We start from the raw sequence: 141,967 nt of genomic DNA, 5'->3' as shown, positions 1-141,967 counted from the left end.
ATAAATCTAATGCTTCCACTGGATTTATACTTTTTGCAAAGAATGTTTTCGCTTTGTCCGTTTCACCGAGCAATAGCGCACAAAATGCAGACACAAAATTTATATCTTCAATTGATGAAATAGTTTTTAATGCGTACACCGTTGACGCATTCCCAATTTGACGATAGACACGAATTGCTGCAAAATAAAAAAAAAATATCATGAATTTAAAAGAAAATTTTCACTTGTTGCATTGACTTACCAAAATTGATATCAAGCTCGGCAATTGCGGCTTTGCCCAAATCTTGCCATACATCCGTTCGATTCATTGTTTTACATAAATGCCATGCATCATCGAATCTTCTCATATCAATCAACATTTTAAGTTGATCCGTTGTTTCGATCGATGGTAAATTCAAGTGCGACGTCAATACTATTGTTGACAAACTACCATCGCTTGTGGCCAAACACAATTCACTGTCATACAGTACCAATGGCGTTTGATCCGATAGTATCGGTGTTTCGCTTATTTTCATCACATGTTTATCTGAATTGATGATAAATTTCTTTTAATTTAAAATATTTGCAGATATCGTACCGGTCAGTAGTAAGTAGTGCCATTTTATCACAGCACTGCGCAGGTGTCAATAAACCGAAAATCTTAAGGCGGCACTTACTGACTGAATGATACGAAAAAACTAAATGTATAAAAAAACAACTCACTGTTTATTGAGTATTTTGAATAGACATATGTTGTACACAATTTACTCTCGAATACAACAAATGTTCGGCTCGGCAATGAATCCCACAAAATGTTGCTACAATTTTTTGGAAAATTTGGTATCATGACTGCATCTTCATCTGACTAAAAAACACGATACAATACAATTGAATGATTATGGTTTGAGTGGAACCGAATTCGATTTCAAATTTTCAACTCACCGGACAAAAGATATATCCTTGATTATGGTCATCAACAAATATGATTTTCGTTCCATCCACATCGGAATATATGTTTCGAATGCCCATTGTGTGACGATACGTAACAACGTTAGTCCAAAATTCCAGTGAAAAGAATACCAAGTGACCGAGCTGTGAGTGGAAAACGAAAAGAGAAAATGAATTACTACATGATCTGATTTGTGTGTTAATGGGTATTATATCGCACGCACATCATTGGAGAAGATAAGAAATTCGGATGTTAGAAGAATTGAAGTTATCACAGATTCTTGCATGCCATGTGTATTTTCGGGAAACATTCTAGCTTGTTGATCTTTCATTATTGAGGTATTTGGCGGAATCTAATCAGAAATCATCAATTAAAAAAAATGTTTGTTACGAAATCAATGATAAAAAATACTAGTACTAACGGGATGTAATGAGACTCGTCCACCAATAAGTGCTGCACAATATTTGGCATTTAATTTAAGATCATTAATTTCGGCAATGTACTCTTTATCCCCCAAAGATATCGGTGCATCATCAATGGGTCGACTGAGGTCATAGAACCATGCATGATTGTTCATGCCACATGCAAAATGAAATGGACCAACCGCAATGACCGACGGTTCAATTTCGAGCGGAATAACACAATGTGGAGTTTTAATTTTGTCCAATGAATAATTATAAATGGAAACCTCGGCCAAGCTACTTAGAATTGCAATTCGTGGAAAGGAAACGGTACTCAAAACAGACATTTTTGTAACAAACACATAAACCGATCCTTGTGTCGTTGATGTTGCAATCAATTGACCGTCAACACTCCAATCCATCGCTTTAACGCCCGACTGATCGGGAACGGTGAGAATGCTAACCGTCTCTTGTAGATTACTGATTGCATGGATTTTAATTCTGTGTATGAAATGTTGAAAATAAAGATCATACATTTTTTAATAAATATTGACAAATCTATCATACTTATCATCGCCGGATGACGCAATCTGTTCTAATGCCTTTGAAACGGCAATTGCGCTCAACGAATCTCGATGATTTCGAATTTGCCATAGCTCTTGGCCAACTTCTTTCGGATGCGTTGATATAGCCACCACATTTCCCTGTGAAAATCCCAATAGAATATATCCATCGCCGAACCATTTATGTTGCAATAAATTTCCATATTTATGCTGAAATCCAAGCTCGGCCGGCGAATCGGGCTCCGGCAAATGATATAAGTACAGCGTCTTTTTACCAATTATCATACTAATCTGAATTTGAATGCAATAAAAATTACTCCTGAGTAAATATAGGGAACTGATATGTAAATTGAAGAAGAAAAAAAAAAGACTGACTGTATTTTCGCCGGGTACACGTTCATCGGTTTTTATTTCGGCAAAGCACATATCACTTGGAATGTCTCGTAATTGAATAACACGCAACGAATCACCGTCTTCAGAGCTCAATGAGAATGTTTTATCCTCGGATCCAAGTGCCAATATATTATCTCTTGACCATGCACCGCATGTTATACGCTTCGAATGTTTACCCAATATTGGCGTTCGTCTGAAATTAAAAATGCACTTTAATATTGATAAATACCAAGTGCCATATAAATGGCAATTACTTTGTTGTTTGATGATTGTAAATGGCAAGATTTCCTCGTGTTGAGGCGACCGCCAATATTTGCGATGTTTTCGACCATATAATGCATGACAGAGAATCTCGTAAGCCTGTATCGACGATATGCTTTTGACGTATGTTTATATCCCATAGAATTATCTACAATTGATTCCAAGTAAGCAATCAGAAATATAATTTATTGATTTTTTTTCTTTTATTGTACGTTACACATTATTTATGTATGCGTGTCATCAAAATGAGTCAACCACGTATGTTCATTGTTGATCGAATCAAATGTTAATTGAATTTTACCTGAGACGAACTATTCGTTATGATACTCAATATATCACCTTCATGATCCCATGCCAAACCGGTGCACAATCTTTAAAATGACAAAAGATCAAATTGAAAAGCATTCGAACATTGATGGTGCACAACCCAACTTACGCTTGTAATACAATTCGATCTTGAAGTTGGCCTTGACGATTGTAAATTGCAACAGTTCCATCGGAGCCGGTTGTTACAAGATGATTTCCTGAGCTTCCTGTTTGAAATGTAAAATGTACGGTGCCTGGTCCGTGTGGAAAATCCAATCGAAATAATATCTGGAATCAATTTCACTTGGTGACATAAAAAATTAAACAAGAAAAATGAAGAGTTTGCCTACCTTTCCGTTGGACATTTTTAAGTTTTAGTCACAACTTTGTATCAATTGGCTGCGTCTTATTGAAATTAAATTAAATTATAATCCAACATGATTTTTTGTTTGTTGCCAATGTCAAAATGGTTTACAAGACAAGTGATAAAAAGAATAGAAAAAACGCTGTTTTGACGAAACTTTGTTTGTGATTTCTTTCAAATATCAGGTATCTATGGTAACCAACAGTTTTAAGAATGAAGACAGCGTTCACAAATACACATATAAATTGTCATAAACAACAGGTATATTCGGTAGACAGGTGTAACAATAACAAATTTTGTATTCAAAACGATCGTTGTCCCTATCGGAGACGGACACTGACGATCTTTTACAAAACACTTTCAGTTTGTTGATGTGTCAAAGTTTATTTATTTTGGTTGATTAAAAAACAGAAGTCAAATCCAATTGAACTAAATTTAAAAATAAAATACAATTCAAATAAATTATAAATAGAAAAAATTGATCTAATGAGGTATTCTAATTATAAATTTAGAACTTTTGTGCCTGCTTTAAAGTTGAATATTCACTTTGGATAGTGCGGTTTTTATCCAGTCGGGTATTGGCTTTGAATGAAAATATCGGTCCATAAATGTTCGGATAAATTGTGGAAAACGATTTTCCATAATGCTCTCTCGAATGTCTCGCATCAAACGCAACTGAAATTCAATGAACCAGAAATGCAAACGAATTAAAAGACTTTGCTGTCTTCAATGAAGTGATTTTATTTACCTGATATGCAAGAGTCGAACCAATTGATTCAAATCGAACCACATGATTTAAATATGGACGCGTATAATGTTTGTATGTGCTGCACTCACAGTCCTCATCAATTGGACGTAAATCGTCTTTGAATTGTGGTTGTGTCCATCACGAACTAATGCAACTTCAAACCTCTGTAATCGAAATGACATTAAACCCATGATTAAAATTGAGCATTGAACAAAATTTGTATGTTACGCACTGCTGTCCGTGTTGGAAATACACAATCAAACATATCGATTCCAAGTGCAACACAAACAACCAAATCGGCTGAGTACCCAATACCTAAGGATGATCAGAAGAATTCTTATGTAATGGAATAGTAATGGAATAGTAATTTTAGCAATTTACCCATCAAATATCGAGGCTTATCCTCGGGCAATAAATCGGTGCATTTGTTTACTATACGACAGAAATCATCTTTACATTCGCCACCACTGAAAAAAAACTCTCATTAAATTTGAACTAAATTTCGCGTAGACTCTCACTGAGCCCATCTTGAAAAATTGGGAAAATGCTTTGGACATCATCTCGCTTGTTTGCCCCAATACATCTATCTAGCCAACGAACCGTTCTGTCAACGAAGAAATTCGAATATTAAATTCAAAGTTTTAAGGTGCATTTTCCAAGATTTTTGAAGATTTTTAATCGAAATGAAATCAATACAAACCGGTGCATAGCCTCTTCAACTCTTGGTCCCGTTATTATTGTTTTAACGACGTCATCCAATTGCATCATGATGTCAGCGCCAATTGAATTTTGAATTTGTGTAGAATGTTCTGGTGTTAATAGCATTGAATTTCTATCATATGGCGAATTAAAAATTGACACCATTCTCATCAATTTCAGCCAATTTCAAAAGTGATACCATTTGAAAGCCACCGGAATCGGTCAACAAATTTCGATTCCAGCCCATAAAATTGTGTAAATCACCGATTTTATCGAGAATTTCGATACCCTATATGGGAAATTGCGTAATTTATTATTTTGAAGTGATACATAACGAAGAACGGGAAAGAAAAACAATGACACATCGGTCTATGGCCCAAATGGTCTGTATTGGCCAAAATAATTCGACAGACCAGGTTATATAGTTGATTTGGCAATGTTCCTTTTAAAGTACCCTACAATAAATGCATTCAATGTAGACATTTTAATTCAAAATTCAGCGGAAAAAAACCCACGCAAATTGATTGTGCATTGAAACAAACCTGTGTGCCGACTGGCGTATCAACATCACCGTGCCGCAATGTCATTACGCCAACTCTAGCTTTGGTTGTTTTACATTTTGCTATCACTTTATATTTTAACGGGGAGTCATTTGAAGGGGCTAAATGATTCCCATCATAAAGCACGTGCTTTGTTTGACATAAATCACTGGTTTTACTTAACATTTGATAGATGAAATATAAATTAAAAAATGGTTATTTTAATAACAGGATCGAATAACTTAGTGCCATCGGAGAGTTTCAATAAATGTTCATTGAATAAGTATTTTTTTTAAATATAAACAATGTCACGTGTGCATGATAGACCGGTATGCATGTAAAGAACGCACAACACACACTCTTGACATAATGCGTTAAGGCTTGTTCACAGCAAAAGATTGAATAATTTAAATCAAAAGAATCGGTGCATCGAGATACATTGGTACACATTGCAATATTTCTTCAATTTTTTTTTTATTCAATTCAATCATTTTCCCGCCATTAAAATCGTTCAAGATTTTGTCGACTTGGCAATGTTTGTGACGGATGTGTATTCAGCCATTGAATCAAATTGGATTGTATGGAGTTTTTTTTTTAAGTTCAGCCGGATAAAAACGGTTCACATCGCTTGTCAATAAGAACTGATATTTTCAGCGAAACGGTTTAACGTAAAGCATACAATGAAACAAGTGTAGTTTGTTTATTTGTTTTGTCTTCTTCGTCTTTATATTTCATTTCCATTGTTTGTTTGACATGAAACAATGAAAAAAACACAAATTGGTGGCAAAGAAAAATAAAATGAAGCGAAAACGCAAAAAGAAACGCATACACATCGCAATGTAGTTCGAAAATCGAAATTTATGGAAAAAAATCGAAAAGCGAACGAAGCGAATAAGCAAACATAAAATTAAAGAAAGAAAAACCACACGACGATGACGATGAAACAATCATCGGCGATACGCACGTCGACATCAGAGACAACTTACATTGTTTGAATGTGAATAGGTCAACACATCTCGTGTGATCGTATAAGATCGCGCGCGCGCGCGCGAGGCACAAAAGGTAAAGGCGAAAAGCAAAAACAAAAAGAAAAACGAGAAGAAAATGAAGGTGCGCTCAAGCAAGCAAAGGAACGATCGTGAGCTCGCATATCGTTTACCTATCGTCTGTGTATGTACAATGGTTGCTGTTTCTGTTCCATTTCATTCGATATCGCTGCTATATAATTCGTTGCGCCATGAAATGTGGTTGTTTAACTCTGTCTGTTCATCATGCTTGACATGGTTGCGGTCGTTCTTTCTGTCTCCTTCACGATGCGATCACCACACACTTCATTACATTGGAGTTGAGTTTTATTCTGTTGTTGAATGTTTGAATATTCTTCATGGTTTCGGTCGTTTCATCGACTTCTTCGGTACCTTTCGATCAGTCCAGTGTATGCGCCGTATACAAAGGTACGCTTTTTTCATTATTGCTAAGCTGCTTGCTTACGTTTGATTGTTTCGTTCATTCGGTTTCATTTAAGTGTTTGGTTGTTGGTTTTTTTTTTTTGAGAGCGCGGACAACGCGTACGCAAGACATTTGATCGTATTTTCTTATTGTTTTAGAATGCGCTTATATTTGCTGAGAGTCAGTGTTTAAAGAGACATTGAAATTGAAGGCAACCAAAATCGATTGTTGGTTCGGCGCGATTTGATAGTTACCGCTGTTGCTCATGTTATTGATTCTTTCTCTCTTGCTCTAACCATAGCTTGCGCGCGCATTTTGTGTACTTTTTTTCGGTGGTGTTTGCGTTTTTGTTTCTCGTTCTTTCTTAATCACAATTTTCGACGTGCCGTGTGTATATTTTCATTTTCAGCGTTTTTTTTCTCGTCTTTTTCATTAAATACATAAATTTTTTGGTGCCGCTGCCGCTGTAACTGTGGTATTTTTCAATACGAAAGAAACAAAAACTGAGTTGTGAACATTTTACGTGCGGAATTTGCATTATGGATTATTGAAGTGCTTTAGTTTATCAAAAAATTGCGTAGCGATCGCGTCACATTAAACAGTTATGCATTCTGCATCGATCAATTCCGTTCAGCATCATTGTTTAACATAGTTCAATAAACGGATTGTATTCGAATACAAATGGAATTTTTTTTGTTTGTTGGTGATTAACAATAACAACGAAAAAGAAATGCCACATTTAAGAATGTATTGTTTATTTAACAGTAGTTTATGTGATTTGTATATGCGAATTTAATTCGGAACCATTCGGTGCTGAAAAGAATTTTCGATCGTAAAGAGTAAAATTTCTAACAAGACTGCTGCTGACAAGAAGACAGACTGCAACACAAAAATAATCGGAAAAAGTGAGTAGACCAAAGTGTACATAGAAGAGTTTTAAAGCGAAGAATGCACTGCATAGTTTTGGGTTTAATCGCTCTGTACAGTTTTAATCGGTTTGCTTTAGCTTCTCTTCATGGCTAATGGATAAAAAAATGCAAACGAACAAAAAAAGAGAAGTAAATAAGCAAATTGCTCGTCAAGAAGAGATCAACGCGATTTAATTTGTTTGCCCCATTTTAATTGCAATGCGAATAAAGAAAGAGAGACATGCAATTGACGTACAATGTATACAATGTGGTGATAACAACAATAATAATAATAATGACGACCGAGTGTGGTAGGGAGAGAAATTCCTGTACTAAAATGAAAGTAAATTTAAATAACTGCGTAAATGATCATTTAACATTTTCACCATAATTATACGGATTTTATGATCCAGTCAAGTGATCAACCGTGTTGGTTAAGATATACACTGTACGCACCTTGGTGCACATTTTATTCTTCTTTTTTAGTATGCGAACTTAGAAATGCTGACACAATTCATTTTCGTTGTTTGAGTGTGCGTGTTCAGAAGAAAGCCATGATTGCATGATTGATGACATTAAATGATTTAAACTCTTTGCTAAATTAAAGACCGTCGAATTAAATTGTATTTCATTTGAAATTGTCGGCTTTTTTTTTCGTTTCTCTTAAACTATTTACATTTGATAGAAATGCTGAAGAGCTCTTCGCCGAAGAGAATTCAAGAGGAAGACAAACACTTAAAATCAGAAACATCATATTCACCATTGCATCAGGCTTCAATTGCTGGTGACGACGCAGCCGTTGAGGTTTTACTTGTAAATGGTGTCGATCGTTTTGCCAAAGACAACAAAGTGAGCAATAATTTTTCAACAATTTTCCTGTGCCACAATTTCAAAACAAAAAATTCCAAATATCTTTGAATGATTTGATTTTGTTTGTTTCTCGTTCAAAAAATGTTTAGCATGGGAATACAGCGTTACATGAAGCCGCCTGGCGTGGATACAGTCGTTGTGTAAAGCTTCTGTGTACGCTACAACATACGTCACATTCGTCAAATAAAAAGTTTGGTAAAAAGGCAAAAAGTGTTAAACACGTCGAAGACGAATGGAAAAGTCAAAATTATCTGAATACACCGAATGTTGGCGGTTTTTCACCATTACACTTGGCCGCACAAAATGGCCATAATCAAAGCTGCCGTGAAATTCTACTGGCTGGCGCCAATCCCGATACGAAAAATAATGTAAGTAAAATGGCAATTATTATTTGCTTTAATGATGTTAAAATCACTGGAAATGATTAAACTAATTAAACACATTGTGTGTTGTTCGTTTATATGTATACATGTATAGTATGGCGATACACCGTTGCATACGTCGTGTCGTTACGGACATGCAGGAGCAACAAGAATTCTTATATCAGCAAAATGTAATCCGATGTGTGTTAATTTGAATTTTGATACACCATTGCATATTGCTTGTGCGATGGGCAGACGAAAATTGACGCGCATTCTATACGAAGTTTGCGGTACGAGTGCACTGTTATTGCGAAATGCACAAGGTGAAACACCACGCGACATTGCGATAAGAAAGAATTTAAAGCCAATTATTGAAATACTCAATTCACCGCCAACCGTAAATAAAAGCACCAGCGATGATGTCGACGGTCGATCAATCAAACAAAAAAATCAACAACAACAACAACACCGCTGCAGTTCGGGTAGTGGACGCAATAATACATCGGACAGTGATAAAAACAAACCGAAAAATTCTGTAATGAACGAACATCGATGTCATCATCACGATCCGAATGCGACTAATTCAAAAATATGGTCACCATATGGTTGCCATTATTTTCCCGATCCAAGATCATTTCCATCGCCAAAATTGGAAACATTTCCGAAAGATCCATTGAAATGTGGCGAACAATACTATTTAGATTTGGCGGGTAATATTCGGAAAGGACCCGTTGGAATTGGTAATACATGCTATTGTGGACCATTTTTCAATCATATCGAACAGAAAATTAATCAAAATAAACGTAGCTTCAAAAAATACATGCTTAAAGCAACCGCAAAACTTGATGGAAAAGTTCAAGATTTCAGCAAAAATGCCGACGATAAAATTCAAAGGATTGCCAGGTAAGACGAATATTATGATTGAACCGACGGCAAAAAAAAAAGATCTTTGATAATAAATGTTTTTTTTTTTTATTTCTCATCCCAGATCGATATTGGCTGAACATCGTGAAAACCATGGTTTTGACTATTGGCCAAAGAGAAGTGATCCATTGCGTGCAACTGTTTTGCCACAACTGTCAAAGAATATGAACAAAGATGAGATGAATAACAATACGTTGTCGCGTTGCCGAAGTTTGGAATTTTTGGAAAATCGAAAAACCACCGAGATGAAATTGGATCAGAACGGCAAAGGGAATTTACATCGAAGTTTTGATTTATTGAATAATAAAGAACAACACGAAGCCATAATTCATCATACGATGACTGATACAGAGACATTTAAATCAAATTCGATGCAACATAGCACCGATACCAGTGAATCGGGTCAAAAATCATCGTCTAAGCAATATTCATTGGATTTCCGAGAACAACTTGGTGACACAACACACAGCACACTCTCAGATGCAGAAAGTTTAGAAGATTTTACAAATAAAACAAAGGAAATCATTCAAATGAAACGTGCATCGCGGCAAAAATTTAAAGAACGAACCATGAACGAATTGCGTGAACGACAAAAGGTCGAAAATTCATTTTTAAAGTATCCACCAAATTTTAGCAGTACATTAACATCAAATAGCATTGACGATTTAAGGGATTATCGCACATTTAATCATTATCCAAATGATTTCGATAACATTTCCATTGAAATGAAAAATATTACAAAATTATTGAGCGCTTCGATCATTGAACCGCTTGAATCGGCACCATCAACGTCATCATCATTCTATCAAAGTACCGACCAACTTGCCAAACAACGATTCACTTTATACAACGAGGATGATGATGACGAAGGTGGCGGCGATGATGATTCCTCAATAAAAAGTGATCTTGATCATAATGACGTTTCGTATGCCAGTACAGCAATTGATAAACATATGACACCAGCTAATCCACTCGGTACAAATGGTTTTTTCCAAAATACATGTTTTGAAAATCGATCAAGTTCATCGTGTGACACTCTAAAATCCGTTGAAATTCACAAGACCAATGGAAAAACGAATGGAAATGGTGACGACGAAATTGGCGAAGACGAAATTGGCGAAGACGAAGAAGAATCCGATACTGATTTGGAAGAGATGGTTGATAATGAATCAAAAAATGAATCAAAAACTCCAACACTACAGTTTAACCATCGTACACCAAAAACTTCAAGTCTTGTGTCGGCCCGAATAAAATCATTATTGGCCAAGAATCTACAGACAACTCCAAATAAAATGCCAACCGTTCGGTCAACCTTAGTTGGAGGTGCAACCAATTTCAAAAATTCCAAATTACGTGTACCTTTGAAACCAAGCGATCCAACGAAACTACAAATAAACTCAAATATGCCACAAAATATTGTCAGTTCAAGTACAAATAGTTCGAATATAACCGTTCACAAGGCCACCGTACATGAAACACACTTCGATTCAAATGACGAACGTACAAATATAAATATTTAAAAAAAATTGTGTCTTCTTTTAAATTATGGAATTCTTCCAGTGTCTCCTTCATATGACTGTTATTTAAGAAACATTTTATTTTAGAAATAATAAAAACCATCAACTTTTTCAATTAATGAAGAAAGCGAAGAAAAAGAAACACATTTGGTTTTTTTTTTCCTTTCCAGTTTCAGCCGAACAAGACATCCGGTGAATTATCGAAAGCAAGTCGCTTTGGCTATAAAGTAAAGTAAAGTGAAAATTAATTTCTTTTCTATATATACTTACAGTGAGCTATTTTAAACTTGAATTTGCTGAATTCTTTCATTCATACTTTTGTTGTCCATCTTCATTGATAAGTAAGCAAACCTGTTGTGGATTTCTTTTGTACACGTACATGCATCGTTACATTCAGACATAAACACAACATATGTTTGTGTGTGGATATATCACAAATTGAATGAAAAAGAAAACAGTGCGGTTTATCGTAAATGTATATTTTCAAAGTAAATGAAAAAAAAAAACTAGATAATAAAAGAAATAATAAAAAAGGTGTTTTGAAGTAAAAAAAAAAGAAAAATAAGGAGGCAAACTATCGGTGTTATTACATATTACATATTATGAATTATTACACTTTGATGATGAAACATAATTATCAACCATTCACAACGATATAGAGAAAGAGATAGAGAAAATAATAAGATTCTAGGCTTTGTCTAATTGGCTAGATATTTTGACTATGTGTGTTTATCTGTGTGTGTGTGAGTGTGTATGGGGACGAAAAAAAAATTAATTTGAATAAATTCGATTTGACGCTAAAATAATTTCTTACGATTAAGATGTCAAATCAGAGAATTGATCAAGTAAAAAAGTTAGTTTTTTTCTAAATTGGACCTTTTTGAATACACAAATAAAAATCGTTTCGTAAGAAATGAAATAGTTTAGCGAAAAAAAAATTTGTTTTTTCTCTTTTGTTTCGTTTCATTTTCGGTTCGAAGGTCAAGAATTTTTGTTTTTTTGTTTTGTTTTAATTCGAAGCATAGATCGCGGCAGCGTGTGTTTGTATATAAAAAAGCTAGCGAAAAATTGTTCGTTTCGAATGTTCAAAAAGGGTAAAAATGATTACATCGCTGATACTAGTTTTTTTTTTGTCACTTTCAATTTTTATGTGGTACATAAACATACATTTTGTTTTTTTGTTTCATACTGGCAATATAGAATAGAATTATTTATAAAATGGACTTATGCTCTAAATCTCATATTATCCTTTTTCAAATTTGTGCCATCCTTTTCAATCATATGTTTGTTTGTTTGAAATTTCTGTGTGTATGTGAAATATGACATTTCAAATTTCATACGATTTTCCTTCCATATATCATTTCCTTGCGTCCATACGAAAAAATCAATTTTTGTTTTTTTTTTTTCATTAAATTTAGATTTTTTTGTGTTTCTTTTGTTTTTGGTTAACGGTTGGCTATATCTCAATAATAAATTTACTTAAATATTCTTCTTCTTTTTTTTTCTTGTTGTTCGTTTTCTCGATTTCTTTTCCCTTGGGTCAACATAAACCTTTCTGTCTCCCCTTGTTCTCTTTCATTTCTCTTTTTCATCTTAGTAGATATTTTTGTTTTTTGTTGTAGCTAAATTTATTTGATTTTATGTTGTTTGTCTTCACCATTCATTTACGAATGCCATTACTGAATATGATTTTGCATAAACAATAGAATTGAAAATGGATAGTGAATATCGTTTAGCGAAAAAAACATTTAGAGGACAAAAAAATACTGAATTACATATAAACGGCGACAAAAACGGCCATTTAAAAATGGCAAACATGAACACTTGTTTTGATTGGTTTATATCTTGGTTGGCGGTTTTCCTTCACTTTAGCTCTGTAAATCGTACGTATGGCCGATAATATGTGCTTTTATAGCATCTCCGATTTCAATGCCAAAAATTGTATAATTCACTATTTTAGTGTGTTTTCTTTACATCGTGATCTTCGTCATCTCGATACTCGTTTATCGTTAGAAATATAGCTACATATTAATTCACGTACGAAAATTGCACATTCACATTCGAAAGAAAAACTAAAACAAAAGAAATAAGAAATGGTTGTTTTTTTCTTCTTCGTAAAAATGAGTATTTTTTTGTTCTTTCGATTACATACAATAAATGGAAAGAGAAATTATGAAGCGCTGCCTGAAAGCGGTAGCCTTTTCTCTTTCTCTCACTTTAACGATTTTTTTTAGTGAGCATTAGAATTAAAAAAAAAATAGCATTTTATATGGTGTATTTAAACTAGGCCCAACAAAAATATGTGTTGTAAGAGAGCATTCGGGATTTGAATAATTAAAAAAAGCATTTTATTTGTTTAAATTACCCCTTAAAAAAGGCAACACACCGGGCTAAAAGCAAAACTTTAAACACAACATTTCTCTTGATTGTTCGTTTTTTTTGTATGGTTAATACATAAAGAAATTGCAAATTGGTTTTTTTTTATTTTCTCTATATATTTCCATATCATATAAAAAAAGAGAGCTACTGACGTATTAAATGGTTTTTTTTACACATAATCGATAAATTTTTGTCGATATTGACAATTTTTCCATTAATACTTCTAAAAATAGTACAAATTGTTGTTGTTTTTTTAAATTTTTTTTGTTTGTTGTATTATTCCTTAATGCATTAAAAAAATTCGAAAAGAAAAAAAATTACAAATGAAAAATTATAATTAAAAAAAATGAATGCAGGCGGTATACATTGACGAAAAACATTGGTTTCATTTTATATAAAGCGATATACAAATACAATTTAAATGCAAAAAACACTGCAGTTTTTTTATTCAATATTTTTTTTGTCCGTTTTTTCTCTTGATGCTTGTTGTTTTTCTTTCTTTTTAAATTAATATTACACGGGTTTTACTAATTTAATAATATATTCATAATAATTTTTTCTTTGTGTTTTGTATCATTTTTCTATACTGTTTTGTTGCGAATTTTCTTCTTACTTTTTTTTTTGCAAACTAATGTTTTTTTTTTCTTTGTTTTTTAAAGTTAGATGTCCATTGTTGTATTTCCATTCTTTTATTTCTTCGTAAAAAAGGTTTACTTTTTTCTTTCAAATATAAAATAGGTGGAGAAAAACATGATGGTGTACAAAAATGATGTTTAATGCTTTGATTTCTCGTTTATATCGTTTGTGCAGTCGCTTGACGTATGATGAGTGTGAATGATTTTTTTTTTTGTTTTAAATGAGTAAAAAAAATGATCCGATTCGAAGCGGAAGTTAGATGCGCCTTTTTTTATTATTTAATCCTAACATCATCGATGGTTCTGGTGTTACTACAATCTATTTGCTACAAATAGTCTCTAGATCGAAAATTCTCAGTGCATTATTTTTATTCTTCGAACAGTTTTTTTTGAAAGAAATATAAAAACAATGTCGATTTAATTTAGTTTGTTTCTGTTCTGCGAGAGTGTAATGTGTAAATTTGTATGGTTTATCTGTTGTTGTTACTAAATTTCTCCCCTGATTCGACACGATGTTCGTTTAGGTGCGTATTGGTTATGACTTTTTTTGTTGTTATTTAGCTCTATTGCGCCGTAAAATCCATTGAGTTGGTTGTTTTTGTGCTTGTTGTTATTTCTATCACACGATTGTTCGTTTCATTTTTTTTTTTTTTTTTTCAAATAAAAGCGGTTGATCATTTTCGGTTTGATAAAAAATATTCTTTCATCCGTTGAAAGTGCAAGTGTGTGTGTGTGCGTATAGAATTTCGGCGACCTTGATAGAGTGTGAAGCATTTTGTGATCAAAGCACTTGAAACACAATTAAATGAATATACAAATGCATGATCTATAGATGATATAAGCCACGGACGCAAACAACAATAGCACCGTTGAAGAAGAATAGCAATATTATATCGCAATTGATTGAATTATATATTATTTTGATGCTATCGGTGGTATTGTGTGTATGTGTGTGCTTGTATGTCGCAAGTTAAAACGGGCGACACAAAGACGGAAAATGATTGATCAATTTCCATACAATCAGACTTACGATTTAGAGTAAGAGAGATGGCAGAATTGCGCATAAAAAATAATGCATCAAAACAAATTTACGACAAGCAAATAATCACACCCGAAACAGAAAGAAAAAAAATAAATTAAATAAAAGAGAAACGCATGTGCTTGGAATTTGTGAAAGAAACTGAACGCTGCTTTACGCTTGTCATAATCATTTTTATTGTGGAATTGTATGCCATTCACTAATTGTCATGCAACATAATAAAAGAATGTATTTATTGCAAAAAGAGATGAGTGTCTGTAGTATGTTTATATGTTTGTTCGCTTTTTTTTTTTCGTTTGATTCGCGTTTTTAGTTTACTTGTTTATGATTTTTTTTTTCTTTACTTTGTATCTATTAAATGAGTATGAGTATAATATTAATTTTTTTTTCTTGTAATATCTTAATGTTGAATCAAGCTTGCATTTTTTTTCTTGTTGTTGGTTTGTTTCATAGCTCTGCCCATTTCTTTTATGCCAAATATAAATTGTTTCCATACAGATTCGATTTTCGTAAAATTGTTTGGTCTGTTCTTGTAAAATTTACTGTTTTTCGTAAGAAAGATGTCATTTTGTTTTATTACTGTGTGTTGTTGCGGTTGTTGTTGTTATTTTTTTTTATCGGTCGCGCGCGATTCACGTTTTATGTTTGTTTTGTTATTTTACATACTAGAAAATGTAGCGATTTCATTTTTGTTTCGCACAAAAAAATGGTATCTATAAAATTTGAGTAATTTCTGTGTTTTCCTTATTACTTTTTTTGATGTTTTAGCTTTTTTTTGTTTTTAGATAGTTTAAATGTATTCGGATAACGTTTTTACTGTTGTAAATTTCTATTTTTTGTTTTATTCATGCTTGTTCTCGGTGTTTCTTCTTCTGTTTCAATGTCAATGCGCTTATTTAGCTTCCTCCTTTTCCTTGTTTTCCTCTATGTTCTCTTTCTCCTTCTCTTCGACCTAAAGAATTTATCAGGAAGGAAAAAGAGACGTACTCCATTAACAAATTGTACGATAATTCTGATAATTTAAAATAACAAATTTGATAACAGTTGTGATAATGTAAAAGAATTTCTTTTCTTTTTTTTTCATTATTTATCGCGTACCTTATCTTTTTCTAGCTCTTTTTCGATTTGATCCGATTCATTGTTTTCCTGTTCGGCTTTCTTTTCGGTTTCAGCTTCCTTGCCTTCTTTGATTTCCGGTCTGTTGGAATTTTGGTGAAAAAAAAAAACAATCGTTTAAAATGTGATAATCATTGACGGAGACTGATTTCCGTTATTGTTATGCTGCATTTTTTCTCGTTTTTTTTTTTTGTTAAATATACAAATGACACTTACTCTGGTTTCGGCAAATGAGCGTTCAAGTCGAGTTTGGAGCAAATTTCGTCCCAGTCTGGGAAGCATCGTTCCTTGATTCGTGATACATGGCCGATCAAATTTGGGCAAATTTCAGTGATGTAATCTCTGAGTGGGAAGTTGACTTCTTTCGAAATGAAATTGAACTGTGACAAGACAGCGAACGAGACGACATCCAACTATTTTTTTGGTTTTTTAATAAAAGAATATTAGAGATTTAATGAATGCACGATTGAATATTTGAAAATTGAAAAAATTGATTTGAATGAGTGTTGTACTTACGATGGTTGGTTCATCACCAAAGTAGAATGGTTTGTCCGCTAGGATGTCAGACAAGACTTTCAGATCGTTTTTGCCAAATTCTTCGATTTCCTCCGGTTTGTGCACACCAATTCCTTGTGCTTTCACTCTCTTGCAGCCCTGGAACCACTGAACATGAGACAACCATATCAAGAAATAACGTTACAAGGGGTGGTTGGCATACAACGCAAGAGACAGAGAGAGAGAGAGAGTGAGAAAATGAGTGAAGGGTGAGAGGGTTAGAGAGGTTTACAAAGGAGCGACCGAGAGAGAGGGAGAGTCTCAAAAGAAGGTGAAATATTTCAATATAATGTAAGGCAGATCAAAACCGAGTTAATTTTGTATGAGATAATTTCTAGTGTTTATTCGATTTAAGTTGAGGGATAACATGTATTCCGGTCAAAACCTTCAACATGCGTAAACAGCGAGACAATATGGCATTCGATTCATCGTGAAACGCACACATTGTGAATTCATTCTTCGAATAAAATGGTGATAATTGAAGATAAAAAAGCACCACGCATTATAACAAAACGCATTTTATACCGCACCACAGACAGACCGACCGACTGAATGTGAATGAATGGAAAGCGAGTGAGAGCGAGTGTTGCACTGCAAACAGTTGCATTGAATTGCTTTAATGTGTGTGCGTACAAGTGCGCGATCGTATCAATAAAAAATTGAGAGATATAAATATAAACCATAATTTTTGTTGTCCGGAGATGCGAGAGTGCGCAAGGGCAATAATTCATTTAAACTTGGAATTTAATATGCAAACATAATAGTTGATTGTTTGCGGTCGTTTATTCGCACTCGCATATTTGAAATAATGATGTTTGCAAGTAATTGAGATTGATTAAGTCAAGACGGCGAAGCAGTTGGAAAATGAATATATGCGCGCGCGCGCACTTAAATATTACACGATCGCGAAAACGCTTGTTTCGCCACTTTGCTCGCTAACTCGCTCGGCTTTTTGTTTTCTGTTTGCGGCACACAATTGATTGAGGGTGCAGCAACTGAATGCTGATATATTTAATAACATGCATTTTGCTTATTTATTGACTGTGATTGCTCTATCAACAATAATAAAACATTCTAACAAAACTGCTGCATTTTGTATTTATGCAAATACAAGATTTGCAATTTGCAGCCGCATTTCAAAGCACATGCATTCGCACATGGCAAAGACAATACTTGCATTTTGGAATGTGTGCGGTAATTAAGATGAGAAAAAAAGAATTAACAACAACCAGAGTTATATATATATTGTAATAATGTAATATATGTGCTCAACTGCTCAATGTATATGACTATAAATTAGTTGCAAATAAATTGCTGAAAGATCCTCTCCACCTCTTCCTCTTACTCCCTTTCAGTATTTTGTTATTGTTTTTGAATGTATCGCAAGTGAGAAGTTATGCAAAAATTGTCTTTGGAATGTTCTAATAATAATCCAATTTACATTGTTTCGTGTATTTTTTTTTTTCTTCTGCTGCTTCGGCAATGAAAATGTGGGGTAAACAGTGTGAGCAATCGCACACGAACTTAAGCATGTCAGCAGAAAAATATGTAATAATAAATGAAATCCATTAATTAATTCATTCGACGATTTGACAGAAATAAAACGGGCTGTATTTTTTGTGTGTGTCTTGCCGATGAAATGTAAACAAACCAATAAACGAGAGGAAATATAATCTTTTTTTTATGAAATATAGACACAACGGCAATGGCAACAGCACAACGGCACCAAAAACAAAACGATATTATTTTGTTTTGGATATTATTTTTTGCGCATTTTTCGATCGATTGCGTGTCTTCCGATTTGGTTTCGAACACACACATAGATAGCATTTAGTGTGTACATTGCATATTAAAACCAAGCGAATGGAAAATAAATAAAAATCGCTTTGACGACCAATTCAATAAATGCTGACCGTTTCGAAACGGCAAACCAAAATACACAATAACAACAAGAGAAAAAAAAATCACAATCTATGTATATACAAATATCGCACGCATAGACGAAATCAATCCAATATAATGAGTTCGACGAAAAATGAATCGATGCTTGGAATTTCTGGTGTTCGTCTTTTATTTTATTTATATTTCATTTTTGTTTGCGTTATTGCAATTGATGTGTGCTTGAAACGTGTGGTCTGCGTGCACGAACGTGAATGTAGACCGATTACATTACTCACTTGTTTACCATCCAGCATGAATGCAATGAAAAAAACATGCTATTTTTACGTGCTATCGATAAATGATGATCAATAACTTTCAATTTAGTCACGATCGAAATATATATTGGCTCGTTTTATGGATGAACTATTTGGAACATTGACAATTTGATATTTCTCATTTCGCATAAGGGAAAAGCGACAACAGCGTGCCGATAATCAGGGTGTGATGGGGAGGGGATGGGATAGGATGGGAGAAAAAGCGCGTTAAAAACAGAATAGAGTTTAAGCCAACAACCAAAAAAAAAATATATACAAAAATGTACAACTTAAAAACCAAACTAGCCAATGGGAATTAGAATCAAATATATTTTCTTTGATACTAATATTAGGTAGCTGATAAGCATATTTACAATTTGAACAAAATAATAATGATAAAAAAGAAATTGAAAATGTGATAATTACCCTGCGTCCGTATGTAAAGCGGAAGAAGAAGTTTAAGATGCTGTTTGGTAAACGGCATCCAAGTGCATGTTGTAAGTTCACCTTGTAACCTTTGATGAGCAGGTCTGGGTTTTTCATACGCCAGTACAACAAAACCCAAACCAAGTGGTTTTCAATCATCGATATGGTGGCATGAGCGATGTTGCGTTGATCTTGTGTGAGACCCGCATTCAAATCTTTGTCGAATTTAGCGCCCAATTCCTTAATAATGATGACCGAGTCGGATATTTCTTCACCATTCAATTCGATAAATGGTAACTGACCTTTCTTCGAACGGAATTTCATCTTATGGTCGACATTCTATTTCGCACGATCATTTCGTGAGTGTGAATGGTGATGATGGTGATTTACACGAAGGGGAATAAAAAATAGAATAGACATACATTATTATTTTCAAATGAATTAACAATAACCAACATTCCAATCAAATTAAAAGGAAATTGGTATTTATAAATCTAAAATAAGTAAATAAAATAAATGCCATTGAATGGAAGACATCGTTTTTGTTGTTATTCGATCATACGTTCAAATAACAGCAACAGCAACGATGACAACCACGATTGCAATGACAATTTAAGAAGAAAAAAAAACCACACATACGCATACGCCATGTAAACGCATTTAATTAATCGATCGGGGTCGGTTCTTATTCTCATGTAACTCTCAAATTACACGAAAAAAAGAGGCGAATCATATACAATGTTGGAATAAACGAACTGAACGAATTATTGGCATCAACACGAATTAACAACGATGAATGAATGGTTGGTTGAATCAAAATGTGATCATTACAGAAAGAATGGGAACAAGACAATGCAAATGCACTGAACTGAATGTGTTGTGCTGCTGGCGCACGATATGATGCCTTGTAATCAAAAAATTATGTGATAACTTCTTATTTCTTCATCAATTCAGAGTAACTCTCTCATTCTCTTTTCACTTTATTTTATAATGAACGTATGTTTATAATTAAAACTTGATTAATATTTATTGCTCATTATATCTCGGATGATTGCAATTGTGACCACAATAGATGAGAGGCGGGTGAGTTGAACGAAACGTCACCAACAAAAACGTGTTTGAATTTTTTTATTTCTTATTCCAAGTCAATCATTCAAGAGCGAACTCATAAATATGCTCATGTAATTTACATGCGAAAGATCTACATTCCATCAAATTTTTAATCACATAAAACGGACTAAATTGTTAACATCCAATTTATAAATTCGTTTAAAACGAACAAAAAGAAAAACATAAACCGCTAGAGAAACACATGTAGTGTAGAGAAACCTTAATCAGGATTTGGAATTTTTGTTTGTTTGTTCGTATCAACCGTGTGTTGGCAGTAGTGAGCGCACGCGATCATACTGTGCATTTATTATGTCCAATATTTTCTTCATCATCATGGTTTTGTACGTCTCTTTCCCGATAAAATGAGCTCGATGCAAGTATTCACAATTGTTGCATTCATGATAATATTCATCTGTATATTGACGTTATGTGCTATGCCTATTGACGCTCAATGTTGTGGAATGTGAGATATTAATTGCATTATTATGATTAGTGAGTTACATTCCGTGGACTAAAATTGAATTTAAACGACAAAGCGCTAGATGAATAAAATATAAATTAATGACTTATTCGAATTACAAATTGAAAAAAAATAATGAGAAGCAAGCGATAAAAGCATTACACGAATCGTTTGCCGTGTCTATGTTTATTTGTTTGTTTTAAAAACTGAATAAAGAATTCAGTAGTTGTGCGCCGCATATCAAAAACGATCCGATCAAATGTGATACCAAATTTATCGTTTCCCCATTCCCATATTGATGTAAATATGTAGATATATTGAAATGTACTCTATTTATAGAAGCGAACCGAATGCCATACAAATTATTTGCCACATACCAAATATGCACTTCTCGTCAAAACTAATAATACAAATATTGTATCAAGCACAACGAAGTATGGCATAGCAGAAAGATATGTTTTTGTATATACTAAAGTGAAGCGACAACGGCGGCCAATAATAATAATAATATAAACGAAATAAAAAAAAACACAAGAGAAGAGAAGAAAAAAACGCAGAAGACACACATGAAAGCAAAGACGATACGATCCAGAACGAAAACATTGTAAACAAGGCCCGCAGTGAAATGAAACAAAGCGAATCAAGAACAACAGCAGCAATGGCAACAGTAACACATCGTTTCGTCAAACCGGCAACAAATCGCCAGTTAAATTGAACAACAACAACGAACGAAAACAACGAAAAATGAATTCTTTTGTTACGTGCTGTGTGTGTGTGTTACCCGGTTGATTCTCCCGCTTGTTGTTTTTATCATTTTATAAGTGTGCTTCTTTTGTTTATTAATCTTTATTATATGAAGTTTGTTTCGTTATAAATACATATATCACATTGCCATCGACTGGCTGTGGCATATACAATGGTGCGCGCTGCAATATCTAATGTGAATAGGACGAAAACTCGCGCGATATACTACCAACAAAATTTATATGCATTGATTTGATCACAAGCAAACCCATCCGTTTAGAGAGATTGAGAGAGAAAGCGAGAGAGTTGCGACGACGGTCGGAGCTTATAATTTTGAATCAACACAAAAATTGAGGGCCCAAAAGAGATGCATTTGTTTTATGCTGCTGACGACGACAACTACTACTACTATCGTCTCCAACATAAATAACAACACACTATCAAATAATTTATGAAAATTTGTCAATAAAAATGCATGTTAGAAGTTTTATGTCGAAAGAAAAGCGACACAGAAGATTGAGATTAAAAACAAAAGAACCAACAAAGTGTGTATATCACTTATTTGAATGTGGATCTGAAAAGTGCTTTTACATTTTTCTAACTTGAAATTAAGTATCATCCGTTGTTTGTATAGATAACGCAATGAAAAGCATTTCATTAAAAACATCTTCAGAGCCTCTTCGGAGGGCGAGGACGTGTAAGAGAGATAGTGATAAATGGCATAACATCTATGAAAGTTGAGAGATGCTACAAATTGATACCAATGACCAGTAACAGAATATGCATCTAGCGACGTGAAGAGCGATGAAAAAAAAAAAAACGAATTGGGTGGAATATATAAAAAGAAAACTGTCATTTTTAATTAATAGATCTTTAAAGAATTTCGATAGAAGCGCTGGAATGAAAGATGCATTTGCATGTATTTCATTCATTTTCAGTGAAAATTGATTGGTTGCAGCTGTCTCAAAAAGGAGCCGCTATTCACGTCGTTCAAGTATTGAGAAAAACTACACTTTTGCACCATTGTTACAAGAATGTATTATCTATATATATATGCTACTGATGAATTGAGTTTGTGTGAATGTGGGCGCACATGAAATGTCTCCCCAATGAAATGATGTACTTTATTTTTGCTTCTAAAAGCAAGAAGGTTCGCCGCTACATCCATTGTGTATAGATCCATTGGCATATCGAATATGCTTCGCTATATTCATGGGGCCGATGTGTATGTGTGTGCGTGTTACGAGCTTGCATGTATTTGGCTGTTACTATGGTATTCTTTGACTGTATGCGAATATCGCATGTATTAAACTCGAAGCCTGCGAAGACTGGATACAAACGTGTACACACTGAATACACAGTGCGCATTCAAATCATATTTGGGTGTGTTCACTCATACAAAAATCTTGGAAAAGCATGCGATTTTGATAGCGAACCGAATAGTCAATATTCTGGATTCCAATTGCTTCTGTACATAGCACTATTGCTTGGTTCTTTTTTCATAAATTCAATATTATGTTCGCCTCATCTCGATTTCATAATAAATTTATGATTACAAATAATGTAATACAAACATACAGACATTGAATTGGTTTGAGCGAGGAGCGGCTTATTAACGACTCTTAAATGGGTGTATTTTCAATAAAAAAAAATTGATGAATTCTGCCACATAAAATCCAAACCGGCTACACTCACAAGTACTCGTTTTTTTTTGTATGTAGCAGGACAACAATTACACAAGTAGATAATTGTCTGGGTATTGGTTTGTTATGTGATTTTCGTTGTGTTTGTGTGATTTTTGCATTTTCGAATGTTTCATTGTTATACTTTCAAATTCGTTGTACCACTACATGCAGACAACAAAGAGATATAGACATTCACTCATTGCCAGTGATATGATGCACCGATCTCAATTTCGCATCACACTTCGAACCATTGCAAAAATAAATTCGGTCAAAGAATCCGAAAGAAAATGCGCAATAAATTTTACATTGAAAATGCCAATTGATAGCAAATGGTGAACTGGTGAAGCAAAAGATATAAAGATGGTATATACGAATTTTGCGAAACATGATGGCATGCTCTCATATTGTTGTTGTTGTTTTAGTTAAACACACAACGAAATACCGTCAATCTTTCGTTTCATTTTGTTTTGTTTTTGATTTACGCTACATACATTTTCGTATATTTGTTGTTGTCGTTTTTCTTATAAACGAGATGTGATGAAGAAAAAAACCGCAGGTAAAAGGGCATTACATCGCACGCAAACACAACATCACGTTCCAGAATGGTGTGTCGGATTTATAATTTGGACCACTTGAACACAAATCAAGAGCCATTTTGTCGTTTATGAGTTTTTAATTATAGCGAATAATAATATTTTTTGTAATTTGTAATTCTCTCGGTTTCTTCGGCCAATGCCAAGAGAGGCAAACATTCGAAATCAGTGCACACACCATCGTCATGATAAATGTTCTTGTACATTTTCAAAAAGTGTACAAAGAAAAACATGGCACATAAATACTTTGCCAAAATAAAAAAAAAAATCCTCTTTCTCTTGTTGTTTTGATGTGGTGAGAAAAAAAAAACTCATTCAAGTGCTAAATGTTTGATGTCTGTTGCTTTATGGCGAGACATTATTCATTCAACCTGTTGTATATATATAACTTATTTACAATATATAAAATAACTGGAAAACACCAGCGTCGAGTATGTGTGTGTGAATTTTTTGGCGGGTGAAAATGTGTCAAAGGGACAACAAAAGACGAGATCAAATCCATCGTCATCCCTTACGATGAAAGACTTTAAAAGCCAAAAATAGTCTCTATCAAGTACATCGTCTGTAAAAAAGTGCCTTTTTATTTTCGTTCTCTTTCTCTGTCTGTCGCTCACATTCTGCCTGCAGAAGCTGTTAACATTTTGTCGTCATTTATTCACACCCAAATATCCAAAGCGTCTATTGGCCGCTCATTTCACAGCAACGTTAAGATTTTGCCACAAAATATTTTACGCACATATAGCACACACACAAGCACGCCGCCCAATGTATATATTGAATTCGCAGAAGCAATTTGAAACCGAAAATGAAAAACGAGAAAATGATGAATGCAAGAAGGCACACAGAAATCTCTGTGTGAGCGTATAATGAAAACTTTGCCTGAAGTGATGTAGAAGTGAGAGCGCAAGGAGGTGAAGAAAAAAAAAATAAATTGATGGAAAAATTCAAATCGAATACGAACAAGGCAGACAATTCTTCAATCTCTTTCAATTGTGGAGAGAGAGTGAGAAAAAAAAAGCACGACAAGAAGAGCAGTATGAAACGGTTTTTTAGAAGCAGAAGATAAAACCATCGAAACACATGATTGCAATATGTCGTTGTTGTTGGCACTTTTTTTTCTTCTCTTCATCCTCTCAACATCAAAAGAGAAATATATATATATGTGTATACGAATAAATAAATAGAATACAGAAAATGTATAAAGAGAAATTGTGTGCATACTTGAATATGTATGTGTGCGAAAAATGACTTTGTCGCTTTTTTACAATCAAATCACATTTCTGCTAGTGTATTTGTTTTCTTCTTCTTCTTCTTTATTTCGGTTGACGACTATTGTACAGTGTTTCCCTTCTTTTCCTTTCTTTTTCACATATATATATATATATTGCGGCCATTCCAAGAACATTTCATTTTTGTGCACATTCATGTGTTTGGATTTGGAAATGCCTTGTCGTGTTTTTCGACTAGAATATGTAAAACTGACTGCACACATGGAGAAAAGAAGTGAAAAAACAACAACAACAACAACGTAAATCACTGATTGAAATGATGCGGATGCATGAATAATATTCAATGTATATATTTCTTTTCACACATTACATGGATTTTGGTGAGTTTCCATCAACGAATAAAAGGAATGTGTGAATGTGATCAAATGCATATGGATGCACTGGATGTGCTATTTGAAAAATTGTTTATATACAAAAGCAAACATATTTCAGCACTCGCAACTTAAGTCAAAAATGCGGATCATCTAGCGGATCATGCATTGATCTCATCATCAAATCGAAATAAAAACAAACATTCCATGAAACATCAGGTGACAATTGTTCTTGGCGTTGATGCCCAAGTTGAATGAGGGACTCTCTCTCTCTCTCTTTCTCTAGTTTTTTGAGATCACGTCTTGCCGTTTTCTTTCAAAGAAAGTTTCCATTGAAAAATGTAAACATATAAAAATTGAGTAATGATTTCAATGAAAGCAGAGAGCAGCGCAAAAAAAAAGAGAAAAGATCCTACTCATCGGTGTGTGTACAACATGTGTATGAAATTGATTGAGCTGCTGAAATGAAATATCATTTATGTGCGCATAACGAAAATAAAAGAAAAGAAGAATGAATCAGTTGAAAGATAGCAACAACAACAACAATAATAATAAATAGAATGGAAATCGAATGAGCAATATAACAGCAATTGAATTGTTATAGATCGTCGTACACATAACAGCGCAAATGTACAAGTCCAACTACGTACATGAATCCCAATTACAATTTACTTACGGATTTGTATAAATGATCGGATGGAAATGGTACTTTTGCTATAAAGCATAATAAAGTGAATAAAATAAAACAAAAAAAAAGAGAAGCAACGGCAGCAACAAAATAAAACAAATTCAAAAAAACAGCCCAACGACAATCATAACTATGAAAAATGCTGTGCAATGTGAGAGTGAGCGAGAGAATGTACACTGTGTGAAACATATGCACAGCATAGCCTAAGCTGTACGGTGTACGAAGCATTGAACAGAATCAACTCTAATTGATGGTTCGTATGGTATTGTTGTCGCCATCGTCTTCGCCTGAGCATACACATATTTCTTTTTTGTTTGATTCTGTTCAGTAGTGCTGTTATTGCCGCTCTCTTTCTCTATCTCCTCGGCAATCCGTTGTTCTCACTTTTAGATTGATTTCGGTTACAATGAGAGAAAACCCCGAAAAAAACACACAACTCTCTATCACAAGCGCACATCGATGTTGGTGTGTGTGTGCGCGTGTGTGTGCATGTACAATGTACACGCATATTATATAGGACTCTGTTTGGTACACGTGTATGTGTACACACTTGCGCATATGTATGTGAGTCAGCTCTCTCTCGCATGCGATGCGAGTTAAAGGCGCGGCATTTAGAAAATGTGCTGTGTGCATGTGTGTGCAATGAGTCACAATATTCCAAGCGCACTCAGTAACTACACAAGAGAGCAACTGTACTAAATCGTGCCGTTGACAAACCAATATACGAATTACTGTGTATTTGCAGCGTGTATAGTTACTAGCTAACTTGCAATCGTTTTTATGCAAAAATGGACACATAAACGCATAGAAACAGAGCGATCAGAGTGAGGGAGAGAGGAGTTTTTCGTCATTGTATTACATTGAATTTATCCGCAATCAAAAAAAAAATTGCACTTTGAAAAAAAACTTGCCATTCGATACTCGAGTAATAATATAGAATATAATGAGCATTGAAATCAGTTTGAAACGCCGCCAAATAGATTTGGTTGGGCATTTTCCATTGTAATTAGGGAACGGAAAATAAAGGGTAAATGGTGTCGTGGAGAACGCGCGAACGGATTTTAGACTCTTTTTTTTAACGTTCATTCATTCGTATATTCTCTCTAATTGTATCTAGCATATTGACGTGCGTTACGTGTGTATCGCACCAAACGACGGCCAAATAACGATTTTTTTTTCAAACTAATAAGTTTTTCATGAAATTCATGCTTGGAAAACGTTGGCCAAAGTAATAAAGCTGAAAGGGAATGGCATACAGTACATTAGCCGCATGGTAACAAACAACAATGCCCACACTCTCTCTATATACACACAAATTTATAAAATTATATCCGTGTATTGTGTGTGTTCAAACGAATCGATATTACTTTATTTTTCTTCCACTTCGCACTGATAATAATTTTTTTTTGTGGTTGAAATGAAAAAAAAAAACCAACAAATCACATTTAAAAATAAACTCGAATAAATTCAGATATATATATAAAGTGGATACTCAACTTAGGGGACAGTTTTTGTTTCGTTTGCATTTATTTTTGATGAACATAAACAGAGGGTCAAGAGGACGAATAAACGTACACACACGCAAATGCAATATTCTAAATCATTTGAAACAAAACAAAATATTGTTTGCTACCGCGCACAAATTTATGTCCCTTCACAATGAATTCCGGCTAAATGAAATCGAATGATTAAAACATGAATTGAGTGTGCATTTAATATATCGCTTTTTTTTTTTTCACTGTTATTTTGCGGCAATTGAATTTGCCCGTGCGTCTCATGACTGTTATTTGATTTGTTATCTCCTTTGAACACAGATCAATATCGCATGTTGAATTTTCTACCGACAACGGTAAAACTAACTGAATTGTAATTTTTGTTTGTTTTATAAATTAGCTCTTCGGAAAACCATTTGAAAGTGATGCGTTTTCGACCGATGAAATGACGAACAAAAAATTATTGCTGACGAAGGAGAACAACAAAAAAAAAAAGAAATAACAATTCATAGAAGTGACTGGAGACGGGCGTTGAAATTTAAATAACAGTAAAATTTTCGACCACATCATCGTGTTAAGATGTCGAACCCCTTTTTTCAAAAGAGAGAAGAAACAACAAAAAATTACCCGTATTTTTTTGCATCTTCTATGCTTGATTATCATTGTAGTTCACATTATTTCGGGCGTGTATATTAAACATTATGATTAGAATTGGCTGTATATTCAGCGATATACACATGAATAAAATGTCACGAACATGCACACTCACACACACAAATACATACACATCGGAAATTTGCAGAGCGCGGGAGCGAGCAGACGAGAGCAAGAGAGGCCGCTTTTCATATAACTGTATAAGTGGCGCGGTTGTGGAAAATTCTTAACAATGCTCTCACTGCCAGACTTTCCGCTCTCCTCTCTCTCTTTCTCTCTCTCTCTCTCTCTCTCTCTCTCTCTCTCTCTCTCTCTCTATCACTTTACATGTGAATGGCCTGTCGATTTTTTACATATATATGATGGGGTTATGAATATTTTTCTGTGGCTCTTATTTTGTCTGATTTCATCGTCTTTTCCATGATTCGCTATAAGAATGTTCAGATTTCAAATGTACTTAGAATGATCGCATGAAAATCGCCCAGTTATTTATTTAAATTTTTGAATTTTCCACAATCGCAATGACAATCATTTAATTTAAAAAAGAAGACTATATTTGGATTGAGACAAAGCAATGTGACTACAACATCTCCGACGAGCATTTATATGCGTGCCAAAATGTATTGGACCTATGCAAAGAACTCAAAAGAAAAAAAAAAAAGAAGAAGAAGAAGAAGACGTACCAGCCGCAGCAGTAAAAGTAGATAAAGCAAGAGAGAGATAGAAAGAAACCGTCCGAGAGTACATAAATTACAAACTTCAATTTCTTTTCTGTTTTCATGCAAAAAAAAATGTTGGCTAGTCTTTCGATTTCATTTCTGTTTTCCGATTCGTATGATCTACTTAAAAATGAAGTCAAAGAAAACAAAGCAACTAGCCTCAGCAGCTCCAAACATAAAACATATAACACATAATTGTGTTGCGGTGGAATCACAACTGAAATTTATTAAATTGCTATTTCAATTTATTGTTAACTGAAAAGGAAAGAAAAAGCGGCAGTCAACTCACTTCTTCTTTCGGTCTCTATATCTTTCTCGCTTACATTCTTGTCGGATGCATGCACAACATGCACGCGTCCAATCCGGAACACAGCAAAAAAAAAAGCAGCAACAACAACCGATTTGAAGAAATTAGAAGAGATAGGCGCGCAAAATTTCATTTCTCTCTCTCTCTCTCTATTTTGTTATTTATCTATTTTATTTATATTTTATGTTTTATTTGATTTTTATTTCAAATGGTTATTTTCTTCAGTTTTGATTTTGCTCATGCTATAATTCATAATACTCACTTACGTTGATGTGTTTTCGGTTGGCAATGCCTACATTGATTTCTTTATATATTTTTCGCCATTGTCTATTGAACATTTTGGTTTTTGTATATATATATATTGTTTGTGTATTGATTTTTATCTTTTCTAATATTACAAATGGGTGAAACAAAAATACAAGACATTATTTCTTAACTGCATGCAATGTTGTGGTTTATGCGTTTATTTTGCTTTCGTTTGCTTCTTTAGATACAATAAATTTTTCTTTGCATTTTACCCAGACAAGAAGCCGAAACACACATGCAGCAGCAAGAAATTCATTTGGTAAAAATAAATAGAAAAAAAACACACAATTTCCAAAATCGAAACGAAAAACAAAATATATATAAATATTCTTCGGCATGAAAACTAAAATAAAAACGAACTCGCCTAAACGTCGCTTAGTTCGGTAAAGCAATTTAGGAAATGCTTTTTAAAATTGATAATTTTAAACGAACAAATGAGGAGAAAAAAAAAATTTAAGGAAAAGTGTTTATGTGCATTTTAACTGCTAATGCGAGTCAAACAAATAAACAGCCAACCAAGAGATATGACGACGAAAAAGTAGATGGAAAAAAATATGTAACCAAAAATAGAGACACCGAAGAAAAAAAATATATATATCTAAACAATATTATCCTAATTCGAAAGATAGAACCAACCCGTAATTATGTACGAATGGCTGTGAGAGCGTGCGTATGTGTGATTTTCTTTCGTCTTTCTCTTTCTTTCACACGTATCGAATACATAAATGTATGCTAATGGTTTTTTTTGTCTTTTAATTTTTTTTTCGTTTCGTTTCATTTACCTCGTATTTGAGTCCAGCGAGACGTAGCCAAGTCTCAACTTTGAGACAATATGGTGATATTGATGGCAAAAATGGGGTCCTTGAGAACTGATACAGATAAATGACATCTTTTTCGAAGTCAGTTTTATGTACCGTTAGTTTTGGTGCTACGGTTTTGACTGGAGCGGCTGCAGCTGGAGCATCGCCAGCATTTTCGGCCGTTTCCTCAGTTTTGGCTGGTGCGTTTGCATCACCATCCTTAACGGCTGCCTCCACCTCTTCAACCTTCTTTTCAGCTGCATTTTCTTCAGGAGCTGGTGCACTGACTGCTTGATTATTTGCCACTTCTGTCGCCATATTTTCGATTATTATTTTCTCTCTCGATTTGTTGTGAAAAAAAAAGGAACGAAAACTTTTCTATTTATTTGTTCGTTATTTTTAGCTTGAAAATTTTAAGCTAAACACTGTTTTATTTCCTTTTTATAAAGTTAATCAAAATTTATTGGTTTGATTATTTTGTTGTTGTTTGTTTTTGAGCGCGCACAAAAGAAATTATTTTTCTTTAGAGTATATATAGATTATTCGCTGGTTGTCATAAAAAAAATAGTGAAAAAAGCCGATTTACTTTTGAAATCTTTGTACGATGATTAAAATTCAACACGGAATGAAATAAATGATTTTCTGGAATATTCGTATTTATTTATGACTGATATCTCTTTGACAATTCATTCGATTTATATTCAAACACTTATATTTTTTTCTTCTTCTTTCGTTTAGTTTTAATCTTTTTCTTAAGACAAAAAAATATATAAACGAACACTTGAACAGTTAAAATATGACTAAAGTCGCGCACTCCAAACTTGATTTACATTCGAATGCAACTGAATCGATGTTTCGGTTTTAAAAGACGCTGTATAGACGCAAAACCGGTGGCGTCCTTTTACCAATACACACGCACACAATGCTAGTACAGAGTATGGACGAGTTAAAAACCAAATCGTGTATACAGCAAGACAACGATTCGAGCGCTGGATGCCATTTTGTGATTGTAGTTGTGTGCAATGCCGTACGCATACATTCACATTTGTCAAACGCGCATTTCCATTCGATGGGCGAGCGTGCTTACCATTTGCCGTGCTTCTCTCGATGTCTTTGTATGTGAGTGCGCGTGTGTGTGCATGTCGGTATCGGTACAATATCGTTCGTATTCAATTCGGTTTAATCACTGTGTAACTTTGGGTTGCAGTCACAATGCGCTTGTGTATGTACATTTGTATATGTGTTTTTTTTTATATGTATATGTGTGTTTTAAAGCAAACACATTAAATATGAATCGAAATAAAGTAAATGCATGACGCGCTGTGTCGAGAACCCATCTGTCGTGCCCTAAACTTCTCTGTGTGTGATGTATGCGCAGAACATACAGTAACGAACTTGTTTTTTTTTTCTTCGTCATAGTCGTTGCCGTCGTAGACTGTATTCACAGTCCTTTCTTCTTGATTTCGACTTCCATTATGGGTGTGTGTGATGCATTCCAAAATGGTACGTGTGTGCGTATGCGCATTTTATTATTTTATTATGCGGCGTCGTATAAACATTTCCAAAAAAAGCCGATGAAATGAAAATAAGAAAAGATTTAATGTTAAGACGACTACAGATGCATATTTTTACGGTAAAACAAATCCCAAAGAATGAAGAAAAAGAACGACAGCAACAACAATAACCAAAAAAAATACCAAATAGCATTAAGCCACATGTGAATATCCAAACATTGCAATGTTGCTAACGAAAGCCAAAATAAACTAGCAGCAGGAATTCTTTCCTTTGCTCTCTCGCTCTCTCACTCGTTTATCGTATCACTCTGTCCTTCTCTACGTTCAATTCTGGAATAGAAATTGCTACGTTTGTAATCTTTAATCTTCTGTTAATTGAACCCATTCTCATTCTTCGCATATTTGTATATCGATATGAATATGAGCGTGCTCGCTCTTCATATCGAAACATATACCGGACGAGACTGTTTTTAAATTGTCGAGTATGTGACATATTACTCTTGTGGCATATTGATATGAATTGGCTTGAATATGTATATATTCGGCTTAATTTTCCCAATACAATTTCTGTTGTTTTTCTATAGCTTTTTTTTTCACTCCGTCATATTCTCATTTTTGTGTCTACTACAACTACTTCTCATTTTATTCATCGTCTCGTATTTGATAATTCGCCTTGTATACCAATAAACACATTCCATGTCAATTACAGTGAGACCCTTACGCTCTCTTTACTCTGAAGAAGCTGCGGAATTATGAACGTTTTATTCATGCAAATAGCCCATTCGAAATACAGTATCTTCAATGTTTGATGAATGCTTTGCATTCATTTGGATTGTATTTTATGATAATCCACTTTCGTTTTTCATCACATTCTTGACTGACTGCATGATGAAAAAGCAAAAGGAAGCGAAAAATTTTTGTTTTTATTTCCAAGATACCGAGAGAGAGCAATATGAACATAAAACATTTAAATTCAAGTATTTCTACTTGAAAACAACAACATCATGAGAATCTTTCCTTTTTTATCGTTATTAGTAATACGATTATTTAACGACTGCTGATTCACGAATTTTGTTTTGTTTAAGCGAACAAATTCATTTCAATTGTTTAGAATAAACCATAAAAACAAAAATGTTTTTTTGTAAACATTCGAGCGATAAAAATTTTCCGTTGCTATTCAATATTGCTAAAGACGGCAACGGCGACGGTGACGAAGAACGAAAATTATACAGTCGATGCCGTATTTTTGTAAAGAACACCTACTAACGCCATCTATTGACATCTATCATATTATTCAACACATAAGTTTCCGTTGGGTTCTCATTTGCCAAGGAATACAAATGTGGAATTTCGTTTATTACCACCACATTGTGTAGATACTTATGGGATAATGTGCAAGCGAAAAATCTACACCGTTCGCTTCAATAAATTTGTTAGAATTTTATTGTTTCAATAAAAAATAAAATAAAATAGCATAATCGCATAATATGAATATACTTGAGACAACTTAACCGATAAAATTAAATGAAATTATACTATCGAATGAATGAAAACAATGATTTTCATTCATCGTTTTGTTAAATCAGTAGAGTCGATTGTAAGTTTGAAAAATGTTTTCGATTTGTCATCGCAGATTTATGGGCCCTCAGTCAATTGAGATAAGTATTGCATGCTCGATCTGACATTCATGTGATTGGCATTCACACTTGATTTGAAAAAATAACGAAAAACTATTAATTCAGTTTTTTGTTCTAAGACACATGATATTACACTCAACGTACAAATGAAAAAAATAGTTAGCATTCCATGAGACCAACGATAAATAATGTAATTCCATGCGACATAAGAGTTTAAAACTAGATGATGCCGTTGATGTTAATTTATCTTTTAAAACCTATGAGAGTCATGACACAATTTTCGTTCTTAAATGCTGACGTATACAGACAAAAAAATAGAGGGAACGAGAGAACGAGACAGTGAACAGTGTATAAATGAACCGTCCCAAATGTATGTAAAAATCGGATTGATGATACTGCTGGACTGGATGATGAGGATCGCAAATGCAAAAGCCGTGCTTAGCCCGATATTTATTTAGTAGCTGTTTTGTTATGCAAAATGAAGCGCAAACCAATGGCAATATTAATGGCTGAGCATTATTCAATGTGCGTTTCTCATTGTAATATGTGTATTATCTATTGGGTCAAATGTCCATCTCATACTGCCAACATGTTGAACCATATGTGTTTGTATTGTTGTTGTTACTTTTCCGCACACACCTAGTGTGTAAGGTAAAGTATTGGAATCGGTCGAAAAATTAACACCCATAAAAAATGTGTTTTCTGGGTGTTTTTGGGGCCAGGGAACACGAATCTAGCGTTTTTTCGATGTCCGAATGTATGTGCGTACCCTGTACCCTGTACCCTGTACCCTGTAAAAATTTGTTAACACGATAACTTTCAAACAAGAAAAGTAATTCAAAATCTGACTTCACAGGATGATTGGGGGTGCCGAGGAATAGAAACCATTAGATTTTGAGCGACTTTGGTTGACAGGGTAAAGTGTCATGTCTGGTGTGATGCCCATGTCCATCCATGGGAAAAATTCAATTTTTCTTCCAAAAGTGATATTTAATGTATTCTTAAACACTCAAAAATGTGTATTGGGGGGTTTTTGGGTACGAGAAAACCGAATATGACGTTAGTTTTGCGATACAATCAACTTTCGAAACACTTTTCATACAAAAAATTCAAAAAATTTGGATTTTTGTATGGAAGCCATGCCTGTATGATATCGTAATGAGCTGAAACTTTGCACAGGTTATTTTTATCACACATAAATACTATTCCGAGAGTTTGAAGACATTTCAACGAATATTAGGGGCACCTCCCGAACAATATTTTGGATTTTTCGCTCTAAAACGAAATTTTGTATGGGAAGTACCCTTAATATGCATTGAAATTTCTTCAAACTTTCAGAATGTTAACTTTTTGTGAAAAAAAAAGCCTCTGCAAATTTTCACATGATTACGATATCATATAGGCATGGCTCCGATACAAAAATTCCCATCTTTAGTAGTTTTTGTAAGAAAAGTGCTTCGAAAATTATTTTTATCTAAAACTAATGTCAGATTTAGTTTTCTTTCATGTCGTGGATCACAGTGCGGAAAAGTTCATCTTACGGATGTAAGACATTTTATTTTTTTTTTCATTTTCATTCCACTTGAACCGCACCGTAAAACTAGCCCACACAAATTAAGAGCATTAAATGTAGAAAACAACGCAATAATCAGAATAATACGTTCGGTTAACATTTTGGTACAGAAAATTTTGTGTGCCCATAAATTGGGTTATATGTGTGTATAGCAATGGAAATTGTTATTATGATTATTTGGACAAATTACAAACTACATCATTTGCAAAAGATAGTCTACGCTCGCGCCTATATTTCCCACAGAAAAACCTTGAATTCGTTTTTTTTTAAATAGTTTTGAAGTGTTGCTTCATTTTAATTTGATTCTCATTCTCGGTTGAAAAGTGACATTTTTTACTTTCAAAGCTGGTTACAATTGGTCAAATGTTGTCGATAACAAATTGCGTTTCATTTCATGTGATATAATTATAAGCATTATGGTGTGGATTCGTGGAAACACCATGGAAGCGCATCATTTTATGCTCGAGGTGCAAGTCCCTGTTGTGTGATACAAACACGAGTTGGTACATGAAATGACGTAATGAGAATAATTACCTATGAATTCAGCATTTGATAATTAGATGTAGTCATTTGTAATTCGCATCGGAATTCTCGAATCTCATATTGATATAATCAAAAAGTGCACACAAGTCATTCTTACGGTGTATTGTGTGATGTGGTGTGGTGTGTGTGTGCGTGTGTGTAGTTTGTTTAGCATGTGCCGAATCATATCATATTGTAATATGGTGTATCGCCTAAAGTGCATTCGACGAAGTTTTCATCTCATATTTCATATCATTGAAAGTGTTGCTTTTTCAGAATCGGGAAAGATATACTGAGCGCGGTACAAGTATAATGGAAATAGACTACCGGAATTTGGTGTACGCTATCGCGAAATAATATACAGAATTATTCAAAACTCGTTGCCAATATAATGGTGGTAACCAAAACTGGATTTTACCAAGCTTCAGTCACAATATATTGTATTATGTATACAATACACACATACACATTTCGGGCCATACATTTTGTTATGTAATAGATTTTCGACTAGAAAGAAGCAACAAAATTGTGAATATTGAAATTGCAGCCTACACATACATGCAAAAATATAACCACGCATATAGTAACCGTATAATATATGGATACATAATAGAATAAATGCAGCCACAAACCAAAAACTGACAACACTACTTACGACCGCCATCTCTGCGAATAATAAAATTCGTTTGCCTCCGAATATACGAAGAATAGTGCAAGCAAATGGAAAATTAATGAAAAACCGCAGAGAGAAGAGTGTGTGTGTGTGTGTGAGAGCGAGATGAACGATGAGAAAAACGACTCGAAAGGTACCTCAACCGTTTGACCAAAGAGTCGGAAAGCATCAGTGTAGATTGTCTCGACTCAAATGTTGAAACAATAACTAAAGTGAAGCAATGCAATAGTGTCAAGCATCAGAGAGTATCACACAATCCCGACTTTCAATTACCGGTAAAATCACATAGTGGTTTCAATGTGTTGATACTTCTGCTTCTCGACAGGCGAGCATGGGATGTGTATATGCTTGTGGAATGAGATCAATCAGATTTTAAAACTCAGCATTTGCAATCATCAACGGCTATTATTCTAATTGCTGTACACGTAATAACAGTACACAAAACCAAATGGTTAGTAGAAATTATGCATATTCCGTGCAAATGTTTCAATTGTTTTGAACAATGCATGCAATCACTTTGAAATGGACATTCTTCATAGTTCATATTTATTTTGCGTGATCACTAGAAGGATTGGCCAATATTTACATTGCAGCATGCATTTCATAGATGTGATGAATGCACAGCTGTTGAAAATGGGAAATATCACAAGCACCACATTTTTGTTTGCAATTTCTAGTGGTTGCAAAAGTAAAAGTTAAAAAGTCATCGGTGAAACAAAAAAAGAACTGGTCTTGAATTTCGAACCGAAGGTTCAAAATTTAAAAACTGATCTTTTTCACTTGTTCAAGCGCGAATTAAAAAAATTCAACAGGTATATAATATTATAAGTTAAATCAAAAATGCATTCTACGCTATTTGTCATATTGCATGATAAAAATGGGCTGTGATATATTTAAAAGATAATCATAAAACATGTGTGACATAATCCAAAAACATAAAGAAGCTGAAAACAATCAATTCAAAGATTAATATATGCCTTTGGTTGGCGTTTGCAGTGAACATTAAATGTTGCTGCTGTCAACATCATCGTTGTTTTTTTTGTTGTATTTCATTGAAAACCATCGTTCGTTTTATGAACATGGATTCCTATCCGATTTATGTCGAGCCTCTGTGTTTGCATGATTGTTATTCAGTAGAATCCTTCCTCTCTGTTTAAATACACTTGATAGTGTCCCGTATCGCGTGACTTACTCATACATATTTGCAAAATCCGTCATAATTTTTTCACTCTTTTTCTCTTTCAATTTTGATGTTATCCATTTTCTTTGTCTTGTGCCATTAAATCGACGTACGCATTTTGATATAGCGTCATTCAATCTCTAAACTTAACTCCTTCATGATAGTTTTTCATATGCTTTTCCATTGAAAAACTTACAAGCCATTGAACTGTTTAGTAAAGCTGCAACAGCTTTTTGCATCAAAGGCGGATACATTAAAATTAAAGGCATAGAAAACGTCATTTGACACAGATAAACATGATAGTTAAACAAAAGAGACTAAAAACGAACACATATACACATACACAAAACATTGTTTGTATGTGGAAAATGCAAATATTCCTTACTAAAATAAAACAATGTTTCAGCCCTCGAATGGAAGCGAATTCCAACAGTTAACAAAATAACTGAATTTCGTTTTTATGTATGCGTATATTTTAATCGTTTGTTTTTACTTTAAATGGCGTAAAATTGGCTGATATATAAATATTTTTTTAAATTCTTTTTATCTTATTTTATTGCATTTTTTATTGTTGTTGTTGTTGGTTTCCGCTTGGATGTGACAAACCGCAAAAGAGTGCAAACAGATTCACTCAGATGAGAAATCCCTATTAGAAATGATTTCATATGTTAATCATGTGAAGGGATTTCATGTAGAATGTGTATGCATGTGTATGTTCCTCAGAGTGACAACAACAAAAATTCTATTGTTTATACATTTTAATGGTAAAATTCGCATCGTTTTACATTCATCTATAGCCGCTTTTTTTTACAAAGGCACGATTTGTTGCTCATTTGAATGTGTGTACGCGTTGACTCTTCATATAAACGCACACTGCTGTGTATATCAATCAATGCTCATGCTCAAAACTGTTAAAATAACATTCTACCGCGCGCTTTCAACTTTATACACCGATTATTTTACATAGAACTTGTACAGCATAGCATAGCATTGACATGGGCACTTGTTTGTATGCGTTTATTGTGCGATGGCAAAGCAAGTGAGCACTTTATCCACGATACGAATCGAGAATTGAAATCTTTTGCTGCTGCCGTTGACGCCATCATATGTATTTATATGTACATTTATATATATAAAGAAAACATACGAAAAGCCACCCCAAAAAGATGACGAGATGTGCAATACAATCGTGCGCGTCCATAAACACACCACTACACATGCATATCACTTTCATCCAACGACTAGAGTAGATCAAACATTGTCGACATTTCATGTCTTAACACAAATTACCAACCAAAAAACTTATTCTCAATCAATTTTTTGTTGTTGTTGCAATTTAAAAAAAAAAAATCATTTTATTTTCAAAAATCAGCCTGCGAGGAAGAAAAAAATAATTGTGAATCAAGTGGATTTGTGCAAATTTATCCGGGGATTGTGCTGCAATGGCCAATCAAATTCAATGAAAACTCACTGCATTTCGCGCCCCACTAATCTGCTTGGTAATTGTGTGTTTCGGGGGAAAAGCGTTGAGTGTGAAAAAATTTACTATAAATTTCAAAAACGTTGTTACTGTTCCCAGTCGTAAATGACAAGTGCGCTGCTGCACACAGTCTTGCATATAAACGTGAGATGTATAGATTCTATAGAAACAAATCGATTTTTTCATTCTTAAGTGCCGTGTGTACTAATTTCTAATTGATCACAAGAAAACACAACAAGCACATTTTATGTGGCAAATTTTTCGACAATTTTTGTTTGTTTGTTTGTTTGTTCGAATGTGTGATACGCAATTTGTATAACTTCAATTTTTCTCGACGAATTCATTGAGATTCACAAATAAAATACACAAAGTGGACCAAAATTACGAAGACTTTGGAAACACATCATTTAGATATATACATAAAAATATAGTGTGTGCCAACTGTATCCATGTGTATGGGAAATGTATTTGACTCATTGTGTGTTTGTTTTTCTATTTTCACAAAAGCTTGTTCAAAAGTGAGTAGAATCAATTTTGGTTTTAAATCTTCTTTTTTTTTTCAAACGAAATTCCAATAATCACAATTACATTGCAGCATGATTAATATTGCATTGTATGTGAATCTAATCGAAATGTTGGAACATGCCTATAAATAAATTCTCGCCAAATTTAAAAATAGAGATAGATATTTTTTGGTTCAATTACATTTTGTTTATGTTTCCAGTAGAAAACCTAGCACTTTTAGATGGATTCTCTTTTTTTTTTAAATTAAATCACGTTATTTGGTATAAACAAAAACGATTTAACGTTTACCGCTAAAAAAATGTAAACCAAAACCTATTGAAACTAGAATGTAACGTTATCTCAATTGAATGGTGTATTCCAATAAGGTATTATTGTTTATCTCAAGTACACATTCATTTAGAGGGCAAATAATAGTTTAATATTTTTTTTGTTCATTGAAATTCAACGAGTTTTAAAGTTGTCTACATAGTACCAGAACGAAATCGAATGGTTTTTAATTCAATTAATTTTTGTTTATTCGACAATTGGCGGTTAGAATTGGCAAAATTAATTTGATCGTTTGAACAATTTATAAATTACTCTCAAAGTATACGATATTGAATCGGGCATTTGTGAGGCTTCTGAAAATGTTATCGAAATACAGTAGTGTGCCACATGCATCCATGTGTGATGACATCGAAAGATTCATCATAATTGTATTTTCGTAAACAATTGTCTGTATTGATTTGGAAATCTAGCAATAGCTAGACTTATGTTTTATGTACAATTTGGCAACTGTTGTCATCCTCTATTTGTACCGGTATTATCATTGTAATGCACCCTTTGCACGGTGAAAACAACAAGCACCATAAATGAAGCCGCCAGATGCCAACATTTTCATAAAGTTCTAAATGAATTGAACATTTTGTTGTACATTCCAGCCAGGCACTATCGCGGAATACCTTTACTATTTGTATGAGTTGTAATTTATGTATAGTTTAAATGGTGTTTCGAAAAAATTACGACCAAACTTGAGTGGGATGTGTGCGACCACTGCACCACAACGAAATAAGACATATTCATAAGTCGAACAAATAATCAAAATACCATAAATTTGCGGTAATTCCTGATCGACCCAATTGCTGCTAATATCGCTTCACTTGTGCATCTAAATTTCATACCGAATAGTGCGAATTAGAAGATTATATGGCACAAACTTCCAATAAAAGGATATTTGCAAAATTAATTAATTTTTCCGTTTAGTTAAAACTTTAAAGGCATAAATGGCTTCTAGTATTCATGGCGCTTCAAATGAAAAATGCATAATAACTTCCCCCATCAACATAGTTTGAATATAAAAGTTATCTTTTTGAATTCAAACTAATTCTGCAGAAATTATGTTAAGTTTTTTAATGCTATATTTACTTTTTATGGACGCATTCTGTGTGTGTGTTTTTTTTCTTCAAATAAGCTTTTATTAAAATGGCATAAACAGCGAATGCATGATGTACACATATTTGAAACCAGTTGTAAACTATATTCTCATATCAATGGAAATACGTCATTCATTCCACTTTACCCGTACTGTATTCATATGCAATATATTGCATGTTTATGTGACAGTCATTTCATGTGTTGCATTTGAATTTTAAAGATGCCAAAATGTTGTCTGCGCTTCGCTTTAGCATTGAAATCATTGTACAAAGTGAAATGCAATCAAATGTTACACGATGTCTACAACAAATCAATGAATTTGTCGATTTCGAAAGAGATGTAGTGAGGGAGGAAGGGAGGTAGGTACGGATAGAGCGAGCTGAGTACGGAATTGAATAAACACACTTGGCAACCTCCAATCCTGTGGGGGATGGTATTTGATAACTTTTATTGTAACAAATTTCTCAATGAACTGCATTTACAATCTGTCAGCCGCACAATGTCGAACATATAATAAAATACCGCCCAATAATAGAGTGCCAAAAGAGTAAATGAGATAGAGCGAGAACGATACTCGTATTCACCAATGCGAATTCTATTCGTTCATCCAGATGAAGCATGCTTCATTTGATTTCATTTTGGACATTTTTTTGGTATTTCCAGCGAGTTCACACATGAATTCGACACAGAATTGCCGACTGATTAAAGTGAGTTGCACTAAAAGTGTATGGTGCACGAAAAAAGAATGATTTTCTTTTTGTAATGCACTTTTATTATCATCAATACCAATTTCACCAATGTGCGGTAGACTTTTTGATATGCGAATGAAATAGAACATAAACTATTGAAGTTATTATGCGAACGTATTTCATGATTACATTAAAATTATGGAAACATAACCATGCACAGCGATCAGATCACTGGATTAATGATGACCCGTTTTTGCAAAACACGTATCATCAATAAAAATTGTTTGCCTTGATTACTTGGCTGCAATCGAGGGAAATGTGAAACGGAACCAAAAATATGTAATTGCAATCATTTTTGCAGTCTTGAAAATTCAACATTATTTATCAGATGGATGGTATTTTAGTGTGTCTGATATTCTCGCTTGCATTGGTTGCGATGCCACACACACTTTGTGTGTCATTTTCAACAAAAAAAAAAACCGAAGAGTTTCTTGTCTTGCCGTTCGCCCCCGTGTTTGTTTGCAAATGTGTGAAGACAATGCCGTGTAATGGCAATGCATCAGCCATGTAGCATCGCGCGCCAATCGAACCAACCAAGCGCAAACAAATAATCAAATGACGATATAACATACCGTCTATTACGTAGTTATCCTCATACCAAATACGATATATGGAATGCTTACCATGGCATAAAATACGCAAATATTGGCACATTCTCATTCAATAGGTTCAAGCACACATTTCTTGCTTTGCAAATCAGATTGCATTCAGTCGGGGTGCATGTTGTATACATCACACTGCATTTGCCAAAGAACGAATACGATGAAGATCAAATTAATCTACTTCAACGAAAATGCAACGAATGATGAGAAATCGCATTTCAATTTCTCTTGTTTTGGACATGCGACATTATTTGACGTTCATTCCTGCTCCATGTTTTCTTTGATGTGAATAAGACTCTCTTGGGGGACGGTCATGTTAGTATAAAGAAAAATATTGCCTCCGGTCTCACGAAATTCGCTGTTTCCGCATATTTAATATATACATGATCGCGTCTTAAAGTCATTTTCATCGCATTTTCATTTAATGTCAGCGCGTCATTGATACAAGAAGATTATTGGTGTTAAATAAAATTATTACACTGAATTACATTCAAACTATTGTACATACTTATTGCATTCTAAGTCGTGTATAACACTTCCCATTCATTGCGAAACAAAAATTTTCGACACCCTGAAATATACACTAGTTCTCGGATGACATTTCGTTGTTGCCATTTCGGCCTTTGTTCGACTTTTGTGTGCTTTTGCTAACATCTCACTTTATTTCTCTATCTCTCTATCTTCTCTCTTTCACTATATACTATCTAGATCTGGCTCTAGTTTAATGTATATTTGCCAAATGTATGTGTGTATTTCAACTCGAATCGAGTTTTTTTTTTCATTTTTTTCGCACAAATTCTAATTCGTTTTTGGTTTGAGGAAATCATCAGACTAGATACAATGAATTTCACTCGGTTAAAATGCTATATTCGGTTTTTAATATTGCCTAGTAAGTGCATACGTACATAAATTTTTATTATTGGAACGTACACTTCACTTTTTCCAGGCAAAAGGAGTGATATGGAAACACATTTCCGTCATTTTGTTAGTTTCAATTTTTGTTCATTTGCAATTTCAATTTTTTTTTTTGAGAGAGCGAACTCTCTTTTTAGTATTTGTTTCAATTTATTTTTATTTTGTGCATATAATAGTTTAAAGTTTTAGGAATTCTTCGGTGTTGGTAAAATCTCAGAAAGAGTTGAGTAAATCTCAACAACAAAAAACCGATTCCATTTTAAATCAATTTGAAAGTTTTTAAAATATGAAAATTTCCCTTTGTATGTGTACGACTAACATCACTTTCAGGTGGATATTATTATGTTTTAGCAATTTTCAATTGGTAAACACTTACAATGACAGTGAAATTATGTTATTTTCTATTCTTTTTGTATTTCAAAGCCAAATGTTACCAACAAACGAAACGAAAGAAGAAATAGACAAATACATAGAACAACGACGTTGATTTAATTTGGAGACATTCTTGCAATGAACTTATTTTGTTATCATTGAAGAAGCTACTTTTGGGCGAATTTGGCAAATGTTTACACGACAAATTGTTGAAAATAGTTGTTAAACTATGGACAAGTTCATTTATTTATTTTTCAGTTTTTGTTATTTTGTTAATAAGTTTAACGAAGTAAGAAAATTGTTTTTAAAAAAAACTTTTCCACAAGCAACAATCAAATGATGTCCATATTTTGCGAATATTTCGAGCAAGACGAAAACTTATAGAAAATATTATGTGATAGTGTTGCTTTGTGACTTTCTATTTTGTTGTTGAGTCTGAATGGTAGTGATTTTTAAGGGAGCCTGAAATCTGATTTAAATCGAAAGACTTATACATTTGAGAATGACTCTGTTCTTGTAAAAATAAAATACTGAAAATCCCAATTGTATTAACGTAATGCTGTGCTTATACTTTTACAATCGGTTGAGCTTTTTCAAGGATTCTCAATTTCACTATAGTCAAGTATTTTGTTTCTTTTTTTTTCATTTCACATGAATTCGAGAAGCATTTCATTTTGCCTAGCGTTTTGTATTTTTTACATGCCGAACTCAACAAATAAAAATGTGCAATGAATGTCCTTTCTATTTTTTCCTTATTCATTTTCAGTGAATATATGCAGAGCTTCTTTTAGCTAAATATCAACAAAATACAATCGAGAAAAAAAGAAGAAAATAACACGCTATAAAAGTGAGTGATTGGGATACTATTCACCGTAAAAGGCGATCATATAGTGCCGTGTTAATCTAGTGAATGCCGAATTTAAAATGGTCGAATCATCTGGATTATTAATGACTCGCAATAATCCAATGGACGGAATGTCAACTGGTGCGGGCACTGGAATCAATTCAAACGGAGCTGCAACGGTAATGATTGGTGCGACCGGTACAACAAGATGTGGTATGCTCGAAACATTTGTACGGGGTGCATGGTATCGAGTAACCGTAACACTTGAATCGGACTATTTATCGGTTAGCTTGGACGAAACATGTGAACCGATCGATCAAACTACCACATTAAACGGAACATTGGGGTAAGAAAGAAAGAAGACTAACTTTTTGTGATATTTCATGTGAATTAATCGAAGGATGCTTAGGCATCGTTGCTTTTTTCTTCTTCGTTGCTTCGTTGACTAAATTCATATAGAAAATTCAAAATAAAGTTGCATTTTTTCCTTGCATATTCAAAAACGTTGCCAAAAATTCTGGATTATTTCAGTAATCTCCATGGGAATGTATGCAATTTAAATTGTGCGACACAAGCAACACACATACACACATTCATACGCTTATCGAATTCGTAATTTTCATTTCTCTGCTGAATTGTTTTCGAACAAATACTTGTCAATTTTAATTAAATGGCCCCTTTCACACATACAACTTACAATTTTTGGAAATAACTTTTTTATTGCATCTAACCACAATCAAATTATGTAGTCTTGTTCATATTATTCCTTTGACAAAAGTTCCTTTGAAAATCAAAACTCGCGAATTCCTATTTCCATATATTTTCAAAACTTTAAATTCTTAATAACTAAAAATCTATCCATAATTCCAAAGCACGGCAGTGACAAAAAATGACCGACGCGCTCGCATCGGTTGCCAGATGAACTATAGCAACCCTATTGGTTGCTGGTACAAATTTGTGCCATTATTCAATGCTGCGTTGCCCAACTGTCACTTCTGCCATGCTTTGCATAATTCGGGATGAATCATAGACTAAAACCGATTCGTTGTCATCTAAATATAATATTGCCGAAATGATTGTCACTGTTCACAAAGGAGTTGCTGAAGTCTATGCGGTTGTCTCTTTTAATCGCATTAAAATGCATATTTAAGTTTGACAGAAGACTCACTTTTCCACCTACTCTTTTAAAGTAGACAATTTCATTTTTCATTTAAGTTTTCGATTAATTCATTATTGCCGCAATCACAAAACTGCATTGTCATTCACATCAAATTAAATTGCCACATGGAATCATATAAAATGTTCACGAAAAATCCCATATGCCACTTTAAGTTGAATTCATTTGATTTTTCATGAAATAAATAAATTGAAGAGCAAAATGGTGATGACACTTGAAATGTAGACTCAATACTCATTTTACGTGTACTCAAACTTCAAGGGTTCCAGTTTTTTTTATCTCAAATATACATTTCTTTTTTCTTGATGAATTTTATCATATGCAGAAGCAATCACAGTGGAAATAATGGATCAAGCGGTTCACTACCATCGTCAGGTATTGGAAATGGTGTTTCATCATTAAATTCCGAAGAAACTAGCAACAGTGAATACTTAAATATTAATAATAATTCAGCAGACAATAGTTCCGGAGCTGAAGTATGCGATGCACCTTATGAAATAGCAAATCAAAAAAGACATGTAAGTTGAAAAATGTTCTTTATTAATCGTCATTCAATGTCATCATTACTTCCTTTTCTCACTACCCCTCCTCTCTCTATTTTTCTAACTTTCAAATAAATTAGGTGCGAATAACCAAAGTGGATAATAGTGGTTTAGGAATTTCTATAAAGGGCGGCAGAGAAAATCGAATGCCAATTTTAATATCAAAAATATTTCAAGGAATGGCTGCTGATAAAGCGAAAGCATTGTACGTAGGCGATGCAATATTATCGGTAAATGGTGAAGAATTACGTGATGCAACGCACGAAGAGGCCGTTCGTGCATTGAAACGAGCTGGACGGGTTGTCGATTTAGAAGGTGAGCTCAAAATATATGCACGATTTCCATTAAAAAAAAGAGTCGACACCAACTTTTAAATTGATGGTTAGGCTGTATTGAGATTTACACGTACATTTTGTTGTTGTTGTGTTGTTGTCATCTGAAGAAATAATTGATTTTAAATTTGTACAATCGATGTAGACGGTGACGGCTCCAATTTTCAATCTAATGATTTCGAAGTAATATTTAAAGTTGCATGCAATTGTGTTGAATGGAAATATCTACGGTCTTTGAACGATTTCAATGCCAATAATGAATTGCATTTCCATTTGACTAAGTTTTTCCTGTAGTTTTTCGTCCGCAGCACTCAGCTTTTGTTTACAAACACAACGATGAGCCACTGAAGAAGAAAACAATGAGCATTTGGGTAGCTGAGGCTTTGTTTTTCGCTTAAAAGTTGGAATTTATTAAAAAAGTTTCTTCCATTGAGTTTGTGAATATTCCAAAGTTAGCAATAAAACATAATGACGACATCGACAATGTGATGATGGAGTGTGAAAGACAATCGTGTGTAGACGCATTCATTTACTAATGTGATGAAACGTGCACGTTCGACAAAGCTTTTTTGCAACTTATTTTCAACTACAGCGAATTGTTTTTCACAATTGATTCAATTGTTTCAAATATATTTTGACGAATGCACTTTCTAATTGCTCGGACATTTTTGCTTTTGGGTTTCATTCAATTTCATATAACGTACAAAATATTATTTGGCAAATGGTCCAGGTTATATGCAGTATAATCAATATTTGAAAATGACGTCGCTTAAAACGTGAAAAAAAGTTATTTATTGAACATCTGCCTCAGTTTTTTCTGAGTTATGAGAATATATCAGGATTTCTTTCGAGAATATCCATGAAATTTAAACACATTAGACACAATGAATTTTGACAATAACAACGTTAGATTTACGTTTGTAAGTCGATTTTCCAATTTATGGTCAATTTCATATCTGTTTTATCAGATTTAATATACCATGATTTTATACACTGCAACGAAAATGTCCCGGAAACTTCAGTTAATACTTCAAAAATCGGTTTAATAGTGAATTGATTTGTCGCACAGTTTGAACATCTTCAAAATATTTGGATATAAAATGAATTTGGTGCTATTTAAAATGGATTAGAATTTATGGCGAAGCGCTCGTCCGAATATTAATCTTTCCGAAACATTCGTTTAAATGTTAGTTTCATGTCCAAAATTAGTTGGCTTCGAGCAATAGAATTGAACTTTTTCTTTAACCATAAGTTTGCGTAATTCTTCTAGCACAATTTTCATCGGCTTCGAGAGAAGTTTTATTTTCTCAACTGGAATTGATTGAAAAATACCTTTTGCTCTACTACAGAGTTGATTATTTGGTTGCTTTTTAACTGATTTCTGTAAAAACTTGGTCAATAACAGCTTTTTGCACCAACTAAAGGGATCCGTGAGCATTTGGGGAAAGTAAAACTATCTATTGAGAGATTTTATTTAAATATCAATAGATACCCTTGTGGAAAAAAAATGACTGACTGACTATAAATTAAGTCAATTTTAATCACTTTTATTCGGTTTAAATTACCAATAGATGATTGAAATCGAATATAGTCGGTTATGTTTCAGAGTCAACTAAAAGTTATTATAGTCAACATAGTTGACAAAAGTCAATTTCATATACTTATAGTTACACAGTCGACATTTCTCAACTCAAATTACACGAAGACGCATATAGTCACTTATAGTTAACTTTAGCTGGCTGATATATCAGCTATTTTTGTCCCAAATTAGTCAATTTTTAGTCGACTATGAAGTCGAAATATTTCCACAAGGGTAGTTTGAAAAAAATCTCGAAAAATCTTTCTTCAAAAAGTGGAAATGCCATTCGGCAAGATTAAAAGCGTTATCAAAGTGAAAAATGGAAGAAAGGCAACCTGCACATAAAACATGATGGATAAAGAACTAGAAACCAAAGCAATGACAACGACTGTGTCATTCAAGTGCAGTGGATCATATGCACTTGATTTTAGATATTAATTTGTACACATGAAACATTTCAAACGTTCAAACGTTAAAGTAGGGACGATCTTTATAGATTTATAATCCATTTTCAATCTTCTTCTTTTTTTAGTTCGTTTAACTCTTGTTCGCGATAATTTTTTCATTGAGTTTAAGAGCGAAGTACAAAAAAAATTCTTGAAATTACTATAAAACACACATTTTACCTTTGCCATTGTTGAATTTACTCGCCTAAATGATATTATGCACAAATTTTGTATATGCTAGAGCTGACAAAAATTGCATAAAAAAAGGAACACCTCTGATTTATCGTGCAAACACTGACTCAATAGAATATTTCCAGTATTTTGCTGAAAATCTATGTTCATACGGTGCAATGGCACCGCAACATGTTGTCTATACATGAGACACACACAGAGTGTGTAAAAGAGAGCCGACACTATTGTCAATGCATTATTCTCACGTAGCTGATACACGGCATTCACATAAAGAATTTCGCAACCGACAATCATCAAATATGAACTACACACCAACCGGTCGAATAAAAAATGCGAACGGAAAGTTTCAAAAACGAATTTCGAATGCAAATTGTATTTTTGTTTTTAAAGCTATTTGTCCGGCTCTCCGTTTTGGTCAGTGCCCGGAAATCAACCAATTTTTCATCCCCTCTACTTACCCTCTCTATTCATGCCCGCTCTGTGTGTTTTATTGCTGATAATTACTCCAGTGCGAATGGAAAATATCTGATTTTGTTTCCACAGTATTTTGTTTGTCAATTGAATCGATCGACATACAAAACTGATGAAAAAAAATATATGCAAAAAATATGCTTCGTTTGAATAAATACTGTGTCAAATTAGCAGCGAATAGCTGAATTTATTAGGAAAGCCTCAAGCATAACTGAATTTCATAGCCGTATTAATCGTAATAACCATTTGGCCAAAATTCGTAGGTTAGTAATGGCGAAGTCTGAAACATGCTCGCAACTCTTTGAACCGAAAAATAGAAAAAATAAAGAGGCTTACGTACACGAGCTGACTTTTCCGCATGGAACCGAAATTTTGGGAATAAACTGAAATTATGGTCTATGTATGGTTGCAGTAACTTAAATTACAGTGAAAACTTATGAATATTATTTTCTTATCAAAATAAATAATCACACAAAAAAAATTTCAATCAAACAAAACAGCCTGTTCAAAGAGTCACATCATTACGGTACCACAAAGGCATGTCTTTCATACAAATGAAATTTTTGTGGATTTTTGTATGAAAAGTCTGTGAAAGATTGATTGCATCTTAAAACTAACATCAGATTCGGGTTTCTCGTGCCAAAAAACTACACATTCTTTCAGTGTTCAAATTGAAAGAATATCATTTTAAGGCATTTTTCTTATAAGTGCCTCTTCAGAGTCTAAGTTTTACACCGATCAATCAATGTTGCTGAAAATATGACCAGATCTATTCCTCGTAGTGCCCAATTATCCCGTGAAGTCAGATTTTGAATTTCATGTCTGAGCAAGAAACCATCGTGTCACCAAAATGGTTGAAAAATGATCAAAAAATTTATGGAGGTGGGTACTCCATTCGGACCAAAAAAAATTACACCGGTCAACAGATATTACTCAAAAAATAAAGTCAGAATTTGAATTGAGTTTTTGGAAGAAGACTTATTGTGTTAACAAATTTTGCACGCCACAGGACACAGGACACATCACACACAGCGACGCACATAAATATGCTCCAAAATCATCTTCAATCGTGTTTTCTACATGAAATATGCATAGAAAACTTGTTTTGGGGTGACTTTAATTTTTTGGCCTAATACAATACCTTTCCTACACTAGGTGTGCGGAAAAGTAAAACGTGAATTGTTTCCATTCAAAAGTGGAACATATGAATTACTTTCAGCCCAACATGGAATAAGTTTCCTATTGGGAATCACTTAAAATGTTGTTTAATTCAATAATTAATGTGAATAACATTCTGAAACGTTTCAAAAGTGCAATTTTAATGCAGCAAAAAATAGCGCATCATGCATTTTTTTTTCTCTCGCATTTTTTTTTACACTCAACGTAATTTGCGCCTAATTTTAAATAAATGCACACACGTTGTGTGCTCATTTACAGCTCATAAAATTATGAATTATTTTCAATGATAATTCTTAATTTGTCCAAATGTACATGACTGTTACGAAGCTAAGCTTCTGGATGATCGAGTACAAAAAAGCGTGAAAAAATAACGGCTTACGGACAAATATATGTGACCACTGGTGAAAAAAATACCACACCAGGCATCTGTAGGATGGTCATTTTTCTGTATGCAAAACGTGAGTGTTATTTGAATGCGTGCGGCGATTTTTTTGTGCTGACGATGGAGAATGGACACGCATAGACTGTTTAAAAAAAAAAAGTAAACATCAACATGATCTGTGTTTCGCATTGAAAATGGTCAGAATTTATCACGAACAAAAAAAAATGAATTAAAATTTAAAAAGTAGAATGGGCCAAGTAGAACAAAGAGAGAAAGTGAAGGAGAAAAGAAGAAAAAGAACTGTACCAACAATGAAAAGGAATGATGTGGTAATATTTATGGCTCAGAGTTGGTATGTGCACGCGAAAATCAGCCTCACAAGAAACTTGCGGGCAGTCAAAGACCGACGACAATGTAAAAAAAACTAACGGCAACGACGACGACGACGACGACAACACCATTTGTTAGTGAATGAATGTACCACAAACACAGATGAATCAAAGCAGCCGAAATAAAGGAAAAAAATGTCGAAAAAATGGCAAGTTCTCGAACAACACACAGTTTACTCACACTAATTCTGTGCAATGCTCCGCATTTCATTCGCGGCATTCATCGTTTGTACAATTGCAGAAAAATGATGGTTTTTATAACTCCGACGAACTCAAATACATCAGAAATGTAAAAAACGTGATGCTGTTTTTCCAATCGACTCCTTTGTGGTTTGTTGTAAATTAAGATGCATAATGTGCAATGGACAACTGCCACAAAAACAAACAAACGAACGAAGAACCGAGAGATGTATATTGTTGTTTCATTGTTGGAACTTTTATCAATTTGCAATCGAAATGCAACAACAACAACAACTGAAAACGAATGATTCCATTTGACGAAAATGCTTTCGAGAAGCCTTTTCATTTATTTATGCTCATGGAAAATGGGCCATGAGAATACACGAAAACTGCAAGATCCAAAAGAAAAAAATTCGAATGGTTTTGAAAAGAAAAAATGAAAAACCTGTCAAAATCACGAGATATTTCAATTTAAGTGCAATTTTCTTAGCTATGAAGTGGAAAATGGTCCGAAAACGCAACTGAATTCATTAAAGAAAGGAATTGAGTATTTCCTTTTTTTTGTTTCTCTGGCCATATGACAATGGCAACGGCAACGGCAAATGAAAGAGAATGCATTGAAATCGAAGCCCATTGTTGAAATTCAATCGCATGTAATTTGAGTGTCTCACCTTTCTACGTTAAAATATACGATTTCTGATTGAACAGTAAACAATTGCATTTCACCGTTTATTTTTCCTTCGTGTAATTTTATTTCTTTATTTTGTTTCTTCTCAATGCAGTTAAGTTTTTGCAAGAAGTGACACCATATTTTCGGAAAGCAAGCATTATATCGGAGGTTGGATGGGAGTTAAGTAAAGCCTTTCTGTGTCCGTTGATTAATCCAAATGGTTCAAATATGCTGAACACATCATCGAAATCAATGTCACCACCATCGGCACCAAAAAGTCCGCCACGGGCCGATACACGCTACATACCATTACAACTGACACATTTAGCACGAAATCTCAAATATCATGATCCAGGTACGTATAACCAGCAGCATTTACACCAGACGATATAAAAAAAGACTATTCAAAACAGCAGAACGAAGAAAATTAAATTGCCTTCCAGTTTTCGCGGATGAGCGATAAAAAAAAAATTGCCAATCACACCATGATTACCGCTTTTGGTTTGAACAAATCTCGCTTGTTTTTCTGTTATAGTAGTAAATGTGGTGCTCCCTGTGGAAAATCGACTGTATTTTCGGAACTATTTTAGCTGCGATGTGTTTTTTTTCCTTTGCTTCTTTGCATTTCATTATAACACCATCTCGAGTGGCGTTAAGTTGAATATTTTTGACCAAATTTTTTTCATATACCACAAAAAAATCGGCATTTTTCCGCTTTCCCTTAAGCGAACACAGTGTTTATTTGATTTCATGGCACGCACTGTGTCATAAATTATGTTAATGGAAAATGGCTGTGATTGCTACATTTCGGCGGAGAAAAAGAGAGCACACATTCTTTTTCAGCTAAAGTTGCACACGTCGCTTTCGACTTAATGGTTTGTTTGGCGTGTTGTTTTTCATTTCATTTATTCATTGATTTCCTTCCGTTTATTTGCAGCCGGCGGATTTTGTTCGACTCGTCGCTTTTTCTATAGTTCGCTATTTTTTGTTTGTTTGTTTGTGTTTTTTTTTTCTCGATCCCATGAAATGTGTGAAAATGAAACAGACAATGCAATTTCAATCCAAACAAAAAAAAATATACGGAAAGAAAAACGTGCACACACATTTCGCATTCTTGCTCTTCCAAACGATTTGAATTCATGTCAATTTGACGTATGCTTCAGTGTGCTACAAGATTTTCATCATGCTAAACAACCCTTTGAAAGGTTTTCAAATCATAATGTAACACAGACATTTGCCTCCATTAAATTGCATACACAAAATATCAATTTAATGAATGGAACACTACACAAGGCTTTTACCATTTAAAATACTTTATGATGAAAATGCGAACTTTCTCTACTCTTTTTGTTTGATGCATACTCCTACCTAAATGTGAATTCTTCGCCTACTCCTCCTTCGCAATTCACACATAAATATATATATTCTTTTCCATTTTGTTATGTCAACATAATTGTCAAAACCAAAGTTGAGAAAAGTCAAACTTTTTCTGCAATTTTCTTAAGTACAATCATGATTGTCAGACAATATTGTAATTATCCCCACTTTGATGGGAAATCAATAACTAGTAAATTCGGATTGTGGAACTTTTTTATATTGACAATTCTGCATATGTTACAACAGCTTTTTTAATTAATGGTAATACTTTACAGAAAACTATGAAACAAAATGCAGTACGGCCATTTTTTTCGTATCATTATCAAGTGAGTGAAGACTGGAAATTTTTTTCTCACAACAAATGAGTCTTATTCAAAAGTCGTCTAAATTGAATGGATTTTTCCTTCGTTAAAATTAACCGTTGAAAAATATTGAAAATGCCAACGGTTATAATTTACATCTATGGATTCGAACGAAATTTGATGATGGCGAAGTAAAAGAATACGAACAAAAAACTAGCTTTGTGTAGTGTATGAAAAAAAAGCTCTCTCGTGTACACAATAAATTTTTTTCCGAAGAATCTGAGATTGATTAATAATGAACATCAGCGCGTTTAAGCTTTCTCCTCTCAGATTTATTCAAATTGCAATTTCAAAAATGATTTAGTGTGATGGCAAACCATTTCTGATACAAATATCCTCTCTCTCTGTCTCTTTCTATAAATATATTTTTTTAACTTGTTTCTTATGCATTCGGCAGAAAATCGTTGCATCGAACTTCATTCGCCGGATGGAATACATTCGTGCATTTTACGTGCTGGGGATTCACAAGAGGCATTGGCATGGTTCAATGCATTGCATTCGGCAATTGCACGTAGTGCACAGCGAGCATTAGTTGATGCAAACCGGGCTCTCTCCAATCTTATTGGCGAATTGAAGCATATCGGCTGGTTGAGTCGTCGAGTCGGAAACGAACAGGTAATTTATACACATTTTTCTCTTTCTCTTCTTCTTTTTTCTTTTTGCAAATGCACACGTCTATTAATATTTATATTCAAAACGAAAATCCAAAAAAGAAAATGTAGAAGCGTATCTCATCGTTTCAAACTGATTGTGAATTGGTCAAATGCTCGACCATATTTCATTAGTATTTGACCGCTTTTTTAAAAATCATGGGGGTTTGCATATTTCATTGCTTTGGTATGTTTTTTTTTTTTTTCTTTACCAATGTGTACTGAACCTCATTCAAAAGTTATATCATTTTTTTTAATCTACTTTTTCTGGTCTATTCTTAACCCAATGTGATGGCACTGCGATTTCATTTTTATTTATCTACCAAACGCGAATTATTCATTTCCATATAAAAACGTACCATGTAAAGGATAATTCAGACACACAACCACCCACACAGAGAGACAGGGAATATGAAAAAAGGAATGTGAACATTCGTAAAAATGAACATTTCGCTTGATTTGAAGTGGTTAATTTTCAGTGAAACCATAAAAAGAAATTATCACATTGGTTCAGTTTATACTTGTCGCATGCAATATTTATGCTAACCACGTACACGATTCGATTAAATCAAATCCATTATTCATTTGATCAGCCTAAAATAACAACAAACGGAACCATTCGATGTGTGCGTTTTATTTTCTCTCTGTCTTTGCATCGTTTTTCATTGACACAATCAATTCGGAATGTGTTTCACCAATGAAATCCAACCATTTTATGAATAATTGTTTCCATTCCTTTTATTTATTTTTCCTCATTCTCTTTTGCCAATTTCAAAATAATTTTTTTTTTATATATATAGCAAAACGGTCAATCGAGTTCGGAGAGTTCAGATGATTTGGATCGGTGGTTGGCCGTCTTCGTTGCCATCACCGACCGTGAATTGCGGTAAGTCATTATGAATACACTCTTTTATATTTCAAACATTCATCATTTTAAAATGGAAAATACTTTTATGATTTTAATTGCTTTTTTTGACATTTTGCGATAGGAAAAGCCGAGTATCAATTGAAAATTAAACCAATATTTTATTTCGTGGCAGAAAATTAATACATACCCATATTTATATAAAAAAAAGCAATGAATGTTAAAAATGAAAGAAAATCCCAAACCAAAAGAATGAAAATAACAATAGCGCGAATGCGAACAAAAAACCAAATGTAAAAGCTTAATGTATTGCATCCATAAGACATTTCTTTTAAAGTGGTCAAACAACAATGAACATGAACATTTTCCAGCGATTTTTTTTATTCTCAACGCCATTCATTGCCTTTGATCCTAGTTTGATATCAGTTTATTATCAAAAATTGTTTTCTTTCTATAAAAATCAAGCACACAATATTTGAAGCTAATGAATAATATTTCTTGAATCACGTGTGTAATATTGACAAGCTGTTGAAGTAAGAACAAAAAATGTCAATGTACATAATGTGGGCTGGTATGCTTATGTTCGTAACGATAAATGAAATCAATCAAATTACATTGTTATTACGTGAGACTTTCATGGCTTTTGTCTTTTAACTCTGATAATGCGATGAATATGCTGATAAATTGGCGCTTCATATGTAGATATGCCGTAGTTTGAATGTGACAATCATCGCGATGAGGCACTTTGCACGTATGTGCGTGTGAGTGACACCACTGTCGAAGGCTTAAATAATCTTACTCTTTCTTTGCGTCGCTCATTAGACGGAATAGTTTATGATGAAATTTTAACATTACACTATATAGCATTAATTGAATAAAGTGTTTGTAATTTTAAATTGATCATCAATCGTTGTGCGGTGAGGTCTTGTGAACGACAATAGCATTAATGGATTTAAACATTCCACGTTAAGTAAATCCAACGAAACGTTATCATATGCTGTAAAATAATTATCACAAATTAATGGGAATATTGAAATGGAACGAGTGATATGGAAATTGTGTGCGCACGGTAAAACTTTCAAACCATTTATGCCTCACTAAATGCGATGAACATGTTACATACATAGACACCTCGTGACACACATTATGGAAAAAGCTATGAAATATAGTTATTGATACAATGGCTTTCAAAAGATGCCTCGAATTAGTCGCTGTATCTATCTACGAATTTCGATATTTTACACCATATACAAAACAATGAATGTGCAATGAAATTAGCCTCGTTTAAAATAAATTCAATAATAATGTTTTTTTTAAACATGCGCTTGCAATTTCCGTATTACCCAAATGAATGTTAAAAGACCATGTGGGGCGGCAAAGTGTAATGTCGTTTTTTGAACTGGAATTTATCGGTTCCATTGTTAATGATGTTGATTAACAAACGACGTATTCACATCAAAGTTAAAAGTTTTACATATTTAAATTATACAACACTCAGTTCGTTTGTCGACATTTTCGAACAATGACAAAACAAGAACAACAAACCCCAAAGCGATATACACAATAAAACACCAACTATTTCAGTGACACATTTCCACTTCAATTGAATAATAACAACGATTTAGATTTTTCAAAAGTTGATCGATAGAAAGCGCATATTTTGAATGAAAATATTGAAAGGAATGTGTGTGTGTGTGGGTTTTCCAAATGAATATTTATCTAGATGCATGGCACAATTTCCAACAAATTATCTGTTTTTTCATACAATTATTCCGATAATAGCAAAATATTTAATAATTCACTTCAATTTTGGAAGCCTATTTTCAGAAGTAGAGGTTTTATGAGGTCATTGCGGGGGGTGGGCAAGAAAATCTCATTCTATTTAATTTGGAAAGAACTGAAGAGGAAATAGAAAGATATTTTCAAAAGTTATTTAGAGTAAACTCTATTTCGGAACAAAAAACCCTAGCAAATCCAAATATAGTTTCTCGCAAATAGAAGGAAAAGGTTTTCAATTTCGAGGGGGTATCATATGGCATAATGAGACCCCTGATCAAAAAGTATGTTTAGCAATATTAAAGTTATTCTCATCTTTCGAAGAATAATAGAAATTTAAAAGAAAAAAACGTCAAAGTTCATTTCATGTTGTGCAGGTGTATAAATGAAAATTAATTTCCTTTTTATTTTAACGATCTTATTTGATTTCACTGAAGTGAAGTAAACTTACATGTTAAAAAAAAACACACCAAAGTTTATGTCATCGTTAACAATTTATAAACTAGCTTCAGAAATATACATTACAAAACGTAAAACAATATCCATTTCGTAAATATCAGAAAAAAGGATCTATTTGATGTCACTAATGGAAATAATAATCATATGTGTGTATCGTATGTGAAACCTCTGGTAAAATAGAATCACGTTGTGAATCAATGAATAAGATGAAAATGGAAAATGATATGAAATCATGAAGCATTTGAAAATGAAAAATCGTAAAAATACCGGAAATTTCTACTAAATGCAAAAAAAAAAAAATCTCGACGACTGTGTACATGTTCAATGTTCATATTAATCGCTAATGGACATTTGTTTTATGTCATTGTAAATACCTATTCGAGAATACGCAACCATTACTATTTTTTTCTTTGTTTTTTTTTTTTTTATTTCATGCCACGAAAAAAAAAACACTTTTTATTATGGTTGTCGTTAAACATTTTTAATGTTTTTGCTGTGTTTTTCTCATTTTTGCACTTTGATAATTGAATTTTGTTATAGGATATATGAGAGTGCGCCGTGGTCAATGGAAGCATGGAATCAACCGGTTGAAAATTCACCATTAGCGTCAACACGATTGGCCGGAACGGGCAACAATTCAACCGTTAATTCAAGCTCGGTAAGGCTCAATGTGCACATGTACTTTAAATGCTTTCATGTATACGGATGTGTGCATAAAACATATTTGTTCCGTTTTTTTTTCATCGCCGTCTCTTTTTTTTACTCATTTTCTCTTTCTCATCCGATTGAAATTAATTAGCAAAATCAATCGACGGTATTTTGTGTGCGATGTGGTACACCACGTGGTATAATAACACATTGGTTTCGATCTGAAACACATCGTGATATGGCTGCTTGGGCTCGAGCGTTGGTACAAGGCAGTCACAATGCCATCAACTATCAACGAGAATTTTCATTCAGATGTTTATATCAGGTAGGAAAAATAAAATCAAAATGTTATCTGGTTCCTATCGACTGTTTCGTGAAATCAAAATGTCTGCATAAATTTTATTGAAAAATATTAACTTCTTCTTTTTTGAAAATAGAATCGACCATGTCAGTTGTTGGTGAATTTGGATCGTGGATTTTCATTGGTTGATAGTAGTTTGGGATCGCCAGCAAAAACGATTTGGTCATATACATTTGAGAAGCTCAAATCATCTGCTGATGATGGCAATCGAATGCTGTTTTTGGACTTTGGCGGTGACGAAGGCGAAATTGTATGTATTTACAAGGTTGGCATTTCTAAATATAAATTCAAATGATTTCGTCCATCTTTGCAGGAGCTCGATATGGAATGCTGCCCAAAGCCGGTTGTATTCGTCTTACACAATTGTTTGTCAGCTAAAGTGCATTCGCTTACATAATCTGGACTGATTGGAGAAATTTATGAATTTCGATCGAGCACTAGTTAAACACAAATTCAAAAGAATTCTCTCTAAAGATCTATTCTCTCGTGATAACCACAAAACTAATTTAAGATTTATACAAATTGTTTTTTTTTTCTGTTCATTTCAATGGATAATGTATCGCCGATTATTTGCATTTTTCTTTTGATCATTTGAAATTCATCAATAATGTTGCGGTATTTTGTTTATGTGCATGCACTGTTTATAATAATGCACATTACATATTACACGCACATTGTGACATTCACAATTCCATTTTGTTGTGAGTTAATGCGGTGATCGGTCATGTAAACAAAATATATTCCATTGACACACGGTTTTCTTTTTTCTTCAACTAAATGTTTTTATACAAGCGAAAAGTTACTACAAAAAACAAACATAGCAATAATATTTTCAAATCGACCATGGTGTTTATTCAATCAAAAACAATATCAAATAAACCAAATCGAAAATATCTCGTACATATTTCGCAAATAATCTCTTATAACATCTTTATCCGTACATATCTTTTACAACACGGTCTTTAAATAATGAAAAGATGAAGAAAAACAACAATATACATAATATATAAGTGACGGACAAATTTCTATTGTTATTAAAACTCAAAGAATATAGATACATACACACACACACACCGAAAAGAAAATAGACTCACACACATACAACCATTTGAGAATGTCAATCAAAAATTTATTGAGACTTATTGATGAAATGAATTTAACTTGCGGAGAGGAAAAAAAAAGCAGTCGGACAATGTTTGAACTCTAATTAAATGCAATTGCATTTACATTGCATTGTATTGAATTCCTTGGCTATTGATCGAGTTGAAACTATGTACATATTGACGCGCCAGCACTTTCACTTTATTAGACTGTATTACTGGACTTGACCAATAATATAAAATCGATAAATTTCATCGAAAATATTTGAAATTCCGGACATTGCAAACGATGTAGATAATATACCCTTATATATGTATCAATCAATTCGAATTGAATTAGAACGATACGGAATGCAAACCGTTGCAATGAGCATAAACATCAAATTAAATGCCATTTGATTAACTTAATAACAATGTCTTGTTCATTTTGATACACACATTGCGACATCGAAGAGTCGTTGAAATGTTCAATCAAAATTCTAATTGAATTCAATTCAATTATGGTGCAGCTAAATTTCAATGCATCCAAATGCAAGCACATCCATAATTAATAATTTTAAATTATTAATTTGTGATAAGGGCTTACAGAATTTTGACACGTCTTCAAGCGCAAAAAATATTTCATCACAGAAAAAAACCCGTCAAGACAATGCAATGTAATTGATAGAATTCGCCACCGAGCAAGTAAAGACAAAATTAAGGTACAATTACAAAACATATGAAATGTAGATTTTTATATAAACTCTTTTACTATCATACTTTTTCTAACAAAAAAAAAGGCATCTCGAAAATAAAAATGACAAGTGAACGTTTTTTTTTTCTAAAGAAAAACTAAATCTTTGCAGAATTGGCTGGTTCCTATTTAGCTGATTAATTAACAAACCTAACATAACTCATTCTTTTTAAAATTGCATTCCTTTTTCTACTTTTCGTCATCGTATTACTTCGTCATCTTTTGCATTCACCGAAATGCATTTCCAATGGAATGCCATTTCTTTTATTCTAAGTGAATCGAACTTTATACATTTAAATTCATAACTCTTTCACGAAATTACGTTCATTTCGGAAAGATTTCTGCACAATGATATCAAAATTGTTTATATTAGCATTAAATTCCCTTCATTTTTTTAAAACGTACATTTTTCGAACGGTTTCTCTTCTTCTTTCTTACTCTCTCCCTCCCCTTGAACATGTACAAAAATAAAATATATTTTAGCAAATTAATTAAATAAAGTTATTAAATTGAAATTACTAATTTAAAGGATACAGTAGTGCGAATGATCAAAAACATAGGACAAACACAAAATGAAATAAAATGTAAGCTTAGTAAATGGAAAATAATGGAACATGAATTTAGTATAGTCTTCTAGTTGAATATGAGAAGATAAATGATGATAAAACCAGAAACCAACCAAAAAATTAGACATACTCTCATCTTATAGACAATTTTAAATCTGAACGACAAACATACAAATTTAATGAGAAAAATGAAATAAAAAATTATAACCATTACAAACGGATGTCATTGTATTTATTTAAAAAATAAAAATAAAAAAATAAACAATTTTCAAAATCGTATCGAGATTTATGTAATACTGAAATAAAATGTAACGACAAAACTACACTGGAAATCAGACAAAATAAGCGTATCATTTTGAGAATAAAAACAGAAATTTGTAGTTGGCATATTCTCAATGCCGAAATTTTTTTAGTAATTGTTTTGAGAGCAAAAAAAAAACAAACAAACAAATATTTATATAATAAAATTAAAAAGTGTTGTTTCGAAATGTTGTCCGATGCTGTTGTTTGTTTTTCGAACTGCATCAATATGGGTAAGAAAAATTCAAAGAGATGTCACCACTTGTGTCATGTACATGTGTCAAAACCATTCTAAGGCGCAAACGAAAGCGTACATGTTGAAGAGATTCTGAAATCTCGAGTTATTAGTGAGTTTGCTTTTGCTACGAACGCATCGTTTCCCATCCAAATGGAGAGAAACATGCATTTGTGCACACAGAAACAGAGTAAGTAATTTGTGTTGTGTTTTTTTCGCAAAATTATTTATGTAGTTAAAAATAGAATCGTGTTTCGATGGGAAAGAAGTTTATTTTTACAATTCATTGGGGTTTCTTTCAATCGAAATGTTTTGTTTCCCTTGTTTTCCCATTAAAATTTCTAACAAAATCGGTAAAAATTTCAAATTAAAAATTATTTCAAACATATTGCATTTTCATACTTTACAGTTAATCTCACTTCCAACACTTATTGAATTTTCGTTTCGATTGCGTTGTCTCTCTGTTTAAAAATACACCACATTTTTTTTTTACCTGTGATGATATCATGTGGTTATAAATTCATACCATTAAAAAACCATAACACGTTATATTTCATTTTAAACAATGCATTTTATGACGAAATTTTCATCATAATTTCTAATGAATTATGTGGTAAATTTATTCTATTCAAACTCATTTTCCACTGTATTTTTATAAATTGCGACTAAATAGATATTATTTCATCATGTCGAATCATCAGTGAACTGTGGTCTCTTGCGACACTTTATTCAATAATAATGACTCAAATATAGAGCCAATTTGATATTTTATTCTCGTTGCACACACCGTTTTTGCCTCTATATATGAATAAAATTGGATATATAATTTATAGTTGTGGTTTGTTCGCTTTATCCATACATATATGTATGAATAGTTTTACTGTATCTCATATAAAACGATTGAACTAAGAACAGCGACAAAAAGAGAAATAAGAGAAAAATCGGAAGTTGTGTGTATGAGTTTTGCTTCATTAGGTTAGCGATACTGTTTTTTTATTTTTTCATTGTCTCTTTTCAAACGACCTCAACGGTCACATTATTTTTTATGCCAATACAAAATACATCCAGATTGGATCGTCACATGGTTTTTTATAGAATAATAACGTATGTACGACGCATTTCGTCGTAAATGTATACCATGGTAAAAGCTGGTACCAAATATTAGTTCTTCGTTAACGATTTTACAATTGTTGCTTTTTTTTCAATAGCGCCAATATACATATGTAAAGGCACAGTCACAAAAACCGTTTCGATAGATAAGTATAAGTATCATTTGGTGTGGTTGGGTTCTTATGCACACGAAGGCAAAACTAGCGAAAAACTGGTTTGCTCACAAATCCATTTAGCACTTACATTTCAAAGTACAATCGAGTGTCTTTTTTTAATGAACAATTGAGTTTTAGAGTTTTGGTGTGACATGTAATTTTGCCTATTTTAATCTTTATATTTTGAATAATTCGAATGTATTTTTTTATAATATGAAATTATAATAAAGTGTGTTTCATTTGTTTTACAGATAGCGGTTGCCAAGCAATTGGTTTTGGACGCAAACATAACTGTTCTTTACCATCGTCATCAGTTTGATGCGCACATAAGAGACAATTCAAGCAGATGCACGCTTGCACATCGTCGAGAAACGTGGTCGCCGACCACTGTTAACGGTTTGGATCCAATATGGAAGCCAGCCGCGTGCAATCATAACGTCGAATAAACGGTTAGTTTCTTGTGTAATAAGTTTTTGTTTCGTCTTATGTTTTGTGTTTAAAGTACTGTAAGGTGATATATACCGATTGATTTTCAAATATTGATTGTGTCTTATCTTTTTTTTTTGTATTTTGAAAGATGGCGGCATCATCTGCGAAGAATAAATGTGATATGGCTTAAAGCAAACAAATGTTAAAGTAGATAAGAAAAAAAACATTGTTGTGGAAACATATGGAAACCAGCACACATGCAACTCACTAATCAGCATTGAAACAAAAAAAAGCACGCAATTGGTACGTTAAACAGGCATTTATTAAAAAATTTATTGATTTTTTTTTTTCATAAATTGAATTTGGTTTCTTCGAACACACATTTTATTTTATTTTTTCAACTCATGATTTTTTATATTTTCTCTTTTCAGATGCAACTGTATGCACAATGTTCACATCCGTTTATCGACCAAAAGAATAATGACGCAACTCTTTTTGAGTTCAATAAACCGTACAAAACGACGTCGATGTGCAGATAGACGGCGTGCAACAAAACCAAGATAATTTTTGAGTTTAAATACACATTTCTTACATCTCTTTTTTCATGACGTTTTTCAAGATCTTTGGAGAGAAAGTGTGTCTGAAGTGTATCATCAAGAGTTTCAACCACGACCCAATCCATTCATATATTTTCGGCACGGAATTGCCCAAACTAATTGATGCATCTGAGTCATTTCCGCACAATAACATTTCTTGTATTCAAATGTCGGTCTTTTTGGCTTAATCAATCATGTGATGAAATCAAAGCAAGCAATTGTCGATTAATTCCTGTTCAACTGAATTTGTTTGTTGTACCATACAATAACAACTCTCACAATAAGTGGGATGATAAGTTATATCTAATTGTATCTAATCAAGGCTTTTCCGAAGGAATTCAGCTTTTTCAGCGATTAGGAAGTTGAACTTTTCAATAATCAAGGCAATCGATATTCAAATGGATTCGATTATTATACCATACCACTATAACTCTTACGGCAATTCGGTATCATCCAAGTATCTAATCAAGGCTTTTCCGAAGGAATTCAGCTTTTTCAGCGATTAGGAAGTTGAACTTTTCAATAATCAAGAGAATCCATATTCAAATGGATTCGATGGTTATGCAACACCACTACTACTCTTACGGCAATTCGGTATCATCCAATTGGTATAAATCAACAAAACAAAGCAAGCAATTAGAGGGTATACTGAAACCGAATTTTGCAGGCAATGAATTTCATACATTAATTTTGGATTGTGAATACTCTGTGAATGTTTAGTAATTGACATTAACACGAGTGTACTTTCAACAAATTGTTGAATGGTAATCGCTACAAATTTATCGTCCATCTTCAATAATTTTGTCCATATTGTTGTGCACACCCAATAAATGAACGAATCAATATTAAATTGAGCTCTTCTGTATATATTTGAAAACATCCATTACATAAATATATCCGCATGGTCTAAATTCTCCGAGTCTTTAAAATAAGTAAAAAAAAAACTAGCCAATAGTTTAAATTTAAAAAAAATACACAAGCTTTGCGTGATACTCGCTGGCTGTTACATAACGTTATGTTCAAATTCTATAAACGAATACTAATCGGGAGCAAATTTTTCCCGCATAAAAAGCTTCTTGAAATTTTAAATGTACGAATAAGACAAATTCTTGATTCAAGTGGGTTTTCATTTGTCGCTTGAGATATTAATTTTAAATATTCCTTAAATTGTTTCTGGCATTTATTTTGTTCTAAGCAACGATTAAGCCCTTATCGTTGTCTTTGCTTTAGAGTCTACTTTTTGTTTTATCATATCGAGTTTTGTGAAGCGCTGAACAACTCATATTCGTGCAATACTTGAGAAAGCGTTCATTTAATTTCAGTGAGCATGTCATTGAGACGTTTCATTTTCACTCATTTGTTACGATCCACTAAACCAATATAATTTCAGCAATCGCATTCGCTGGACTTATTCATCTGTACATATGTTACTGGAGACTACCGAAAACACGATTTCATTGTGCCTGATAATTTTGCTGCAAAATATGAAGCGGTGGTTTCAATCGACTAAGGAACTCGATTTTAATTCTCAATTAATGGACTTAAGTTATAGTCGTTTCCAACATTGATTCCAAATGGATCCAGTCTAATTCTTTGAGCTAATTTATATTAAAAATGATACAACTTAAGTCCCATTTTATTGATAAATATGCCAAATTTGGGTTTAAATGGCTTAAAATCCGGTATTCAGTCCCAAATCCAATAGTCAATCTGTCAGTTCCTTTAAGTCCCAGCCTGGAAAATATTCAAGTGGGTTTCTATTATTTTCAGATATCCGAACACGCCATTTAGTCAATTTAAAATGACGCAAGTTAAGTCCCAGTTATCGGACAAAATATGCAATCAATATTCATTTCGGTATCTCTTTTTTTTAATGCTCACTTGATATTTGATGAATTTTTTAATCTAAATAATTCATATTCGTGCAATACTTGAGAAAGCGTTCTTAGTTGGATAGTTGTTCAATACGAAATTCGTTGTTAATATTCAAACCTTATTCGAAAATTCTTTATTTAAATAATACTTGAAAAAGCGTTCTTGCCTTCTTCATTTATTTTGGTCACTTGTGGCCATTTGGTCAATTTAGACTTCATCTAAATAATTCATATTCGTGCAATACTTGAGAAAGCGTTCTTTGCGATCATATTTAAAGTTGTTAAATCGGAGATCATATTCGAACCGTACTTTAGGTATTGAGTACTGCGTAGCTTCTTTTTCCATTTCCAATTGATTCATAATATATTTAATAAACAAAACATGGAAACAAGGTTTTCTTGGTTTCTGAGTTAAGTTTCATGCTTCGGATACGGTATATCCGTATAACTATAGCAATATAAAGAAAAAGAACCAAGATAACTAGCAATTCCAGAGAATTAATTCTGGAAAATGCATAGAAGTCTTGACTGTTCTTTGCGGACACCGTTTTGTGTAAATTGTTTTGAACAATGTTTATTGTTCTCTCACGTGCTGTACGCTATTTTAAACACATTCTTTTTAAAGAATAAACCGTTCGCGGTATCTTGGAAATTGGCGTAAGTTACAGTCGTGGATCGTATTATTACTGTCAATTTTTTTTGCAAACGCTAGAATGAGACTGAAGCAATTTTCAAACAAACCGTAATTGAAGCCCATTCTCAAATCGAACAATATCTTTTATTCAAATCGGAAAAACCCGCACATATCAACCGAATTTTAAATTTAATTGACGTACCGATAAATGCTGGAATGGAATATCGATGGTTTGAGTACATAAGCGAGTACGTCTTACTATTGTTGGTTTGAAGTTTTTTCTCTTGGAACATTTCTCTAGCGTTTCGTCTCATCACCGTCTCCAAGAATACCTTTGACTCGTTGGTATTTGTCAAAATAGGTCTCTTCAATAAATGTATATATGCTAGTGGACGAGGCTATTCAGCGTCACAATTTTCTTCTTACTTTTCTGCTTCGTGTTTACCCAAATCTGATGGTGAGTTCCGGAGCTGTTCATTGCCTGCCAATTCAAATGATTTTCTACATTAAATCATGATTCTCCATGTCGGTTGTGTCATTAATCAGACTCTACATATTGCCTGCCGATTTACTTCTCTGTTCTGATACCATGCAGTTGTGTCATAAGATCCGACTCTGCATATTTCCAGCCGAACGTGCTACGGTTATTTAACCACACAAAAGTTATTTTATTACATCGAACTAAATTGCTTTTTTTTTAATTTACTGAAACAATCGTTTCATTGATTTTCCCGTAATCGACGATTGAATTGCATATGTTTGAGTTGAGTTTTAAATAGTTGCATCATAACAAAGCATGCATCGTTGCATTAAAGCCTCTTTATATGGTATATTTATTGAACCTTGATATGAGAATTCCTTATGCTGTATTGGCTGTATATGATAGAAAATCTACCCGTGTGTCATGAATAATTGTCATTGTTGGTAACAATAACAGACACACTTTTGAAATGTCAACATTGACTCATATATAATAATAATAATAATAATAATATTGTTTATTCACCGCCAAAACGGACTGAATCATAGTTTGTGTTTGTACATAATTTATACATGTATTGGTGGGAAAAAGGTATAATCATGATGGATGCCATCTGATCTCCGTTAAAAACCACATCTTTTAAATAATAGAGTATAAAAATTTTCAGTTTTCATCCATGCCGAATTCAACATAGAGTCATTGAATTTGTTTTTTTCTGTTTTTTCCATTTTTTTAAATTTTAACGATTCAGTCTCTACGCTAAACACTTTTCTGAAATTTTTCTATTTTTTTTATATTTTTTTTCTAAGTCACATCATTTTAATTTGTTTTTTTTTTCATCTACTCTGATGAAAACTACTGACATTTCAATTGTTGGTTTTTTTTGTTGATTTCCTGAAGACATCTGTTACATGACTTAAATCTTATTTTATTTTCTATTTATTACTAATTCCATAATTTCAAAGAAAATAGTTACATCACATTAATTGAAATGCCAAATAAAGCAAGCAATCCCAGTTGTTTTAAACGTCGAATTTACACTTTGCTAGAAGAGCATTTGATATATATGAAAGTATGTTTGATAAATAAAAGAAATGGTGTAATTTAAACTCAAACCAATGGTGTTTTATTCCAATTGAAACTGTTTTTTTTTTAATATAGCAGGTGACAAACGAAAAACTTAAATGAAAAAGGTATCGTATCGAATTGACAATAAAAAAAAGTATCAAGTCCATCCATTCTTATGATAAAAATAAAAAAAAAATCTCCTCAAAAATGTGCATGCAATGCGCCAAACAAAACATAAACTCCATCAATAGCCGACTGGAGATGTCGAACCTTTTAAATTGATAGCTACGTCTCGTAAAATATGATGATATTAGTTCTTGATGTCATCACTTTTCATCATTTTTAAATAAACAATTTCGAGTTTTATTCATGGTATTATATCAAATCTAATTATAAACAATTTAAAAAGACACCAAAAAAATTCGACAGCCAATTGAATAAAGAGTAAATTTCTTTGTATATTTCGAGTTTTTTTTTTTTTTTTGAATTCATTTAAACTATTTTACAGTATTGATAATTCTCATGAAAATTCATTAAAATCAATTGATTTGTTTTACAAGAGCATCCACTTACCAATTTTATAATTCTGAGTTAACTATTTTTCGGTTTTGTAACACTTTATCTATTTATAAATATCTAAGCTAAAATGTTAAGTACAAATCAATAAGAAAAACTTTCTTATATTTTCCAAGTGTTACCTTTTTTGGTCATATACATACCTTTTTTTCTCATCATTATTTTTTTGCTTGTGGAAAAAATACAGTAACGTTCATTTATCTAGTGAGTTCAATTAGTTTCGATTTTAAATATTTCCTGAACAGTTTCGATTACAAATTTATTAAATAGCTTATGTAAATTGGTGGTCCAGAGAAAGAATAAAAAAAAACATGCATCTTGTCAAAACTAGATTAAATATAAGAAAAATGTTTATTTAAAAAAAAGAAATCATATTAGATTGAAATGAAAGTGATTGAATTGTCCATTTTACTTTTAAAGTTTTATTAACCATTGAATTTCCAAGTATAAAAATCATATTGTAAAAATCAAACAAACAAAAATTCAATAAAATGTTACTAAAACTAATATATAAAATTGATAATTGTATATAATATATTATACATAGTGTGATAAAAATGAGAGTTTTATTTAGTGTAGTGTTTAGAATTGATACGTGTAAAATATAATTGCAAGTAAAATGTCTTGATTTTAAAGGGAGTGGTTCATGGCGTGTTCAACATTATCACTGCTGACACCTTTCAATGCCATAACAATGTTGTTTAGATGCTCTTCCGAATATGGTGTTCCCTTGAGCGTCGTAACGACCGGAATCGAATCATAGTTCGGTACATTCAACGTAATGTCTTCAATGAGTCCCTGTCGCCACAAATAAAAATATAAATGATTAGTATTTGTTTACAATGCATTGATCAATTTAACTAACCGCATTAACGGAAACACTCAATTGAACGTTGTGATCTTTTTCGTCCGATTTCAATTGTAGATCCTTTTGAACGGTGAACTTTGGCGTTTTTCCATAGCACCAATCCCAGCTCATAAAACTGTCGCGAATTTCCATCAAGCCGGGAAACCATTTTTCAGTTGGATTGATCAATTGGAATCCACGTTGTTTCATCATCAAATGTCGTCCACCATCATGCAATTCCGTTGCAGATGTTCGAAGAAATTCATATCTATTCGTTGAGAACAAAAAAAAAATTTAAAAAAAAATCTCGAAAAATTGAAGAAAAAAACAAAGACAACGTTTTTCTTACCCAATAGCAGACAGAAGCTGCGGAAAATTCACGTGACGATTAACATCGACTAAATTCTTAACTGGTGATCGTACGGATGGTGTTGCTTTTGTCACAATATCAGCCTGTCGAAAATATTAATTATTAAATTATGATCTTCTGAATAAAGCGTTACTTTTACTTGCCTCATCCTTAGCAAGAGCATCTCGGATGTGATTTTTATTGCTGTCGACAAGCAACGAACAGTGATGATAAGAATTTGGTTGTCCCAATTTTGCAGCCGTTCCAGATATCTGTACCAAGAAAAACACAATAATTAATGTCAGACGAGAGACCAATTAAAAATACAAATAATCATCACAAGGAAATGAAAGATAGATGCCACTAAAAAATGTTTTTACTATGCTCGGAGATATTTTAATTACAATGTGCGTACATTGACTTCACACAATGCAAGTATCGAAGAAAAAAAAATGTAAATATATGTGTGCGTGTGAAAAGTCAGCATTGCACGAGATGTAGATTGATCGCATGATTTTTATATTGTTAGTACGTCAATCAAATTATTTTAAGCATGTGTTTTGCTTCATTTATTTTTTTGTTCATTTGAGAAATGCACAAATAAAATCACAATCAAATCAAAGAGGTTTGATTTGATTTTTTTTTTGTTTCGCTAAAATTCCATGGCATGACAATGATGAAATAGTGCTGTATTAGATGAAATATACAGCTTCATATAGCTCATCATATTACCATGTATAACCCGATATACATTTACCAAACATATTGAATATATAGCGAATGTGTCGCAGTGGGTAATAATACAAAGCAACCGTATACTTATATTTCCAGGTTTCGTTACAAAACCAGCTATTGAAAAGAAGTTTTAAAAATGACGAAAACCCGATGGATTTTCAAAATTTAGGGGAAGTTGCTTATGTACGTATACACATAGAATATATGCGTAACGAGCATTCACTCTACGAATATCGTAGTATCATGAAACGAAACATATGCTGTTCACGATGTACTTGACTGATCAGAATGTTCTAACCAACAAAACATGAGCATTTATTCTATTGCGTAGATATTTTTGTGTTTACCTTTTTGTCGTTGATTACAATATCGTCGCGTGTTGATATATCAGCTTTGATGCCCCATTCCCGAAACAATGCACGCGTTATAATATTCAAATTGTATGTGCGATTGTATCGTTCGCGTGGCGTAAAGAAAGTCATGTTCAAATTGCCCCCATCATGATATACAGTACCGCCGCCACTATTTCGGCGTGCCAATGCAATGCCCGCCTTTTGTATATTCGATACATTTGTCTCATTGAATGGATTCTGATGTCGGCCAATAACAACACACGGATCGTTCGAGCAAAGCATTAAAACATGATGATTTGTTAAATCAAAATTACGATAGAACCAATCTTCAAGTGCTAAATTTGTGAAAATATCATTCGATTGCGAAATGAAAACGGATTTTTTGATTTCACTATCCGGAATTGATTTGATGGCCGATGATTTTGATTTTGATTTTTGGTTTGTTTCATTCCCTTTACCATTCACAGTCGCGGTCGAATTATTATTGTCATTCGATGATAATGTTGTGGTGGTCGAGTATTTATGTGCAACATTCGTTTTCTTGATGCGTTGATAATTCGCTTGAAATATTCTAGAAGCATTCATTTGTTGAGACAATGGCGATAGGTGGCCAATAACCGAACGGACTTTTGTACCGCAGTTCACGAACAATGTCGATGCCATTTTTGTATATATGTGCGTCTACTTTCAATCTTAGTTATTCGTAGATTTTCGATATGGTTTTTTTTTGTTCGTTCGTTTTCCGTTGTTTAGAAAAGCGATAAAAACGCACCGACCTCGTGTACAGCGTATTTATTGATGAAACGTTAAACAAATGCTGTGTATGGAGTCGTCGTCGTTCTCGTTTCTTGTTTGTTCGCTCCTTGATTATGTACTTTGATCCCGTCGAATTGCGCGTGTTTTCGTTTTTTTTTCCTTCAAACGATCAGATCGCCGCGTACGGATGCGTTATTTAATTGAAAATGTATTTCAATAAGCGACTTTACGAGACTGTCGAATTTTTTTTATATTTCTTTGTTATGGTTACGCAATGTGAACTATGAAGCAAGGTGCGATCAATACCAAAACAATAAAAAACTTTATTTCATCCACGTATCAATTTCACCTTATTTTTTTAATATTTCGATGTTGATGAATATTTTAATGCAGCGCAGGGCAGTAAAACGTTATAGCATTGCTTAATCAAACACAATTTAATATCTCATATTCAATTGTCTTAACTTTCAATACGTGAAATTTTTCATAGAAATTTTTTTTTACTTAAAAGTCTTGTTTTTTTTTTAATTTCGGTCAAATGAATTGTCCAAATCTTTGGTAATCAGTCAAAAGTCTTAATAAAAATGAGTAAACTGCTGTTTTTTCAACGACTAGAAGTATGCAAACACCGATCGCACTCAATAAAAAAAAATGTTTATGTTCCTTTTCTTTGCACTCAAATTATTGGAGTTATTAAAAAGTTTTAATATACACCGTGGAATTAAATTCGAATACGATTTGAGGTTGATTCTAAGTGTTTTCGTGTGCTCTTCACAATTCTCAATGTGTACCAGCATGCATACAGACAATGTCTCTGTCAGATGTTGACATCGAAATCAGGTATTCGTGCAATGCAATTGTTTGATGCAACCACTTCCACGTTTGATGTAAACCATTCGTGCGGTAACGAATACCCTCGGTATCTTTGCTACACTTTTTTGGCATTACTTCAATTCAATTCACGTTAATTTAAAAAATCGGCAAATCAATCTCAACTGTTTATCTAATTAAGCGATCGAATTTGTTTTGTTTTGGTTTGATAAAAAAGTTTTTTTTAAATAAAAAAAAAAAAAAAAAAATGTGAATGTGTCTTTTTAACTTTTACTTTTCAAATAGAATTCGATTTTCCTTTCAATAAAACAAGGAAATAAATCACGGACAAATGCTGCCGAGTGCCGTTGAATTAATTTCAGCTCGTGATAATTGTTGCATTGCTCTATCGTAGTCGCAGCTTCGCAAACACCGCTGACAATAAAATAATTTATTGGATTCAATTCAAAGTGTCAAACACTTTTTCTCGTTCACACTTTTATTTATTTCAATCACAATAATTAAGATTGAAATGTAAAAATAGGACTTGTCGTCTGCTTGAAAATCACTTTGTGAAATTGCTTGTGACTGTGATGATACTTTGTCGTCGACTGTTTAAGTATACCGACCGACCATATGATTTTATTATAAGTCGCGTATGCGTTACATCCACACTACATATATGCGTGTGCGCGACATCGCATTTGATTTGTATTCGATGGGATTCGTTGCTTGTGCCTTGCGGACATTCTTTCCGTTCGTAATGATATACGTTTTCGCTTACGATGAAAATTATCTTTGGGAAAATCGACGTGTACGTATTGTGGCATACACATTTTTTTTTTCATTCGGTTCCTCTGATGGCAAAACTCTAATCCGATTACAAATGTAGAAAGGAAGAGAGAGAGAGAGAGAGAGAGAGAGAATGATAAAGAGAAATAATAAAGCATCCAAATCTGTGGTAGCTAAGCATATATTCTTAAAGGGGGGTATAATATATTTAGCACATTGATTGTGATATTTGTATTTAATTGTCAAAGTCCATTATTAATGTGAGTAAATATTTTTCTCGTCTATTGTTATGCCATCCAGTATATAGGCAGATGGAAACAACAGACACAACAACGCAATGAACACGTTATATTTTCGACAAATTTCCCTTTTGATCCTACACGAAAAACTGCCAACGGAACAGAAGTAATGAGTTTTGATACGGTGTGTGCGCTTGTTACGATCAGCCACATTGCGAATCAATATCACACTCGACTGGAAAAATTCCAACAAACATCGTGTTCTCTTTTTTTTTTTTTAAATCGCAATTCAATGCGAGACCAAATTGACCGAGACTGAGAGAAGACAAGCATTCATTTACTTTTGATTATCACATCCAAAATGACCTGGTGATCTGTTGGCTTTTCATAAGGCGACTTGTTGTGATAATTGAAATCGAGTTGTTCTCGATTCAAGACCAAGCGAAAGTTGACACTAGCTTGCAAACGTTCATACACACAAAAAGATAGATTCAAGTGCATTCCATATATATTCTTCCTTTTTTTGGTAATTAAATTTCGTTACAATGATGGAATTTCTTAATTAGGAAAATTGAAAAAGTACGAATAAAAAAAAACAATATTTCAGCGATTATTTGAAGATTTTTTACGTGTTGGTCTTTAAATTCAAGTCAATTTGCTGAATGTTTTGATTTTTTTCTATACAAAAAATAAATGCTGATTGTAGAATTTCACTATGCGATTTGTGACGGATCCTTTGGAAAATGAATGCAAGAGATTTATTATTTGTGAAATGATCCGATGGAAGTGATGATAAGAACCCGGTTTCATCATCGATTTGTTGTATACAAGCTATAAAGCGCGCGTTTACAAAGTATGACCAGGATCACACTATTCTGCCTTATTGATGATTCAGTCAATCAAATTTATCTCTCAACTTGTTAATTCTTTGTCACTAAGTGATCAGTTTGTTGACTACGTGACTGCCAGTTATATGAAAATTACAATTTGTGCACATTTTGCAATTTTGTCAAGAGATTTTTTTTTCAGCTACAGCTTATGTCGTACGTAAATGAAAAAAATGACGACTGTTTTCCAATAAATTTCTTAAATTTTATACAAAACAAGACCAAATTAAAAACATCGATTTTATTTTTATTCATTTCATAATAATTCATTTTTTATTATTTCATTAACATCTAACACTACAACGGAAATTTCTACTATCGTCAGACTACAATTCTTAGCCCAAAACAAATTTATTTGTTTTTTTTTTTTTTATAAATCTTCGATCGATTTCTAATATATTTTTTGTTCAGTTTTCTGTGCACCTAAACAGCTTGATTTTCCCAATTTTTTTTTCTTTTTCACTCACAAATTTTGTATGTATGTATATCCGATGTTTTGTCTTTGTGCTAAAACGAAAAAAAGCCATTTCTGCTTTGCAAGCGTAAGAAAGAGAATTTTGAGCACCATTCAAAAATGATATCGAACATGATTTCGTTGCATATCAAATATTATCAATTCATCGTTTCAACTGAATTTCCTCCGATTCAAACAAAGCAAAAATTATTTACGAACAAAAATTAGAAGAATTTCATCCATCTCCGCCACTCCCCCCACAATTTGTACAATGAACGAGTAATTTGTTTTGAGTACGGTTAGGTTTCAGAAAGGAGGTAGAAAGAAATGAAAATTTGATAAGAAATAATAGGTAGTTTTTTGCGAAAATGCGATTTTAGCGCCGTGTAATAGTTAAAATATAAACCATTTCTTAACATTCAATGAATGGATTTTACAAATTATGGTTAATTGAAATAAAATCTCAGTTAAACCTTCCAATGTGAGTTCGTATGGTAGCTGAACGTAATTCATCTCCATTAACGATGATTTTCAACAATTTTGCACGGCAAAAATAGGTGGATTTTATCAAAGTCAACATTTCACGATTGAAAGGTTTTACACGTTTGATATTACTTGTTGTTTTACAAGGTGAAGGCAGCTTAAAATATTTATCGTTCCGAAATTTGTTCGTTATGGAACTACTGTGTTTAGGCTCATCAACTACAGATATTTATTATGTTCAATGTCCGATAGATAATGACTAACGGACAATTTGGTTTATCTTTGTTCTATATTTTCATCAAATGTTTGTTTATCTTCTTCATCTCTGTCCCTTGTTTAATTCTATTCGTTTAGCTTATTTTTTAATGGTATATTATGTGTGGGTGTCTGCATATATTGATTGCAAGAATAAGGTAACAATAGAGTTTGATGCTTTCATATTTTATGTCAATGGTATCGTAATTTTAGATTGTGACTAACAATCACATTTTGAGATGATAAATGAAAAGTGTTAGCGTGATTCTGTTCTTTTGCAAATATTTTACTATTGACCGACATTTTACAAGAATTTGAATCTCAATAGTGCCAAAACAATGAGATTTTTGTTGTTTTTTATTTCAATATCCTTTAATTCATAACAATTGACTGTGAGCAACAGAGTTTTTGGTGTGGTTAAACATATTAATCATATGTTTTCTATTTTTTGGAATACATTTTTTTTTCTTGCATAAAAATGAACGTCTACAAAATGTTTTAACGTTTTAAAGAAAAATGAATAACAAAAATTTCATGTACTGATTGATTTTTCGTGATGTTCCGACTTGTTGTGACGTTTGTGCTCGTAACGTCTGAAAATCATATATTTCAAGATACAAAATAAATTCGATTTATAAAAGATACAAACAATTATGGCAATGATTTTCAGATGTTTTGTTGCATCAATCGTCTTAAGACATCATTTACTTGTTTGAAACCATAGCATAAACTTTAACCATAAACCATCGCCTTTAACTACCAGCTGCTATTTTGTCTAAATTTTGATGCGCAACAATATTTTGCTACCATTTCATGTGTGTATGTTATGATTTGCATTCGTATTATCGAAACGTAAACTTATCAACGTCTATTGTGTTCATTCATTTATAATTTGCTTCTCTCTAACATCTTCACCATACAGATATGCTGTAATTGTAGTCATGTGCACAATTTTTTTTTTTTTTTTGTTTATTTTGCAAACGACCGGATATTTACCTAAAATTTGTTCTCATCTACTACTTCTTTTCTCTCATTTCTGTTTGTGTTTTGGCGGAAAACGTCAAAAAAAAACTAACTTGACTTATGTTTCTTATGTCTGTTTTTTGTGTGTTTGCTTTGAAATAGAAAAAGAAAAATTGGATCTAACAAGCAACCAATTTGGTTGGTTTGGCATCTACGCCATTTATTTCATTTGAAAGAGTTGGCTCGCCGTTGTCGGAGCCATTTTGTGTTGCTTCTGCTTCTAACGATTGTTGACTACTTTGGTTTGCTTTAGCATTTATTTCCTCCTCTCTTTGACGTTTTTCAATTTCATTTTTCATATTAGCAATATCCTTTTGACTGCAAATAATTTTTTGAATTCAAAATTTAAATTATTATTGAACGTTTCGAAAGAGTTTTTTTTTTTTGCTTTTATTTTTCGATTCTTACCTTATTTGTACGAAAATGATACCATTGATTGCGTTCAACATATCCAAAACGGAATCCATTGACGGTGGCTGTATGTGAATTGGTGGCAAATCAATGGTTATCTTTCCAGTTGTACAAATGTCATTCATTTTCTTTTGTAGCACCACCGCTTGTTGAGTCAAATGACGTAAACATTCTGATGATTCCTTTGTTTTTTCATGATTCTCACCCAACTTGAATTTTTCATTGTGAAAAAATAATCAAGAAAATAAAAACATAAACGGATAGGAGTGTCAAGTTAATTGTTTAAGTCAAGGCTCTAGAATTTAATAAAGTGCTTACCAATTGCTTGTAAATGGCATAGGTTTCTTTTTCACTGCACAATGCCGAACGAAAATCACCCATGCAACTTTGTGTGCGTGCAACCAAATGATAGCTAACGGCCACTTTCAATGATTTCTCGCCATGATATTTTATGTTTAGCGCAAGTGCATGCTCAAGGAAACGAACGGAATGTCGGAATTCGCCGGTCGCATGTAGGAACAATGCAATATTACTCTGTGGAGGAGGAAAAAGCAAAATTTATTATTATTCTATTGAAATTGTTTGGCTTGATCAAAACAACGGAATTTCATTTACAGAAAAGAAAAGAAATATGTTTTTCTACGAAAACAAATTGTAGAAAAAATTGACTCTTCACTTGTAAAGCACATTGACTCTTCACGATGTTTTGGTCAACCTTTTGATATTTTCCCATTTCCCTCACTTCCCATCTCTCTCGCTCAATATGATAAGAAATGCCATTTTGTTTTTCTGATTTTAATTAGGTGCGTGTTATATATATATAATATTCATATTCTCTTATCGTATGTTGAAGAGAGAAAGAGAAAACGTGATTTCATTTGTATAAATAATGAATTACGCAAAACGTAAAGAATTTATAATGTTGTTTCTGATTGCTGAGTGGTGATAAAAAAATATATGATACACTTACATCCAATTGTGCCATATCAGGATGGTCATCACCGAGGATCAATACAGCTAGGTAACGGGCGCGATAAAGAAGTCGTAAAGCCGGTATTATTTGTCCATTTGCAAAGCTATAGAGTGCCATGTGTGCCTAACATTTTGCGACACAAATAAATATACGAATCAAATGCGAGAAGAAGAAGAAAAAAAAACATCGTGTGATTATTGAAAAAAAGAAAAAGATAGCTGAATATATACAGTAACATTTCATTAGCTAAAATTACTTACATATTCGGAGATTGTGTATGGATGATCAATACCATTAACGCGTTCGCTCATTAGAACAGCACGTTGTTGGATGTTGACAGCTTCTTTTAAATCGCCCATTATATAACACAAACGGGCCAACATGCGTAAACATTGCGAATTCTCTGAATGCATCGCACCATAAACGTTATTGAGTAAATTCAATGATTCGCTGATTAAATCATAGCCCTCTTTGAAGTTGCCCTGTTGAATTTTTGACTGTCCCGTTGTATAGAAATTGTATGCGTCCGTTGCACGTGGATTAATATGCTTAACAATTGGGAACATGTTTAAAATGTCATCTTCGTTGAATGTCGGCTTATTTTTCGATTCGAAATTGTATTCACGCAATAAAATTTGAATGCCTACTTTTAAGCAAAATGCTCGTAAAATCGTCAATTTATGTAGTTTGTACGTTTCAACTATAGCATCAATGGACGCCTCAACGCCGAGATCAAAATCGAAATATGTTTTTAATTCGCGTTTTATTTGTTGCCACAATGTTTTTTGTGTCAACGACACCCATTCAAAGGTTTGATCGCCTCCAAATACACCAACACGTCCACCTCCGTTTGTCACTTTGGTCGTTGCTGTTGATGTTGTGATGCGTTTTTTACTACCACGTTTGTTTTGTTTGCATAATTCATCTTGTCCAAGTGTTGGATTCAATGGATGATTCATTGACGTTAGGAAACAGTTAAGAAAATGACTTATCGACGATGCCATATTTATAAGATCGGTGTTTTGCATATAAACTTGGAAGATGTGCTTTGTGGATCGCAGAATGAGTTCATTAACCGATATTCTATGCAAATATTCAAGTTGAGGAATTTTTTCAAAAAGATCGGCAACTTTACCCAAATACCGCATATTTATTCCACGACTATGCATTGCTTCGGCCAATGTGCTGCCATCCATTGGTGCGGACGCATGATTCATGCAATCATTTACGAAACTTGGAATTTGAATGTTTACCAAAAATTCGGCAGCTTCAATCACCAATTTTCGTTGTTGTTTCAATGTATTGAATGGTGTTGCTTGCGTTGCCAATTTGTCTGCCTCTTCTTTGTCGGTTGGTGGTTCGGTGTCAAGTGTGCCAGTAAGACGAACTGGTGAAAAAACATCCGGATTGAAACGAATGTCAAATTCAGATTCTTTCAATGAACCCATATTAGCGCATGCTTCACGTACAATACGTTTTGAATCGGCCGCTTGTTTTTCATTGCTTGTTATATCACCGGTAAACGATGACATCACCTTTTTGGCTAATTCGGCATTCACTATTGATTTATTATTATTCTCAGAGGAACCATTTTCTTTTGTATCATTATCCTCACCATCTTCATTTGGTTTATCTTCGATGGCTGGCGCTGTTTTCGTTTCGGTGGCATCGTCTTTCATTTCATTTTCACCTTGTTTTTTAGCCGAACAGATTTTTTGTAAATTATAAGCTGCATTACGAATGAAACGAATGTAACGATCCTCAACAAATGAATCCAACAATTCTTGTCGCAAACAATTCAATTTGTGCTTGTGTTCGATGGGGAAACCCATTTCTTTAAGACGTGGACTCAGTTCAACGTCCGGATGTTTCAAGAAATTTACATCGGGCGGAAAAGTTCGCAACAAATCAAGAATATAGTAACGTTTATCATTTCCAATGATGCCTTTGCATTCAACGGATGAACACAATTCAACCGCTTTACCCTGTTCGTTCAGCACATGATGTGGTAAAATTTTCAAATGTGTAGCTGCTTTGTTTAACATATGTAAATATTTTGGATTGCTAAGAACCGTTTTACCGAAATCAATTGAACCATAGACAACTGATTGCTCTTGTTCGCGCTCCAAAATACCCGGTATAATCGATTGAGCGGTAATACGATAACCACGATAATCAACGACAACCGTACCCAATGTGTATAGTCCTTCGACATCAACTGCATTATAAACTCGAACTCCGTGCAAATCTAAATTGATTAAAAATAATAATTATTATTATTAATTTTTTTTTTTGATATTTTCAGAAGATTTTTCAATTTTACCATTCCGAGGTGCAACGAAAGCGGCTGCATCACCGCCAAGATGCTTGTAATGTTCTCGCACATCAAAGCCCAACGAAAAGAAAATATTATTCCAAATGAACATTTGCATTTTTGCATCTTCGCCGGGATTTATGGCCATTACATTGCCATCGATAACAGCCATTGCGCCACGTGTTGCTGCCCCAACAAAATCGCTATGCACCTTGAATATGGCACGTTCACGCAATAAACGCTCTTGCAATGTTTTTCGTGGTAATTCCCTGGTCGTTTGCAGTTCTTCGTTCCAATCACGTGTTTGACCGGGAATATGCTCTTCATATCCTAATTTTGCGGAAAATGTATCTTCGGCCCGAATGGCATCGATGGTATGCTCCAAAACTGGTGCACACCACGAATATACTTGGTATGATGTGGCCAAACGTTCAAATGGATGACGCAATGAACGACGCTTCAAATTTATTGCAAAATTTCGCTTAAACATTGGTGAAATGTATGATAATAAATCGATCAACGAATGGCACAAATGATTAGGCACATCTGGTTTTGGATCAAACACTTCTTCCGTTGTTTTATTTATATAGAAACCACGTGGACATGCAGTTATATGAAAACGTTTATCTTCCATTGTAATCACATACAAATATATTAAATCGCCGTGCAATTTACGGGGTCCAGGCGGTGGATTCCATGATGAAGTGGTCAACACTTTAAGCGCTTGTGGACCTTTTGAAGTTTTTGCTCCGGGCATTAACGGTGTCAAACTTCGTTCTTTTGCACCTGGCAAAATGTAATCGGGAGGTGTACAATCAAATTTTTCACGTAATTTTTTTGTTTCATTGCCATCATCTTGTGTGATACTGCATTGCATGCAAGGAGGAAAAATGGAAAGAGTTTGTTTCAGAATAAGGTTTCACATAAGGAAGGACATGATATTACTTACATATTCATAAATGACAGTGATGCATTTTCCATGCCATTGTATGCATCGGTTGGATCTAAGCTTTTAAGCAAATCACGAACGTGACGCAAATGAATTCGAGCCTCGCGAACTGTATATGGTTCTTCGACCACTTTTAAAATCGAACCATCTTGTAAGTGTTCGATGCTTTTCAATTCAGCAAAATTATCCAATGTAACACCGTCCAATTGCAATGAAAAACATGTACGATGACATGAATCTTCACGATCCATAAGCATTTGATGAATTTCCTGCACCATTTCCATGGCCGAAACAGGAATTTCTAACGGTTCCGATACGCCCGGCAATACAACTTTGATATTAAAACTGGTGTCATCGTACATTCCCGATTCGCCATCTTCTGCGGTACCATCCTCCGTATTAACCACATCAGCATCGTTTGTGGCATCAATTTGTTCACCATTTGTTAGGTTGTGCGTAGCTTTACAAAGAAAAAATAGATGATCAAATTATATTCTACGATCATATCATACAACACATCTTATCTTAACAAAGATATTAGAAGTAACGAAACAATAAAGGATCCAACGTGAATGTGCATTTCTCACGTATTCGATAATTACTTCACATTTTCATGTTTTTAGTTTAAAAATTATTCATTTTGCTTTCGATACATTTTGAATGGTTTTTTCTACGGTTTAAATTCAAAGAATCAACCTGATGAGCCTGTATTGATTAACCGGCAATTTTCATAATGATCGTTGACGCAGTCAAAGCCAGTTTGCTATTTATAAAAAAACATTACGTTGAACTGATGGTAAGTACATTATAAACACATCGAAACAATTATTGGGTGTGTTCGACGAAGAGTTATTTGAAGGTTGGTTTGTCACAGAGAGCCAGTTCAATTTGCCATGAATAGAGACGAAAAAACAAACAAACAAATTGAATGGAATGGTCGTCGCTGGTGCGTGCATTGAAAATGCTCTTACACTATTCAATATAACATGTCAATGTGAATGAATGTTGTTTGTTAAAGTGTTGATCATGTTTATTTGTGTTTGTCATTTCCAATGTATCCATTTCTCTGCACTTTTGGTCATTATCAGAGGAAAATGGTAGCTGTTCACAATGTCGCATGTAGATCATTTGATCGATTGCATACCGAACACTATCCGTGACAATTTTATGTGCTCGCTATGATTGCGATGCTGTTTTAACCATATGAGGACTTTTTCTTTTTCGTTCTCTCTTCTCTGTCTTTTATTTTCTTTGTGCGTTTCGATTTTTTTTTACCTCACGCTTTTTTAAGCAATTTATATTTTCACATACGTTCGGAATAAATCGAGTGTGTGATTCTTTTTCGTTTGTTCTCTTTTGCTGTCAATTCTCTCAACAACAACACTTATCGCCTCATGTGTCAACTGAATAGACGAGAATGTGTGTAGAGGTGCGTTAAACACTTAGAATTCGAATGTAATGTTTGTTAAATGCACGATGATAAGTAGAAGAAGAAGAAGAAAAAAAACCGAAAAAGACATATAGTAGAAAACAACAGCAGCAGTAGCAGCAAAAGCAACGGAGCCACACAGCAGCGCGGCAGCGACAGTACATTGAAAAACTATTCTCAATACAGATTGGACTGTTACATAATATGATTATATGAATGCAACCATAACCAAAATGCCTAACTGACAAATATCTGACACGCACTACAATTGAAATGTGTAGAGAACCTAAATCAACAACGGATGAGCACGCGAGATGCGTATAATTACACAATTCCATTTTTAATCTAACAAAAAACAATCGGAAATCACATCATTTTGGTGTACGTGAATTCGTTCTGTACCAGCACTGTCACATACATTTTGGCCTTCGGTGTTGAATCGATCTTATCATCAGACTGACAGTCAAAGTTGGCATTTCGAAATAACATTGCATTTGAAATAGCACTGGACACACATTTTTTTCTTATTCTTTGTTTTTATGTTCATCCTTTTTCAGCGTTTGTCATTTCAAACCGATGGCAAAAAGGCCGCATCACATTTAATCAACACAAATAGATGCAATCATTTCGGATGTCAGTGAATCGTTGATGAGATGATGATCCGTAGCCGCAAGTTAAATGATTGACATCGATTGAAATGCATACACACACACACTCTTACACACTCTCACATACATACACAATCAATCGCAAGTAAATTGAATCTCACTCGTTCCCATTTATTATCAATATCATTATCATTATAATCGAGGCACATACCTTGAATTTTATCCACATTGCCATTGCTGGGTGCATGAATTTCGGTTGGATTTGATGGTGTTTCTGATCCCATGATTGATTTTTTATGTCTGTGATGATTGTGATAATGATGTGCAGTTTACTGCCAATGAACTTTTGCTATATAGATTCGATAAAGGTGACGACCTGGATCGATTTTCGATCAACTGAATTTCTATGTTATCCTTGTCTTTGACTGTAATACTCTGCACACACTTTCGCCTCAGCAGCAGCACTATGTGAATTTATCAAAATCTAAACGAAAACGAATAAAGAAGAAAAATAAAATGACATTTAATTGAGAACAATTCTTATTCACTGTTCAATTTATCGAATTATATCAGATGGACCACAAATACAAATGTGTTTGCTTTGAATTGTTTGATATGGAGATTAACAGAGGAGATTGAGTGAGAACAAAAAGAAATTAAAAAAAATATATAACTAAAATCCAAAAGTCACAAAGATCTATCTAGACCGAACAATGTTCACACTATTCAACGCATTTCAAATTAAGCCGACAGATAGTGGGATTGTAAGTACCAGTTAAAATGATGAAATTATTCAAAATTTTCATTCACGATGAATGGACGGGATCGATTTTGTTAGAAAATTTAAGAAAATGGAAATTTATTTAAAAAAAAATCCACACTTGAAATTTGAATCTTATTTTTCCTATTCTGTCGTACGGATTTTTTTTCTATTCGAAATTATACACACATATTATGCCTAAAACACGAGGTTTTACTCTCACACACACCGAAATTAATTCTATGGTCTCCCGTGTTGTCTCTTCTTTATCAAATGAAAAAAAGAAACAACAAGAAAAAAGAAGAAGAAGAAAAAATACTACATTCATGTATATTTCTTTGCCATGAAAAATGAACCTTTATTACATGACAACCACGAGATAGATCACACACAATCTCACCCGTTTAGTCAATGTATTCTACAAACTTCAATACATTGCTCCCAATTATAGTAGCGCACATACAATCTCACATTTATACTTTCAATCTACCGACCAGCCTACCAACTCGTGCTCATTGAGTCTCGAATTTGGATTCGGTCGTCAGGATAAGAATACGTTCTGTCGATTGCATGTTTGTGTGTGCGCGCCCGTATATGTACGTACATGTGACAGCTAATTTAGACATATGATAATGACAGCTATAACACATAGTACACCGCTACTTTCAATTGCACTGAATTAAAGTCCCAATATTTGTGCTGCACACAAATTACAAATTTTTTGAAAATACACGATTATACACACTTACCCCGTTTAATCCAATTCAAAAAGAATTTTATGCAATCAAATGGGTTATTGTCACTGCTTATCAATGAAGAACAGATAATTTGACCACGATGCGTGCGTAGCCGAACGAATCACTGTCTCAATCGCCGATGTTTTGAGTATTAAAATAATGAGAAATAAGAAGAAGATTGTTAAGCAACCCATATGTAATCTCTATTGTATTTTACTCAAATGAAATACTTCACAGCGCCATCTTTTGGAAATGTTGTAAAAAACCAGAACCAATCTTCTTTTTTTTTTTGTAATAAAAAAAGTTATAAAATCCATACATAAAAATCAAATGCGCACAAAATTTCTCTTAGAAAATTTCTCAATTTTGGTACTTCAATAAATTTCAGATCAAAATATAATAATCGTTTATTTCTGCATGAGCAGTGACTGTATAAGTCACATTAGTTGCCGGCATAAAATACCTCGTTTTGACATTTCAATCGTCAGAGTACACTTTTACTCACAAAACGTCAATACAAGCATATTTACCTTTTTTTTGCTTTCAATTGCATGAAAATGATGTTTTAGTCTGGCGCCCAATTTATTTCACAAACTAAAATCAATAAATAATTAATTGACGCAATTGGCAAATGTGATTGAATCGTAAGCGAAGTGAATTGTTAAAATGGATGACCCATTGAAACCAACGTCGGTGCCATTGGAAGCCGAAACAATATTGTGGTTTGAATTTTTGTTGAATCCATCGTTATTGACAACACACCTGCAAAAGGAAAATGCTAGTATGTGCTGATTTTGTATTGTTTTTCGAATCGCCAGTTATTCAGTTAAAAATGTATGGATTTTTTCCTATTTTTATAGGTCCAACGCCGATTGAACTTATTTCAAAGTTCCTGTCAATGGCTCCGGAGAGTCAAAACAATACGACAACAGCCACAACACCCGACATTGAATCAGCGATGAATCGCAATGAAGGCCTGAAAATTGGTCGAAAACAATTGGCATTGAAAATTCTTGGCTTAAAAGTTGCATCTTATCTAAAATGGAATTTACAAGTGCTTGAACGAAATTTATCGCTGCAAAAGCAAGTGCAATTATTGAGTGATTTGTGTTCGATAACATCGGATAAATTGGTGAATTTGCCATTATCATTGGTGCATGAATGTCATTTGGGACCAGAAGGATCAAAAAAGGCATTTAACTTTGCATTGACATTGTATCATCGATGGGTTTTGCGTGCACAAGTGCTCAAGGAGATTCCACCGCGAGTTTTTCGTCAAGGATTCAATCATTTGTATGTGTCACGTTTATGTCCGATTTTTCATTACACTTTTATATCGTTTCTTTTACTTGTTTTTAGATTGTTGATCAATCAGGAGCAAGCAAATTCCTTCCGTGATGAAATGTTTTTGTCATCGCTGGAACCATTCACCCAAACCAGTATCGATTTTCTCAATCAAATTTGTCAAGATGATGAGCCGTTTATACATTTAATTTATGGTTCATTTGTTGCACTTAATCCAAATAGTGTGTCGGATCGAATGGAACAAGATTTTGAAAATTCGATAATCATTTCGAAAGCCGAACTAAGGGCACAAATTGCATTCGATTTGTGCGAATTTTATTTGTATGATAAAAAGTATGATTTGGCAAAACAAAAAGCGATTGAATGCCGTGATAATTTGGCCGAATTAAAAAAGGAATATGCAGAAAAGAAAATTGAATGCAACAATGATGATGGTGGACAATTTCTATTTTGTACATTCACCGATGATGAGCTAAATGGTCGATTGATGGCATGCGGATTATTTGAAGATGAAAATGTCGGTCTGTTGTATCGCATGAACGGTTCGATAATGAACAAATACAAAGATATTCAAACAATTTTCGAATTGGATAATGTTAAAATGGAAATACCATTGGTAAATCGTCGCATTTTGGAATTTGATATGGAAGGCATTAATGCAAATGATTCACAAAAAATACCCAGAGATTCATGCATACAAATTGCCGCATTGAATGCCATACGATCCATGATTGATTTTGATGATCTCTTTTCATTGCACGATTTTCTTGTGAAATATCAAAAGCAAAATGGTCTGAGCATTCTGGTGGAAACGGCCATCACATTTCTTAAGCAATCCAAACAAAGTGAACATCACAAAATTGTGAAAGAACATTTTTACAATACATTTTTGACGGCCGATGCTACCTATGTGAAGGCCAGCGATTTGGAGATCATTGAAAAATCAAATTTACTCAGTCGCCAAGAATTGGACAATATAAAACGATCGAAACAGATTCACTACACGAGCTCATCGGTGGAAAATATTTCATTTTCACCAATATGCACAATGCCCGACTGGAAGTTGAGTGATGATAAAGGTAAGATGATTTTTCTTCTGATAATTTTCTCGGAGACTTTTTTTATTGATTCGATTCTCTAATGATTTAGTAACTTTGTTGGAATTGGGAGCATTGAAGCGACAATTGATCAATTGTGCAACGGCCAATGCTGTGCGCGTGTTGCTTGTAAAATGTACAAATTTAATAATGACCAGTGATCCACGGTTGTCGATGGAACCATGGCACATAAATCCGAGCTGGATCATGCCAATCAGCATAAAATCGGTGCTAATGTCAATGCCACGTGGTTTTCTACAAGATTTCTCATACATTTGCATTGCAAAGGCAAAAGATTTTGCAGCAAAACAGGTACAGAATATAGTTTTAAAATAAAAAAAAGTGATTGATTAAACTTTTCTATCGCTTTCAACACCATATAGGATTTCAAAGTGGCATTGAATTTATTGAACGCTGCAAAATCTGAGGTTCAACGTCACGATGCAAATACAAGCACAAATCGACTGAATAAATTGATTGACAATGAAATTTTGCTAACGCAAGCAACGCAACAATTGCAAGACTGGCCGAAAAAGCCGGCCGATCACGATGCAATCATTGTCAAATGTAAACAAGCATTGAAAAGTAACAACGGTGAAAATGTACCGCCACGAATTGAAATTCTACCATCTTGTGCGGCTGTTTTATTAAATTCAAATGAGGCCAATGAATTATTACGAATCGATCGACGATTTCCATCGTCCGAACTATTTTCGGCAATTGCTGCAATTGTCATTGAAATTGAACAGCACAAAGCAACTGCATCGAAGAAAGTATTTCGCGATGCATGGGACATGATAGCACCAATGTTTGCAAATGGCGGTCATTCATCGTCAGGCAATAATCGACGTGGTCGATCAACGCCGCAGCATAATATCGACGCAGGTATGAAGATGATGGTGATGATGATGATGATCGGTTGATAACACAACAGTTCATGATTGAAACCATTTTATTTTACATTTTCGACATGTGACATTTATTCTATATAGTTGACGATTCTAATGATACAGCAGATGGAGCGGATCGAAAAGAAACGGATGATGCAACGAATCAAGATGTAAATATGCAGTATGATGAACAAGGTGCAAGTGGATCACAAGATGATACGACCAATAGCAACGGCAATGGATCAAGAAATATGGATGTGGACGATGTTGATGGTCACAATAATGAACGGGAAAAAGTCAATCCATTTTCGAATCGAAATCGTAATAATTTTAACAATGATAACAGTGGCTACGGTATGAGGGACTCACCGGCGGTTATTGTCAACACAAATCTACTGCCATTTATTCAAAAACTACGGGATCCATTGCGTAGGGCAATTTAATATTTCGCACGTTTCTTTGCACATTAATTGAACATTTTATATCATTTTAGCCATTACCATCATGCTGTCACTGTTTTCTCGACTGCACAACATTCTGGATGACAATTCCAATCGAGAGATAAATGGAGAACATATGATTCTATGGCCAACAAGCGTCACAAAGTATGTTTTTTTTTCATTGATTTCATCGATTTTTTTTTTTTGAAAATAGTTTTTTTTTTTCAGTCCAATAAACTATAACATAGACATCGTATTAGAATTACTCAACATCACATTGAAACAAGCACTTCATTGTCATCCTCAATATGTTCCATGGCTTCGAATTGAAGGCGACCTTGAGTTTCGTACGTGATTTTAATCAATTTTTACACCAATCATTTATTTGAAACATTTTTGTAAATTCACAATAATTAAGCCATTTTATTTTATTCAAAATAGGTAATGATAACTATGAAGCTGCAATGTCATCGTATGTGAATGCAATACTAACAGGATCTGAATATTTTTCGGTGAATTTAGAACAACATGTAGATGATTACATTATCCGAAGAATGATTAAATGTTGTTCGAATTTGGGATGCTTTACGCAAGCAGCTGTTCTCTGTCAGGTAATATGAAAGGCTGGAATCTTTACAAAAGCATTTTAAAATGGACAAAAAGTGATTGTGTATTTTCTATTCATTTAATTAACTGTTGTTTGCTTTGTTATTCGTAGTTTCTCGAGGAAATTGATTATAGTTTGGCATTCAAAACACTATCGGATCGAGCCACATTCAAAAGCATATCGGACAAAACAATTGTATTCTCAGATGCTATGGATTCGTACTATAATTGCATTTGGGATGCGACATTATTAGAATTTATCGTAAATTATTTAGCCAAAAGAGGAGAACATGCGAGAAAACAACTGGCGGTAAGTTGATTAAATAAACAAAAAACTCAATTCTTGTGCGAAATGTTGATGTCAATACATTTTCCTGCAATAGATTGCTGCATTGGGTCAACTAGAATTGAATGCTAACAATAACGATGAAGTAAAACGAGAAGCTGCCTCAACACGACAAATCAAATTTCTACGTGCATTGGCCAAACAATATTTATTGTAAAAAATAAGTAATAAATAAAGATGGCAAGGAAAGAAGCTTAATATAAATTGTATTTTTCTCTTTCCAATCGATTTTGAGTGCTCCGTCTATTTGAAAGTGAGAGAAACAAACAAATTTTCCCTTTCAAATGTTTTATACATTCGACTCGAGGGTGTAGCAATGCTTTATTGACGTTAACGTTAAGTATTCAAAAAATATTCTTAAGATTTTATAGAAAGAAAATTAATTAAGAAAAAATGGATCATTGTCATCAATCCTGGAAAAAAATAAATTCGAAAATGAAATGAAAGAAAGTCACAGAATGTTTATATTCTCTTTATTAAATTTTTTACTCAAACATCATTTTTTTTTTTAATTTGATTTGTTTAAACATCTATTTAACTGAGAAACAGATAAAAAATAACAATAAATATTACACACATCCATCAATATGCCCAAATCAAACATAGTGATAAGATGCAAAAGCTGCTTTCAAACACATTTGATTCCAGCAATATATAAAAACTCAATTTTACACTCCCCAAAAATAATAATAGTAATAAAGTTGTTTTTTTTTTGTTTTGTTTTAAAAATCATGTTCATCAAATTTCAACTCGTGATTTGTTCAAAGCACTGCGATTAAAAATTGTTATTTAATTCTAGAATGTGCGTCAAAGTACACAGGCTGCCATTGTACTGTGTTGCACACACACATATATATATCCATTATTATCATCGTTGTCATCCAGTAAAGTACGTATTTTTTTTATTTTACAATTGTTTTCTTCTCTTTTTTTTTTTTTTAAATAATTAAACAAAGAATTGTTGGAAAATGAAATAAAAAATAAAATTGATTCGACTTAAAAGAAAGAAAAGAAAATTTTGCAAGCATTTGCGAGAAAGCTGCAATCAATTTAAAAATCGGTGTATGGAAGATCAATTGGCTTTGCAAATGAAACTGGCTGATAGAAACCTTTATTTTGTCCCCATCCACGTGCTGCCCGATTGAAGTTTTCTTGATGCGATGCCGAATCGTATGCCGAAGCGCGTTGGCTTGGCTGACTTGCAATTGGTACACTGCATGGGCCAGCATTGTAGTTCGGCGATGACGAGGTGAACGAACAACCAGACAAGCGATTTGATTGCGGAGCAGACCTAAAGATATAATTAATGATTTACATTAGATTAGTTTGTGGAACGCAACTGAAAACTGAATCGATTCAAAATCGATACGTACCATGGTGCATTTTGATATGAATCGTATTGTGAGCCTCCACCGAATGGTATTGGTGAGACATTTTTCACGCGTTGATTTGGAACCGTCAACGGACGTCGAATGACAGGTTGCTGCAATTGATGTGGTTGCTCGAAAATGGCCAATTTCTCCTGTGCAATTGGTGATGGTGTGAATGGTTTTGGTGTGAAATTTTGCACTGGAAATTGAGCACCATACACCTGTGTTGGATCGATTTTCCGGAAACTTGGTGGTGCTGGATGGAGATTCGATGCAGCATTTGGTGGTTGATAGAAGTCAGTTGACGATGGTGGTGGTGGTGCATAGGTATTCTCATATTGATGAGGATATGATGATGATGATGTTTTTGGTAAGTATGCATCGGTTCGTGGTGGTGTGTAACCGCTCAATGGGATTTCGGGTGGTGTAAACATTTCTAGAGTAAAAATAAAAATTCAAACAAACAAAAATGTTTTGCAATCAATTTGCTGTGTGTGTGCATTAAAATAATGTGTTGTTGTTTCATGCAAAATTCCAAATATTTCGTGACACATAGTACATGTACAGGTTATATAATACACAATTCAATTGTTTTCTTTATTAATATTCGAACAAGGATCAGAGATTGCTGAACATCCAACAGATTACAAAAAATAGTGCATTATTTTGTTTTTAGATCGACAAACACTGGGTGAATTGTATACATTGGTGCGTGTGTGCGGGTTACGGGCAGTATATTTTTTTCTTTATATTTGGGCATTTTCATGTTGGTTTTCAACAGTTTTGTTTGAATGTCAGCTGTATTGTGACGTGGACGATGACTCTTTCATTCACACGGGAAGGTTCATATATTTGATTTGTGTATTTATTTTTGTAGTATTTGTATGCTAAATACGTTAACAAAAACATATGTTTATTAATCATATTGAGTTTTGATAGCAAAATAGTAAGTCAAGAGTTAAATGTGTTGACATCAACAATAAACAATATATAAAAAAAGATGCAATATACGGGAATATATAGAAATTATAGATTGTTTTTGTCTTGCCTCCATCGAAATTATCATCCGGTTGTGTGCCATTGAGTCGATTGATTGCCGATTCGGTATTCTTTTCATCATACATTGATTGTTTTACGGAGCTACTGAATGTGCTACTCTCATTTTTCGTTGACCATTGATATTGTTCGTCTATCGAATGTGATACCAGATGCTCATTTCGATCAAACGTTTGCTGTTGCACAATCGAATCAATTGTCGAATTTTGTGTGGCTGTTGTTGCTGTTGAAAATTGTTGATTATTTATGGTTTTCAATTCATTTTCTTTTTCACCGACGATGCCATTGTAATCCTTGTTGATATAGGTGGTTGATAATTTGCAATTGTTCGTTGTGCCATCCATTTTCAATTGTATATTTTCATTGACCTTTTGCTTGATTATTGAACGCATTTGCTTTTCAAATGTGTTAATCAATTGCTGTACTGGAATTTTCACATACGACTCGTCCAATTCATTTTCACCAAATATTTGATGGGCCACATTGTTTACACTTTCCATCCTATTTTGCTCATTATTATTTATATCATGTTCAATCTGTGTTACATGTCTCAATGATTCTTTTGCACGATTAAAGCAATCAACTGGACCTTTTTCATCGGAATCCCTACATAATACGGTCGATTCTTTAACCGTCGTACTATTTTGTTTCGTCTCATGGCTTTGATGTGTCATTGTTATTTTAGCCGTTGTTTCTTCAAACTCCTTTATGGCTGAGATCAAATCTGATGCTGTCTCGTCTGTTTCTAATTTTGTGTCATTTTGATTGGTCAACACTTTGAAATGACCATTGTTTTTATATGTAGATATAAAAAGTGTTTGTTTTAAATCGCATATGTGTGTGTGTGCATGGAAAATATGTGACCAAAATGAAGATGTAAATCGATTAACCAAATATTATTCGGCAAGCAGAATTGTGCACAAATTTTATATCACACGTGCTTATTTTGTTTTTTTAAATAAATATATGTTTTTTTTCTGTTTGATTTTCATAAAATAAATTCGCAATTTCTTTTCCACCAAATTAATTTCGTGATAAAAAAGTGAAAAAAAAAAATAAAAAAATTCTGAAATGGTTACCGTTTGGTAGTTTTGATGGTGGTGCATTCCATCCTTGTGGTATGCTTGGCTTGTACGCCAAATCACGTAGATTGTTTGGTGTTCTCTTCAACAATGTTTGTTGCTGTATTTGGAATGACAGAAGAGTAATAATGTTTCAATATACGATGAGAGACATTGTCTTCTATCAAATTGATGCTCACCTGAGGCAATTTATATTGTTGAGACGGCAATGATGGTGGTGCTGTCGCTGGTGTCGATGGTTGGTATGATGGTTTATAAGCGCTCGGTGAAGAAGAGTAAATATTATAATCATCTTGTCGTTGTTGAGTTTCCCAAGGTGCTTGTTGATAATTAGTCTGCTGCAAGAGAAAAAATAGAGAGAGCAACATTGAAGTGTCCGTTTCCATCTGCATTTCCATTTAACTTACTTTATTATCAACCGATTGGTAGCTGGTTTGGTTATATTGATTGGTGTCATAGATTTGTGTTGGTCCAGCTGAGTACGAAGTAGCGGATGGATTACTTGCCGATCGCGTTGTTTCGTCGACAATCCATTTTTCGGATCGCTTGCGTCTCTTTGCAAAGAGTTCAGCACCTGTAATAGATTTTATTCTCATTATTTGTGAATATGTGAGGTAAAAATGAATATATATTTACCTTTTCCTTTTGGTGCGTCTGTGTGCAAAGCACTAACTAGTTCGGCACATTTATCGGGCGAAAGCATACCGCTGCTATGGTCATATGTGATGCCCTGAGATTGAATATCTTGCACAACGCCACGCGGATCCATTACCAATTTTAATGGTATTTTCGTTTCGTATCGTTGGGTCGAATACGATTTTTCTTCGCTGTATTGGTTTGACGGCATTTGATAGTCGCCATATCCGTTCACATTTTCGTTTTTGCCTGGTGCGATTTTCCGTTTTGATTTCAATTGAAATGTGGAATGAAAATTGAATTAAATATTGTTGCACGAAATAGGAGGGTGTATGTGTGGTTGTGTGTGTGTGTGCATGTTTGTGTTTATGTTTATTGTGCGTAGGCTCATTCACACGAAGCGCAGAAATTTAATTCACACAGGCCAATTTCAACGCGAAATTTTAATTTTTAAATTTTGAAAACAATTGTTATGATGATGATATTTGTTTTGTTGTTGTCGATTGAAGCATTGCTCATTATTCGCTATGATATTTTAAATTGATTTTCTCTATTTAATTTAGTAATCATCTTGAAAGCAAGCACCGAAAATGATTTTGATTTTTGGCTGGCAGCCAAATTACTTTTGATGGTCTAGATAAAAGTGAAAATTGATTTTTTTTTTGGTTCAAAGTGAAGTTATGCGTATGTCTTGAAAATTTAAAGCAATTACGATGATAAGCGAAAAACAAGAAATCGAAGTGAATGAAATTTTCGCAGAAATAACGCTCTTATTCGTGTTTTTTATTTTGTTAAATACTTCAAGTTGGTTTAAATGACTGTATACTGGTTTAATTAGTTCACCATCATACGAGCCGTACTTTTTAATCAATGAAATGTTCATAATGTTTGAAACTCTTTCGTTTCTGTTTAAAACACCGGCTCGGCCTCCAGAAACCGTAAATTTCATTCCGAGTTTTCGTTTTGTTGTTGTTTTTTTTTTCGAATTTACCTTCAATGTTGCTAAAATATACGGCACGCTCCGAATGAGTGAGTGTTTGTGCGCGTGTGTATATATGTGCAAAATATCAATGTGAAATATGTTGGATTATGTGCATTATTGCAAATGATAAACAAATACCTTCTCCTTCATGTACCCACTTCACCGATCGCTTCTTTCTGTTGACGTACATTGTTTGTCCTTTGGATAGTTTATTGTTGGCATCACTGAGAGATGATGAAATGCGCCGTGCCAGCTCCACTTGATCTTCCACCGTTGGATGCAGTCCAGGCGTAAAGAATGCCGACGATGCATACAATTTTCCTGTGCATATGCGATCATCATGTAGATTGAAGTTTTATTTGAATGAGATTTAAATTTGATTTTGTTTTTTTTTTTTGTTAAAAATTCGATTTGGATTTCGCCACCGAAATTCGGCCAATTTAATTGAATCGAAAATTGGATTTGTTTTTTTTTTTATATTTGAGAAGGCATTTTATTTTCAAAAGTGGTTCGTGAAGAGAGACATAGGTATCTTTTGAATTTGTAAAACTTAAGGAGGCGTTGTGAATCATATTCAAAATTGAAAAAAAAAATCTATAATTTTTGAACATCATTAGTATTTCTATTTCTACTGCGTAGCGTAAAATTGCGAATAGAAATTGAAATGAGGAACAACATGTGCGCGAAATATTTCTGGAAAATTAATTCGATCTTGTTTGTTTATTTGTTTAATCAATTTAGTGTTTTTTTATGAATGTATATGAATTTTATTTTTTTGAAAAGTTGAATTTGCTTGTTCAACATTGGACTGATTGTATGGTAGCCTTAGTTAATAATAATAACAACAAAAAATGGTGAACACTCTGATATTGAGGCTCTTTAACCATAGATTAAACTCACAAAACGAAAAAGACCAAAAGCCAATGCGATGAAGAAGAAAAAACGCGGAAAATGTGTTAAAAAGTGAATACTTACGGTTTTTATTTGGGACAATAACTTCTGCATCAGTGGCCGGTGTAAAGATTTTTTGTAAATCGATTGGTTTTGCAGAAGATGTTGTGGTCGATGAATTATCTTCCTACAAAACGTGATTGATGCAAACCGCAATTTAGACTAAATGATTTTGTGTGTGTGTTTGTTTTTTTTTTTCTTTTGCAATTATGACAACAATTATCGGTATATCGATAATTTTCGATTTGATTGTAGTTTGAACCAATTTCCCCCATTTTCGTTCTGTGTTCGCTACTTAAATATGCATTCTTATGTTTTGATTTTTTTTCATTCTGAATGTGTTCAATATTCGTTGAAATGACGAACCACATATTTTTTTTTCAATTCGTTTGCCATTCATTTTTGACAGTCATTTAATGGGATTGTGCGCGCGCGTGTGTGTGTGTATATATGTATGTATTCTTTGTTCAACTAAAGTGGATTTTTAAATTTAGCATTTTCATATATCGTACGGAAACATCGCGAATTAGCAATCGTTTGATCTCTTTCCATCATCCGATCTGGACATTGGGTTTGCAAGGCAAATGTGTTTTGTCTTTGATCTTGAAAGTATGATTCCGATTCGTGTTTGCTTGAAAATCTAAAAAAGCATACAAAGAAATCGAAATGAGATATTGAAATATGTTTGGTTGCGGAAATCTCATGTCTGGACAGGCATGCTGTCAAAACAATAGTTTGCTATTTGCAATTCAAGGCAATGCAATTTGCCGATATGCCCTTGATCATATATATTGAAGAATATGAGTGATTTTTTTTTGTGAGTGTATAGTGTTTCTTTGATGGCAAATATTTGAGGAAAGTGCTTTTATCTTTTCGAAAAAAAAAAAATTCATCGAGAAGGTCATCAAATATGAAGAAAACTGATTGAAATGTTATGTTCCTTTCAAAACTAAATGGATCGCATAATTACATCATAGATTGCAACGGTTATTCTATATTTGAAATGTTCAATTTTCTTCGTGCGCCCACTGACACGCTGCACATATTCTATTTGTATAACATATTGTTTGTGTTTTGGTTTTTCTCTTCGATTACGTAATTGTGTACCAAAATGTACGTTCAAATAATTTCCAATCCAATTTTTCCACACGGTATCGGCATTCGTTGCACATTCAACATTTGATTTATGTTCATCAGGTCGATGATTATACGTTCGCTTCCTATCATCGACAATGCTAATGGTCGCATCTAAAAATAGATATCTCTCGATCTCTACTTCATTCGTTGAAAAATTTCATGAAAAATTAGTCTATGCTGTATAGAATGTGATTATGCGAAGATTGATTTTCATGATGTGGAAATTGGTTTTTCGTTTGGTGGAGATGCTTACCGGTCGGCACCAAAATTTCCGTCCCAATTTCACCAAAAATTCCCGTTTTACCGGATCAAATCGATCGGATGGCTTGAAACCGCGTTTCTTTTCGATGATACAATTACTGGTGCTGTTCGAACGACGACGTTGAAATATTGGCGCTTGATTTACATTACGATTGGATGGTCGGCACAGATTGTGCGACGGTGTACTGAACGAACGTTGCATTCTCAATAATTCAATCACAATCGTTTCAAATCGACAAAGTGTTTATGTATGTGTGTATGCACGCGTCTTACATACAACAAGATGAGTAATTGATGAAAAATGATACGAAAAATGAATGTTCAAGTAAGGCGATGTGAACAGATGGAAAATATTTTCCAAAGAATGATGCAACGATTAAAATATTTCGTCTGAGTTTTTGTTGGAAACTAGGCTTGAAGCGTTCTTAGTAAATATAAACAAGACTGTGTGTGTGTACACAAGTACATCATCTATCGTGGAATTACTATCATTTAATAAATGACATTTATAATCCTTCCCTACTTGGTGTTTTGTTGTTTGTTCACACAGAAGAGGAGGACTTTTTTTTATTATTTGGCACAAATATGTAGGCAATTTTTTTTTCTTTAGTTGACAAACGATAAAATGAGATTTCGCAATTAAAAAAGAAGCCTTGTCGCATTTGTTTCTTTAAATTGTCGACCATAAAAATGGTAATTTGCTTTTCGATGTCACTTTTTTATTCCATAGCACTTATATGTTTGTTTGCTGACGTTGTTTTCGCTTATTTTTTCTCATTAACTCAAGAGATACTTTTCAAAGCACACGAATGAAGCGTTTATTTTTTTCACTTGATACCGAATTTCGTGAAATAAACAAAAGAAACTTTTTTCTGTGTGTAGAAAATTGAACGGCGACTAGAATTGCACAAATGAATCAAACGAATGATAAACGGGACAACGCAATGGAAGAAGACGATAATCCTCGAGTGGAGAAACAGAAAAAATACGATTGATGATGATGACGACGGTGACGGTGACACATGCAGGCGATGAGTTGGCCTTATCAAATTAACGCGAATCGTCGCACATAAATTTTTTTTCCACACTGTTACACCGTTTTCTCTTCTGATGAGAAAAGAGCACCGAAAAAAATACAGTAAAACGAAAAGCTGCTGAAATGAAAGAGCCCGAATGAGCACTATACGCTCTGCAGAATGTGATTCGTTAAAAAAGTACGCGCCAAAGGCATTTTTTTTTCACATGAAATGAGAGGAGAAAAACCGTGCGCTATCGAATCAAAAAAAGAGAGAAAAAGATGCGAAAAAATGCTCGAGAAAAAGAGCGATTTGGATTTTCTCGCCCCAACCAAAATCAAAATTATGATGATATTCGGCCAATCTTTTTGATTCACACTTTCATTCTCACTTCACTCCCAATCTATCCATCTCGGCTTTGCATACGGTTTTTTTTACCGATTTTCTTTTTATTGAGAATTTGACGTGCTTTTGTCGAGCATAAGGTTTCTATCACATTTTTTTTTTCTTGTATTCATATAGAATGACAGTAATGTGTGTTGGCTAGAGCATATGTGTTTTATTTTCCTCTCGCTCGCGTTGCGAATGAGGTTTCGATCAAAATTTAGCTCATTTAATTTCGTTTCGACGGGCATTTTATGTTTTATTTTTCTCAAATATGTTTTTTTTTTCTCTTACGTCGTCGTCGTCGTCGTCGTCATTGTTGTTGCTCATTTGGTTGGATTGTTTTTGTTATTCCCGTTGTTGCTGACCATTTTCTATTTATTTTTGTTGGTGTTGTTTTTTCTCAATTTTCGTGTCCGATTCAGAAAAAGAAGAAAAAGAAAATCGGAAGAAACGAATATTACGATGCCTCGACGACTATATACATAGTTTTGGCGATACGAGCTGTAATATGCATAGATATCTATGCATGCATAAGTCACATGTATTTGGATATTTTGTGTACGGCGTGGAAGATATATACACACAATGCACACAACGTCAATGTTTAGTTTCAACACATTGATATTGGTCGTACACATTCCATTCTAAAATTAAACAGTGAAAAATATGCAAAGATTGTAAGTAGAACGTATCGTTAACAAGATGAACAAGCGAGAGAAATACATACACATTTACACGCATACAGGAGGAATTGGGCATGGGCGCAAATGCAGTTCTTCGATTAGCTGAGCTGTTGCTTGATTTGTTTGTTTATTTCATCTAAAAATTGCTGCATTGCTGCCCAAACGCTTTAAAGTATGCGAACAAAATTTTGCTTAACGAATAGATTCGTTTGCAAACGATGATTGCTAAATGGGAAAATTGCACGCGTGCATTGTACTACAGCCGATGAAACATTTATTGTTTCAACAGACCGTTCATAAATTTTCCGTTGATTATTGGCAACTTCTGTTGTGTCAAAAATGAATAAACAAATTATTACAACGCCGTTTCGACTTTGACGTTCCATTTAGACAGGAATTTGCACGTTGTATTTTAAATATTTGATAATTATGCTTACTACTTTATTTATTGATTCAACTGCATTTGAGCTATGATTTTTGCTTGGTTTTTTCTCTGGCACCAAATGCATTTCACACGTTCATTTATTTGTTTCTAATTTGCTAATTGGTTAATTGTGTCGGTTTGTTGGCCAAATAGTAATTGCAACAAATGCAAGCAAAGTTCCGAAAAGTCTTTTAATCAATCAATTTCATTTTGAATGAAAAATAGTAGATTATTTGCTTTTCTGTCGTTTGCCTTTCACACTTTTTTTTTTTGTTTTTTTTTTTTTTATTTGCTTGTTCATGTCCATTGGCGCAGTGATTTATAAATAAATATTGTGGCTATAAAACGTTGGCCCATCCAACTCGGTGAAGGAATTTTTCTTCGTCGCTTTTTTTCTATCTATCTCACAAACAAATGTAAACATTCAATGATATAGACACATAACTAATTTACAATATAATATAGAAGCTTTGGCGAAAATATGTACAGCAAAAAGAAAATCGCGAGCTGAATGACATGAACAAAAAAATTGCAAACCAACGTTTCTTTTTTCGTTTTTTTTCTCTTTAATTTCACACTCTTTTAACTGAAATGGTTCATGGGTGTTTTCTATCAAATGATGAATTTTTTTTGTTGTTGTTATTTTGCGTAACCTTCAATACATTCACGACAACTTGTTGATGAGATCTTCTTTTCGCTTCCCTCGCATGTTGAATTTACCTTTTATTGCGTTTAGCATGTGTTTAAGTGTGTGTGCGAATGTATATATGTTTGGAATGTTGTCTGTTGACAAGCTTAAACTCTAATTGCGATCGATGACAGATTTGGTTCAAAACCACCCAAAAAGCGAACAAATAAAAACCGATTGTTGAAAAGCGTTTGCGGATCACATACCTGATAGAAGTAGCTTGGCTTCTGGAATACACCACCACTTGATGTTTGCTTCCATGTTTCGGTTGTAGTGTAATTTTGTGATGTGACTGATGATCGAGCCGCTGGTTGTTGTGGTGTTTGGCTGAAAAGTTTGTGCTCTTCAACAGCGCGATCGATATCCGAGACAATTTCTTGCAATTGATTGCGAATATTTTCCTGCGGAATTTGATGCGCTGCTGGTGCATATTGTTGTTGGTATGCGACCGGTGTTGGTTGAGCATAAATGGCCGGTTTCGGTTGTTGAACATAGGTTGGCGGTGCCTGTTGTCCGGCCTGAATATAATTTGGCGGTGCAGATGATTGAACTGGTGGTGTTGCTTGTTGAATCATTGCTGTTTGTTGAATTGGAGTGGTTTGCTGTATTGGGGCTGTTTGTGGGATTGATACAGCTTGTTGAATTGGACGTTGGACACCCTCACCGGCGGCTGATTCACGTCTAGCTGCTTGAATTTCAGCAGCCGAAGCACGTCTGATCGCTTCATTAGTAGTGGTTGTTTCATTCGATGTCTGTTCAACACTTTCGGACAATTTTAATTGAGCCAATGAATCGGTGACTTCTTCTGGTTTGCTTTCGATCACAACAGCATGCTGTGGTGTTTCGGCAACTTCTCCATCTTCTTCATCTTCATTGGTTTCGATTACAACAGCATGTTGAGGTGTTTCAGCAGTTTCAGAAGTTTCAGCTGTAGTTGCCACACAATTTGTTGTTTTGCTAACTACTTCTTCTTCCTCTTCTTCTTCTACTTCGACTTCGTCTGCAGACGATGAATCTTCAGGATCATTGGTAGCCTGTCTTTCAATTGTAACTTGTTTCTTAATGGTTGCCGCAGTCGGAAAAGTGTTTGTCGCTTGCTCTTCAATCGTTGCTTGCTTTTCAATGGTAGCTTGTTTTTCTACCGATTTTTGAGCTTTTACCTCTGGCTTAGCGGCCGAAGCATCAACCGATGGTGTTTTTGCTACTGCCGGTGTTTTTGTTGTTGTTGTTGTGGTGGTGGTTTCAATGACCTCTTCTTCGCCACTTTCATCGTCGGTCACTTCAATCACCTCAACAATTTCTTCGGTTTCATCGTTTTGATCTTTGGTTCCATTTTCGGTGGGTGCAACAGCGATTGTTGTTGAAACTGAAACTGTTTTCTCGCTATCGCCATTGACAACCTTGGTTACTTCAGTCTTTACAACCGTCTAGATGAGAAAAATGATGAGCCCATTGAGTAATATATTCAGATAATTAATGTCTGTGTCGCTGTTATATGGTTTTTTAGCATGTGAAAGCAAACGGATGCCACGTTATTGTTCTTTATTACATTTGTTTTAATAGTCACATGTCACACCATTAAAATGTTAGCCAGCAAACGTTGTGTTTTGTTTCTTTTTTTTTATCACGCCAAAAATGATGGAAGAGAAAAAGAGATGGAAAGAGAAAAGTGTCGGTGGAAAACCAAAGACAAATGGAACTTAAATGATCGCAAGCAGGCGCAAATGTATAATAATTCGTTGCTTTTGAGCATTTTATATTATTTTCTGAGTTTGTGCGAAGCGGCTAAAAATGCTAAAATTAATTTTTTTATGGGTCACAGAGCACTGAATGCTATGAAATACAGATATTTTATGAGTATTGATCAAATCTCAATGATGATGAATAGCAATGAAAAACGACTATATTCGTGTATATATGCAAAAGCAAATGAATATGAAACATGTATTTGTTTAAATTAAATGATTCGCCCAATTAAAAAGAACATTTTTCGGATAATATTTTGAGTGAGAGTGATTCTCTTTTTTTTTTTCGTTAGAAGCAATTGAAGTTTTGCGGTAAATGAATGAAATGGAAATGATTCTATTTGCCAGTTTTTATATTTCTCATCGTACATTTCGTTTCTAATGAAATCCATTATTTTTAGCCAAACAGCTGCAAACACGTTTTTTTATATCAAAATGGATCATTATTATTTTGTGTAATATGCATATTTTTACAAAAATTTCAACATTCGACCATTAGTAGCCGCTCGCCAGACACACACATATACAGAGATACAAACACACATCAACCTGACCAATTCAGTTTGTTGTAGTCTATCGTGCACAATGATTACTACTTTAATGGTTATTTTTTTGTTTTTCGTTAACTTTAATCTCTACGACGAGATTCGTATGGATTTATTTATATGGATTTTTGTTTTCGTTCATTTTTGGGCGGGCCGCAAGATGTTGTTGTTGCGAATCCTACACGCAAAAATATTCTTCGACGATAATATCCGTTGATTGAAAGCATGTACTCTAGTATAGCTTTTGTGCACGAAGAAGAAAAAAAAAAGCGTGCGGCGCTCGTAAGATAGAGAACGAGAGAGGGCGAGAGAGAAGACTGAGTCAACAGATAAATTATACCCACCAGATTTTAACTCTGCGCAGCATACGACAGAATTTCAATTTGCGAGTGAAAATATTTATAAGTAAAGGTCCCATAAAATAGGATAACATTTTTATTTATTTATTTAACTATTTAGAATTTGTCGATGAAGAACAATGCTTTTGCTTTTCATTCAGTTTATTCTGTGAGCACTTTTCGCAACGAACAAGGAACACTCTCAACAACTTGTTTTTGTTTTCAAATATTTTTTTTTTGCTTGCACGTCCTCCGTCGCCGAATATTCACACAATCAATAATTATTTGTGTGAACGGATCCATTAGTTCTATTTATTTATAAAAGAAGACATCAAATTTTATCATTTTTGCTCGCACTCACTAAATGTTATTTCATAAGAAGTCATTCAGTTAGCGCCTTGGCTCTCGCCTCGTCCGTTGAAAATGTAATAAAGACGTCACGTTCAGTTTTTGTGGAATCCTACATCGCCGGTTTACAGCTCACATCTCATTTTTTTTAACACACACACATTTATTCATTCGCTCTCTAATTTCACATTATTTCCTGTATTCGCCAAATGTTTGTCAATACATCATAGAGAAGGAAAAATAAACTAAAATGAAATAAAGATGTTCGCTTTCATTCGTTGTCACAATGACCTTTATTGAAATATAATTTTGTTTTTATCACACACACGTGCCCAAATCAAGATGATTTTTAATAAACCATTTAGACCAATTCTTTTATTTAAAACCAATTCAAATTTTGATTTGCTTTTTATTTTGTTCATGTAATGATTGTTGTTGTTATTTTCTTTAGAAAAGGGAAAAATTTCATTAGAGCTAACATCTTTTGTATTAATTGTGTAATTGCAACAAATACAATAAGTAATAGTGGCTTATCGCGGCGACACAATTTACGCTCGAGGGAGAGAGATAGAGTGTGTGTGTGTGTGGATGTATGTACTTGTTATTCAAATTCAATTTCGGTGATTTCAGTGCTTGAAATGCCGATTTTTACGCTCTGCATGACGGACGATGATGTTTTGATGCTGCGTTGTGATGTGCTCACCATATTTGTCGATACCGATTCCGTTGTTTGCAATGATTTTGCAACATCCACCGATTGAAATTTCGATGAATTGGCCGATTGTTCAATGCTTTGTTCTGAGCTTTTTTGCATTTTCAATTTACTTTCGACCGTGCCATGAGCCAACTTTTCAAAACTCGACTAAAAGAAGAAGAGAAAGAAAAAGAGAGACAGACATCCCCGTGTGTATAGATATGTCATATGCAGGGGATAATATGCAACGAATGGAAAGAACAAGGAAAGAGAGATAGAGAGGAAGGGAATTAAAAAAAAAATTACTATCGATATAGACATCAAATATAATGTGAAACAGATCGAACATTTGTGGGCGCATCAAGTGTGTAAATGCGCTCAAAATGGTAATGATATAATTATAATAACGTAATGCACATGCTGATTACATCGTGCACGAGCATCAGCAGTCAAACCGAGAGAAAAATTGGAATAAAAACTATTGCCAATATTGTGATTTTTGAGGAAGTGATGCTCTGGGGGAAAAAACGTGTTGCAAAACATCTAAAATTGTGCGTCTGTACATTGCACGGTAGCACATGGTTTGGCCAGATTGGAACATGCAGAATGCAGAACATTGAACCCAAAAATAATAATAATAATAACAACAACCACAACAACAAAAATAGAGAATCATATTTACAACAAAATTTATTTCACATATAACAAGATTGACGCGCTCTAGAAGTGTTTTGGCTTCACTCTCGCAGTGTTTTTTTTTTAGTTGAGTTTGAATTTGAATATTTGTATATCGACACATGCCATAAATAAATAAAGTAACCAATTCGATATTAATGAGTGTGTTCGGTAGCTTATTTTTGTACATTTGATTGATAAAATCTATCGCAATTGGATACATCGTGAATAGATCACAATGCGATCTGATATTCGGTCATTTCGATTTATTTACATAAAGCCGCGGATTTTGATTTAATTATTAGTAAAATTGAATATCACAAACAAATGTCATAAGCAAAGTTTTAAAGTCACATTTCAACATGAATGACATCATTTCATGGCCAATTTTCCACTTGTTTGTCATAACAGAGATGATATCACTGTTTTTCGGCCTCACATTAAGCTCTGCTTTCGTTCTAAAATGAATTACAACACACACCACACACAGACACACATCGAACAAGTGAAATAACAACAACAAAGCATGACATGGGCACCACTCTTTGTGTACGATGACGATACGCCACCATATAAATCATTATCATTGGGCACTTTCAATCATATTTACACATAGCAAAATCCTTTGCCATTTCTTCCAATGTTGTTATGCGTCGCAGAAAACGACGTCATTTATATTAAGCAAACTGAATGAAATTTCTAATTAATTGATATGTTTTGCGGGAAAAAAGCAGGATCATTTGCAAAAAATACGATGTTTGATTTGTCATGGTAATTTATAATCAAAACAAAAACCCGAACACGCATCGCAATGTATGTGTATCGATCGGTAATTAGCAAGCATGTTTAAACAGTTGTTGAAGCTGAAGGCCTGCGTACTTTTGCGATCTTGTATGAAGCAAAATAAAATGAGATGAACTAATGCAAATGCAAATGAATTATTTAGACGACGATAGCAACGAATAACTAGACAGAAGAAATCGGCATACGCTTGTTTGTCGATCGAAATTATGTAATTTATATATATATATATATGTTGATGAGAGACACAGAAAGAGTAGAATAAGATATATTCGTCCGAGCTAGCTGCGAAGAAAAACCCCGCAATCTGTTGATATTATCATGATGACCATCACATGAAAATCGCCGTTGCTATTATGCGAACGGTCGGATTTAGGTTGGATTAAAATTTAATAAATTTTCGCATTTTTCACACAATTTTTCGGGCGTGTGATGTTTTCAGTGTCCTCTTTCTTCCATTTATCAATGTGAACCTTCAAATGTTTCGAAAAGTCAAATGAAATAAATGAGAATGTTCGCATTATGTTGGGGCAAAGAATTAAACATTTTTATATATACATATGCGAAATTTGTTTATTATCTGTTATGCAAGCACAGTGAATCCAAAGTTATATCGAGTGCGTCGATGCTCTTGTGATGTGTATGGATGAAATTGTATGCATTTAAATCTTAATTAGTTCGATGACCACAGCCCACGCATTAAAAAACCACGAATTAAATGAATATGAAAATTGTAAGACTCTTATTTACGGCAATATTTCTTCCTTTTTTTCGTTGAAATCTTATAAATATCGAAATAAAAGTGATTGCTAATTTTATCGATTCGAAAGCATAAAGCGTTATATCCTCTTTTTTTTAAAATAAACAAAAGCACACAAACAGCTCTGAAGTGCGTATATATTTACAATAAAATTCATTACATTTTGTTTTATTTTCCTCTCAAAAGCGCGCGCACCATTTCACATTTATTTGGCAAAATTTTTATTGTGTGGAATGCATGTTAAGAAGCACTTGTTTGATCAAACTTTAGTTAATTTTTTTTTGTTTGTTTGTCATTTTCTTTAGATTAATGCGGTTTTTTTTCGATTCAAACTTCCGTCAAACCAATCTCATAATTTGCGTTAAGAAAAAAAAAGAAGTTAAAATAGTAGTAGATATGTTTCTATTTTGTATATTATTCGTTTGGCCGAGATGAGAAAGACTAACCTCATTCACAGTTTCCGATGTGCTGGATGATGATTTTTGCACATTTTGTCCAGTTGTTGTTTCAGATACCTCCATTTCTCTAGCTCTTGCTCTATGTATTTCGTGAAAATTTCAGTTACGATAAATTGTTGTCGTTTCTAACTCAGCCAATCCGTTATCCTATTGAAATGTAAAATCGATTACGATTTAATTAAAAAAGGAGCTTTTGAAGACCGAACTTTTTTCTTTATCTTTTGTACTACTAACGCACTACGCCCAACTAAGGTTTTATTTTTATTTATTTCAGTTTTTCCCTTTATTGTTCACACGCTTGTTAGTTTTTTTTCTCTGTGTTAAAAACTTGAATTTACTTTGGCCAATCAATTGCACTCAATAAAAAAGTGTGTGTTTTTTTTTTGCTTTCTGTTGAGCCGTACTTTTTTTATTTAAAAAAAAAATCAAGGAAATTATGTAATAATTTCTTCGTGCCACCAATCTTCACCTAAAAAATGTTTCGATGTAGAAAGAGAGAAAGAAAATTTCTTCTTTCAGTAAATCTCTGTATATTATGATCAACGCGCACGCTACACTACTGTTTCGAAAACGATCTCAAAATGATTGAGATTCTCAGAACCGCATGAATGGCGGAAAAAACAACGACAATACACTCGGGCGTTCAGAGAAAAACAAAATAACAACAACAACAGCAGAATAAAAAGGAACGAACAAAAAAAAACCAAATGAGAAGAAACAAAAAAAAAAAACAAATTCTCGAAAATCGAACAACACTCACAAGCAAAATTCAGGAATCGGATCAAATTAATGATTAGTTTAATATTGTTAGCCACAAGAATATATGTGTATTCGCGGCTAGAGAGACAAGTCCGTATTGCCCCTTTCCTACATCACTCGATTAACACAGATAGACGAATGTGTATATATATCGAAGCGATCGAATGACAGCATCAACGGCAGCTGAATTAGACACTCTTTTTCACTCACAGGCGAGAAAAATTATGCCACAGGCAACGGCCGTGTATATTTTTGTTCAGCCATTTGTCTTATTTTTACATCATGTGCACCATAAACAACAATGCGCGATGGATGTGCGGCGTGTGTGTTTGTGTGGAAAGTGGAGGAGATTCGTGCGAGATGAACGATCACAATAAAAAAAAAAAACAATATAAATGTGTGTATAGTATATGAACTTTTTTTTATTATTTTTCACGCCAGAATTTTCTCTCCCATTTCATCCTCTTATACGCGATCTCGATCACTTTCTCTTCTACATCGATCACAAACACTTCTCTCCATCTCTTTTTCGTATGCCAATTGAATTTATTTGATCAGGAGCGACGCCTGATACAGTGGTCGCATTTTAAACAGAGCTTCTCATTTTCAAGCGCCTTCATTTGTGAAATCAGAAATTTTAAAATACGCTCAAAGTGGATCGGCTGCCTTCACTAATATCATTCATTCCAATGTAGTTACTCGACTTCGATGTATGTGTATGTATAGTTTCGAACATTCTGGCGCTATGAATAACGACCGAGATGATACTACGATATACGAGCAGAGTAAGTGCAACATTTTAGCGCACCAACTCACCAACTATATCAAAGCTCAAAAAAGTACGGCAATTTATTTTAAATTTTTAATTTGACATATTAATACAAAGTTTCGACCCAAAAATATAGAATATATAGAAACTATTGATGGTGTACATTGAAAATGCTAGTTCGAATAAATAATGAGCGGAGGAGATTCGATGGTCTATGCTTATTTCAATTAGATCATATATACATTGTGCGATTGAAGCGTATAACATTTCGGTAAACCCTGAAAAGATCTTCATCTCCTCACTGGCATAAATACACTGTATGTAGTCTAGACAAGCAAATTGTCTTATTGCAAAAGACACTCAACATTTACGCATGTCACTTTCGTCTCAAATTAATTATACACCTCTGAATGTAAAGAATGTAAAATCAAAGACTGTCAAAATAAACATAGATATTTCGCTGAGCAGCAAAATCGACAGACACCTGCTTGAATTAATTACATTTTACCACATTCAAACTCTCTATTTATTTAAAAGAAAACACGCAAATTATAAATAATCCCGAATTTTGTACGTTTTATGGAAAGAATCTGTTAATTGAATCATAAATTTATTCGAACATAAATGATTTTATTTGAGCGCAAGAATTTACTTTGATTTCAATGCCAATTCCAATTTATCAAAGACGCTATATCCAAACAATGTTTTATCCTTTGTTACGCGCATATCCAGTTCAATATTCCATCAAATATAATTATTGATGAATAAAAATCGATTAAATCAATTCATTTATTTTTCTTTTTGTTGGTAATGTGGACATTTGACCGGTGAATATTTGATATGATGATTGTTCGTTTTGCATTGATTAATCATTCCTCCATGATAAATAGAACTGAAGTTACGATCGTCATGGGGACATACAAATGTCCTAAATGGCAATTCCAATCGCTTTCGTTTTACCATTTCTGCTTTTGAAGAAGCTGATGATTACACAGTGAGCGTATTGTGTAGAAGTATATATAATTTTAGATTATTGTTTACGTACACTAGCGCCACGATCGATTTTACGTTCAAAAAGTACATTTAAGCAGTTAGATGTGAAAACACAAGATCAATAGCTGGTGTTGAAACACCGTTTTAAAACGTCCCCGTCTACTATCGTTTGTTATCTATTAGCGTTACTGTACGAAGAAATTTGTCAGTGGGCTCACCGTGTGCTGATGGTAAAGTTGTCGCAATTCCACACAACATTTTTAAGTTCAGATTGCCTACAAAAAAAAAAAGAAATTAATAGCATTCTGCTCTGAAGATTCAGAAATGATTTTGGACAATTTAGTAGTAATGGTTGATCCTTGTATTGCGTTATGCAATCGATGACCGTTCTTATTTAATAATCGATGACCGTTCTATATAAGTGTTGAAAGCAGCATTATTCCATCATACGCAAATATTTAACATCAGTCTTCTCTTTCTGTTTTAAAAATAAATAATATGTGACATAATGGTTGTTATATTTCCGCACATTTTGCTCTCCACCGGTTTTGAAATGACACCAAGAGCTTTGGTTTGCTGGAAATCGAATATTTATCCTTTTATATGTGCTGCCGACGTTTATTTGTCAATTTCTTTGGTCTTCTTCGTTAGGAGAAGCTGAATATATTTTGTGTAAACCATCTGCATCGTTGTTTTGTTTGATGGCAGATACGGGGCTTATTTTTCTGCTACTTCCAACCCAAATTTTAAAAAGTCTTCATTTGACTTTTTTCCCATTTTATAGTTTTATCTTTCGTTTCTGGCCAAGTTAAAGTTTCTTTGCTCTTCGTCGGCTTGGTTCCAGCTTAGCCATCTTGCTTGGCCACTTTCATCTGTAAGGAAGACCCACTGGTGCGATATTCGTGATACCTTAATCAATAGTTTTCTGCCTTTTCGAATGCTCGACCATTTCATCGTCTCCATACAAATCGTCATAGTCCTGATCACCATAACCTCCAAGAGCAAACGACTTACGTTTTTTCTGGCCGGAACTTCGTAGCGGACGCCAATAATCTGCACCATCGGTCGACTCTTCGGTGACTTCACGCTCACTTTCAGACGGATGCTTGTATTCAAATGACTTTTTTCTCGCACTGATTACAAAGATAAACAACATATGTAGCCATTGTCTGAAATAAATGGAATCTCGATAGAACGTTCACAAAAAAACAACCGATTCTGTCGAAAAGATGATTGGAAAGAGCGAGTACCAAATGACATATACAGACTGTCAAATTTGAAAAATGAAAATAACGGTGCGTTTATACATCGAACCTTGCTTTGCATTGGAACTCATATTAAAAGCAATTATGCATTATTATTTAAAATAATTTATTTTTTAAAGTATAAACCGCATTATAAATTGTTGAGATTTAAAATGAAAATGTAGGCATCGTTCAAGCATTTTGGATTGGCGCTTGAATCACATGCTTTTCACTTGTGTTTTGGGTGTCCGACATAGCAAAGTGATGAATAACACCGGTCATTTTTATACCACTTGCATCAGATTTACATGCCGTATCCAGACATTATATTGAATAGAGCTGAAATGGAGTGAAAACAATAGAAGTGATTGTTATAGTGATTGTAGCAATGTAAGTGTAATTATAGCCATAACAATCACTTGTATTGTTTTCACTCAATTTCAGCTCCTGACGATATCTGGCTGAGCTGATTCATCTGGCTGAAAATATCCTAATATAATGTCTGATCGTAACAAGAGCAATTGACGCTTTGGTCAAACTGTATTCAAATTATCTTGTTATAAATCTGCTAGCACCTGAGATCAATCTCAAACATTTTGCCGAATTGCCAAGTGCTCTGTTGACATTCAATATTAATAAATCCACAGATAGAACGTTGCGATGTCTCACGATTTTTTACATATTTTTTTCACGATGCAAAATTGTGAATTTTATAAGCGAGTCGTGCTTTCATTTCAATCAAATTGGAATATTTTTAGGATTGCATGGACGAAGAGAGATAATTATGGCTCATCAAGCGAAAATGTTTTGAAAAACATGTTTGGGTTTTGTTTACGTTTTATAAATAAACAAAATTCGATGTAGTTTCTCCAATGTATATCTCTTGTAAATAAAGTTTATTATATCATCGTGTACGAGTGTATATGAGTAGTCAAATTTTGATTGAATTCATATATCCACATTTATTGGGATTATTTACATGGTTCGAAAACGATAATAACAATAAAATGTTGTTTATAAAAGAAAATTTGTTTTATTAATCGAATTTCCAGACTTTCTGGAGCGATGAAACTGATATTTCTGGTTGAATCATTGAAACAAAACGTTGAATGCGTTTAATTGATGGCAAAAAAAAGTGATCGCTGCATAAGTACTTTGTCTCGATTTCAAGTCAAGCAATCAATTGAATTTCGTTCACAAAACAGCTCAAGTCACAAAATGTGTAGAAAAATACCATTTCGTGGAGCATTAATCGTTTTAGAAGGATGTGATCGCTCTGGTAAATCAAGACAATGCAAACAATTAGGTAAAATTTTCAAAAGGCAACTATTTTCGTTTGGAGAAACAAATGTTTTAGTTTCAAATCTGATTTTTTTTTATTTTCGCTTGTAAATATAGTAAAATCTCTATTGGCAAGTGGTCGACCAGCAAAATATATTAATTTTCCGGATCGTACCACCGATTGTGGTGCACTGATCAATTCATTTTTGACAAAAAAACAAGATTTCAATGATGAAACTATTCATTTATTATTCACCCTGAATCGATGGGAGGCCAAAAGTAATATGGAAAAAATCCTACACGACGGAGTCACACTCATTGTTGACCGATATGTGTATTCGGGCGTTGCATTCAGTGCAGCCAAAGGATTGGATATTGAATGGTGCAAAGCTCCCGAAATAGGACTACTGAAACCAGATTTGGTTTTATTTCTTACGGTGACGCCATCGGTCATTTCAAAACGTGGCGGATTCGGTGATGAACGGTATGCTATCGATTTATAACCGGTTATTTCTCGAAATTAATCGGGTTGATCATGATTGGAACAGCCCTATTGAATGGGAAACACTCATATTTACTGATTTTTTTCTGCTGTATTTTTCTTGTCACTGTATTGTAGCTACGAAGTACCTGAATTCCAAACTATTGACAATATTTCCAACAAAAAAATAGACAGGCTGTGGTAAATCGGATTACCGATGAAAATTGAAATAAATTTAAAACTGTGTTGAAATCTATTTAAAAAAACAGCAAAATATTTATTTATCTTGAAAAAATGTAAACAGCATTGTGAAATAATTTTTTTGCGTCTCGAATCTTTTTATAAATAGTGTTTCTGTAGCGATTATAATGTGAAAACAAACAGCAAGTTATACTTGGAACAATATCTTTTAGGAAATAAGTGCAAATAATCCCTTCTGGAAAATTACTGACTGACTTTTTTGGCTATAACCGACTGAGATTGAAGTTGTTTTAAGTTGATTTGGCTGATTTTTCAATCAATCCTAGTAGAGAAAAATACAACTTAATTCAACTTCAATCGCAGTTGACTATATAGACAAAAACATCCCAAATTAGTCATCTGTCTAAAATGACATACATAGACGACTAAAGTCGACGACTTCAATTAAGAAAATTCAATTTCAGTCGATTTTAGCTAAACAGTCAGTCAGTCACTCTTTTCCACACGGGTAATGAATGACAATGTAAATCATATTTTTTCTCAAAATAAGGACATTTCGACGATTGAGTTTATTTGAATTGTTGATATTTATTTCTTGCGCAGTTGAAAACTGTTGATTGAATAAGAAATCAGTTTGTTTTATTTTTTTTCATTTATTTATTTTTTTACATGGGAGTTTTTTGCATTTTTTTATTCTTCTCTTTTTGCCATCAAATAAAAACATCTCTAAATCTATTCTCGGAATCAATTCGAGTTCCTCACTAATTAAATATCTTCTTGGATGCCCTTGTACAAATTCGAATTGTTTGCTCTTTGAAAACCGGTTGAAAATGGTTTCGTTGGTTGTTCACCATCTTTGGCTAAACGATATAGCGATTCGGGCGATTGGTTTATGATAGTATTAATTTTTGGGTCATCAATACCATCTTTTTTAAGAAGATACTTTAAGAATGGCGGAACTTCTATGTATGCTGGTATAATGTTTTCTTCCCGTTTTTCGCTGGCTAACTTTGAATAGGTGTATGTGTGTTCCAAATGCTTTGGTACCAAACTGTAGTCGGGCAAAATTGAAGCGGTATCGATTTGTTGCGGTTGTTCGAATTTAACACCGCGAAAAACCGTTTCGCATATCATATGCACCTCTCGAGCTCTCTAAATCAAATGACATCAATGAATTATTTTATAAAACAATAATGAATGGCAATGACTTACGTCGTTATCTCTGAGATCATTTGGTGGTCGATACACTTTAATTGGAGGCGGAACTTTATTTGGTTGAGCTTTAACTTCAATCACTCGCATAAAACATGGTTCTTTATATCTTGCATATGAATTACGAACAATTAATCGTCCAACGCCGAAATCCTTTAAATTACCAAGGATTTCCCATAGTGTTTTACCTTGGCAACGAGTTTTTTTGCCAACATACTTGAGGGTTGTTGTCATTGTGTTCTGGACAATTTACACAACACCTTAAAAAAATATGTATAAATATTCACCGCTTTTCAAACAAACTTTACTTCAGAATTTTAGGTTAGATTCATCACTTTTTTTGTCTGAACAGATGACGAATTTGACATTTACTTTAATCAAAACTCAACCCGTACTTTATGCAAAATATACTTTAATCGTCACAGCAAATCATGTGCATGACAGTTCAAATGGCATATTTGATTCAAGTGATTTGTTATTTTTAAATACAAAATTAAATCGACAATGGTCATATCAATTGGATTTGAAGGTAGCGCCAATAAAATTGGTGTCGGCATCACCCGAGATGGCGAAGTTATATCGAATGTGAGACGAACATATATTACCCCACCCGGTGAAGGTATACAACATGATATTCACATAAAGGCCATAAATTAAACGTTGTGATCAATTTTTTTAAAGGATTTTTGCCACGCGAAACGGCTCAACATCATCGGCAGGTCATCCTCCAAATTTTACGTGAAGCATTGGAACAATCTGGCATGCAACCGGCCGACATCGATGTCGTTTGTTTTACAAAAGGACCGGGGATGGCTCCACCATTACTTACAGTGGCCATTGTGGCTCGGACCATTGCACAAATTTGGAATAAACCATTGCTTGGCGTCAATCATTGCATTGGACACATTGAAATGGGACGTCTCATAACCAAAGCCAATAATCCAACTGTGTTATATGTTAGCGGTGGTAATACACAAGTCATAGCTTACTCATTAAAACGTTATCGCATTTTTGGCGAAACAATCGATATTGCCGTCGGTAATTGCTTAGATCGTTTTGCACGAATCATTAAGCTATCAAATGATCCATCACCTGGATATAATATTGAACAATTGGCAAAGAATGGAAAGAAATTCTTAACATTGCCATATTCAGTAAAGGGAATGGATGTCAGTTTTTCGGGTCTTTTATCTTATATTGAGAAAGTTGTGAAAACACAAAATGCCAAACCACACAGTGAATCACATTACACCAACGAGGATTTGTGCTTCTCATTGCAAGAAACCGTATTCGCTATGCTCGTTGAAATAACAGAACGAGCAATGGCACATTGTGGATCGGAGGAGGTGAGTTTGTATAAATAATCATGCCACGAATTCAAAACTCATATTCATGTTTATATGTCAATAAATGTTGGTATTTTCATCAGGTGCTGATTGTTGGAGGTGTTGGATGCAACGAACGTTTGCAAGAGATGATGGGCATCATGTGCGAGGAACGTGGAGCCAAACTATTTGCCACAGATGAACGATTTTGTATTGACAATGGAGTAATGATAGCTCATGCCGGCGCCGAAATGTTTCGTTCGGGAACAAGAATGCCATGGAATGATGCAACAATTACACAAAGATATCGAACGGATGAAGTTGAAGTTACATGGAGAGATGACTGATACATAAAGTTATATGATTGACGAAACCGCATTAAATTGTATTGAATTCAAATAAAATTTGCTTCAAATTTAAATATGACCAGTTTACATATTGAATCAAAGCTAAAAATTTTACAATTTTTTTTTCCAGTTTGAACTTTCTTCATCAGAGAAAATTTCAAAAAATGTTATCGACATTTCTTATCTTATCTTCGGCTCAAGTTTTATGCAGAGTTTCGTATGAGACATTTTTGGAAATGCAATGATTTTTTTTTTGAATAGAAGTGGTCCCTCCAAATAAAATGTTTTCGAATACTTCGAAATTCATGAAATCATTACCAGTTTCAGTGGTAGATTTTAGAGGTTAATCTTTCAATTTGATTTCCTTTTGCTTTTAAAACGATCAATTTTTTTGAATAACAATTTAAATAAAACAAAATATTTTATAAATTTAAACAATATTTTATTTCAACATAAAACTTCTTCATTTCAGAAGAATGTGCAAAAATAAATATTATGTGCGACAAAACGAAAATTTTAAATATAATAATAAAAAATTAGAATAATATTTGGAATAATAATTTCAAAAAGATCACAAAAGATTGTAATAAATACTTTACCTTGCATCATTTATAATTAACACTGTTTATTTTGAATATTGTGATTCACAGAAAAGTTTTGTCTTTACCAAAAATTACTATTTTCTATGATGTTATAAATGTTCCGATTCAGTAATTTACCACCTTGCATTTATTTAAGTTTGAATGATTGATTGGCTAGAAATAATCCACCATATGTTCTTGAAATTGACATTGAATTCAATAAAAATAATATTGTTTCGTCTTTCACATAAAAAATAAATGAATTGCTTCTTTTTCAATAAATAACCAAAAAACCAACAATGTTGATTCAATATATATATATATATTTCATTGCATTTGTTCACAGGACTTTATTTTTTATTTTTTGCTTATAATATAATATTTCGCATAAATCACATACAACACAATTAAAATAGAAATATTAGAACTTATTCATATTATAGATTTGGTTTAAATATATAAGTCAACATTTTATGTTCTTCTCAAATTGATTCAAATCATTTTTTGGAATGTTAACACAAGTAACAGTAATGATTTCAATGTGTGATGGCATAGTATAATGTGGAAAAAACGACAACAATAAAAATGATAATAACACCAAATAGAACGGCTCGTTCACGTAGCGATCTCATTATCATTGAATTCATAATTCGAGATGATTGGCGTAGGTCTTCGTTTGCTTCACGCAATCTGGATCGGGATTTTTGTAATGTTTCCCTTTGCGATGATAAATCTTGTAATACAGCAGTGCCAATTCTCTCTGTCTCCAATATGGTTTTATAACCTTCAGTAAGTCGATTGCCCGTTCGTTCAATGCGTTCGGAATTGTCCAAAAGGCGCCGTTGTTGTTCACTACTTATGCCACTGGTAGTAAATTCATCAAAATCGGAAGAATCGTACAATTGAATTTGTGTTTCATTTTTTGCATTTTGAAAATCTTGCGTTAAACGTTTCAATTCGGCTTGATAGCAATTTAGGCGAGATACAAAGCTGGCTTTGGTCGATGAATCGACATCTTGAATCTCTAGACTCATTTGCTCGAGCTAACAAATGAATGTTTATTAATTTATCAAAGATAGAAGAGATGCCAACACAATACTTACCAATTCTTTACCTTCGTCGATGCTTCCATTGATCGTTCTGATTAATTCGCGTTTGTCACCGTCTGCAAAAACAATCGATTCAAAATCAAAGATGAAATCATTTCTTGCAATATGTTTGGCATACTTGTTACCTTCTGGCATACGCTTCAGTTTTCCAATTTCCGATGTAATTTCAGCCGTAAGCACTGAATATTGTTGCTCATAGCTCTCAATTAACGAAGTCATCTTTGTAAAATTTGTTTTCGTTTTTCAACCAAAAGAAACAAAAAAATAAAATCCAATGAAATGGTCGCTACTTATTTCGATGACATAAATGCACTTAATTCGCACTAAAATATTAATCAAAATAAAGTCCAAAGATATTTGAGTTATCTGATGTGTCGTTTTGTTGACAATTCGATCGAACTGACAATTTTGACATAATCATTTCGTTTTCGTTCTCAACGTATTGTATCGGGCAACTCTTGACATACGAACACTTTGTGAACCTTCATGGCTTGATAGCTGTCAGTGGAACTTCCTTTTGCATTTTGAAGTTCATACAGGTATGCGAATATTTTTTTCGTATCGTCAATTTAATTTCTTTTCATCGGCAATTTATTACATGAAAAACTAATAAATTTTATACAAATCGTTGCCATACATATTGATTATTGCGTGCGTTATGGTATTTTTGTTAAAAATTTTGTGATTTTTATTTAATTTTCAGAATTTGTGTGAAAATGGTTCAGCGATTGACACTCCGACGACGATTGTCGTATAATACAAATGCCAACAAACGGCGTATGTAAGTATCAATTGAATTCGTTAATGAAAGAAAATCAAACGAATCATTTTTAGTGAAAAATGTATAATGTGAAAATTGTGTTCATGGAATGGGGTCCGTTGCTTTGAAAAAGAAAATAATCATGGGAAAATTTTAATTTGTTTACGTGTTGTAAATGCGCTTTCAATGAGGTTATGTTGTGTTTTTAGGGCCAATAATTGAATGGCATGGCATGCACAATAACAAAATTTGTTTCGAGCCCACGGTTAGTCTGAAGTGAAAATGTGTAAATATGTGTCTTAAAGAAAGATAAAGTATCAAGAGAGTCAAAGTAAGGCAGTTTGTAGTGCATACATTCGTATGTTGTTACTGCACAAGTTCTTGGTTAAATTGTGGCATATTACTTAGTTGACCAATCTTAAACTAATCCGTGTTTATCGATTGGGGGAAATATATGCTAGAGAAAAATAGACAAATTTGAGAAGAGGCAATCATCTCAATTGGATTGTTTTCTGTACTTGTGTTTGACAAACCTACTGACCAAAAGTTATTTGCACCATTCCATAGCACAATTGGCATTAAACTTTAGAACGAATGTAAATTCAATTTTATTCAAATGCATTACTAATTGTTTTTTTGTTTTTTTGTGAAACTTTTTTCCAGTGTCCGTACACCAGGTGGTCGTTTGGTCTACCAATACGTTAAAAAACGTAAGAACGTCCCAAAATGCGGTCAATGTAAAGAAAAATTGAAGGGAATTCGCCCAACACGGCCATTGGAACGTCAACGCATCTCGAAGCGCCAAAAGACAGTCGCTCGTACCTACGGTGGTGTTTTGTGCCACAAATGTGTTCGCGAACGTATTGTCCGTGCTTTCTTGATCGAAGAACAAAAAATCGTTAAAGTGCTTAGCCGATCATCGAAAGTAGCTGTTGCCGCCAAGAAATAAGCATTTGGATTTTTTTTAAACCCTAATCTACCATCTGGAAGTTCAATCAATTTGTTAAAATTGAACGAAGACGAAAAAAATAAAAAAACAAAAATGTAATTTCAATCAATGGGCTGTTTTATTTGTTTAACAATTTTCCAGGCATTTTGCAGGCGATTAATGACAACTCCATTGAATACATGAAAATGTCATCAATGTGGATTTCTTAGTTTTGGTGTTGTGAATGAATTCAGAAACATGAAAATACTTTTCAAATGCGAAAATAAGATAAACGAAATGAGTCGCTAGAAATCTATGGAAATAAATCTGCATTCAAATTCGAAATCCATGCTCGTGATAACAGAAGCCGCATGTATGACAGCATTTTGTTGGTGTCGCATATAGTGTTTCACTGAACTGGAATTTCAAACCTTTTAAATCGACCAAATGCAAACCTGTCAAATGTGCTAGAAATGATGAGGGTAACCGAAACGGAAATGAAAACCATTTTTCATATTTGTTTTTATATATTAATTTTATTATTATTAAACATAGTTCATTAGTAATACCTTTTAAAATTACGGTAAAATATAAATGTTTTCAATAATGTTTCATATTTTTTTTTTATAAGTAGTATGTTGGTTTCATCCATTTTTTTCATGTTTTCTTGATTTCAATGGTTTTTTTCTCGTGTTTTTTTTCTTCTTTATTTTGACTTAATTATTACTTCATAATATATAATATTTTTGTGTTTGGGTTTATTTTTTCTCAAAATTTTTTGTTTTCTCTCAAGTAATTTTTTTTGATAAGAAATAGGAACTATATTTCTTTTCCAAGGATATTCGATGTATGAGTCAGTTCGTCATTTAGTTTTTTTTATCGAAATTGTTGTTTGGATTGCGAAATTGAAATTATGAAAACTAAGCCATTTGAAAATGAGCTTGCTGTTTTTTTATTTATGATTTCATTAAATATGACGGGTCGCGTGATGATTTGAAAATACATGAAGCGATTATCGGTTGTTGTTCGTTTTTTGTGAAATTTGTATACGAAAATGATAGGTGTTTGGTGTCATTGGTTGCTGGCCATATGAATTATTTTAACCAATGACATCAAATATCGCTATAATTTTCTGTAAAATTAATCCTTCATCACATAGATTCACATTTATCACAATTCAAATGATCAAAATGAAATTTAAAATTTGAATGAAATGAACGACCACAATTGATTAAGCGATGGTTGGTATATGCAATGTGGTTATAGAACATTCCCAATACTCAAAATCCTTGGAAAATACTTGTTTTTGTATTTTAAATTAATTTTTTTTTGTTACTTGGTATGTTTTTTTTTTTTAATTATTCTTAATAAATTTAGTAATTGGTATGTATTTTAATATCCTTTTACCATACGTATTTATATTTATATGTATATAGTTGTAGGTTTTTTGTGTTTTTTTTTTTTTATCTCGTATTCTCTTTTCCTTTGTGTGACTTTGAAAATAATTACAATTCTACGGAATAGTTTGCATGTGGTAAGTGAGATTCGTCGTAAGTTCTTTTTCCTGTGTTTTCTTCTTCTTTTTCTTTGTTTTACGTTATTTCTTTAAGTTCTTGTCTTGTGTTCTATAATGACATGTGTTGCTGTGTCTGGGATTCAAATTAAAAACCCATAAAAAATATCCATTCAATTTAAAACGAAAATATATCGTTTGTTATTTTCCATTCTCAGTTAAACATTTGCATTCGAAACAAGAGTTGCATTTTAAATCGATTGAATGTTGTTGAATGAACTTAAATTGAGGTGCGATATTTTACTTGCAGAAAATTATGATGAAATCAATAAATTGGTATCGAAATTGAAATTGTGGATATTTTTCAGGTTTTAGTGTTTCATTTTAGGTCCTATTATTAGCCCGGAGTCTAGTTATTTCTAATTTGTCTATGGATTTTATTATGCGTTCGATACACTTAGTTGGAAAAAAAACTTTGTCAATCTCTTCCACTTTTCTCACTACTATCATTCTTTTATCTCTGTATGATTGGTATCACTCACAAAAAAAGGAAATTTAAATCATATCATTTTTATCAATTTTTTTTAAAGAGGAGTTGGAGCTGTTCATACTGTTCGAAAAGCTCGCATTTTTAAAATTACAGATTACAATGTAAAATGTAGGTAACATATTCGCACAAAAAAAAAGAAGAATGTATTTATTTTAATGATTGCACATAGTTTCGAAAATGTGTTTTTTTTGTGTGTGTTTATGTATTGATGCGTGTGTGTCATTCATGTTTCTCCATTTGATGTGGGTATAACTCTTTGTTTTTTTTTTTTATTAATTATTATTTTTATGTTCAATCACCGTCCTACACAATTTTTCGTGGTTTCGATTTTTTGTCATTCATTTTGAATTTACTACATTATTTGGCAATATTGACAATACGTATGTATTAGTTTTTTTTTTGTTAATTTATATTTCATTTTTTTTTGTTATATATGCATAAATACTAATCACTTAGAAATGTTTCCCGAAATGTATTTTCGCTTGCGAACGGAAGAAAATCAAAAAAAAATTCAACTAACATTGAAATTCGAAGTTTCACAAAAAAATAATAATGATTGAATGAAGAAAAACAAAACGGAAATAAACCAGGCAGTTGGTGAAGTAGTGCATTTCTAGTGGTAGTAAGAGTAACATTTATACAAACTCAACTTTTTTTTATATTATAAACTAAATAAAATTAAAAAAAAACGCAAGGAAAAAAAATATAATGTCAGGTGCAACGAACGGAAATATACATCAGTGAGACAAATGAGCCACTCACTTTCTTGTCTGTGAACAGATTGCACTGTGATTCTTGTTTAAATTATTTTGGGTTCGACACAGATTTGAAAGTAATGTTCATTGTAGATGAACGATGATGACGATGTGTATATCTACGTTTTTTGGGCTAATTTATTGGCAGTACTTGTACTTGATGAAGATGATAATAATTCGAACACACTGTCCAAATGAATGGCAAATGAAAATTTAAACAAAACGGGGAAATTATAATGAAAAACATCGATTAGTGAAATAAATTATAGTGAGTGTTTCCAGTGTGTTTGTGTCTGTGTGTGTTCGCCCAGAGTGGCCCCGTGCAAAAAGTGATCGGCATGGGGGGAGGGTGTGTGGAGAGAGAATGCATATATATTTTCTATATATATGTATACGCCTACATAACTACACAAATATAATATTTATAGATTTGTTTTAATGGTAAATTTATTACTGTGCGCACTTATCAGTGTGTCAGTATGCAACAGAATCGTGGAAACGCGCCAATATTCGATTCCGAAATGGTATCTGATGGATTTATGTGTGATAACTTTTTTTTTTCTTGGTTTACGGTTTTCTATTCGACCATGCACATGGTCGAATGCGAATCTGCAATTGGAATAAATTGAATCCTTGCAACGTATCCATCGGCTCTGACACATACAGCCAATAAGTAAGCTACTTACAACTAGATACTTTTTTCACTTAGTTATTTTTTTCAAGTTTTTTTTTCTTCTGTTATTTCAATTAATACATAATAGGAACATTTTCATTAGAACTAAATATATATATTTACTTTTAGTATTCTCCTTCTACATCTTCAATTTCGTCTTCATTTCATTTTACTTTGGATCATTTATGTTTTGTATGTGGTTGTTGTTTCGGTCATTGTTATTCGTTTTTTTGCTATTTTGCATTTGTGGCAAGTAGTAGTAGTTTCGTTCGTGTTTATTTGTTTTTCTCTCATTTTTATTTTGCCAAATAAGCACGATTTTGTCGTGTATTTTGTGTCGATTGATTAAGAGTGATTTCATTACGTGATTTTGGCCATTTATTACTAAAGTCCCTCATCTTTTTTCTTTCATCTTCAAATTATTTTCGATTAGATAGTCAAGTCTAATTTACTATGTTTTCTCTAATATTTCATCTTTGCTCAGATTTGCAATTTGCATTTGCTTTATTTATATAATATTGGAACTGATGTTTCACTTAATATGTCTTGCTCAGGTTCTTCTGTCTTTTTTTCTTGTTGCTTTTGATTATTCATTTTTTTTGCGAGGAATATGTTCTCTGTTCATTATCAATCAGAAAAAATGCTTCTTTTTTTTTAATTTAAACTTCTTATTCTTTTTTTGCATCCGCCATAGATATAAATAAGTTACAGAAGTGACGCATTCGGATCACAATTATGTTGAGTGACAACATTTTTTATTCCCGATGCTGTGTGATGTTGTCGATAAAGTGTAATAAAAGAGAAAAAAATCCACTTTAACGATCGTAGACGACTTGTGTTTGCGTTAAGCGCGATGTTTTATAGTTTTCTTTAAATTAATTTTCGTGCCCAGTCTCTATGTGTTTCTAAAGGAATAAAGTAAGTGTGACTAAACAGATTTTTTTTTTTTTGCATTAACTAGAAAATGATGAGTTCGGCGGATGAAATCGATTTCTCTAGTGCCCTGAAATCGATTAAAATCACAACCAAACACTCATTTTTTCCATTTTGCATTTCATGTTCACTATCACACACGCAAATAATATTCAAATGCATTCAGTTCACTCATGATGTGAGTCAAAAAATGTTTTGTTTTCTTCTCTTTCTTTAAAACTATTTTCTTTCAATAAAACTGTGTTTACAGTATACATTTTTTTCCATCTTCTTTTCATGATTTTCATTTCATCTAAATTGGAATCTGTCTTGACTGCGCAATTCATTAAATTTGCTAAAATAATTACGCTTTACTAAATTGCAATGCGAAACAGGAAATTGCATGCCAGAAGAAACTCTCTCTCTCTCTATCTAACTCTCTTTGTCAGTGTGTGTGTGGCATTCTTCTCTATATAAAATGTGCCCGTACAATAAAAAATAGCCCTTTTAATGTTTTGGAATACATTCATGCATGTTTTTTTCCGGCCGTTTTGTAAGAATAGTAACGTCTCATGTACGGTTTACTAATTATTATTTATTTATTTTTTTTGCCTATAAGTCTCTTTCACTGTCCATGTGGTTTTTTCCTATGCAATTCCCTTAAACACTAAATGTTTTTATCTTCAATAACTAAAAGCTAAAAATTTCAAATCTGAATGCAAACAAGAAGTCTCAAAATTTCTATTTTAATTTTTTTTTTTTTGTTGTTCTCGATCGGAAGTAAAACGTGTCATTGCATTGGTTATTTTTATTCCATCAATTGCACACGCATGCAAAAATTCACTAAAATCAACACGAAAAGGAAAAAAAAAACGCCCGTGGTCAAACAACTGAAGAGAGTGTACGGGGTGGGGAGTTGATGAAGGGATTGCAACCGAAACGAACGACATCGAAAAACGTTCAAAATTGTTAAATGATAAACAATGAGAATCTCTATGCCCCATTGCCGACATTCATAGTTCATCATTTTTTAATAATTACATTTATCAACTATTTTTTTTTAAATCGCTTATTTTGTTTCATCTCTTAAAATGTTTACAGGAACTATATAGTCGCGACAGTGCACTGTCGCAGCAGACATTTAAAATGCACTTATTATAAGCATTTGCAGCGCAATTCAAATGTTAGCGAAGAAGAAAAAAAGAGAGGCGAGAGGTGATATTAAATAGAAAAAAAGGAGCAAAACAAATGGCCATGGATTAAGAGCGCGTGCGAGGTTCATTCGCTTCGATGGCGTCTTTAAGGTGCATACCGCCAATTGTATTTTTCGATTTATTTTTTAATAAAAATAATAATAATTCTTTTCCTTAATCGCGACCATCCACCTTTTTTTTTCATTAGTTAACCATTTTTTTTTGTGTAATCAAATAAATCAAAAAATAAAATGAATAGAAACAAAACAACAAAAATTTAGTTTACAAACCAATAGTTAGCGAGAGTAAAATAAAAACTGGAACCAAGTAACAAAACATCAACGCCGACAAATGAAAAGTATGTTGAAAAAAGAAAAGAAACAGAACAGCAAACCAAAAACAAATCAACGAATCGAGAAAAAAAGGGGAAAACAATAATAAAATAAAAAATAAAACAAACAGAAAAATATATTTTGTCAAAGTTTTGCTTCTGTAATTATTTATTTTGTTTACAAATAGAGACAACGGTGGCTTCGACCAAACAACATTTGTTGTTGATACGGTGCTTTTCTTTATTTTATTTTTTCTTCATCCCCATTCCAATGACATATCAAAACAATGTTGGGTTTTCTAATCGAATGCACTTTGTAACATTTTGCATTGGAATGAGGCTGACGAAAAAAAATGAAAGAGATACTCCCGCATGGTTTTCAGCCGCAATTTTTGCGTGTTTTTTTGTATACTTTTAATTTCAAGAATTTTATAGCTTCACTTTGAAATAATACTGAGACAACTACAAGAATGAATTGTTTCATTTAAAATATGAAAATATGCGCGCCATATAATTTGTATATTTGCCAGTAAATTGCCTCGTATCTCGATCAATGTATCCGCGTTTAATTCTACATATTTGTGTCGATTGAATGTGACACACAAAAATAACGTAATTCGGTAAAATCAATACATATTCATTTTTTTTTTTCTAGAAACGTTTTGAAAACGTTCTTTCAGTATATATTTGGCAGTTGGAGCCGAGCAATGGTGAACTCTATTTACAGGCCAAGTTTTCGATTGAAAAATAAACAATCGGATGTTTTCTATTGAACACGTTTAAATTTTTCGACAAAAATAAATCAAGTTTTTTTTTATTTCTATCAAGATGCAATTTGGCAAATGTTGTTTATAGCGCGCATATCTTTGTATACATGTTGTGCCTATGTGTGCGGTTTGCGTTTTTTTTGTTTTTGTTAATTTTTGTTCATTTTCAATTTATGTATTTACGGTCAATAACATAGCTAATCGTATGAATCTATTCAAAAAAGAAGAAATAATAATGATAAATGATAGTGATAATGATAAAACATAACTATATTGACGCTATTGGCTACTGTTTTTTTTTATCTTCGTAAAATTTAAATCAACTTAATAGCAGTTCTCCGTGGAATATTCAGTGTGTCGGTCTTTTCATTTTATATTCTTGCTCTCTTATTTTCGTTTCGCATTTCTTTCTTTCTCAGTTTCTCATTTAATAGGCGATAATCGAGACAATCACACTAAACCAATCCAATAGAAAGGCAAACATTTGATCCTGTTGGTTGGTCAGTCGGACGATAAACGGATTAAAAACACATTCTTATCGAATAACTTTTGTAAAAACTATTAAAAATCATTACATAGCAACCGAAATTCATCGCAGTGAAATTGTCGTTTCATTTTTTGTTTTGTTTAAATATCATTTAATGCTTGCACTTCTTGTTTAGTTTTCCATTTTCTTTTAAATATATATTGCGTGATCAATGTATCAAATGTCAATTGAGAAAATAAAATAAAATAAAGAATTCCTCAATGAGAACATTTCGCGAATCGAATTGATTTTTTTTTGTCATTGAAAACGGAAATGTAAGGAAAATACACAAATTCCATTGTCCACGCATATATCCCTTTCCTCCCGTCGTCTCTCCACCACCAATTTCAGTGAGTTGTGTATACCAAGTTTGTCTCTTTTTGCCCGTGTTTTTTTCATCATTTTTTTTTTGTTTGTTTAATTATTTCATGTATATCCTACTATCTTTTTCTTTAATTATTTAATTTAATTAGATATAATATTTTATTAGGAACAATACCAATATCGTACATAATTTGTTTTTCTCTTGTATTTCTTTTTCATCAATTCAATTTGAGTATGTACTAAATTTGACGTATTTTTTGTGTTTTTTAAATGTTACTTTCATGTTGTGTGTGTGTTGTATGTTTTTTTTTTCGTATATATTGCTTTATGTCTCGTCAGTTCCAGCGTGAGACAGAACATGGGAAATGCATGTTATTTTTTTTTTTTCAATGACGTCTGACATTTTATTTCTATTCTCTTTCTATTTCAAATCGTCATTTCTAAATGTTTACATTTTGTTCGTTAATTTCTTCATTAGTGCAAATCTTCTCAGTACACAATACTATAATTTCTAAATAATTTTACTTATCATTTCTATATAATAAAATTTTTGTGTGTATGTTTTTTTTCATTATTCTTTAATATTATTCATTCAAAACATTGTTTTTACTCGTAAATTCACAAGTTGGTTACTGTTTTGTATTTTTTTTTTCTTCTCTGATATATAATTTCAATGCTTTTTGTTTTTCATGTTCAAGTTAAATACAATGTGTAGGTGATGAACGTGCGCGCATCCGACGACTGTTCAATTCATTTTTTTTTTCTCTTTCTCTGCTTCCAGTTTCAGCGTTCACAACAAATAGTTGTAATGGAATTCGGTGTGAATCCATTTGATTAGGAATGTGTCAATTGTGCTCCAATTCAGGCGATTACGTCTTCGTTTTTTTCTTTTATGTTTCATTTGCTTTCATATCAATCATATCATATTTTGGAAATGGTGTATTTAAGGTGCTCAAATCATTTTGTTATTCAATTTTTTCAATTACACGAAAATTGCTGACGCGACAATTATCGCAATAGTGTGTAAATTTAAATCGAAACGAATGTGCACAACATTTCGTGGATTTTACAGTAAAAATTCGATCTGTGCTCCGATTCGAATTTTGCGCATAATCGAAATGATCGGGAGCAAATGCTGGTTGTTAGAACGAAAAAATAAAATTATTTTCGTGTTTTCACCTCTCATCAAGTCTGGTAAAATGTGCAATCAATTGTGCAATTTGAATGTGTTCTTTTTTTGGCAAATATCATTTACATCTAATCGAATTAAAAATTATCATTTTGGGAACAAGTGCAGTCTACGTTCATATACCTTGTGTATATTTCTCATTGGAATGTGGTTTTGAATTTTTCATGTATGTGTGTGTGTCATCAGTTCATTTCCAATAGACGAAAAAGGCATCTATTTTTGTTGTTTTTTGTGGTGAACAGAACTGAGTATTCTCTCTGTATGCAAAATGCATGGTCAAATTTGTGTTTAACTTACTGGCGCATGTAGTTATTCTCTGTATAATTTGCCTCATCAAATTCAAATTCGCATAAAATCCCTTATTGCTAAAAATGTCTATCATCAACGAATCGATTAAAATTGTTTGCATGTCAAAAATGTATTTTAAATTTCGATAGTATGATGTTCTTTTTTTTTTCCTTTTAAATTATACTAATTTCTGTGTGTTTCTATGCTAGTCTATTCGATATTTGGAATGTGATGTTAAATAGTGTTTTCTTTTTACTTTTATTTCATTGTTTCTATTTTCATTGCTAAAATTGTTTTGGCTTCACATTTTTTTTTTTTTTTGAAGCAAAATGTATGTATACATTTTTTTGTTCTGTTCATTCAGCTAATCGATTTCTATTGATTTAACGGCAGTTGATTTAATTTTTATTTGATGATTTTATTAGCAACACAATTATGTACATATTTTTATTTGATTAGTTCAGCAAAGCATCATCATCGATAGAGCGTCATTGTCTTCTTTTTTTTTGTTTTTATTATTTAAACCAACAACAAAATAATCTTTGTTTCATTTTAAATTCTTCAATTCCAAATCCATTTATAATATTTAGCCAATTGAGAGGAAGAGAATTGCTGTTACATTTTTGTCTGTCAAATCGTCTTGATTTTATATATTTATATGTGTGTATATATGGTATTTAAATCATTTTTCTTTCACATTTCATTAATATATATGAATTTTTCATTGTTCAATGAATACTTAATTCTTCGAGCCATGAATTTACATTATACACGAATAGTTTTTTTCTTACGAAACATAAATATATATATATAAATTTATAAATTTGCTTGGGATACTCTTCTGAGCTGTTCATTTTATGCATGAATTTTGATTGTTCAGCACGAAAAAGTAAAACGATAATAATAATAAGATAAAAAGAATGCATTCTGCAGTCTCTTCAGTCAAACAAAAATTCTTTTCTTTCCTCACAAAAAAACATCCCAAGTAGTTGACAATAACAAATGTTATCAATAATAATACTAATAATACAAAAAAAAAACTAATAGTTGACAAAATGAAAATAATAACTAAAAAATATATAATTGAAAATGACATCTTTTGTTATTTTTTAATTATTATTTCATTTTTTTTTTTTAAATTAAATTTGAGCAATTTGTTTTTGTCTTCCCTAATTTCTAAAAACCGTTTTGTTTGAGAATGTGTAATTCTTAATTATAATACCAAGAAATATAATATAGTTCATCTTTCGGCATGATGGTTGTGTTGTACGCACGAGATCGACTCTGTGATGTCTCTGTGTTCATTTGTTTCTCAACATTTTTTGCCCATTTTAATTTATTGATTTGACGACGATTCTATTTGATTAACTCACCGCTCATTTGGCTATAATTATAAAGTTGTTGTAGAATTTCATTGTTCGTTGTTGCTGATGTTGTTGATTGTTTATCGGTGTTGATTTGTAGCATTAAATTGTTTTCCATTGGCGATGTAGATGGTTGATTTGAATGAATTTCGTCCAATTTTTGATGTTCGCCACCTTCATCTGTAAACGAAGCAGCACCATTTGGTGCAGCGGTATTGGCAGCCGCCGTCACCGCTGTTGCACTGTTCAATTGTTGTTGCGAATTATTTTGCTGTAGAATGTATTGATTGTAGAGACCGGTTATAAATGATGGATTTGTTTGCTGAAGCTGAAGAGAACGAGAGAAACGGAGGAGGAAGTTGTGGTTAACAATCGGGTACGATGGATGAATGCGAATTCATCTATTTAATGCATATAAAAACATAAATTACATTTCATTGTAACATTTGGGCATTTTTGTGTATGTTGTGAGTGTGTGTTTTATCTTGCATTCTGTATTTGTACCTGTTGCTGTGGTGTTGGTGTTACCGATGGCGATTTATCAAATGTGGCCGACATCTGATCGGTTAAACAATTAATGCCACCATTTTCAAGTAGTGTTTTCACTTGGGCCAAATGCTCACGCGAATAAACATGCTCTTGTAAATTAATTTTTTGAATGCCGCAAATTTTACAGTCATCCAATTGAAGATCGGGTGACGCAACCGACGATGATTGATGCAAACTATCATCGTCTGTGTAACATCGGCTGTTTCGGCTCTTTTTATCTTTGGCACGGGCGTTTTGGAACCAAACCTAATTTTTTTTCGGTATCAAAATGAAAAACAGAAACATTCATTACGAAACATTCGATATAAAAATATTTTTTTTTTGTTGTAAAATACTATTTACACATTCTTATGCTTACGATAAGTGTGGTGCATTAGTTAGTTTGTTAAGTAAACAGTATGGGAAATTTTACCTGAACTACTCGTTTTTTTAAATTGACTTTTTTGGAAATTTCTTCCAACATTTTTCGGCTTGGATTCGATTCATTCTGATAGCATTCGTAAAGGAAATTCAATTGTTCGGGTAAAATGGTTGTTCGCAAGCGTTTGTTACTTTGTTTTTCTGTTGTGGCTGCTGTACCGCTTGCATTACGATCGGGACTTCGTCCGCTCGATAGTCCTGAAGTGTTTGCATTGAATACGTCTGAATTTTGTTCGTTCAGCGATTCCATTGAGGCAGTCGATGCGAGCGATACAGATGTTGGACGTTGTTGCTGTTGTTGCGGTGGCTGTTGTTCATTTGTTTGCGATTTAAAGTGTGGATTTGATTGAAGTGCGGCAACGGAACGTTGTTGTTTTTGAATTAAACTCAACATTTGTTTCATAATGGCGGTGGTTTGATTGATGTCTGCTTTCGGCTCTTGTAATTGGCTGGCGCTATCTTGTAGAAATTTTTTCGATTCATTTACTTGATAGTATTGCAACAGATAGTCAAAACTTGGTTTATCGCCACCAAATGCATCCAATCCCGGTGATTTAGAATGTAATGTTGGCGAGCCCAATTGCTTTTGATTTTTCTCATTTTGCAAATAGTATTGATAGAGGTAATCGAAGTTGCCGCCTTTTTTCTTCAATTCATTCATTTGATAGTATTGAAATAGATAGTCAAAATCCATGCTATTTTTATCTTGTTTCTTGAGCTCGTCATTTTGTTCGTTTTGCATGTAATAGTTGTATAAAAATTCAAATTGATCGCCTTTGTATTTTTTATTCAATGTTTTAAAATCGTTCAGCTCATTATCACTCGATTCGGATAGTTTACGCTTTTTCTGTGACAAATCGACGGAATTATCGAGCAAACTAGTTGCACTTCCACCGCCAACCGCCGCCATATTTTGAAGTAAACTAAATGGTGTTGTGTCACCGAATCCCTGGCCGAGCAATTGCTGATTAAATAACAAATTTGGATTGATTAAATTCATTAGTTGGTGCTGATCGTGACGTGCATTCGACGATGGTGTTGTTGCGCCACCGCCTTGTTGAAGAAATGATTGTTGCTGTTGTGCCGATGATGATTGTGGTGATAGAGTGCTTTTGTACAAACTTAAATTGGGACTAGTTGCATTACTAGGGTTGTCATTGTGTTGCTGCAATTATGAAATTTTGTTTGAAGGATGGAAAAATTGAGTGCATCAGTGAATAGAATACAGATTGGCTTAGCTGCCATCATAGTAAAGAAGATGACAGTAAAAGCCACACATATAGAATAGTAATAGCAGATCAATGAGAATAATTTTTTAGAAGTTCGCAATATGCAAATGTTTTTGTCATTCGTTTTTTATTTCACCAAATTGATTTGGTTTTATTTCATTTTTTAACCGTTTCAACCGAGTTTGCATAGTGCGCACCAATAAAAAGACATTTTCCCACGAATACTCATAAGCGCGTGTTCTTTGTTTTATGGAATATTTACCTGTGAATTACCAAAACCACCACCAACACCACCAAATAACGTACCTCCAAGTGTATTCTGTTGCTCGGATTGATGTTGTACATTGCTGCCGCTAATGCTATTGTTTACATCCATACTTGAGCTTGAATCTTCACTGCTCATATTCTGTTGAAATCCATGAGTTTGAGAGGGCAAAAAGAAGGCACTCGAATCATATGATATGGTTTTTGGTTTATTTATATTAAATGGATTTACCTGTTGTTGCATTTGTTGCTGTTGCTCCAATGATATTTGAGCGGCAGCAATTTGGGCTTTAGCCGATTTCTTATTATTTTCCTCTTTGAAACAATGATTCTTCTGATGACGTATCAATTCATAGTATCGTTGAAATACCAAATTACATTTTTTACAATTGTAATTTATATTGGATTTTTTCTCTTCCGTTTCACAGTACGAATGATTTGGTTGATTTTCGTATATTTTACGCTGTTTTTGACGTGCATTCTAAATGATTAGAATGGAAAAAAAAATGTTGATTTTATCATGGCACAAAAATAACAATGCAGAATGACATACCTGGAACCAAACGACAATAACGCGTGGCGATAGCAATAGCAATTTGCTTAAATACTCTAAATCACTGTCTTTTGGATATGAATTATTTTCGAAAAATTCCTGCAAGACTTTTATCTGATAGTCAGTGAAACGAGTGCGATTGGCTCGTTTACCGCTTGACGTTGACGAATTTGATGAATTTGAATTGGCATCAAAGTTCTTTTCAAACATTTTGTTGAGTTGGAATTTCTTTGGAGGACCCATTTCTATCGAAATGCGAGAGAGTAAACATGTCATTTCTGAATTTTTGTCACTTGATCGATTTATTTTGCTGAATCGAAACTTACCTCTGTTGTTGCTCTCATTTTGTGAACCACCACCACCACTGATATTCGCAATATTATTAATTGGAATACTTTCGATTTGCTGGTTGATCATGTCATTGATACTATAGGAAGTGCTGTTTGGTGTTGGTGGCCGCGACAGAATTTCTGAGCCGCTTTCCGATTTTGTTTCAAAATACATGTGCATATTACTGCCATCCTGATCCATTAGATTTTGGTGGTGGTGGTCAACGGAGTTTTTTTGCTGCGATTGTTTGTGTTGTTGTTGTTGTTGTTGTTGAAGATGACGTTGTTGAGCCGCAACAGCTGCAGCTGCTGCTAGCGCTAAGTTATGATGGTGAAACGGTGACTCTGTTACACATGTACAAATGAATGAAAAATATTTCCAAATGAATATCCAATGTAAAGTTTACAATGTAGATAAAATGAAAAAGAGAAAAGCATCATGATTCTTACCATCAAGGTCATTTGGCTCGGATTTTATAGCTTGTGCATAGTCCGATCGATCAGTCGATGCGATGCTCGATGGTTGTGAGTGTGGTCGGCTGTCGTTTTGATTGGATTGAGCATTGTGATTTTGTTGATATCCTTTGCCAGCTTGCTGCTGTTGCAATGAATTGCTCAATTCATTGCCCAGAGAAGTAACTTTCGCTTGGCCCGTCCGTTCATATTCTTCCAAATTGAGCGTTGTTGACGGTGGATTATTGAAATTGTACGGAGAGTCTTTATTGCGTTGACGCTCTTTAAACAATGTATTTCGGAACCAGTGTTTAACCACCTATTCAGGAGAAAAAGTAAAAAAAAGAGAGAAATTCATTAGAGAAGAAAAAAAATCGAAAATCAAAGTACCATTGTACTTCAATCCATTTACAAACAAAACGCAAGACACGTAAACGCCCGATCTGAGTTTGTGATTAGCTGTCATTTATGGGCCGTTAATTTTAATGGTCGATTTATTACTTTTATCGCCGATGCTTTTTTTTTGTTTTTCTTTCGATAAAGCACGAAATGGGTCGATAGACATTTATTCGCGTCGTTAATTTTTTCGCCTTGCTTTTTCTTTGCATTTTGCTTGTGTTTAAAATTTGAAAAAAAGGAAGGAATGAGGGGAGAGAGAAAAGATTACTGAAACACTTACCTTCATCGGTAGATTGGCTTTTTTCGACATTTCCATAATGCTTTCTTCGCTAGGGGAATTGTTAATGTCAAAATGAGCGCGTAAAATTTTCAACTGTTCGTCAGTGATTCGCGTACGTGCACGTTTTTGATTACTTGTCGCCTGCTAATAAAAAAATTGATTCGAATCAAAATGAAATGCAATCAAAATGTTTAAATCAGAAAAGGTGATAAAGGTAGCGAGCGAGAGAGAGAGACAATGTGTTTAATTGTGAAAAATAAAATACAAACCTGTTGTGCTGCTGCCGCTTGTTGTTGTAACAATTGAACCTTTTGAGCAGCTGCTAATGGATTTGCATTTACTGCGATATCAGAAGCATTACTCGATACAGAACTCATGCTAGCGGTTGAACGGCCAAGATTTGGTGCGATATTAAGACCAGCTTCATTGTTGGTATTGGCCTGTTGTGCTGCGGCTGCCGCACCGAATATCAGTGGTGGCGCCAAATTCATGAAGTTCAACGATAACAAATTTTGAAATTGCATCAGATTCAACATATCAAGTGTATTTAATTGTGGATTCCCAGCCAAATTTGGTAGATTTTGTAAGTTCTGTAGGCTCTGCAAACCTTGAAGTCCTCCCAATCCTAATTCGATTAAAAATTAAAAAAAAAAACATTAAAGTTTTAATTTAAGCTTTTTTCATTTTCTTTTTTTTTCTTTTAAATTACCTGGTAATCCTGGCAAGTTCTGTAAATGTTGAAGGCTTTGAAGTCCTTGCAAACCACCAGGTATGCCAAATTGTGGGAAGTTTGCAGCAGCCGCTAAATTTTGTTCCATGATTTTTTGTGCAAGTGTCGCTGGATCAATGTTTAATTGTTGCGACAAATGCTCCAATTGTAATGCTTGCTGTGATTGTTCGGCTAATTTTCCTAATGCTGGCGATGATGCGGCCAATGGTTGCGATAAATTAGTCTCTGCCTTCACTTTCGTTAAATCGGCTGCATTCTTTTTTGAGAAATCAAGAATTTCACTGTCCGGCCCATCGTTCGATGCATTTCCACTGTCCATGTAAAAATCTTTGAATTTTTCGGCAAACTTTTCCAAAAATTCGACGGGAACCTTTTCATTGTGCACTTCTTCGCAATGCGATTTCAATACAAACACACTGGAAAATGTCTTTTTACAATGACGACAGAAGTACTTTTCAGCATTACTTGGTGTATTCAAGCCGGCATTGAGCGATTGTGTCAAATTTGCATTGGCATTCAGTGCGGCTTCGTTCAGTAGGAAATTTGCAAGTGCCGGATTGGCGGCCAAGCGTTGAGCGGTCTCTCCGCTTGGATTCTTATTCATTTCAATAAATTGTTTGACCATATCGGACCCGTAGTTTTCCAATAGCATTTTATAAATTTGATTATTGAATTTTGGTGAATTGGATGCTTTCAGTGCATTCACGGCCGATTCATTTAAATCGACATTTCCGGTGCCACTCATATTCGATGGTGTTGGACTCACTGCACTGAATTGTGAATTGTTTGGTGAAAATTGTTGGCGCTGTTGAAGTTGTTGTTGTAACTGTTGTTGCTCCTTGCAAGCGCGCGTTTGATGCAATACACTACGCATATGAATATCCAATGTGCTTCCCTGTGCGTATGCAACTTTACAAATGTCACATTTAAATTTTTTCTTTGGACTGTCATAGTCATTGTCCGGGCTGCATTTTCTCTTTTGCACTTCACCTTCAATTTCATTGAATTCAAATGATTTCCGATCGAAATCGACCGATTTTCGATCGAAATCAACACTTCGCCGATCGAATTCGGCAGACGATGATGCATTTGTTGCGGCAATCGTTGGACTGGTCGATGGTGTGATGCTTTCGATTTGCTTTTTCTTGTGCAAATGTGAAACGCTGTTAAAATGCACTTGTAAAATGTTATTTTGTGTAAAACTTTCGCGGCATGTTTCGCATTTGAACGGACGTTTCGGATCATTATATTTTTCAAATGAATAGTTGGACGTTTTTTCGGCATTGCGACGTAGATGCAAATTTGATTTATAATGTTGTTGCAAGTATGTTTGATGTGTGAATCCCATTTTGCATTTGTTACACTTAAATTTACGCATTAGATCATTGTATCCCTCTTCGGCCATTGTCTGTGAATTGAGATATTCATCCAGATCGGTTGTTTCGCTGATCATTTCAGTGGAAATCGATGATTGATCATCGGCCGCAACACTGTTACTACGTTGAATTTCCATCATTTCATTTTCCGGACTGCCGGCAATCGGATAATCGTCGTACTCATTGGATTTATCAAGATTTGGCGAGGTTATTGGGCTGCTGGTCGATATGATACCAGAATTATTACCCTGATGGAATTGCTCCATATGCTTTTGCAATGAAGCCAAACTTCGGAAGTTACGCGAACACAAATGACATCTGGTCGCCTCGCGCATCGTATGATACTTTAAGTGTTGGTTGAGTTTCTCTTGTGTTTTAAATGCCAACGAACACAATTTACATCGAAATTTATAAACGTGACGCTCTGAGATCACTGCATTCATGTGACAATCTTTGAAATGACTTAACATTCCGTTAATTGATGCAAACTGTTGTTGGCACACACGCAATATGCACATGTATTCATTGTTGCTGCCCGTCAATTGGAAGTGTTGCGATTCATTGGCATGCATAAATAGTTCGGACATCGATTTCAATGATGTGCCACACATAACACATTCAATATCGGAATTGTCTGCACAACTGCTGGCACTGCTGCCGGGACTTTTGCCAATTTTATTGGTGGCCGCTGCCGCTGCTGCTGCTGCTTGCATCATTGATGCCGTTCCAGTAATCGATGAACTGCTGCTGCCATTATTACTATTCAACCAATGACTAGTTTCGTATAAATTAAGCAGTCTTGCCAAACCATCCGTATTCACATGGTGAATATTCATCACATGATTTTCCAGTGATTTTTTATCGCCAAATGAATCCTGGCACAATGGACACACTGCGGTAAATTCATTTGTACCATCAACATTTTCCGTTCCATCATTTGCACTCATATTAAAATCATCCTCTGAATTTTCGGCATCCATGCGTTCCGATTTGATGTCGTCTTCTTTTTCGGTTGGCGTTGGTGTCGATATATTGGTTCTTCCGGCACCCGATAGCAAATTCATTTCATCCGAACTCCAACGTGCATTGGCATTCGATGATGAAATTATTTGAAAATCGGTATCGTTGCTTTGCGGATGCATCGCACTCAAATGCTGCACAATATCGAATTTGTTTTCGGTGAGATAATCGCAATGATTGCATTTGTAAATATTTGTTGATGTTGCACCAGTCATTGATCCCTCCCCTGAGAACATTTGACGGGTATTTCCTTCGCCGGATCCACAATCTATGACGAAAAAAAAAAAACGAAAAAATAATTAAATAAAAATCAGTTAAATCGAAAATAATTTGTGATAAAAACAACAAAAACAAAACATATATGCAGGTCTAACACGAAATATATCATTTCAGCATTAAATTGAATAAATCTCGTTAACCAGTAACAATTTCCACCTAATAAATTACAACGCATTTTTTTTGTTCGTACGTGTCTACGTTTATTTGTTTGTGTTTGTACGCGCCGCACAACGAAACAAATAATAAATAATAATTGACATGCATGTGTATCTATTTCAACTGTTGTTACTTAATTTATTAAATTCTCATGTACTTGATCATTTACTCGGTCCCTATTATCATCAATGTATAAATAGAGAGAATCTTGGGCGAACGAGCGCACGCTGAATTTCCACACACACACAAACACACACAGAGTCGATGATTATAATGTTTCGCTCAATGATTTTGTCGATTGTATGTAGAGAAAAAAAATGATGATGAAAACACAACAACAAATGAAATCGTTTTGTTTTAAATAAATCTCTGGCTTTCTCTTTGCAATTTATCGTTATATAGAAGACGGGGGTAATTGTTTTAAAAGCAGATTGTCGCGCGCGCAAACGATCGTATTGAGAAGTGAAGAAAAAAAAAACCGAAACGAACGAATGATTCTTGTATGTACACTGATTGAAATGCAATGCACGAGTCCTTGGACAGTGAGAGTAGTGATTTTTTCTTCTCTTCTACAGGATACCCCATACCGCATTCGTTTGTATGTTTACTAACACCATTCAAATGTGTGTGTGTTGGCTTGCACAAAACGTGTGTATGTGCACCTATTGTCGATTACAATAAATACAGTGAATGGGTGACAGAGCAATGGAGCGAAAGAGCAAGAGAATACCAGCACACAAACATTCACATAGCCATGCTTATTTCTTTTCAGTTCAATTGTTGTTATTGTTATTATTGTTGTTGATTGTCATTCTATCCCATTCATTCTGTGTCAATGTATGCTTCTCTGTTTCACCCGCTCCGCCGGTTTACACTCCAGCGCACGTTTTGTCTCGTTTCGTTGCACACACTCAATCGTTCATTCGTTCGCTCGATATAAATGGTTAATCGTTCCATGTGCTATGTTTGTTTCGCCACTCTTTCGCTGCTTGCCGTCGCTGCCAAATACACTCTACTACGTTGCAATACACACATATTTTGTAATATATGAGAGCGAGAGCGATAGAGCGAATGTATACAAAAAGGCTCCACCCATTGTGTGCATACCATGCAGTGTACATTATGTTTCGTACACGATGAAAACGGCACAGACAGAATGGCACAAACTATTACAATAAATATATCAATGAAAATCTACAAAAATCCACAGACGATATTCAACTAATTTAGTAATCTTTTGTATGACATTTATTGTGCTTAATTAGATTCGTCCGCTGCTGCACAACGGCAATATTCATTTCAATTGCAACAATATGTGTGCACAATTTTCAAATAAATAAATAACACACGAGCAAAAATCCGGCTACGGCAACATACGAAATAATGAACAAATCATCATTAAATATAAGCATTTTTGATATTATTTCACAATAATACAGTCACATACACTCTCTCACACACACACACGGGCGCGCACGAGGGAAGAGTACTGGAATCATCTCCTCTCACATTGTGATAACATATCATTGAGATTCTTAGCTCAGTTTCGATCTCTTTCTATCTCGATTTTTCTGTACATTTTCGCGCTGCTTGGACGGGATTGGTTGTCACACAGTTGTTACTGTGTCGCTCGCGACCGATAATAATTCCAGTTACGAGCTGTATATTAATTTATTACATGTATCATTACAAGTATTTTTATATCGTCGTCGTCGTCGTTGTCATCCCATATTCTAAATTTGCAATGTTGGATATACTTCATGCTTCAACTGGCTAATAATAATGAACGTTTAGCGTGCGCATTTATCTCTATTGATATAAACGATGCCGCTTGGTGATCGCTAATCTCTTGGATTCCGAATTGTAATTCTATGCATACAACCATCGTGTGTGATATAATTTGGGAGCATTTTTACCACACGAAAAAAAATGTATGACTGAATTTCATATTTTATCGATTTAAAAATGGAATGGAATTGTGAGAAAATGCAATTCCCAATGCACTTTCATCTATGCATCGTATCTCCTTTTATTGAATCGCCAATTCGGTTGATGCTGATAGTAATTTTCATTGTACTCGGCGGCACCTTTATTCGAAATTTTCCAGCATCATTTTACCAAAATTCGCCATATAGCACAGTTTGAATTCGTTTCAATCACGGCGTAATATACTCTCAGTTGGTCGCATTTGTTGTTGCTACTTTGATAATCGACAACGTATGCTCTGGTCGATTGTCGTTCAAATTATATCCATTGGTTCATTGTTCGTTGTCACGATCGAGGCGACACAACGATCGAGAAAAGGAGACAAAGAGAGATAGAGAGAGTGCGCCCAAAGTCTCGTTATATATCACACGCTCAGTTCGTTTTGTGTTCATTAAAATCATTTTGGATAAATGTGAATTTAGTATTTGTATGCTGCGTAGAGGGAGCGAACGAGAGAGAGAGACAGAGAGCACATTCATAAATGTTACAATGGCTGCAAACGTCTTATGGGTCAATTTAAATTACAATTAAATTAAAATAATTGAATTAGACATTGATTTATTTTGATATGAGCGACAAACCGAAAATGGTAATCGGATATAGTGGTTTGGGTGTCTTGCTACTGTGTGACAATCCATGTAGCTTATTCAATATTGAAATCAGTAGCAAAGCGCTCTTGAATCATTTTACATTTAATTAGAGATTGCAAAAGAGAGAATGAATGAGAGCGAACGAGGACGTTTATTTCTTAAAATACAAAACAAAAAAGCCGAATGTACACTTGCATAAAGCATACCGCATTGGCATTCCAATTTTTGAATGGAAATATTAACAAGAAAATAAAGACGAACGGGGGCACATACAGACACGCACTCATACATTTTTCGACTTGAATAAATGGAATGTTGGATGTTTTGTAAAGAGTCACACAAACAATCTAGTTAATTGAAAAGAATTAACCGCGCGTCAACAAATGGATTATTGCGTATTTAAATGAATGTTTTGTTTGTGGTGATTTTCTACTTGTACAAATATATCTAATGTACTATAGAAACGGTTATGAACCATAATGGTTAAACACTCTCTGATTATGAGATGAGATATATACTACAATATAGCAACTATTAAACGATGGACATTATCTTTAAATAAAATATAATTTGATTTTCGATGTTACGAGACGCAAGACCGATGTGTGTATGGTGTGTGTGTTCGTTTGTGTCGAAGAGTCAAATCGTGTGTGTCGATTCATGCGCGAAAGCACGAATGAAAACGCAACAACAACATTTCGGTCAGAACTATGCACACCATTTAATAATGAGAGAGATATATAAACCGTTTAAATACTAAATTCGTCGAATGCAAAATGAAATCCAAACTAATGTGAACACAATTGACTGCGCGACTGTGGTCGGTTGGTCGGTCAATGGAGGGAGGAATAGGCGGGTTGCATTGAAATTTATACATAAGCAAACGCGAACGTTCATTCAAGTAATATGAATATATATAGTGAAGTGTTCATACCACCAGCATCACCATACACCATGTACATATCGAACAACCGAAACGATGTGACAATTGGCAAAAGAGCGTACCAAAGTCTGATTATAATATTATTATTATTATATATATATTTTTTCGTCTCTCTGTAGGAGAGAATATAACACAATTCATTCAAAGAAACTGTGTGACACACTGCGAGATAGAAAGACAGCGTACATTCAGAATGAATAGTATTAATTACGAAATATACCGGATATTCTCAATAAAGCCGACTAAATCCAAACAAAAGTAATAAAATAATGACATAAATATGTTATAATAATAATAATAACAATGATAATAACCATATTCATAATGTCAGCAATGGGACCTAGCACTCTTTCTCTCTCTCTCTCTCTCTCTCTCTCTCTCTCTCTCTATCTCGCATTAGTTCATTTAAAATACAAAGCCCACATTGATTTCATGAGCTGAGAGTTCTCATTTTTTTTTCTATTCTCTTTTTTAATCCAAAAATTAATATGGCCGATATATTCTATGGGATAATTAGGCATAGCTCGAACAATTAGTTTTTTTTTCTCTCTCCGCTTATTTCTCTCTTTTTTTTTGTCTTCGTATTTTGATTTGCAGTTGGTGAACAACAACTCCAATTCGTTCCTTTTGATTTGATTCCTTTTGTGAACCGATACTTGTGTTCCTTAAGATTTGTTCATCTTTCTCTCTGTCTTATTTCTCGGATATTTCAGCGTTATTGTTACTGATGTTAAGATACAGAGAGAGAGACAGAGAGCGAAAAAACAAGTAAAACAAAATTAATAGCAATAGCCAAGGAAAACAAAGAGCATTTTCCAGATTGAAATAATGAATTCGCCATTGAGAGAGTCTTACTTCGCGCACCTTTTATCGAAAACATATTCATATTGATAAAGTAAAAACCCATATACATCGAGTCTATACAATATCTCTCAATTGAATGGGATGTTTGTAGTCTTCATCATCATTTTTCTCGATTTTTGCAATTGTATTGTAAAACTGCAGTTTTACTCAAAAATGAATGAACAAACGAATGGTTGTACCATTTATAATAGAAAACTGCAGCAAATTATTACATCGAAAATAATGTTGTTCAAATCAAAACTTTGTTTAATGATGAGCACAATGAATACAGAGTCAAAAATTTATGATATGGTTCAAATATTGAATTTTATTGAATATAATCGTTTCGTTGAAAGACGAAAAATAAAATAAGATGATTCATTGTGAATGAGAAAAAAAGAGTGTAATCCACTGACAACTGATGCGCGCACACATATTCATATCTATATGAATGTGAAAAGCACACTGTCTCGCCTCGGCCAATGTTGAAAAGTACACTGTACCAGTACGCTGTGCAGTCCGGCTCGATTCCATACAATATGAATATAAATCAATCATAGAGGATTTTCTGTTAGCACATTGATAAAATGAAATTTCATTTAATTATTTTTCTACATAGATATGGTTATGTGTTGCACACAAAATAATGGAAAAGGCAATGTGCATTTAATAAGGAAGT

General features: G+C 33.5%; 15 protein-coding genes and 1 long non-coding RNA gene across 39 annotated transcripts in view; 7 read left to right on the top strand and 9 right to left on the bottom strand.

The window, feature by feature from the left end:
* LOC116345406 (WD repeat-containing protein 19) overlaps nt 1–3,400 on the bottom strand; it is a 6,050-nt gene extending 2,650 nt beyond the window's left edge. Inside the window, exons 1-12 of the mRNA XM_031774721.1 lie at nt 3,203–3,400; nt 2,983–3,140; nt 2,848–2,917; nt 2,540–2,694; nt 2,268–2,478; nt 1,897–2,183; nt 1,350–1,830; nt 1,152–1,280; nt 922–1,071; nt 703–844; nt 242–526; nt 1–177 (exon numbers count right to left, since the gene is read on the bottom strand). The exon at nt 1–177 is cut by the window's left edge and continues 106 nt beyond it. Coding sequence (XP_031630581.1) covers nt 1–177; nt 242–526; nt 703–844; nt 922–1,071; nt 1,152–1,280; nt 1,350–1,830; nt 1,897–2,183; nt 2,268–2,478; nt 2,540–2,694; nt 2,848–2,917; nt 2,983–3,140; nt 3,203–3,217 — 2,260 coding nt within the window. The 5' untranslated portion in view covers nt 3,218–3,400. The remainder of the gene's footprint in view (nt 178–241; nt 527–702; nt 845–921; nt 1,072–1,151; nt 1,281–1,349; nt 1,831–1,896; nt 2,184–2,267; nt 2,479–2,539; nt 2,695–2,847; nt 2,918–2,982; nt 3,141–3,202) is intronic.
* Nucleotides 3,401–3,616: 216 nt separating this feature from the next.
* On the bottom strand, nt 3,617–5,646 carry LOC116345409 (queuine tRNA-ribosyltransferase catalytic subunit). Its single transcript, XM_031774729.1, is given in 10 exon segments — nt 3,617–3,891; nt 3,965–4,098; nt 4,101–4,128; nt 4,197–4,279; nt 4,346–4,465; nt 4,468–4,568; nt 4,665–4,816; nt 4,818–4,953; nt 5,030–5,118; nt 5,206–5,646. Coding segments are annotated over 10 exon segments (1,173 nt in total). The 5' UTR covers nt 5,389–5,646; the 3' UTR covers nt 3,617–3,744.
* Nucleotides 5,647–6,779: 1,133 nt separating this feature from the next.
* Nucleotides 6,780–11,330, top strand: LOC116345407 (ankyrin repeat domain-containing protein 12). Of its 2 annotated transcripts, none has more exons than XM_031774722.1 (5): nt 6,780–7,556; nt 8,245–8,408; nt 8,519–8,797; nt 8,907–9,694; nt 9,780–11,330. In XM_031774722.1, the coding sequence occupies exons 2-5, from the start codon at nt 8,247–8,249 to the stop codon at nt 11,233–11,235; spliced, it is 2,685 nt and encodes an 894-aa protein (XP_031630582.1). In that variant the 5' UTR covers nt 6,780–7,556; nt 8,245–8,246; the 3' UTR covers nt 11,236–11,330. The 2 variants fall into 2 exon arrangements, with proteins under 2 accessions (XP_031630582.1, XP_031630584.1); XM_031774724.1 differs by lacking the exon at nt 6,780–7,556 and adding an exon at nt 7,571–8,182.
* Nucleotides 11,331–14,224: 2,894 nt separating this feature from the next.
* Nucleotides 14,225–31,464, bottom strand: LOC116345461 (failed axon connections). 2 transcript variants are annotated; one of them, XM_031774865.1, is made up of 6 exons: nt 30,719–31,464; nt 19,578–19,916; nt 16,918–17,064; nt 16,618–16,814; nt 16,384–16,483; nt 14,225–16,237 (listed from the first exon to the last, which is right to left on the bottom strand). In XM_031774865.1, exons 1-6 carry the CDS (start codon nt 31,052–31,054, stop codon nt 16,178–16,180), a joined length of 1,179 nt encoding a protein of 392 aa, XP_031630725.1. In that variant the 5' UTR covers nt 31,055–31,464; the 3' UTR covers nt 14,225–16,177. The 2 variants fall into 2 exon arrangements, with proteins under 2 accessions (XP_031630725.1, XP_031630726.1); XM_031774866.1 differs by having other exon boundaries at nt 16,918–17,055; nt 30,719–31,463.
* Nucleotides 31,465–39,416: 7,952 nt separating this feature from the next.
* LOC116345327 (beta-1-syntrophin) lies at nt 39,417–61,392 on the top strand. 3 transcript variants are annotated; one of them, XM_031774590.1, is made up of 12 exons: nt 39,417–39,833; nt 44,658–45,081; nt 46,238–46,287; nt 46,369–46,430; nt 46,535–46,769; nt 52,387–52,629; nt 54,411–54,628; nt 55,464–55,549; nt 58,304–58,421; nt 58,563–58,736; nt 58,849–59,022; nt 59,086–61,392. In XM_031774590.1, exons 2-12 carry the CDS (start codon nt 44,816–44,818, stop codon nt 59,167–59,169), a joined length of 1,710 nt encoding a protein of 569 aa, XP_031630450.1. In that variant the 5' UTR covers nt 39,417–39,833; nt 44,658–44,815; the 3' UTR covers nt 59,170–61,392. The 3 variants fall into 3 exon arrangements, with proteins under 3 accessions (XP_031630450.1, XP_031630449.1, XP_031630448.1); XM_031774589.1 differs by having other exon boundaries at nt 46,366–46,430; XM_031774588.1 differs by having other exon boundaries at nt 39,418–39,833; nt 46,238–46,430.
* Nucleotides 61,393–61,792: 400 nt separating this feature from the next.
* LOC116344970 lies at nt 61,793–68,100 on the top strand. Its single transcript, XR_004201473.1, has 4 exons — nt 61,793–61,896; nt 63,223–63,420; nt 63,549–63,703; nt 63,832–68,100. It is a non-coding gene; the product is annotated as an uncharacterized LOC116344970 (long non-coding RNA).
* Nucleotides 68,101–69,172: 1,072 nt separating this feature from the next.
* Nucleotides 69,173–72,436, bottom strand: LOC116345304 (lipoyltransferase 1, mitochondrial). The gene is made up of 5 exons (XM_031774553.1): nt 70,908–72,436; nt 69,990–70,097; nt 69,826–69,929; nt 69,495–69,744; nt 69,173–69,427 (listed from the first exon to the last, which is right to left on the bottom strand). Exons 1-5 carry the CDS (start codon nt 71,574–71,576, stop codon nt 69,260–69,262), a joined length of 1,299 nt encoding a protein of 432 aa, XP_031630413.1. The 5' UTR covers nt 71,577–72,436; the 3' UTR covers nt 69,173–69,259.
* Nucleotides 72,437–75,854: 3,418 nt separating this feature from the next.
* On the bottom strand, nt 75,855–84,926 carry LOC116344969 (clustered mitochondria protein homolog). 3 transcript variants are annotated; one of them, XM_031773856.1, is made up of 9 exons: nt 84,806–84,926; nt 83,508–83,780; nt 81,260–81,719; nt 80,320–81,176; nt 78,257–80,244; nt 77,994–78,119; nt 77,342–77,557; nt 77,021–77,232; nt 75,855–76,930 (listed from the first exon to the last, which is right to left on the bottom strand). In XM_031773856.1, exons 2-9 carry the CDS (start codon nt 83,578–83,580, stop codon nt 76,732–76,734), a joined length of 4,131 nt encoding a protein of 1,376 aa, XP_031629716.1. In that variant the 5' UTR covers nt 83,581–83,780; nt 84,806–84,926; the 3' UTR covers nt 75,855–76,731. The 3 variants fall into 3 exon arrangements, with proteins under 3 accessions (XP_031629716.1, XP_031629718.1, XP_031629717.1); XM_031773858.1 differs by lacking the exon at nt 84,806–84,926 and adding an exon at nt 84,286–84,398; XM_031773857.1 differs by lacking the exon at nt 84,806–84,926 and adding an exon at nt 84,069–84,231.
* A 379-nt stretch (nt 84,927–85,305) lies between these two features.
* Nucleotides 85,306–89,804, top strand: LOC116345350 (integrator complex subunit 8). 3 transcript variants are annotated; one of them, XM_031774628.1, is made up of 11 exons: nt 85,306–85,574; nt 85,654–86,086; nt 86,153–87,177; nt 87,248–87,507; nt 87,579–88,080; nt 88,212–88,514; nt 88,579–88,690; nt 88,754–88,872; nt 88,967–89,136; nt 89,244–89,441; nt 89,515–89,804. In XM_031774628.1, the coding sequence occupies exons 1-11, from the start codon at nt 85,460–85,462 to the stop codon at nt 89,632–89,634; spliced, it is 3,357 nt and encodes a 1,118-aa protein (XP_031630488.1). In that variant the 5' UTR covers nt 85,306–85,459; the 3' UTR covers nt 89,635–89,804. The 3 variants fall into 3 exon arrangements, with proteins under 3 accessions (XP_031630488.1, XP_031630487.1, XP_031630485.1); XM_031774627.1 differs by having other exon boundaries at nt 85,307–85,574; nt 88,209–88,514; XM_031774625.1 differs by having other exon boundaries at nt 85,307–85,574; nt 88,188–88,514.
* A 377-nt stretch (nt 89,805–90,181) lies between these two features.
* Nucleotides 90,182–107,421, bottom strand: LOC116345452 (actin cytoskeleton-regulatory complex protein PAN1). Of its 8 annotated transcripts, none has more exons than XM_031774839.1 (12): nt 107,275–107,421; nt 106,503–106,661; nt 100,357–101,577; nt 95,579–95,681; nt 94,742–94,924; nt 93,622–93,870; nt 93,393–93,559; nt 93,165–93,323; nt 92,983–93,085; nt 91,896–92,678; nt 90,851–91,283; nt 90,182–90,768 (listed from the first exon to the last, which is right to left on the bottom strand). In XM_031774839.1, exons 2-12 carry the CDS (start codon nt 106,575–106,577, stop codon nt 90,528–90,530), a joined length of 3,717 nt encoding a protein of 1,238 aa, XP_031630699.1. In that variant the 5' UTR covers nt 106,578–106,661; nt 107,275–107,421; the 3' UTR covers nt 90,182–90,527. The 8 variants fall into 8 exon arrangements, with proteins under 8 accessions (XP_031630699.1, XP_031630703.1, XP_031630700.1 ...); XM_031774843.1 differs by lacking the exon at nt 107,275–107,421 and adding an exon at nt 106,984–107,144 and having other exon boundaries at nt 93,165–93,320; XM_031774840.1 differs by lacking the exon at nt 107,275–107,421 and adding an exon at nt 106,919–107,140.
* A 4,076-nt stretch (nt 107,422–111,497) lies between these two features.
* Nucleotides 111,498–112,246, top strand: LOC116345061 (thymidylate kinase-like). Its single transcript, XM_031774108.1, has 3 exons — nt 111,498–111,585; nt 111,678–112,044; nt 112,180–112,246. Exons 1-3 carry the CDS (start codon nt 111,498–111,500, stop codon nt 112,244–112,246), a joined length of 522 nt encoding a protein of 173 aa, XP_031629968.1.
* Nucleotides 112,247–112,893: 647 nt separating this feature from the next.
* LOC116345196 lies at nt 112,894–113,790 on the bottom strand. Its single transcript, XM_031774376.1, has 2 exons — nt 113,455–113,790; nt 112,894–113,394 (listed from the first exon to the last, which is right to left on the bottom strand). The coding sequence occupies exons 1-2, from the start codon at nt 113,686–113,688 to the stop codon at nt 113,008–113,010; spliced, it is 621 nt and encodes a 206-aa protein (XP_031630236.1). The 5' UTR covers nt 113,689–113,790; the 3' UTR covers nt 112,894–113,007.
* Nucleotides 113,791–113,883: 93 nt separating this feature from the next.
* LOC116345195 (probable tRNA N6-adenosine threonylcarbamoyltransferase) lies at nt 113,884–115,200 on the top strand. Its single transcript, XM_031774375.1, has 3 exons — nt 113,884–114,073; nt 114,136–114,800; nt 114,884–115,200. The coding sequence occupies exons 1-3, from the start codon at nt 113,959–113,961 to the stop codon at nt 115,124–115,126; spliced, it is 1,023 nt and encodes a 340-aa protein (XP_031630235.1). The 5' UTR covers nt 113,884–113,958; the 3' UTR covers nt 115,127–115,200.
* Nucleotides 115,201–116,032: 832 nt separating this feature from the next.
* On the bottom strand, nt 116,033–117,169 carry LOC116345325 (vesicle transport through interaction with t-SNAREs homolog 1A). Its single transcript, XM_031774585.1, has 3 exons — nt 116,942–117,169; nt 116,811–116,872; nt 116,033–116,750 (listed from the first exon to the last, which is right to left on the bottom strand). The coding sequence occupies exons 1-3, from the start codon at nt 117,033–117,035 to the stop codon at nt 116,244–116,246; spliced, it is 663 nt and encodes a 220-aa protein (XP_031630445.1). The 5' UTR covers nt 117,036–117,169; the 3' UTR covers nt 116,033–116,243.
* Nucleotides 117,170–117,249: 80 nt separating this feature from the next.
* Nucleotides 117,250–118,630, top strand: LOC116345326 (60S ribosomal protein L34-like). Its single transcript, XM_031774587.1, has 3 exons — nt 117,250–117,355; nt 117,520–117,597; nt 118,240–118,630. Exons 2-3 carry the CDS (start codon nt 117,533–117,535, stop codon nt 118,523–118,525), a joined length of 351 nt encoding a protein of 116 aa, XP_031630447.1. The 5' UTR covers nt 117,250–117,355; nt 117,520–117,532; the 3' UTR covers nt 118,526–118,630.
* Nucleotides 118,631–128,656: 10,026 nt separating this feature from the next.
* LOC116344992 (zinc finger protein 2) overlaps nt 128,657–141,967 on the bottom strand; it is a 135,486-nt gene continuing 122,175 nt past the window's right edge. For 5 of the 9 annotated variants that reach the window (XM_031773930.1, XM_031773933.1, XM_031773935.1 and 2 more), the window contains 11 exons: nt 134,075–136,759; nt 133,635–133,990; nt 133,366–133,509; nt 132,684–133,005; nt 132,231–132,578; nt 131,905–132,149; nt 131,584–131,832; nt 131,350–131,493; nt 129,851–131,023; nt 129,394–129,684; nt 128,657–129,217 (listed from right to left, as the gene is read on the bottom strand). In XM_031773930.1, coding sequence (XP_031629790.1) covers nt 128,882–129,217; nt 129,394–129,684; nt 129,851–131,023; nt 131,350–131,493; nt 131,584–131,832; nt 131,905–132,149; nt 132,231–132,578; nt 132,684–133,005; nt 133,366–133,509; nt 133,635–133,990; nt 134,075–136,759 — 6,293 coding nt within the window. In that variant the 3' untranslated portion in view covers nt 128,657–128,881. Of the gene's footprint in view, nt 129,291–129,320; nt 129,685–129,850; nt 131,024–131,349; nt 131,494–131,583; nt 131,833–131,904; nt 132,150–132,230; nt 132,579–132,683; nt 133,006–133,365; nt 133,510–133,634; nt 133,991–134,074; nt 136,760–141,967 lie in introns of those variants that run through there. The other 4 variants (XM_031773934.1, XM_031773938.1, XM_031773936.1 and 1 more) reach the window with 4 other exon arrangements.

The sequence above is a fragment of the Contarinia nasturtii genome, unplaced genomic scaffold (genome assembly GCF_009176525.2).
Source record: "Contarinia nasturtii isolate CC-2019 unplaced genomic scaffold, AAFC_CNas_1.1 Cnas_scaffold_1240, whole genome shotgun sequence".
Taxonomy (NCBI): domain Eukaryota; kingdom Metazoa; phylum Arthropoda; class Insecta; order Diptera; family Cecidomyiidae; genus Contarinia; species Contarinia nasturtii.
The sequence above is the reverse complement of the archived record's forward strand: the minus strand, read 5'-3'. Positions and strand labels throughout refer to the sequence as shown.

What these genes read in the sequence shown, in the direction of transcription:
- LOC116345461 (XM_031774865.1), bottom strand. Translation starts at nt 31,054, where the DNA reads ATGGCGACAGAAGTGGCAAATAATCAAGCAGTCAGTGCACCAGCTCCT. An exon ending in TCGCTGGACTCAAATACGAG is followed by an intron (nt 19,917 to 30,718) that starts GTAAATGAAACG and finishes CGTGCGAAATAG; the next exon opens with AATGTCGACCATAAGATGAA. An exon ending in GCTCATTTGCCGAAACCAGA is followed by an intron (nt 16,484 to 16,617) that starts GTAAGTGTCATT and finishes AAATTCCAACAG; the next exon opens with ACCGGAAATCAAAGAAGGCA.
- LOC116345196 (XM_031774376.1), bottom strand. Translation starts at nt 113,688, where the DNA reads ATGACAACAACCCTCAAGTATGTTGGCAAAAAAACTCGTTGCCAAGGT. An exon ending in ATGATCTCAGAGATAACGAC is followed by an intron (nt 113,395 to 113,454) that starts GTAAGTCATTGC and finishes CATTTGATTTAG; the next exon opens with AGAGCTCGAGAGGTGCATAT.
- LOC116345326 (XM_031774587.1), top strand. Translation starts at nt 117,533, where the DNA reads ATGGTTCAGCGATTGACACTCCGACGACGATTGTCGTATAATACAAAT. An exon ending in AATGCCAACAAACGGCGTAT is followed by an intron (nt 117,598 to 118,239) that starts GTAAGTATCAAT and finishes ACTTTTTTCCAG; the next exon opens with TGTCCGTACACCAGGTGGTC.
- LOC116345452 (XM_031774839.1), bottom strand. Translation starts at nt 106,577, where the DNA reads ATGGAGGTATCTGAAACAACAACTGGACAAAATGTGCAAAAATCATCA. An exon ending in TATTGTCCCAAATAAAAACC is followed by an intron (nt 94,925 to 95,578) that starts GTAAGTATTCAC and finishes GCATATGCACAG; the next exon opens with GAAAATTGTATGCATCGTCG. An exon ending in AGACGCACCAAAAGGAAAAG is followed by an intron (nt 93,560 to 93,621) that starts GTAAATATATAT and finishes AATCTATTACAG; the next exon opens with GTGCTGAACTCTTTGCAAAG.
- LOC116345325 (XM_031774585.1), bottom strand. Translation starts at nt 117,035, where the DNA reads ATGACTTCGTTAATTGAGAGCTATGAGCAACAATATTCAGTGCTTACG. An exon ending in ACTGAAGCGTATGCCAGAAG is followed by an intron (nt 116,873 to 116,941) that starts GTAACAAGTATG and finishes TTGTTTTTGCAG; the next exon opens with ACGGTGACAAACGCGAATTA. An exon ending in TCGACGAAGGTAAAGAATTG is followed by an intron (nt 116,751 to 116,810) that starts GTAAGTATTGTG and finishes TTCATTTGTTAG; the next exon opens with CTCGAGCAAATGAGTCTAGA.
- LOC116345327 (XM_031774588.1), top strand. Translation starts at nt 44,816, where the DNA reads ATGGTCGAATCATCTGGATTATTAATGACTCGCAATAATCCAATGGAC. An exon ending in TCTCAAATATCATGATCCAG is followed by an intron (nt 52,630 to 54,410) that starts GTACGTATAACC and finishes TGCATTCGGCAG; the next exon opens with AAAATCGTTGCATCGAACTT. An exon ending in GCGGTGACGAAGGCGAAATT is followed by an intron (nt 59,023 to 59,085) that starts GTATGTATTTAC and finishes CCATCTTTGCAG; the next exon opens with GAGCTCGATATGGAATGCTG.
- LOC116344969 (XM_031773856.1), bottom strand. Translation starts at nt 83,580, where the DNA reads ATGGGATCAGAAACACCATCAAATCCAACCGAAATTCATGCACCCAGC. An exon ending in TTTCGTTGCACCTCGGAATG is followed by an intron (nt 80,245 to 80,319) that starts GTAAAATTGAAA and finishes TAATCAATTTAG; the next exon opens with ATTTGCACGGAGTTCGAGTT. An exon ending in CTGATATGGCACAATTGGAT is followed by an intron (nt 77,558 to 77,993) that starts GTAAGTGTATCA and finishes CCTCCTCCACAG; the next exon opens with AGTAATATTGCATTGTTCCT.
- LOC116345195 (XM_031774375.1), top strand. Translation starts at nt 113,959, where the DNA reads ATGGTCATATCAATTGGATTTGAAGGTAGCGCCAATAAAATTGGTGTC. An exon ending in TATTACCCCACCCGGTGAAG is followed by an intron (nt 114,074 to 114,135) that starts GTATACAACATG and finishes ATTTTTTTAAAG; the next exon opens with GATTTTTGCCACGCGAAACG. An exon ending in CACATTGTGGATCGGAGGAG is followed by an intron (nt 114,801 to 114,883) that starts GTGAGTTTGTAT and finishes TATTTTCATCAG; the next exon opens with GTGCTGATTGTTGGAGGTGT.
- LOC116345407 (XM_031774722.1), top strand. Translation starts at nt 8,247, where the DNA reads ATGCTGAAGAGCTCTTCGCCGAAGAGAATTCAAGAGGAAGACAAACAC. An exon ending in ATCCCGATACGAAAAATAAT is followed by an intron (nt 8,798 to 8,906) that starts GTAAGTAAAATG and finishes ATACATGTATAG; the next exon opens with TATGGCGATACACCGTTGCA. An exon ending in AAAATTCAAAGGATTGCCAG is followed by an intron (nt 9,695 to 9,779) that starts GTAAGACGAATA and finishes TTCTCATCCCAG; the next exon opens with ATCGATATTGGCTGAACATC.
- LOC116345061 (XM_031774108.1), top strand. Translation starts at nt 111,498, where the DNA reads ATGTGTAGAAAAATACCATTTCGTGGAGCATTAATCGTTTTAGAAGGA. An exon ending in AAGACAATGCAAACAATTAG is followed by an intron (nt 111,586 to 111,677) that starts GTAAAATTTTCA and finishes TTGTAAATATAG; the next exon opens with TAAAATCTCTATTGGCAAGT. An exon ending in GGCGGATTCGGTGATGAACG is followed by an intron (nt 112,045 to 112,179) that starts GTATGCTATCGA and finishes ACTGTATTGTAG; the next exon opens with CTACGAAGTACCTGAATTCC.
- LOC116345304 (XM_031774553.1), bottom strand. Translation starts at nt 71,576, where the DNA reads ATGGCATCGACATTGTTCGTGAACTGCGGTACAAAAGTCCGTTCGGTT. An exon ending in ATGCTCTTGCTAAGGATGAG is followed by an intron (nt 69,930 to 69,989) that starts GCAAGTAAAAGT and finishes TATTTTCGACAG; the next exon opens with GCTGATATTGTGACAAAAGC. An exon ending in CAGCTTCTGTCTGCTATTGG is followed by an intron (nt 69,745 to 69,825) that starts GTAAGAAAAACG and finishes CTCAACGAATAG; the next exon opens with ATATGAATTTCTTCGAACAT.
- LOC116345350 (XM_031774625.1), top strand. Translation starts at nt 85,460, where the DNA reads ATGGATGACCCATTGAAACCAACGTCGGTGCCATTGGAAGCCGAAACA. An exon ending in CGTCAAGGATTCAATCATTT is followed by an intron (nt 86,087 to 86,152) that starts GTATGTGTCACG and finishes ACTTGTTTTTAG; the next exon opens with ATTGTTGATCAATCAGGAGC. An exon ending in AAAACTACGGGATCCATTGC is followed by an intron (nt 88,515 to 88,578) that starts GTAGGGCAATTT and finishes ATATCATTTTAG; the next exon opens with CCATTACCATCATGCTGTCA.